The 114,631-nt window shown below is 36.7% G+C and overlaps 12 protein-coding genes and 1 long non-coding RNA gene across 18 annotated transcripts; 6 read left to right on the top strand and 7 right to left on the bottom strand.

Annotated features, from left to right (window-relative positions):
* Positions 1–6,526: 6,526 nt before the first annotated feature.
* LOC120776866 (cytochrome b5) lies at positions 6,527–10,293 on the top strand. Its single transcript, XM_040107923.1, has 3 exons — positions 6,527–8,150; positions 8,892–9,023; positions 10,115–10,293. The coding sequence occupies exons 1-3, from the start codon at positions 8,037–8,039 to the stop codon at positions 10,238–10,240; spliced, it is 372 nt and encodes a 123-aa protein (XP_039963857.1). The 5' UTR covers positions 6,527–8,036; the 3' UTR covers positions 10,241–10,293.
* Positions 10,294–10,532: 239 nt separating this feature from the next.
* LOC120776865 (ATPase family AAA domain-containing protein 5) lies at positions 10,533–15,519 on the bottom strand. Of its 2 annotated transcripts, XM_040107921.1 has the most exons (5): positions 15,401–15,447; positions 14,351–15,181; positions 12,601–14,284; positions 11,242–12,533; positions 10,533–11,016 (listed from the first exon to the last, which is right to left on the bottom strand). In XM_040107921.1, the coding sequence occupies exons 2-5, from the start codon at positions 15,031–15,033 to the stop codon at positions 10,740–10,742; spliced, it is 3,936 nt and encodes a 1,311-aa protein (XP_039963855.1). In that variant the 5' UTR covers positions 15,034–15,181; positions 15,401–15,447; the 3' UTR covers positions 10,533–10,739. The 2 variants fall into 2 exon arrangements, with proteins under 2 accessions (XP_039963855.1, XP_039963854.1); XM_040107920.1 differs by having other exon boundaries at positions 14,351–15,519.
* Positions 15,520–15,984: 465 nt separating this feature from the next.
* LOC120777215 (DIS3-like exonuclease 2) lies at positions 15,985–21,191 on the top strand. The gene is made up of 4 exons (XM_040108392.1): positions 15,985–17,524; positions 17,623–19,045; positions 19,763–19,882; positions 19,950–21,191. Exons 1-4 carry the CDS (start codon positions 16,147–16,149, stop codon positions 20,617–20,619), a joined length of 3,591 nt encoding a protein of 1,196 aa, XP_039964326.1. The 5' UTR covers positions 15,985–16,146; the 3' UTR covers positions 20,620–21,191.
* A 1,971-nt stretch (positions 21,192–23,162) lies between these two features.
* On the top strand, positions 23,163–24,158 carry LOC120777862. The gene is made up of 4 exons (XM_040109411.1): positions 23,163–23,283; positions 23,386–23,475; positions 23,558–23,740; positions 23,831–24,158. Exons 1-4 carry the CDS (start codon positions 23,250–23,252, stop codon positions 23,869–23,871), a joined length of 348 nt encoding a protein of 115 aa, XP_039965345.1. The 5' UTR covers positions 23,163–23,249; the 3' UTR covers positions 23,872–24,158.
* Positions 24,159–26,724: 2,566 nt separating this feature from the next.
* On the top strand, positions 26,725–27,611 carry LOC120778265. Its single transcript, XM_040110043.1, has 2 exons — positions 26,725–26,929; positions 27,028–27,611. Exons 1-2 carry the CDS (start codon positions 26,899–26,901, stop codon positions 27,339–27,341), a joined length of 345 nt encoding a protein of 114 aa, XP_039965977.1. The 5' UTR covers positions 26,725–26,898; the 3' UTR covers positions 27,342–27,611.
* A 4-nt stretch (positions 27,612–27,615) lies between these two features.
* LOC120778264 (transient receptor potential channel pyrexia) lies at positions 27,616–32,762 on the bottom strand. Of its 2 annotated transcripts, none has more exons than XM_040110041.1 (11): positions 32,107–32,762; positions 31,778–32,021; positions 31,452–31,707; positions 30,952–31,111; positions 30,693–30,822; positions 30,271–30,615; positions 29,351–29,844; positions 29,192–29,275; positions 28,976–29,129; positions 28,704–28,815; positions 27,616–28,639 (listed from the first exon to the last, which is right to left on the bottom strand). In XM_040110041.1, the coding sequence occupies exons 1-11, from the start codon at positions 32,131–32,133 to the stop codon at positions 27,718–27,720; spliced, it is 2,928 nt and encodes a 975-aa protein (XP_039965975.1). In that variant the 5' UTR covers positions 32,134–32,762; the 3' UTR covers positions 27,616–27,717. The 2 variants fall into 2 exon arrangements, with proteins under 2 accessions (XP_039965975.1, XP_039965976.1); XM_040110042.1 differs by having other exon boundaries at positions 29,726–29,844.
* Positions 32,763–36,931: 4,169 nt separating this feature from the next.
* Positions 36,932–38,925, bottom strand: LOC120778772 (tigger transposable element-derived protein 6-like). Its single transcript, XM_040110752.1, has 2 exons — positions 38,673–38,925; positions 36,932–38,618 (listed from the first exon to the last, which is right to left on the bottom strand). Exons 1-2 carry the CDS (start codon positions 38,768–38,770, stop codon positions 37,196–37,198), a joined length of 1,521 nt encoding a protein of 506 aa, XP_039966686.1. The 5' UTR covers positions 38,771–38,925; the 3' UTR covers positions 36,932–37,195.
* Positions 38,926–39,418: 493 nt separating this feature from the next.
* LOC120777316 lies at positions 39,419–48,078 on the top strand. Its single transcript, XR_005705506.1, has 4 exons — positions 39,419–39,433; positions 39,493–39,751; positions 40,389–40,574; positions 41,311–48,078. It is a non-coding gene; the product is annotated as an uncharacterized LOC120777316 (long non-coding RNA).
* Positions 39,758–40,342, top strand: LOC120777314. The gene has a single exon (XM_040108553.1). The coding sequence runs from the start codon at positions 39,856–39,858 to the stop codon at positions 40,315–40,317; it is 462 nt and encodes a 153-aa protein (XP_039964487.1). The 5' UTR covers positions 39,758–39,855; the 3' UTR covers positions 40,318–40,342.
* Positions 48,079–49,852: 1,774 nt separating the features above from the next.
* LOC120779038 (uncharacterized histidine-rich protein DDB_G0274557-like) lies at positions 49,853–50,998 on the bottom strand. Its single transcript, XM_040111161.1, has 2 exons — positions 50,875–50,998; positions 49,853–50,508 (listed from the first exon to the last, which is right to left on the bottom strand). The coding sequence occupies exons 1-2, from the start codon at positions 50,906–50,908 to the stop codon at positions 49,946–49,948; spliced, it is 597 nt and encodes a 198-aa protein (XP_039967095.1). The 5' UTR covers positions 50,909–50,998; the 3' UTR covers positions 49,853–49,945.
* Positions 50,999–55,030: 4,032 nt separating this feature from the next.
* On the bottom strand, positions 55,031–56,649 carry LOC120777763. The gene is made up of 3 exons (XM_040109267.1): positions 56,541–56,649; positions 55,976–56,467; positions 55,031–55,304 (listed from the first exon to the last, which is right to left on the bottom strand). The coding sequence occupies exons 1-3, from the start codon at positions 56,572–56,574 to the stop codon at positions 55,246–55,248; spliced, it is 585 nt and encodes a 194-aa protein (XP_039965201.1). The 5' UTR covers positions 56,575–56,649; the 3' UTR covers positions 55,031–55,245.
* Positions 56,650–58,911: 2,262 nt separating this feature from the next.
* LOC120778153 lies at positions 58,912–60,337 on the bottom strand. 2 transcript variants are annotated; one of them, XM_040109877.1, is made up of 5 exons: positions 60,116–60,337; positions 59,976–60,054; positions 59,768–59,907; positions 59,437–59,712; positions 58,912–59,180 (listed from the first exon to the last, which is right to left on the bottom strand). In XM_040109877.1, exons 2-5 carry the CDS (start codon positions 60,002–60,004, stop codon positions 59,047–59,049), a joined length of 579 nt encoding a protein of 192 aa, XP_039965811.1. In that variant the 5' UTR covers positions 60,005–60,054; positions 60,116–60,337; the 3' UTR covers positions 58,912–59,046. The 2 variants fall into 2 exon arrangements, with proteins under 2 accessions (XP_039965811.1, XP_039965812.1); XM_040109878.1 differs by having other exon boundaries at positions 59,976–60,051.
* Positions 60,338–70,266: 9,929 nt separating this feature from the next.
* Positions 70,267–89,277, bottom strand: LOC120777055 (uncharacterized protein PB18E9.04c). Of its 3 annotated transcripts, none has more exons than XM_040108169.1 (4): positions 89,091–89,277; positions 73,271–73,359; positions 72,460–73,156; positions 70,267–72,392 (listed from the first exon to the last, which is right to left on the bottom strand). In XM_040108169.1, exons 2-4 carry the CDS (start codon positions 73,357–73,359, stop codon positions 71,376–71,378), a joined length of 1,803 nt encoding a protein of 600 aa, XP_039964103.1. In that variant the 5' UTR covers positions 89,091–89,277; the 3' UTR covers positions 70,267–71,375. The 3 variants fall into 3 exon arrangements, with proteins under 3 accessions (XP_039964103.1, XP_039964101.1, XP_039964102.1); XM_040108167.1 differs by lacking the exon at positions 89,091–89,277 and adding an exon at positions 73,967–74,556; XM_040108168.1 differs by lacking the exon at positions 89,091–89,277 and adding an exon at positions 73,801–73,841.
* Positions 89,278–114,631: the final 25,354 nt, after the last annotated feature.

The raw sequence follows: 114,631 nt of genomic DNA, 5'->3' as shown, positions 1-114,631 counted from the left end.
TAAATAGCTAAAATATTCAATATAATATATTCAAAGAACATTTGAAACAGTTTCAAAACTGTATGCACACTTTTAAACTCATAGTATTCAATTACTCGAAGCTTGTAAGCAGGAGCAAGGAGCGCGCTTTAAGTGCCAGCAAGTAAACAAGAAAGCAAAAATAACAAAAAACCCTAAATGGAATTAAACCGAACTAAAATGAAATAGCAGTAACGTAAAACGGAAAAACAGTTTGTATGTGACGTTTAACGGTGCAATCTTAGACTATTTAATGTATTGAAAACTAAGTACTAAATGTTTGTAATTATTACTGGAGATAACAACTTTTTCCTACATCTTAAAAAAGCATGAAAAATATAATTATTTATAAAATCGTTTGCCACGAATTAGTATAATAAGCAGTCTTATAAATTCGAACCATATTTAAAAGCAAAAAGTAATATATACATATATGAATAAGTGAAATCTTTGTAAAAATTTCCATTGAAAATCATACTTCTTCGACATTGAAAACAATCAAAATAAAAACGTTAAGGATATACGCGTACGACCAACGTAACATATAACACATACATAAACACACACACACTTGCATACGTTCATAAGTAAATAGAAAGCAACTCTTGCAACTGTAAAAAGTGCACTATTTTCTCCTACGATTCTTCTTTTAACTTCCTTCCACGTTTAACAATACCGTTATTAATTAAAGAAGATGTGAATATTTTATTTTTAATTATACTTGTAAGACGTAACCATATGAATGTATATAATAATTAATAATAATTTGCTAAGCCTTCAATATACATACATATGTACCTATGTACACCAGTATAATAATATATAATAAATGTATACAATTTGCCTAATATTATAAAATATGAATGAAACGCCAATAATACATACATACATGCATAGTTATAACATAAATATTTACTTACGATTGTACGAATTGAATTTTTGAGCATAAAAGAAAATCGCCTATAAAATAAAACGCATCGTAACTTTGCAATTCATTCAACAAAAAAAGCGAAATAAAATAAATTGAATTTTTTTATAAACACACACATATTTGAGTTTGTTCTCTTCGTTTGTTGTTATTTTTAATTTTGTTTTTGTATAAATATTTCATTTTAAGGAATGGAGCTGCACATCAACTGTTAAGGACCTAATGAAAAAAATTCTTAGTTCTCAAGGGCATTAAACTTTCTTTAAATTATCATTTCAATTTGTTTTATTCAACTTCTAGAAAATAGTTCTCACACATGATGTTATAAAACTTTAAAATAAATGAATTATTTTTGTTTCCAAAACTTGATTTATTGATATCTGCTCTGCTCTTACTCCACAATTTTTGCCTTCTGCAACATTTGTCATGGCAACATGTTGCCAGCAACATTATCTATAATAATTGCAAATTCTTTGCTCCTGTGCCAGAGCAGAGAACTTAAAAGTGTTTAATGTTTTTAAGTTCTCTGCCTGTGCTACGCGCAAACCTTCGCCGCACTACATTATGTATAGCCTACTTTTAGGCGCATATAAATGAAATAAAGTTTATTGGTTTTGTTTTATTTATTTAAAATATTAGTAAAAATACTAAATCGAAAAGTTCTTGGTTGTGTAAATACAAAGTGTTGTTGGCGCTTATTGTTGCTAGGCAGCGAGTTATATACAATATAAAATATTAGTATATGTATGTATAAATGGATGCTAGTACATATGTTTGAGAGTGTGTTGACAGCTATAAAGCGCATGTATGTATGAAATTAATTGTTAACTCTATGGGGAAATGAAAAATGTGTTTGAGTATTGCCGTTGAAAAGCAGATAAACATAGATAAGCAATTAAAAAACAAACAAAAATAAATAAATTAATGCCGCAAAAGTTAAATAAACTATATGCATAAATGAGCAAGCGATTATTTAAGTGTGTTAGTACGCTATAAGCTTAAGTACCTTCATGCAAAAATTAAAAATAAATACAAATGCATTAGACACCAATAGTATGGCGATTTAAAATAATTGAACTTTGATTTTCATTATAAACCTCACGGTATAGCCTTTGATTTGATTTTTTTATTTAATCAATCTTATTTTATGCGAAAAATAATACATTTTCAGTTGTGGACAATATTTTATAAAAGAATAGAAAAGTATTTAGAGCTAGAACAACTAAATTATATTATTTTTGTTGAAAATTTTTTTTATTCTAACTCATTTGCATATGTAAATAGTATATCCAGCAACAGAAAATTAAGGTAAAGTTTTATTAAACAAAAATTCTTACTTGATTTTACTGCAGGAAAAGTATCGTTTAATCTGAAAACACTTTCAGCTAGTCGGAAAATACATTTTTCTTTTAAATGGTGCTTTAGAAAATAAAATTTGTAGGAAGGAGACATTTTAAGGGACACACCTAGTGTCCCCAGCGCAAAAAGAGGCGATTTTTGAGAATCGAAAGAAAAAACACCGTATTAAATGTTTTAAAATTTTTTAAGTATACATATTTATATATATTTGAAGAATATGCATTACATTTGTAGAAGGAAAAAGTTAAATATTTTTCGAGTTACAGGCGATCTCCAAGGGCGCTAAAAAAACTGCTGCCTTCTTTAGCCTTCTCCGTGGTTGAAACATAAAACAAAAATTGTCCACGAGAAGATATTGTCCGTACAATGATCGCCGGTCGAAAAAAAACATCAAAAATTAAAAAATGACGGCGTTTAAAAAAAGTGGAATTTTACTCAAAATTTTGGTCATGTGGGACCTGCCAAAATTCGATTTTGGATCCGAACAAAAATTTGTAGGTGATTGCATGAACAACTTTTTGCAGAACATGCAGAATTTTTTTAAAATTATTTTTTTTTTTACTTTTATATCAAAAAATTTTAAATTTCTTTACTCAACAAAATGTATCACACTTTCAGATTCAACAAAAAGCCATTTAGTTTAAAAAAGAGGAAAAACCAGAGAATCGAAAAAATAAGGTAGCACTGAGCTCTTCTGGCTTTTTTGTTCCTTTTTTAATCCTTAAGTTACATTTCAGTAAATTTCGCATTTATTTAAATTTAAAAAACCATATTTAACAAAAGAAAACTAATTAACTGAACCACTCTTCCAAGTGCCAAACATTCATATTTGTAGCCAAAGGAAATATCTTATAAACATATAAGACCTTTATTCAAATAGCAATAATATATGTATATACATACATAGTACATCCAATTACATAATACATTCATTTAACGATAGTAAATCCAGTTAATTCAATCAATAATATTCATATACGCGACATACACACATACATACATACATTATCATTCGTAAATCCTTCAAAGGCTTCGCTCTTTTATAAATCTAATCACCTTTGCTTGCCTCCATCGTACTTGTCAAATCTTATCGCTAACCATCATCACTCGTCCATAACTACAACTAACCACCATACAATACAAACATACAAGCACTCATGCTATTCTACTCAATTCTCATATTTACTACTCATCTAATCATCAAATATCGAATATATGTCATACCAACAACACAAACTAAGCAAAGGATTCCGAACAAAAATAATATGGTAAAACGAAAACATTTTTGACATTTTATACGATTTATAGTATGTATTAAGAAACGGGGAATTATTTTTTTGTCTTAGGTTAGGAACCAAATATTTTACAAACAAAAACAAAAAAAGAAACAAAAACAATACTCATAAATGCATTGTGGCGAAGAGCTTTAGTTTTTATGCAATAGCAAGCAATGGCCAGCCACTGTGCGACCATTAGCATCCCGGTGTACAAGTACCGAAGGGTGTCTCATAAAATAAGGCTAAGCGCTTAGTGGATTGAAGTAAAAGCAACTATTTGGGTGCGTTGGAGTTTCATGAAAATTGCTGCCTTTAAGCTAATTCAAAATGTGTCCGAAAAAATATTTCACTGAAGAAACATTTTCAGTTTAACTTCTTATTTTTACATTTCTCACGGACGCTTTGTTTGGTTGTTTCGGTGCACAAATGTTACTTCAATGTACAAAAACAAATAATTGCGTGAAGAGACACCCTAATGTGCATAAAAAGGCTATTGTGCGGCCCATGGATGACAAAGAAATTTTCAAATTTAAATAAAAATCAAATAATAGACGGAAATTGAAGGCGAGAGAAGTGGTACATGTGAATTGAATGTGGTTTAGTGAAGCTCCAAATTTAACTGTAATCTGTAAATATGTAATAGCAATATAAGATTTCATTATTAAATAATTACATGCATATATAGTATATAAAAATTATAAATATTATTAAATAAATTGAAATGGTATTAATGGTACAACTAATGCCGCTGGAGTTTTATTCGTAAGCGATTTAGTGCAATTATGCATGAGTACTTGAGAGACAAAGAACAGAACATTTCCGTTGATATTTTGGCAAATGCAATTCATCAAGCCGACACTTAGAACTTAAGCTAGCAATAAGTGCACTTACCGACTTTCGATGAAGTTTTTAGGTTGTGAACTGAGGGATAAGTACAAATTGGTATGAGTGTTCTACTTTGCACGAGTTTCAAGTGTAGTTCTAATATGAAGCTAAAAAGCTCTACTAAAAATCCATTAGGTATTTAAAGTTAACTTAAGCGTGCAGAATCCTGTATATTTAGGAAAAAATAAAGACCCACTTATGAAATGGAAGACGAACCGATGAAGTGCTTAGTATAAATCCGAAACACACAATCCAAGGAATCCGACAAGTTGATGGTTGGATGACTAATAAATTTAATTTTTATTGGTTTTTTATTGGTTATACATGCGTATATACTGTGATAATCATCAAAAGATCAAGCGAAAGTTAATGACTCGATTACAACTTTAGCTACAAACATTTAACTGTAATAAACGTTTATGAATTAAAAATAGCGTTATCAAAAGAAAACAAGAAAAAACGTAAACTTCGTCTGCTCCGAAGCTATAATACCCTTCACAGGTATAAAAGCTTATAAAGAGATATTTTCATAATTTTGATCGATCTGTTTGCATGACGCCCTAACATGTGTGCTACGAGTATAAGCTCCGATATGAAAAATATGTTCGCAGATTGTAGCATTGTCTTGGACAATAAACCATCTCCAAATAATATAGTTTTCTATTTTCCATGCAAGGACTTGATTTTCATCGACCAGTTTGTATAACAGTTACATATATGTATGACGATCCGATATCGGCGATTTTGAGAAATGAGCAGCATCTTGGAGAGAAAAGGACGTGTATAAAATTTTAAATTGATATCTCCAAAATTAGAGACAAGTTCCCCTATAAACAGACATACAGATGGACATGGCTAAATCGACTCATCTCGTCAAGCGAATATTGGATAGGGTGTGCAGCTTCTTCTGGATGTTACAAGCTTCGTGGCAAACCTTCCGCAAAACCTTTCTCTCGAAAACTCGTAACGTCGACTCATCAGATGCGGTCATCGTCCATGCCTTTGCACCTTATAGCAGGAAGGGAATTATGGGAGACTGGGAGTTTCGTTTTTGTTTGTCGAGAAAGGAATTTACTTCTCAATTGCCTACTCAGTCCGAAGTAGCACCTGTTGCCAAGAGAGAAGATGGTGCCGTCTCTATTTAGTTCTGCAGCTCTAATTGGAGGATGGAGTCATGTGTAGAAGTTCATGCAAGCGAGAAAAATTCTCTGAGTGCCATTCACTTGGGAGTGGCCAGAAACGAACCTTTTACATATGGCTCAAGCAGCCCACGATCTCCGGTCTTAGACCAAATATCCTGTGGGTAGCCAAAGAACATCAGTTTGAAGGCGAGCCAAAGTGAGAAGGCGAACCATCCCTCCTCAGGGTTGTGCGCTCGTTACGTAAAAAACGTCCCCAATGAAAAGAAGGAAACAACCTCAGACGAGAGTCTCCCTGTTCAGGGCATAATAATTTTAAATACAAGCACTTGAAAGCACAATACTGAGCAATAGGATTTCCCTAAAAATGCCTTTTTACTATGAGCGATAGTCACGCCGATTGCCATTGGTCAACATTTCACACAAAGTCACACGTCCACCCTGCCTGTCCAAAATAAATACGAATACAGCATGTACTTACGAATTTGAGCCGGTATTAGCATTTGTCACTCGATAATTTACACTCGCACTGTCACGTAATTCTTATCGAAATAACACAACAATTAATGCAGGCTATCGCAATCTGTCTGAATTAGGCGAACGTGCTGAAAATAAATATAAACAATATTTAGAATATCCCGTTATCTAAGTGAAAAAATGCACTTTTCACACACACGGGGAGCAAACACTAACTGCTAAGACTTATACCTGCCGCCCCTCGCCGGACTGGCTCACCAACTTACAACCTAACAATTGGAAGTTGAATTTATTGTCGGTGGATCTGTATAGGAAAATGCGCAGTTGCCTCACTGAATCGTAGAATCGCAGAAAGGTTGTACTCAAAATTATATAATACAGTAGTCATTTATGGCCGAAGGTGGAAGTATGAAATATACGAGCCGCAGTTCACCCAGGTGGGACAGAGCGTGCGTGGTTAGAGAGACTCAGCTTTTGAAATAAGTATTTAAAAAAAAGGTGAAAGATGTCGGAGACGAAGATGTTAAACCAAAATATGGAAAATAAGTCATAGCTCTTTTAATGCAAACCTGACACATAGTTTGTTTAAAGTTCCTTGGTCTCCACAATGTTGTTGTTGTAACGGGTACCTAATCTCCGTTAGGTTGGTAAGGATTATCTACGTTGTCGTTGACATCATCCAACGGTAGGCAAAAGAAACATGTTGTTTCGACGGGGTCGGACCAAAGGTAATGGGGTGTCGGATGAGTGGGCTTTGTGGGGCATGCAAAGAGGTGGCCATTGTTATGCGGAAACTCATTGCATGCAGGACACTTATTGACCCGGATTTCTTTCGGCCAAGGGCTATTATTTCGGAGATCTAACCCCGTTTAGATCGGTAAATCTTAGTTTAAGCTTGTCTTAGTCTGCACTCTGATCCCAGATGCTTGGGTGACCGTTTCTCCTTGATGTTACCGAACGTTTGATGGATTTTATGAGAGATTTTGCCATGTTGACAAATATGTCTTTGGCATTTCTTGCCGAGGTCAACAATATAAAAAGACGACTACTTTTATGGCGCTGAGATCCAACCTACTTATGTATATACATAAGTCTTGCATAGTGGTAGGACACAGTAGAAATCGCTAAACCAATTTGAGTGCTAAACTTTGGGCTACAAAACCGGTACACAACTTGGAAGATCGCATCGCACAAAGAGCTCGAGTATTTAGCAAGAAGAGCGGAAGAGCTTCGCGGATTGCAAAAACACTTACGTAATGATGTTGGGTATGAATGATCACTATGAATCATGATGAGTAAATATTTTCGGAGAAAAATTAGTGTCAGTGCTGAAACGCCCCCTTTTGTTGAAAGAATCTCGAAATACCGTATGTTTGTGGTAAACATGAAAATGATAAAGAAGCAGGGAATTAAAAATGAGAATCCCACAATAAGGAAATACAACCAGCGGTTATTTTGGGTCGAAACTGCCGATGTTACAATATAACTGTAAATTATTATGAACTCACGTGTGATTAAATAAGGCTGTATTTGCAAAAAGTGAAGATAACAAAGATATACACACATACATACATACATGTGGGCATATGTATGAGTATACCGCAGTGCTTCTCTATAACCATCGATATTGTATGTATGTATGAAATCGAAAAGGCTTTGATGATAAGTTGTGTGAACCGTATACACACCTCCTTATCGCTTCGAAATGCAGAAATATGTTTGAATGTATGTATGTATGTACAGTAATATGTGTATTAATTGGCATCGAATGTGGCTTGCAGAACTCCTGTTGAAGAATGTAAATAAAAGACTTTACATTCAAATTGGTTCGATGTCAGTTGATGTGGGCACCCGATCGCGTCAAGACGTGCAACACTAGAGGAATTGCCATTCGATTTCGAAAATATACCGTTATTATTTTTAATTGTTGTTGTTGGTGTAGTCTTAGTAAACATGTCACAGGAGTACAGTGTTAGTGAGGTGGCACAGAACAACGGTCGCGATGGCAAGCCTGTGTGGATTATTTACAAAGAGAGCGTCTACGACGTGACGACCTTCATAAACGAAGTACGTAAATATAGCAAGTGGAAAGATTTAATAAAAGTGAAATTTTAAAAACACCGTTTGAATATAAACCAAAAGTTGAATATAAGATAAAGAAAGGTTTACATTATATTAAGGATTTAAGGAGGAATCTGATGCAATAAGTAATAGCAATAATCAAAGCCTCGGAAGACATTACTTTCAAAAATAACCTTAATTATTTTTCGAAAATTTTCTAAACTCAAAAATTTGTTTTTTTTTTATTAATTTTCGATGTGAAAAATTAAAATTATCTAAAAACCGAAATTCGTTTTTTTTATTACCGATTTCAAAAATCAAAATGTAATAATTACAGCTAGGTTTTTCCTCCACAATTTCGAAGTACATAATTTAAGAATTCACTCGAAATTATAATTTTAAAAGACTTCGCATAGAGAAGGCATAAAACATTCCTAAAGTAATATCGAGGAGCCGCATAAAACCTCGTGTTCGTTCCGGTTACTTAGATCCGACTGTCACTATGCTACAATAATATAATGTTTTGAGGTTAGGTTGTATGTATATCCATTGCCTCCACTTCAAAAATAAATACATTTGCTTAAACCCAGATTCTTTGATTTAGGCTGTGCCATAAATACCTTTAACATAACTCAAAATGTATCCGAAGTTATGACTAGAAACGTTTTTTTTTGTTGAAAGTCTGAAAAAATATATATGTGTTTGAATCACTTGATTAATCTGCAATTGCATCTTATTTATTTCTAGCATCCGGGTGGTGCAGAGTCCATACTCGAATATGCGGGTAAAGACGCCACAAAAGCCTTCAATCAAGTTGGTCATTCCTCCGACGCCATTAAGGAAATGAAGTCGTACAAAATAGGCGTGATTAGAAAAGAGGTAAGACAATTAAAATCGAATTCATGTATTTGCTTATCAGAAGACAATTTATGCACACTCGCTGATTTCCGGAAATTCCCCCAGAGCGGTGAATGTTTGCGCAACTCAGACACGGACATAGCGGTAATTAAACGTATATTTGCACCGTGTAGCCTAGTGACAGTTGACTAGTATTATTATGCATACATATACATATATATACATATATATATATATATATGTAAATGTGTTTGTATGGATGTAAGCAGACAGTATTGAAGTTATTTTCTAACAGTGAGAGTTGTAATATTTGATATGTACATATGTACATATTTACAGATATCATTTATCAGTACTGTGTTGAATACCAAGTTACGTGAAGTAGAATTACCATATTTTTAATTTGAATATGTACCCGAACACAAATAACCTGTTGCGCTAAATACACGTAAAACAGTCTTAACTTTCCGTTGTTGCTGTAACGACCGAAAATACTCAACCAAATCATGTTAAAAAAATGAGGTATACGCGAGCTAGTCTCTTAGTTTTTGAGATATCGATCTGAAAATTTTCACACGTTCTTTTCTCTGCAAGGAGCCACTCATTTGTCCGATATCGAACCACCATAATGTTTAGTTGGCATACAAACTGAACAATCAAAAGCCCCGTTATATGGAAAACTTTTTTATTTCTCAAGATATCTTCACGAAATGCAGCATGGATTGTTGTACAAGGTAGCGCTACAACCTCTGAATAAATTGTTCAGATCGTACTACTATAGCATCTAGCTGTCATATAAAGCTGGAAGGATAAAGATTTTTTTACTATATTATATATTTTGCTATAATAAATGCAGCTGTAAAGGGTATTATAGCTGCGGTGAAGGCGAATTTAACTGTTTTTCTTGTTTTAACTGAAATTATTAGTGGTGTTGGTGTGAATGCAGCTACAGATTAGAAAGATTAGAAATTAATTAGAATAAACAGTCATAGTTCGCATAGTTAAGTCTGAGATATTTGCATGCAAATGTACATAAAATGATAAGTAATGCATGATAACGAATATACATTTGAAAATTGTTTCTAATTTCATACTTTTATTTCCATTTTCAGGGTATGCAAATACTCAGCACCCAGCCGACATCCGCAGACATTGGTCTAAATGAGAAACAGAAACAACCGCAAGAAAACTGTTCTGGCTCGGAAAAGAAACGAATTAAATTTTTCTTTTGTTTTTGAATAAAAAAAGGCGATCAACTTGGGAGAGTTTGCCTGACTGTGATTAAACTGAATTCACTCATACTAAGTCATATTCATATCGAAACATTTACGTCGGATCGCACGAATTCGTGCAGGGCGAGGTGCAAATGTGCGAATTGAAGACACAAAGGAGTAAAATTAAAAATTTGTTATTTATTAGCTTCACTTACATTATATAATGTGGTTTGAATTCGTACTTATGTACATAATATAATTAAATATAGTTTACGTTACAAGTTAAAAATTAATTTATTGTATTTAGTTAATAAGTGTAAAATGCCAAAAAATACACATTATAATACACTTAATAATTATATTTATACTAGTTTTGCTGCTGTCAATTTCAAGATATTTCTGCTAATGTGCCACTACAATTTGTTCATAACGCAAAAGCAACATTTTTCTGAATACCGGGATTAGTAAAATTCTATACAATACCTACAATTGACATTTGAAAATTTTAAACTAAGCTTTCTCGTCAGTCTTCAACACTTTTAAGCTGCGCTTCTCCGTCCTCTGGCGCTGCATCTAGCAAGATTGTACAGGCATTATCAAAGGGAGCTGTTGAAAAATTGGAAACATTGATTGCGCTGTGTCTTAGGTAATGATAGAAGCGAGTTGAGCGTCGCTCATGCGTGGCGCGTTGCTTCTCGCTGCGACAAATGGCGCGCAGTGCCGGTTCCACGTCTAAGGCGCGTGTACGCTGACTACGAGAACTGACTGCAGTGCTATTCATGTAGTCACATAGGGAGAGTCTAAATGTGAAACAGATATAATTGTAATATTTTATAAATATTTCGAAATTCACAAAGTAATTTAGTATAAATTTGCTCAAAACTACCAACAACTTCGCTAAAATTACTAAAGAATCTTCAGAAAGAGTATATACACTTTTTGAGCGTCAATAATATACATATATAGCCGTTTAGTGGTGTTTTCCTAATTTACGTACATATTCAAACTGTAGTTAGAAAACTCACCGTTCTCTCGGCGTATCGAAGAGATTGTAGGGGCACGGTTTCGCTGCCAAATTCACTTTTATGGCCTGTTCGACAATCTCGTGCGCAATCTCCTCGGAGAGATGGGGCAGTAACCGGTCGATACTCAAATCGGCGCTTCCTCCGGAAATTGAACCTCGGCCAACTCGTCTGCTGTCATCCGACATGTCAGCATTATGCGTGCCTAATAATGCCCCTATGGAAATGCTTTCGTAAAAATCACACATGACTTCAAGTGATGACTTGGTTTCATGCAGTTGACATACTTCTGCATCGGTTAGCGAACTGTTAAGCGCAGTCTTCTTTGGTGTACGTGTTCTGCGTTTCATTACGCTATTTTTGTCTCCATCATTATCACTGTGTTTCGAGGCTTTCTCAATTGAATTGCCCTCTTGTAATAGCAATCGCTGTGAGCACTGAAATACATCCGTTAAGTTTACGCGTAGTAAACTGAAATCGACTGGGAACGGTATGCGCCATTTTTCATTCTGGTTGACAGTGAAAAATTCAAACATTGAACGATGAATGTATACATCACTCTCTTTACTACACCCATGCTTATTCAGTCGCTCTTTACTAAGTTGGTCATCAGGTTCCTGTGGCTGCTGCGTGCTCTCTTCGACTGATAGACTTCGTTTGGTTGGTGATGCGAAAAACCCCAAATCAGGTTTGGCCGCCTCATCCTTTTGTGGTATATGTTGATGTGTCGTAGTTTTGACATCACAAGCAGGTGCCGAAACCATGTTTGTTCGATCACCACCACTTTGAATGAAAAACTGCAGTTCCAACAGCGTTCTTCTCAGATCTTTTCTATTGTACAAATATAGAGAAACTAAATCATCCAAATTGATAGGACAATTTTCTATCAGTGAGAGCACAGCCATGAAGCGGGATATATTCAGAGCATTCGGCGGCGTAAAATATATTGTGTTCTGATTCATTAGCCGTTGGAGGTGCTGGCAATTGGGATTCGTGGCCATGACAATGACAGGTCGTTTTGAACAAGCCGCCAATGTGTAAATGGCATCAGTGAAACCACTGTCTAGTTGATCAAATACCACGTCCGCATCCTCGATAAGAATAAGACACTTTCGCGAATTTTGATTCATATCTCCAGTGCAGCCAGCATTGCTATCAGCATCAATGTGACTCTGAGAATTTTGTTTCATTAGCTTCTTTCCATTTAGTGACATGCGGAGTAAGTTTTTTTGAGCTTTACTAGAACTTTGTGTGGGCGTTGAGTCTTTACGAATTTGGTGTGATTGTGTTGCTTCCTAAAAATAATGGCATTGCTTTCAACATTAATCATTGATATACATGTATTATGAAGATATTACTAACCTGCAGCTCTTGTATCAAACGTTTTCCAGTTCGCTTCATGCCAGCATTTATTTCGAGCACATTGAAGTTCATATCATTTGCAAGTGCGTAAACTGCATTGGTTTTACCACTTGATACCGGACCCAGTAGTACCACAGCATTGCCAGTTACATTGCTGAGACTGGAATTTGAGTCATTAGACACATCAAATGAGTCATCAATTGATTGCGAATTACGAGCACTTCCGCCACTACCATTGGCCCAAGTAGAAAGAAAGTCACGCAATTGTGTTACGGGCACGAGATTTACGAGGACCTGTTCAACGAGCATGGGTTTATACTTTTCAGTGAATAAAAGTTCACCATTGGGTGCAGATGGAGGCGGTTTCACTTCGTCTTGATCAGAAGTAGTACCTATTGGCTCCAAATTTCGTATCCGTTGCGTTCGACGGGTCACCACAAATGATTCGCTCACTTGTTCCATATCCTGTGCCGAGTCCAAAGCACTAAAATATCGATATTTTTCGCGCATTTGATTGTAACATTTAAATGTGGGAAACCGATCGAATTGGGACTTCCACAATTTTATTATTGACCTTTTATTCTCAAGTGTTGGCAATAATGCTTCAAATGGAGGTGATCGTTTTTTGTTAATTATAAATTGTTTTGTGCTACCTGAATTGTTCCGAGATCTACGCTTATATGCATTCGATTTTTTCTTTATTTCTGTTTCGACAATTGTGCTCAGCTCCAAATCGTTCTCATACAATTTTAATTTTATAGTAAATTGTATTTTATTTTGTAAAAATAACGCCTCGTCGGCATTTAACTGTTGAATATGACAAATACGAGGAAAATAGTCCAGCACCTCTTCATAATTTTGTTCGTATTGCTTTTGCTTTTCCATTTCTATGCGCATTTTCTCAGGCACACCCGACATAAGGAAATCGTGCTTAGCCTTTAGTGCAACTGGATCTGGGCTAGGTTTCGGTAGTGAACGAACGAAAAGCGGGGCCAATTTCTTCGACTTTTCTGGCGTTGACATATTACTATCGTCTAAATTTATTATTTCTACATCTATTGCCCTTTCACACTTTCTCGAAACCGAAACACATTTCTTAGCCGAAGACAATTTATTGGGACTCTTTTCTAAGTCATAATCATAACGAGCTTTTCCCGCGCAAGAGCGTTTTGGTCTACTACTAGGTGTGTTTTCAATTCCTAAATCTCTCTGATTATGTTGTACTGCCTCGACACTGCTTTCTATCACAGGTGTAATAGAAGCAACAATTGTTTCGGCACTATTTTTCCTACCCCGCCGGCGTGACTTTGGCGTTTCAGTTTTAGAGTTTCCTTTGTCTTTTGCTAAACAATCTTTGGCTGTTTTAGCAGCCAGCTCTTTCGGAGACTCTTTTCTCGGAAAATATCCCAATAGGCTGTCTCGTTTTTTGGTCGGGGAATTAAGTTTAGATAAAAACTCTTCTGTTTCCGAGTCCGTCTTTGCATTTTCTATTCGCTCATCGACTGAATCAGTCGAATCAGGTCGCAGTATTGTTCGCTTCCTGCGCTTAGCTTTATCTTTATCCAGTTTTGTGGCAGCAACCGTCGAATCGCCTCTTTTTGTTTTCATTTTATCACTTGCTGTTTGACTTGTGAAGCTATTATCCTTTTTAGGCGAAGCACCATTCACAAGCATCTGTTTGAACCTGCATAGACAATAAAAAGTAAATATCAATGTGCTTATTTATATTTATTTTTTTTTACAAACTCACCGCTTCGCACGGTTCTCCAATTGTTGATCAACATATGCAGCTCGTGCTTCTTCATCCAATTTACGCTTTATGCCACCTTTTTTGTCGGCCCATTCCTGAAGAATCAACTTACGTTTGGTATTGACAGCTGATTCTTGGGTTGCCGTTGGAGATGTCTCTTTTCCAGGTGTGTTTGAGCCGATTGCTTTATTTCTGGCATTCATCATAACCTCAAAGGCATTCATTGCTTTTTGCTGAACTAGGCCAGTTGATGCTTCATTAGCAACCACTTTTGGATCCGATTTGTTTCCTAAATTATCTGTAGTCTGCTGATTTTTCTTCGGAGTTCGTTGAAAGTGACGCAGTATATCTCCATTTATGGAAGCATTCTTTAATGGACTTTTATTATCTAGAGATTTTTTTCTTTGAGCACTATCGGGAGAGCCTCCCTGACCGTTTTCCTGAACGGTCTTCTCTTGTAATGGTTTTGTTTTTGAGCGCTTGCCCTTTTCTTTGGCAGGTTTAGATATACTTTTACCTCTTAATTTATTAACAACCATTTGTTCATCTTCAGCCACTTTGTCTAATTCTGCAGTTGCCACAGCTACAGCTGCTGCTTCCATTTGTACAAGTTTCTTCTGTTCCCTTTTTCTTTTGTGTTTTTGTCGATGTTTCTTTTTTACGGAATTTAACACTTCTTCCATATTTTGTAGAATGAGTTTCGAGTCCGGACGTGGGGCTTTCAATATAAATTTAGAAACGCTTTCAGAAGTGCCTTCACTAACAACAGAACATTCACCATTTTGGATATCAGCGGAAACTAATATAGATTCATTACCGCTTTCAGTAGCACTAATAAAATTATTTACCACATTTGTATTTAAAGCAGTCATTTTTTACACTTTTTGTATCAAAAACTAAGCAAAGCATATAAATTGGAAGCCTTTTACTTAGGAAATAATTAATAAAGCAGCAAGCGAGATTGTGTGAATCTAATTGCACATCAATATGCGGGTTTATGCAAATAAAAATATAATCTACTTTGCTATCGCATTGACAAATGCTACTAACCAGAAAGAGGTCAGCCACACGCCTTCATCTGAGATTTTACAATATCTTTTCAATTAACAATTATTTATTATTAATTACATCTGCAAATTTTGTTTTAATAATATTTAGCACGAGCTCAAAAAATCCGAAATAATTTAGAAAATCACATTACTCTATGCAATGCATCCGTTGGCAGTTTATGACAAATGATGGAAATTGGCGCGCAAAATAATAAACATAGGCTGAACATACCCCTTCCGAAAGGTGTTGCCCTACTTACGCTATGAATAATTCGTGTAGCAATTTTTAAATTTGCTATAAAACAATAAACTTAGAAATGGATGGTAAAACAAATTTATATTGTTATTTATATGGCAAAGTTTCGTATTCAGATCAGTTTTAATTACATTTCTTTAAAATTTAGTTTTTGAATTTAGTTGATAGAAAATTATTTAAGACACGTTTCTATTAATAGCACATGATAAAAAATATTAGTATTGCACACCGATAATGATTTTTTATTTTGACGGCGTTACGTTTATTTAAACCGCTATTGGAAGCTTTCATTTCACAATTCGAGGAAAAACGTCAAAAAGTTAAAAAGAAAAAAAATAAAAGCAAACAAGTCCATTTGGTGAAAACATTGGAAAAATACATATTGTGTAAATTTACTTAGAGTCTCCGAATTTCTTTTCATTATTTGAAAACAGTAATATATAATCTATAAAATTCATATAAAAATTGCAAGTGTGTTTAAGTAAATAAAAATGGATAAGGATTGTGTAGAAGAGGTGGAAACACAGAAGGAAAACGACGAAAATATTAGAGTAGATGAGAAGTGCGACCATAACTTTGAAGGTATCATTGCAAATAATGGCGTTGGCAAAGAGCAAAAAGATACAGTAATTATCACAACCTCACTTGGAAAGTTAAACGATGAATGTTCAAATAAATGCAAGGAGGAAGAGGCCCCAATAATGCCACAGGTGAAATGCGATAATATACCGCTATCTTGCGATTCTGAGAACACGAATACAGTCAGTTCAAGCAGCAAAACTGTAAAAAAACAAGGTTTATCTAAAAAAATCGCCACACTTCAGGAAAAAACAAAAAACCTTCGTGATAAATTGGGGATCCACCGTAATAAATTGCAACAGCAAGCTATGGCTGTTTCAAATATCTCGGAAGTTTCTCAAATTAATGACACGTTAGCAGAACAAGCAATGAAAACATTACAAGCCAACATTACTAACTCACTAAATAACAGTATAGCTACAATTTCTGTAAATGAAAATCGAAAATTAAAAACTGCCCAAGTACAAGCTCGGTACTCGTCACGCAAGCAATTGCAAGAGAAAGTTGGAGATCTCCAAGAGCAAGTTGAAGGCCTGCATGAGTTACTAAACCAATTAACTATTAAAAATCCACAACTTAAGGAACGTGTTCTAACACTTGCACATCGTAATCCTAAGCTTCGGCAAATAAAGCTTTTTACAGCAAGTGAAATAGCTGCGTCTACTAGTAGAAATGCACAACAATTGCTGACTGCCAAACAAAGAAAGGAATCAGAAGTCTCTAATGCCAGTACAACCACATCACAAAAAGATACAACTTCTATAAATGACAACGCTAGCGTACAAAAAGCTAGCCGAAAGCGTAGTCAACGTAAACGCAAAAATAAACTAACCAAAGACCCGAAAAATCAGAAAAGCGAGATAGAATCTTTAAGCAAATATTTGAATAATATTGTATCCGAATATTTCGGCCCAGAACAAAAGAAAAAGGCGGAAGAGTTGGAATTCAAAGGAACTTTTGATGATTTAGAATCGTATGCTCAAACGTTAGTGCAAGCGGGAATAGGACGTATAGTTGAGGAAGAAATACGAATTAATCGTAAGAATAACCGTCAATCTTTTATTACAATGTCCACGGACCGAGAAGGTACCGAACGTGACGGTATCATATTGTTGCCAGTAGCTAGACGTTATGCCTTTGAAGGAGATATAGTGCGCGCTTTCGTGATGAATATGGGTGTAGGAGCTACGCCAACTTCTTCACCAGCCGACACAGTAGCTAAGGAAGGAAGAAAAACGGAAGTCGAAGGAGCGTCAGTAACTGGTGGCAAAGAAACTTCAATTTCTTTAGGTATATATATCTTGTTTAATTTCATTTATTTATTTTCTTTAAATATAGTTATCTTGGAAGTTACCATGGTAAATTTGTTTCTCTGATTCCATTTGTAGCTGATGACGAGGATCCGTTCGAAGATACAGAATCACCTGATTCAGAAAACGATACTGAAATGGATGCTTCCGCCATTGCTGTACCAGATAATTGCCCGAAATCGTTTGTGATATCTATAGTAAAACAAACGCCATTACGTGAAATTGTTGGAACTATTTCTTTCAAAAATTCCATGAAATTGAATGATGAGATAAGTTATTACAAACTAAAACCACACGACATGCGTGTTCCAATGGTTTACATTCCAGAAAGCACATGCTCTTCGCACATAACAACAGAAAATCAAGATGATGTCTGTGGTTTGCTTTATTTAGTGCGAGTTATTGAAACGGACATTAATGGACATTGCATTGGTGAATTGCTACAACCTGTTGGTAAAGTTGGTAATGTAGAAGCTGAATTAAAAGCCATCCTACTACATAATGGATTGAAGAATATAAAACCATTTGAGCAGCATTTCAATGACCTGTATGCGCAGCCAGATCCACCTATAAGTGCAGCTGACTTACGTTTTCGGGAAGATTGGCGAGAAAAATGTGTTTTCACAATTGATCCGCTTACAGCCCGTGATCTGGACGATGCTGTCTCCGTGGAGAGTTTGGACGACGACATATATGAAATTGGTGTTCATATCTCCGATGTAGCTCATTACCTACAAGAAAACAGTGAGTTGGATAATATCGTCAAAGAACGTGCCACATCAATATATTTGGTAAACGAAGTTATTCACATGCTGCCTAAAACATTGTGCTTTAAGTGCTCACTACTGCCAGGTGAAGATAAATTTGCGTTTTCCGTTTTTTGGCGTATAAATAAACAAGGCGAAATCATTGGTCAACCGCGTTTCACTCGCACAATTATCAATTCATGCGTCCAGCTAGCCTATGAACATGCACAAAAAGTGATCGACAATCCGAATGAAGATTTTGGCATAGACGATTTCCCCACGATTTGCAACGGCTTCACCGTTAATGACATATGCCCACGTATAAAAATTTTAAATACAGTTGCTGAAATATTACGCCAGAAGCGCTTTGATGGTGGTGCATTATCAATCAATAATCCGAAAATACGCTTCAATTTAGATCCCATAACCGGTGAAGCTTTAAACTATGAGTTGGATAGTCGCCAAGAGGCAAACTTTCTGATTGAAGAATTTATGTTGTTGGCGAATCAATCAGTCGCGCGGTTCATATACGATCGATTCCCTGACATATCCATTTTACGTAATCATGGTCCCCCACTTTCGAAATCGATGAAGAACTTGCGTGAAAAATTACTCAGCTTAGGAATGGAGTTCGATTGCTCTAGCTCAAAGGCTGTGTACGCCAGCATGCAGAAACTGTCTCGCGAGGCAAAAGATCCCGAAGCAATGGACGCTTGTTTAAGTGCATTGCTCACGAAACCAATGGCACGCGCTAAGTAAGTGTTCATTTTATCTGTGATTATTTTTTTTTTAAATTGATTTCCTTTTTAATTTATAATTTATTTTTTAATTTTTTTAATTATGAATTTATTGTTTTTGAAATTATTATTATTTTTTTGAAATTGTTACTATTTTTTTTAAATTATTATTATTATTTTTCTTTTTAATTACTATTTTTTTAATTATTAATTTTTTTAAATTATTAATTTTTTTTAATTTATTAGTTTTTTTAATCTATTATTTTTTTTTTAATTTAAATTTTTTTCAATTATTTATTAGGTACTTGTGTAGTGAAGGTTAATCAGAAGAGACTGACCTATGACATTAAGCTCTTTCCATACCTATTAATACATTATAGATGAAACAAACTGAAATTTAGAAAAAAAAGTTCATTTAGAAATGCAATCCGTCAGGGGTTAAATTATATTTTTTTCCTAAACTTCTTCAATTTAAAATTTTTTTTTCGAATTTATAAATATTTTTTTTTTATTTGATTAATTTTTAAATATTTTTTAATAATTTTTTTTTAATTTTTTATTATTTTTTTTTAAGTTTTTTTATTTTTTTTTAGTTCATTTTTTAGTTTTTTTTTTATTTTTATTTATTTTTTATTTATTTTTTTTATTTGTTAATTTTTTTTTATTAAGTTTTTTTTATTTATTAATCTTTTTTCAAATTTATTAATTTGTTGTTTTTTTTCATTCATTTATAAGGTACTTCTGTAGTGAAGGTAAATCAGAAGAGGCCGACCTATGGCATTATGCTCTTTCCATACCTATTTATACGCATTTCACAAGTCCTATACGAAGATACCCCGATATTCTAGTTCACAGGTACAGTATTGAAAAGCGACTATTAATTATTTTAGTGCATTTATCTTTAATTCAAATTTTATTTCAGGGTCCTAGCTGCTGCCTTAGACTACTGTCCACCACCCAAACGTAGCCCTGACGAATTGCATATGCTTGCCAAAATTTGTAATGACCAAAAGTACAATGCTAAAAATGCCGGAGACGAATCCATAAATCTTTTCTTTAAACGCTATATTAAAGAAAAACAATCAATTACCATGCGCGCTGTTGTAACAGAAATTTTCCAACACTTGTTGAATGTGGTCACTATTGAAACTGGCCACTCGATCAGCATTAATTTTAAAATGCAAAAAGTGTTGGTGGACACCTCAAACGCCCCGGCTTATGTGCTCATTGCCGAGCGCAATTCAAAGACTCCACCAGTAAAGCTGCAATTGTTCTCTACCATCGACGTGAAGTTAGTAATTTGGGATGATAAAGTTTGTGGCTTCTTCGTCTCTCCGGATCCTAAGCAACGACAAATCAACAGTATAGAATTGTCAAAGAAAAAACAACAACAATCCACTAGTGGTGCAAATAATTCTACGAGTGAAAATAGTGTCGTGCGTAAACAGCGAAATACATCGCAGCGCTCACAGCAAGAATTGGATGAAAATCAGTCGCAACAACAACAACAACAACGAACAATATCGGCAAACGCAAAATCGAAGCCAAAGCAAAATAATAACAACACGAAGAAGAATGACAAACGCGTTTAAACAAGTCCATTTTTAAAAAGACGATAATTTTAGATAACTCACATATATACATACATAATAGTTTGTTTCTAAAACGATTTCTCTTATCCTAATGGAATTTATTTAATTAAATTTAAGTATTGCTTGTAATTGTACGTGAAACGGATTTATGATTAATTTACTTAAAATATACCTCATTAGCTCATCTTATAGTGACGATATTGTGTTCTATTTCTTTAACTCACTTTAAAAGTACAAATTTCATTTAAAGACAAACTCTTATGTAAATACATATATGAACCTAAAAGAAATCGAAATTTTTTAAACGAACTTCCTGTAGAATTAAATAGAGCTATGAGTTTTAGACGAATGCGAAGCATACGCACAAACATATTTTCCGAAAATATGCTCATAATGACCAAAAATCATATATTGTTTAAGTGAAAATAATATTTGGTATGTGATCTTGCTATAATAGAACAATATGAAAGCATAAATGCATGTATTTATATTTTAAGCTATTTTATATAGTTTAACCGTTATTTACAAACAAATGCTACTTGAAAAGCTGAAATAAAAGAACCAAAAAATGATATTTTGTATCTTTCATTAATTTATATCGGTTAATTGAACAGTTTGTTCAGAAGGCAAGTGAAAATTCATATAATTTTAAGGCAAATATTCGCGAAAAATTCGTCCACTATCAATATCATTTTAAGTCAGAAAAAAATGATTTTATGGATTTTCTTATTTCTTTTCACCCGCAGCAAGTCATTTTGGACTTTTTTGTCCGCTGGTTTCATCGAATTTGGTGCTCATATGGCCCAAAACACCCAATTTTTTTAATCACCAAAACTTTTGCATTAAAATACAAAAAAAGAAAACACATCGTTTATTAAACTTTTGCAGCGCCCTCTTATAGAACTTTCTAAAGCTCAAACCTCCAACAAAAAAAGAACGGCAAAATTAATAATTCTTATTTGTAGCTTAATTAACTTTAAATTTGTGTTTAATGAGTTTTGTTGTTATAGCTTAAGGCTTAAGCTATAATTGTTTAGTCATTTTTATAAGTGTAAATATGCTCACTAAAGTGATTGTATAAATTTTACGTATGAACGGGAATTACCGTGATATTTTTAAAGGCGGAACACTCTCAATTAGAATTCGCTCTAAGATAACTCATTTTTTATCGGAAATTTTGATTTTTTTAAGTAAATATTGATCTTTTTCATTTAATACCGTCCTCAACGACAGTCGGGTCTAGGTAACCGGAACGGACCCTGATATATAGGTATTAGTTTCCGCGTAAACCTTTTCAATGTATTTGAGTCTCGGTAGTCCGAATATATTTCGAGGTAATAAATTATTAAAATTAAAACAATATAACACGCACTTTCAGAATAGAATAGGGCAATGTGGTGGTAATTAATGATAAGACACAATACCTCGGGGCATCAAAGCAGCACTCAAAAATTGTCGGCGAGTACTCGAATGCGACTAACGGCTTATGTTTTTATACTCGCCGGGTTATTCCTTTTTAACTAATCTTTGCGCAGTAAAGTAGGAATCAAAACGAGTTTACACCTTGGGGATTTTTTCACCTCACGGAAAGTACAAATGTGTGTCGGTTTGTATATTCTTGAACTGTAAACAATCAAAAGCAGAAAGCAACGAAGTTAAAAAACTTCTTAGCTTAATTTGCGAATATTCAAGTCGTGCGTTTTTTTATGGATAAAAATACATATACATATGTACATATGTACAGATGTAAACATTAATCGGACATTCTCCAAAATAGAATGCAATTTGAAATATTAAACAAAACATCATTCACCATATCTGATAACAAAAGCAGACATTTGTGTGATCAAGGATTCAATAAGTTATCAATAGCTTTGGTTTCAAAACGAGAGTTTAAAAAATCCACATACATATGTACATATGAGTTAAAGAAAGACTTAGATTTCGCACAATATGAATTCCCAGTCTCTCTTCTTAGGGTGTGCAAAATAAATTACATACATAAGTGCACGTTTTCTTTTATATCTTCTTAACATACTCAAAAATATCTAAATCAAATCTATTTATAGTCTATGTCTAAGTTCGTAAGTATCACGCAGTGAAATCAACGAGCTATAGACTACATTGTAACTAGTGTTACTGACTAGATTGTAAAAGCAAAGTTTAGGAAGCCTCTTCGACTGCTTAACGATCTTCTAAAGTTCTAAGTATACAACTTGTAGAAGAGAAAAGTCGAACTGCCATATAGCTATGTACGTATGTATGTATTACTTAGCCAAGAGTAGGCTGGAGAGCATCGTGGCAAACCAAGCATTCAATAATCTTTCATAACATGCAGTATAATCTATATTGATACGCAAATACGAATGTGTGAGCATAATGTGGACACTTGTAGTTTGGATGTACATATGTACATATGTATGTGTGTATGTATGTATGTAGGAGTTTGAGCTGAGTAATGGGGTTTTGCTTGATCTTCCCAATGACGGCGCGTATAAAACCGGCAGTGAAATATAATTTACGGTAAGTTAATCGCAGAAGGTTGCCGGGGAATAACGCACGCTGCTCACCAATATACGCGCGTTCAGATTTATTTGCATACGAAATTCGGAAATAAGACAGTGATAAACATGAATTCGAAATTAATTATATTGTGTATTTGCGGTATGTGTTTTCGTTTGTTGTATTTTTAACTAACGTAATAAAGAATAAAGATTTTTTCCTAATGTTAAATATTTAAAATTGGCTTTCTCTGTTTGTGTTTAGTGCAAATGTGCGCGCTGGCAAGTGGGCGTCCCCAACAGTGGCAGTGGCAGGGTCCAATTTTTTCGAATCCATTTTTGCCTGATCGCCCTGGTAAGCCCATACTTCATTATTATTACTAACAAACAACAACACCTAAAGTGGAATTCTCCTTTCCATCACTTGGCTTACATAGGTGCCGGCACTACGACTACCACTCCTGCACCGCCCGCCTCGTCGACAACAGTGCCTTCGCCTCGTTATCTAGCCTGTTTGAGGGCCTGTCCCACCACCATGGAATACAATCCTGTTTGTGGCAGCGACAGTCAGAATTATCACAACCACGCTCGTCTGGACTGCGCCGCACGTTGCGGTCAAGGTTGGTATTGAAGGCTGGTCACAGCGCCGATTGCTTTTCCCTTCACTTTGTTGCTCAAATACCCATTCAATTTGCTTTTATTCCTTTCAGATGTTGTTTTTGTACGCATGGGAACCTGTAATGCCTTATAAATGGCTGAGAGCGCATTTTTAATGAACATAAATTTCATCCAGGAAATTGAAAGAAAATCTATATTTACAACTAATTCGGAAGTAATGTTAAATTAAAGTGGACCGCCTCTGCCACATAGATTAAGTTAGCGACTGATCCGCTTATAAGCATGCACTCACACACACACTTTATTGCGTGTATGTTTATTAGTCTTTATATTTTGGCGTCTAATTAATTTTAAGGAATTTATAACTAACGTTCTTCCAATGAAATTTAAACAAATAAAATCATTATTTATACAAACATATGTACATATACACGCATGTGTTAAAAAATCGACAATTATGGAGAGATGTCCATTATCAAAGGTTATCAGTTGCTGTTTGAATCAAAGTCTGAACCAAAACGTTGCCTTGTTTTTCATCAATCAAAGCCAGCGAGCTTTTTAGCAGAGAGAATTATTTAAAATTTGTGTACAAACACATTTGTATACTCATTTGTATGTAATATCGATACACAAACACGGACAGAGATATATAATACCGTTTCTATCCAAAGAATATTATTTATATGTATATGATCTCTTAGGTCTTAAGACTTTAATTTGTAAAGTGATCTCCTTAACATAATTGGCCTTAACAACCGCGCCGTTAGTTCTGCTTTCTCCAGAATGGATAAAGTAGCTAAGCAAATGGGTCTGGTGGTGAACGAGACGAAATATATCCTGTCATCAAATAAACAGTCGTCACAGTCACGACTGTTGACAACGTCCGGTGTGTTTAACGTGGGTACCTGCTGACGACAGCCTTACTCCACGGCGCTCAAAAGCACAGCGGATCAAATTAATGCGTTGATCTGCGAACTGAGAATGCTAAGCATTTTCAGTACCAATTGGCAGTGTGGAATGGACACACTAACCACCTTGGTCGGGTTCCAGGCCCATCTAAAACCTCTGCCGTGCTTTGGGTCCGGCACCCGGTTGCAATGCAACTCCACATTCAACTGACAAGGTCAATTCTTCCCGCATTTGGGTTTTAACCACAACCACCACGATACTCCCCGAGGAGCCAGTCCACATGAGCAGGTTAGTTACCTCCAAGGTTCCATACGGCTCTGGACTGGTGGTCAGGATTTTAGTCGCCTCTTACGACAGGCATGCCTTACCACGGGTATATTCGGTTTCCCCCCCGAACCCAAAGGGGGAACGACTGTTGACAGTCATAACTTCGAAGTTGTAGATAATTTCGTATATTTAGGAACCAGTATCAACACCAATAACAACGTCAGCCTGGAAATTCAACGCAGGATATCTCTTGCCAACAGGTGCTTGTTCGGACTAAGTAGGCAATTAAGAAGTAAAGTCCTCTCTCGACGAACGAAACCAAAACTCTATAAGTCACTCATTATTCCCGTCATGCTATACGATGCAGAGGCGTGGACGATGACAACAATAGATGAGTCGACGTTGCGAGTTTTCGAGAGAAAAGTTCTGCGAAAGATTTATGGTCCTTTGCGCACTGGCCACGGCGAATATAGCATTCGATGGCACGATGAGCTGTATGAGATATACGATGACATTGACATAGTTCAGCGAATTAAAAGACAGCGGCTACGCCGACTAGGTCATGTCGTCCGAATGGACAACAACACTTCAGCTCTGAAAGTATTCGACGGGGGAAGCAGAGGAAGAGGAAGACCTCCACTCCGTTGGAAGGACCTGGCTTCGCTTGGAATCTCCAATTCGCGCCACGTAGTGAAAAAAATAAACGACTGGCGCGCTGTTGTTAACTCGGCTATAATCGCGTAAGCGATTTTCACGCCAGTAAAGAGGAAGAAGAAGAAGGAAAGGTTTTTTTTATCAACCAGGAGGAAAATTAGAGGGGCCCATAAAGTATACATATAATATATATAAATGGTCTGCGTGACGAGCTGAATCGAGCTAAGTATGTGCGAACTAATGCCTCAATTTTTTGGATATATAGTACATCTGAAAGTTTCCAAACGTCTTTTATCTATAAGAAGCTGCTCATTTGTCAGAATCACCGATATCAAATTAACTGACCGATCAAAACCAAGATAAAGATCTCTTGATACAATTTTTTCTATAAGAAATTCACCCATAAAGAAGATAATAGTTTCGGTGCAGCCTTAGTTTGTTTAGTTTTTTAAATTACAAAATAAAAATAGTTTACAAACTAAATATTAATAGATGTGGGAATACATCAGTCGTTTAAAAGCGGATTCATTTACTAGATCTAGCAATTGACAGGTAATATAATAAGTAAAAAAGGCCACAACTATATAATGGTGGAAACATAACACTTATGTACATATATAAACTTCTTGAGGTTTACACAGGTCTCACGTGAGCTCAGCGAAGCTATTTTGTCACAGGGCGAATTGTAAGGTTCTATCAGTCTGCACTTAAATCTCATACTTCAAAACATTCAGAGCAGCTAACATCCGCAATGGATTTGTGGCCGGCTTCGTCGATTTACGAAGCTTTTATTGAATATAGGTAATTTCCTTCAGGTTTGATGACCCATACTAATAAAAAAATGCCATTTAACCAGCTAGATAATTGTCTCATATTGTAAGATCAGCTCAAATGACTCATATTTTGGAATTGTTTTATGGATATTTTATTGTTTAGAGCGCTCTTGACATGAGCAATCAAAAAGGTTAACTCACAGCTCATAACGTCACATCGGAATGAGTGCAAATAAGATCAGTAGACAAAAATATAAATCTACAAAAAGACCTACAGACATTCGAACATAACTACGCAAATGTGTCTACATGCATACATACATACATACATATATGTAAGCATATTTACAGCCGAGTATCTGCAAAAGAATTATAATTTTATGCAACTGAATGGATTCGAAAGATCAGTAGAGAATCGACATTTGGAGAGAAAAGACGCTAACAACACAGTAAACAAATAGGTTACTGTAAAAACAACTACAACTGAATATATAATAAGTGTGCCAATTAAGATATTCAACTGAAAGAACAACAAATTTACCGGAGGAATTGAAAATATGAAAAGGTTAAGGAATACTTTCGCGCTTGGTAAGTTTTGCTTCCAAATTCGTGTACAAAAAAAATTGTAGATCCAGAAATTAACAATAGTTTTATTACTTTTTTAAATATTTTTCAAATGAGATCAGCCGCAATAATAGTTAGCTGTGCGACATTTGTTGCTGCTTTGCCCCGACCAGCTAACGATCCCAACGCCGAGTATGAATTGATAAGCGGGGGCGCCCAGGTTGGTCCTAAGCCCACTTTTGTGCCGGTCACGCGAAAACCGCTGATAATTAACACCCCACCGCCGACTCCAGCCAACTCGAAGAACTTCGCCTTTGATCCGATCACCAAAACATGGACTCTAGTGAAGAAGGACGCTGCCATACCATCGGAAGGCACACTCATATGGAACCAAAGTAACGACAAATGGCTGACCGAAACAGCCAGGCGTGTCTAATGAGGCCAATGACATTTATGGATGATTAAAAGTAATTGTCGAAGCAAATGCAATTGTCTTTATTTTTAAGGTCATATGCAAATGTGGACTGATGACAATGTGTAACTGTTTTAATTGATCACTTCACAAACACACATATGTATACATTTGTATTTGTTAATATTTTTATTGTTGTAAATTTCTTTCATCAGAAAAACAAAAAAAATCATTGCACTTTATATTTCGATTCGTAAGTATATAGACATTTAACACAGTTTATTTGGTTGAAATTAAATTTCCGCTTTTTTCTTACAAAAATAATGCCAGTGTTATGAAAAATATATTAAAGCTTTTCTTAATGATCTCCTCGCAAAGTAAAAATCTCCAAACTTGTGGATCAACCTTGAAAGGATGCTTTCTGCTCGAGATGAATTTTTATTCGACACATTTCTTCTGCCGTGAAATTTAGTTTCTTACTTGCACTGTCCGCAAAACTGTCCAATTTTTGGCCGATTCCGCGTAATTGCTCGCGCAGCGCCATCACTTCGGCGCGCACGTCCGAAATGCCATTGACCTGGCTCTTAAGCTTCACGGCCACATCGCTTTCGGCCATTAACTGATCGTGCACATTGGTAGCCGAACGCGGTCGTAACAAGCAGTCGTTTTCGCGTACCGTAATCGTAACATGCGCTTCCTTTAAATCATTACTTGATTTTTTATTATTTATATTATTGTTTTTCGTTACGGAGTTTGCTGATGTTTTATCAGCCGACAACCCAACTGGTATGGCAGTGCAACGCTTTTTTTCTTCAAACTGTCGCTGTAAGCTCTGATTAAACATGTTGTAGTTACTTTCGAGTTTTCGCCGACGTAAACTCAAATTGCGATCGCGTCGCTCAGCCACCAGTTTGTAAATATTCAACTTGATGTCCTCGGGTAACTGATTGTCACGCGGATCATTTGGTCGAGTTACGAACTGTAATTTGTTGCGTGAAGTGCGTAATAGCGCGCTACGCTTGCAGAGTTGCATTAATTTTACTGGTGCTCGGCGGAGTAAGCGTGAGAAGAATAAGCTTTCTAGTCGTGAAATAAGTTCTGCTTGACGCACCAACCGATCTAGGGTGGCCGATACTTGTAGACCCTGAATATCGCTGACAGCCAAACCCACCATCAGGTTAGTGAGTATGACCGTCACGAGCAATACAAAGCAGAGAAACAAAATATGTGAGGTAACTGGAAATTTAACCGGTATATCACCATAAAATATATCCTCAAACTCCAGTTCACCGGACATCATCGTGATGGCTTTGAGCAGCGACCTAAGGCAGGATGAAATATTTATAAAGTATTTAATTCTCAATCAGTATTATTATCGGTATTTACCATGTGATATTTTCAAATGGTGGATAGTCGTTGAATAGCACCGAGAAGCTGAGGCAGAAGGCAATCAATAAACAGATGTAGGCCAAAAGGAATTTACAAAAGTTGCCGGCAACTGAAACATATTATGAAAACCCGTTAGGTGATTGAGTATTATTTGTGAAATAAAGTATACAGATGTGCTTATAAAAACATGATCAAATCTTGAAAATAAAAGAGCACTAACACTCTACAATTGGGCACGAAGTAGGCCTTTTTTTCTCCCTTTCTCTTACCTTTTGTGAACATTTGCACATAAACGCCGAATATGGGGAAGCGTCCTACTAGCATCATTAGCTCCAGCCAAACTAAATACACTACAATAGCCGCCACGTGATGTTGCCAAGTAGGCACCGCCAACAAATTTGTGGGGATCAGTATCTCTGGTGTCTAAAAGTAAGCGCGATTACACAACAAAATCAAAAATATATCGGTCGTGAGGGCTTATCTACCACACACAGCAAGACACCAAAAACGATGGCCCACTGCAGCCAATTTTCCCAGTACTTCGCATAGCCTTGTAAGCCGTGAGCCATCTACATTAAAGCGATACAATTTAATCACACACGCTTAAGTATTCAATAGTAGACTACATAAGCAGGACGATTTACCTGAAAGATCTCTTTACCCATCAATATTAAATTCAGTATTATAACGAAATAGCCCACTGTGCTTATATATGCTGGCGCTTCACACTTCGGATTCTTATCACAGTTGCGTGCATATACACCCACGATGTACATTGTGAATAGGAAGACATAGATTGCATGATAAAGTAGACTCATCAGAAAGAATTTTCGTATGCGGCGCCATTTTAGAAAAAGAAAAGTCTCGCACAATGGATGCATCAATAAACGCTTCTGGCCGACTTCGATTAACGACAGAAGCAATTCAGTCTCTCCACGTTCAAATGATGTTGGCGGCACCAACAGACGAAAATCCAATTTGATTTCACAGTCTACATCACCGATTTCGTGGTCATTTACCTTAATTGAACTATCCATTTTGGCCGTCAGTTTCGGTATAATCTCAGGTGTACGGCGCACGATGAAAGACAAGGCGGACACATTGCCCGAGGTGCGAGCCGTTATATCTGCGCCATGTTCTGTAAGTTTAGAAAGTACGCTTACAGTGATTCATAGGTGTTGAGAAAAGCCCTTTAATAATCGATAAATTTACTATCCCATTTAAAGAATTGCGAATTTACACATTAAATTTGAATTAAACACAGACAAAGAAGTTTGTAGTCACACACATGGCTAAGCACCCAACCTCGAAAGCTTTAAGAATCCCAATATATTCTGCTGACCCTATATTTTTGTTGAAAAGAGAGCTCGAAATGGAAGATGTCTGGCAAGCACGTTATATGGCCCTTTAACTCAAATCTCTCAGGCAGATTTTCGGTTCCGTAGTTCTTTATAGTGAAGTTTAATCATAGAGAGCTCTCCTCCACTTCTTCTCGTAGCAAGTCAATTACCATATAGTTGTAAACTGGAATTTAGACATCATCCATATAACCAGAGCAACTTACCAATGAATGTGTAGACGCAATTACTGAACTCATTCAAGGCCGCTATATGCAGAGGCGTATAACCATAATTATCCGCTTTGTTGACATTGGCACCCGCTTTCAATAAAGCATTGCAACAGTCCAAACTACGAGATTGCTTGACGATTGCAGCATGCAAAGCGGTGCGACCGTCCCTGTAGACAGCATTCACGTTGGCGCCATGCTTGATCAGTAAATCGACAGTTTCGATGGATTGCGATAGACAAGCCAAATGCAGTGGGGTCTGGTGGCTGGCATTACGACAATCCACTTCCGCACCGTGCTCCAGCAGCAAACGTACACATTCGACGTAATCGTTCTCAGCGGCTGCGGTTGAACGAAATGGAGAACAGGTGTGAATTGACAGTGAAAATTGACAGCTGCTAATCGTACATATAACATACCCAAGTGTAAGGCTGTCAGTTTCCCTTCACCGAACTGGGAGCGCACATCTGCACCATGATTCAAAAGCAGTTCCACACATTTACTGAAGCCTAATGCGCAAGCGGTGTGCAACGGTGTCTCTGTGTAAACCTATGACATAGGAACAAACATTCTTAGGGGTTTAAAAGTTCTTTGTTTAAGAGGGATGGAAGGTATGTATGTGTTTAGTAGGGGTAAGAAACAGGAACTAGAAAGAAATGTGACGCAAATGTCACCTACCTGTGGCGTGTTGGGATCTGCGCCGTATTTGAGCAACGTCTCCACACATTCGACAGCGTTACGATCGATAGCGAAATGCAATGCCGAACGCTTCTCAATGCCAATGTTGATGTGCGCTTTCCGTTTCAATAGCAGCAAAATGCATTCCACGCTCTTTGCACTATCCACGCCGTGACGGTTCAACGCAATTTATATGCCGGCGCATGGAGCCGGCCAAAAGGAAGGGGGCGAGGTGTTCGTGATCGTGATCGCGGTTGCGTTCGAATTGGCGCGCATACAACCGCCGCAAGGCCAGGAATAAAGCGAAAAATGTATAATATAAATAAATAATATTTTCTTTTCTATTGGCGTCAAAAAATATTTGGTCTAATTTAAATTTGTTTATATGCGGATGACATACAAATGCACATACCATACCATCTGTATGATGTGTGAATAAAGCGCAGCGCGCCGAATTGTCGATGCGCTGACAACGCCTCGATAAGTGTTCGTTGACTCACCTGGCAGCACAGTGTAGAGGTGTAACTTCCTTTTTGCCATCAAAACGATTAGGATCAGCACCACGGTCCAACAAAACCTTGGCGATGTGCGCATTCCCACGACAGCAAGCGAAATGCAGCGGCGTGCGACCTCTTAAGTCCTTACAATTGGGATCGGCGCCATAGTGATCGAGCAAGAGAATAATATTCTCTGTGCAACCATAGATCGAGGAATACAGTATCGCTAAGTTGGCGTCATTAGTGGCTGGAGTAAGTGCTGGTTAGTGACGAAGAAAAAATAAATTGAGAAACTTTAAGTTGTTTGCGATCGGCCGTCGGTAACTGACCCATAAAGCAATTTGTCTTAACCATTTCGAATATGGCGAGCGAATTCGGCACTAAACTGAGTGTCTCCTCGACCTCAAGCTGGTCCCAGATCATCTGATGCTGCTGCTGCCACAGGAAGATCTCATGCGCTTCATCGCTGAATACGGCATCGCTATTGCTGCTGTTCTCGCTGGAGATGCTACGCTTATCGAAAAAGAAATCGTGTGTTTCATGACTCTCCGAATTCCACTTGAGATCGTTCTCCTGAAAACAGTTCGGTTTCAGACATTGATTATTTGGGAAACATCTTTTTTTTGGAATTTATATCTTTAAGGTCTTTAATCCTTACAATAATGGAAAACCGCACATTTTCCATGATCACTGACGTTGGAACACTTAAGTTGGGTTTTGCACCTGAGTCACTGAGTCGAGTAGACGCTTGAGAAGTTAGCGAATGAAAGTAGAAGGATTTTGGCCACAACTGTCAATTGATTCAAATGAAAGCACAGTGATTCATATGAAAAGCACTTGGTATGAAGCAGCACTCAGTGCCATATTGGCATTAACTCATTTCGCCACAAATAGACCGCGTAAAAGAAATTCTCAATCCAGCAAATAGCACTCCAGTTGTGGGCACATGAACACACACACATATATATTTATGCGTATATTTATATATTTTGACTATAATTATGTTCTTATTTTTTAACATTCATTGATCGATTCTGCTGTAATTTATGTGTTTGCAAATCAATAAAACTTATTCAAAATTTCTATACAAATAGCAGCGTATATTTGGGTCTCTATGTGTGTATGTGTGTCATATAAATAAAGAAATCTTTTCTCTTTCTGCAATTCTTTTCATATCACTAACAATAACCGGGTGTTGATTTTTAAATCCGCAACATTTAGAATGTAAACATTGTGACGTTTTCATTGATTTTATTAGATTTGGAACCAGCGTAAGACTTTTCCGATTTTTCAAATTCAACGCAAACCGTTCGCACCGAGGTGCTAAGAGGAACTGAGTGTTTACACTTTTAGCCACAATTTCGGTTGGCGATCTTCTGTTGTTGCATACTTAGCCACTCAGAAACCACTTCCAATTTTCATATTCAAATACACACTCAACTACATACATACATACATTTTTCATTTATACATTTGAACGTACTTACATGAACCAAATGTGCTCGTTGGAGATCGCCTGCCGCAAAGTTTGGCCCACAGGCTGGTTGGAAAAATAAACAACAATGCTGGAGAATTTCAAGAGGCCTACACTCATTCGGTTGGGTTCTTCAGACAACGTAAACACTAGATAAAGTTCTGACATACAATATTGATTGAAAAATAAAATATTTGAGAGATCGCGGTGTTTGCGTTAGAGCACTAACCTTGGCTAGAATACTTCCAAAATGTTCACGACTTTTTATCCAAATTTTCTGAAGGGATGCTAACTCTCCTTTACTGCAATATTTTTTAGGATTCTAGTGGAACTATTTTCATCACCTGTCTCGAATACGATAAAACTGTCAATAAATAGAACTACTAACTGATCGAATTTGACACGGATTGACATTTTCTGGTATCTTTGCACAGGCATGCTGTCGCTTAATCCGATTTCCACATAACTACTTGATATAATCCTCGGTGGGTTAGCCTTTAGTGCCTTCAGCTAATTTAAGTTGTTTCGGCTCATTTTTGGAGCATCATTTGCCAGATTATTGGACAGTCATATTTCCCGTCATAACTCCTTGTCACCAGTAATGATACATTTGATGAATATAGGGTCTCAGCTACATTGTCAAGCATCTATATTGCAATTTCTAATTGACATCGTCTTAGCAACTGATTCAGCTCTTTTCGTCTAGTATTGACACGTTTCGTAACCAAAATATTATCTAAAATGTGCTGGGTCAATCAGTAATAGAAGTTGAGATTCTCTGCCATCTTTCTGATGTCAAAATGACAGTTTTCATGTAGTGTTTCATTCACAGAGGTGGATGGACGACTCACATATCATGACAAGTTTTCGTTGACTCCACAACCTTCACTGAATGATTCTGCAACATTTTCAATGATTCCGTAGCTGTGATTCCATTGAAAATTTCAAGTAAACTCGTTGTAAAGAATCGACAATATATTTTTTTTATTCACTAATAAAAATAATAAAATTTAAAACAATGCGTCGAATGATGATCGTTCGGATGACAGATCCGAACATCTATCGGCCAGCGAAAGGGCATTCTGTCGACAGTTTTGCTTTCAAAAGAAAAATTAATTAGACTTTCCTTCTTCTTTACTGGCGTGGACACCGCTAACGTGATTATAGCCGAGTTAACAACAGAGCTCCTGTCGTTTCTTCTTGGCCAATTGGAGATTCCAAACGAAGCCAAGTATTTCTCTACCTGGTCTTTCCAACGGAGTGGAGGTCTTCTTCTTCCTCTGCTTTCCCCGATTTTTAGTAATTCTAGTCACACAGATTGTCTAAGTATTTAGGCAGCGTTATCCAAAAATATGGTGGGTCAGCAGGAGATTTACGAAATCGGTTATATCCAAAGGCCGCGCATTAATCGGTAGGTTCGATAAAGTTTAGAATCGACTCATATATCCTGACGTACGAAGATAAAACTATTCGATTCAAGCGTAAGTCTGTTGTCTTTCTTGAGCGTAAGACGTGAAACATTACAGCGAGTGTTTCCCAAACGCTGTAATCTTTTCTTAATCGATGTAAATGGTAATGGGTTGGCCATACTTTGCGAAAATCACACAACAACAGTGGTGGATTGGAATTCTCAGGGTAGTCAAAGACACGGCGAAATTAAATTTCTAGCGATCAATAAATCTGATTATGATTTCTTTGTTGAGACCCAATGTTCTAATCCAAGCACTATTTAAAACTATATCTCGTCACATAAAATTTAAAATAACGTAACATCACTTTTCATAAATCCATCGTCGTAGGAAACGATACAATAGAAACCAATAATATTGGTTATAAAATGGTTATATATTGGTTATATCTGCCAGCGGAAGCTGAAAATTTTATGCTACTTATATGTACATACATATGCATGTATATCACATGATGTAGTGAAGCGTAAGCAATAAAAAAATGAATTTCGACTTTTTTGATCTTATTTTGTTTTTCATTTTAGGTAACGAAGTTTGTAACACCCAGAAGGAAGCGTCAGAGACCCTATAAAGTATATACATACATACTTATATAAATGATGAGTATGTTGAGCTGAGTCGATTTAGCCATGTCCGTCTGTCTGTATATATACGAACTAGTCCCTCAGTTTATAAGATATCGTTTTGAAATTATGCAAACGTCATTTTCTCTTCAAGAAGCTATTCATTTGTCGGAACTGCCAATATCGGACCCCTATAACATATAGCTGACATACAAACTGAACGATCGGAATCAAGTTTTTGTATGGAAAACTTTCACATTTGACGATATATTTTCACGAAATTTGGTATGAGTTATTGTTCATAGAAATAATGTAATATCGGAAGAAATTGTTCAGATCGACTCACTATATCATATACATAGCTGCCATACAAACCGAGCGATCGGCATCAAGGGCTTGTATGGAAAACTTTCGCATTCGACGTGGTGTCTTCACGAAATTTGTCATGGATTACTGCTTAAGGTAATAACATAATCTCCGAAAAAATTGTTCAGATTGGATTACTATACAATATAGCTTCCATACAAACTGAACACATAGTTACCAAAAGAAATGCACCTGTGAAGGGTATATTAGCTTCGGTGCAGCCGAAGTTAACGTTTGTTTTCAAATTTGTGCGAAGCCACAGCCATATGTTTATATATTCAAACACAAAAGAATATATGCACATACACAAATGTACTCCATTTATATAAAGTCAAACTGCATTTACTTTCGATCATTTGGAGTAGTAGGTATAAATTGTAGTCATTTTTTTGTATAAAATATATTTAAGTGCAACGATACGTTCGTATGTATACATATGTATGTATATGTATGTATGTTTTTTCATGCCATTCGATCGCATACATTTGTATGTCTTGTGAATTGACGAGCCGCTGTGTTACAGCTGTTAAAATAGTTTTCTTGGCAAAAGGGCAGAAACCAGCAGAACACGGACATAGATACACACATAAGTGTAGGTATACTTATACATATATACATATCAGTGTATGTACACATATTTATATAGCACAGTTATTCGCATTTACCTGCATAAAAGCAAACATACCAATAATGTGAACTTCACTTATCCAAGAAGGGATGTTATTTGTTTACCTTGGAAGATGTTCCTTTAAATATTCTCACGCTAAACAAGGTCGACCTTGATCGCCAAATCCGTTACTTTAAACTTAAAAGGAATGTTTGCGAATATTCTTAAAAATGCATAGCATCTTGGGAAGTTACTCATATACATACATACATATATACATATGTATATACAAATGTTCTCTTTAATAAAGGAAGCCGAGTAAATTAAATTAATAATTGAACGTGGTTTTATTTCGGGAATGAATTGATCGTTATTTACTTACATACAACTTTTTATTTCACAAAAATAACAATAGATAGAAATAATCAATGTATTTAATAATAAAAAATAGTATTTTATTTGGAAAACGCAGTTTTGATTTCGAAATACAGCTTATGATTTTTTTACTGTTTAAATCAATTTATATTTATATTTTAATATATATTATTTTATATTCATATTAAAAAATATAAATTGAGACATTAATGTTTTTACTAACACATTGTTGCGATTCTTTGAAATGAAATTACATATCTTAAAAATAAATAAACATATACAGTGAAACTCCTCCTAACTGGACATCCACCGTCGCAGTGGTTTTGTCCAGCTATGGGGAATGACCAAAACTTACGAAACCACCACCCATCGCAGACGAAGAGCTCCAGCTGCCGCGAGAAACGCGTGTGACCCTTGCGCAACTTCGTTCTGGATACTGTAGCAGGTTAAACTCCTACTTATCCAGAATAGACCCTGACATACTCGATGTATGTCCTGCATGCAACGAGTCTCCGCATGACACTGACCACCTCTTTGCATGCCCCACAAACCCTACCCATCTAACACCCTCCTCCCTTTGGTCCGACCCCGTCGAAACAGCACGTTTCTTGGGCCTACCGTTAGATGACCTCGACGACAACACAAATGATATTTACCATCCCAACGGGGATTAGATCTCCGTTAAAACAACAACAACCAAAACTTACGAGTAAGTTAAAAATGTGTTCTTAGAGTATCGAAAATGAACTGAGGTTCTGATTTAAAAAAAATATTCTATGTTTTACAAAATTATTTATATTTCTAACTGACAAATTTGTATTATATTAATATACTTATGTTTGTATGCATAAGTTGAATACAAGTTTACATTTAATTTTAGCCATTACACAAGTTTAATTTGGTTGAAAAAATTTAATTATAGTCGGCTGTTTAAGCCTTGATTGGTTAAGCTTAAGGAGTTGAGTTTCAAAATGAGTCTCTACATTCTTTAAGAGATTGAAGGCTGTAAAGTCATCTCTTGCAAATTGCTTCAATAAAGCAATATGTTCAAATGCGTCTTTGTACGATACTATTGGCTCGGCAATTTCTTCAATTGTTTCGTCATCGGAGTAACTAATCTCTGCAAGGTCTGGTTCAACTTGTATTTCAATAGAATTTTCTTCAGTAAAGACAACTTTATCAATTTCAACAAAATCGTCAAAATTAAAAGGTATTACATTTTTTAAATTTCTGTACGTGACCCGAAACTTATCATCCTCGTCAATAAAATCGGGCAAACTTTGATTGGTGTGTGGGAAACCAGCTTTAAGAAAGCAGTTTTTGATGGTTGTGGCTTTAATTTTATTCCACGAGGTTTGAATGAAGTATAAAGCTTCAAGAACATTAACGGAATTTGCTAACTCTGATGCCGAACTCGCTGAATCGATTTTTGGGAGCAAGTGTTGTAACATTAAGCTTCTATATTCAATTTTAAAATTTTGTATTATGCCTTGTTCAAGAGGTTGGCAAACTGCGGTTGTAATTGGAGGCAAGAAAATTATTTTAATGTTTGTAAAGTTCATATGACTTTGATGTGTTGCTGCATTATCCAAGAACAAAATAATTTTCCGATTTTGAAATTTCATTTTCCTATTTAGTTGAGTTAGCCATGTAGTCATGATTTCATGAGTCATCCATGCTTTGTGGTTAGATTGCCAATCCACTGGAAGTTCATTTAAAGAAAGATGTTTAAATGGTCGAGGAAGGGTGTCTTTTCCAACGACCAAAAGCTGTTCCTTTTGTCCAGCCATGTTTATACAAAATAGGATTGTTAGCCTCTCCTTACATAATTGGCCACTCATACATTTTTCGGACTTAAGACCGAGAGTTTTGTCAGGTAATGCACGAAAGAATAGTCCGCTTTCGTCGGCATTGTAAATGTCTTCTGGCTTGTAGTCGCGTAGCAGAGATGGTAGCTTTGCCTTGAATTGCTCAACATCCATTGAGCTTACATCTGAAGTCTCACCAGATATGCTCCTAAAAGCAACATTATTTCTTATGCGCCATCGATTTAACCATCCATCTGATGCAACAAAATTTAATACACCCAACTTCCGCGCTACTTCTTTCGCCTTAGCTTGTACAATCGGACCAGAAACAGGAATGTTTTGTCTTCTAGCCTTAGTGAACCAATCAAAACACATTTTGTCAATATCAGATCCTCCTTCTTTTATAAAACTTCTCTTTTGAAGAACATTAGCTCCAGACTCCCATTTAGAACGAATGGTTTCTCTATTTTTTTTAATATCTGCAGCTTGCGATTTGCTAATATAGAACCTTCAAATAGAAATAAACTATAACAAATGAGTTCCTTACAGAATTAAACTGTACCTTTTCGCAATCTCACGAACACTTATTTTTTCTTTCTCGAACACATTGATAATTTCCATTTTATCTTTAATAGACAAAACATTTTTTGTTGGTGGCATTTTGCGATTGTGGGATATACAGACTATTTACCAAACTTTAAATTAAATAAACTCTTTTAAAGAGAGCTAGCTACAAATTAAAACAAGTTAGGAATTGTTTATGTGTGAAAATATTAATGAAAGCAATGGGTTCATGAAATTTGTCCTGTTTTGGGAGCTGTCCGGTTTTAGGAGCTGTCCGGTTATAAGGGGTGTCCATATTGTCCAATTTAACTGTATATGTATATTTAAAAGATACGTTTGTACAGTGCAACTTTTAGAAACACTCTATATCATACATAATTCATACATATCTATTACATACAGCATACATATAATGTGTGGATATACAAATGTACTTATATACACAGTAAAAGTATATTTTGAATGACAAAATAAAGCAAAAATTGTATGTTTTAATATTTACCTATTGTTTATAAAAATTTCCATTATTATCACATCATGTTAAATGTTTAAAATGTACTTTCTAAATTTTTAACTAATAAATACAAGGATTTTATATATCGTCTGGCAACATTTCAACGTTTTCCTCATATTATTCCGAATTTTAGGAAACGACCAGAAAGCGATAAAATAACGAACCGTATAAAATAGCAAATAAATTCTAGGTGCAATTTTTACTTTAGAATTACGAAAATATAAAAGAACAGATTTACAGTTGTGGTACAGCAGTATTAGTCCCTTAAGTTTCGTTTGTCGATAAATTTACCCTTGTTCTTCAGGTCAGTCACCAGCGTGCGAAAGTCACCCTAAAATAGGTACTACTTTTTACGTACAAGCGGAGGAATTGCTTCGTTCAAGCAAGGGCCAGAGTATAAATAACAGGCTGCAATGAACGAGATTTCACAGTTGTTGGCGAGAAGTTGTGTTGAACATATTGTGAAAATATTACACGAGTCAAAACGAGGTAGTGGAAGCTAATTTCTATGTGTACCAGAAGTGAGCTGAGTCATCAAAATTCAAGGCCAACAAAGTTTGAAGGTGTGTGTACATGTGCATTGCAAATATATAAAAATCAGAACAAAGAAAAGAGCAAACAGTGCCTAGTGCTAAAACGATCGTGGCAAATTAAATTTCTTCTCAAAATGGTTACAACTTGTGAAAATGTTTTTGTTGAACAAGATCCAACAACGCTTTGCGGATGGGTTCGTAATTTCCGCATCAAACGATCAGAAATGAAAAGAAAGTTGCGTGGCAATTTACGTGTAAATGCAATGTTGAATACAGCTCTTTTGACTGCGGAAGCTGAATTGCGTCGCAAACAGAGAGAACGTTTTCATCGTTGGGCCGAGTTCCAAACGAAACTAGACGGTAGTTACGCCATCAGCAGTTATGTGAAGGGGAAGGTGTCTGAAGAGGAAGAAGCTGAACGTCAAAAAAAGGTGGATAATTTGTGGAAAAGTGAGCTTAGTGACTTGGATTCCTTTATGCGATCGCTGAGCAGCAGTACTAATAAAGATTGTGATGTCAAATCCGCATTTATAAATGAATATAATGTAAAAAGTGATAATTGCAATGTGTTACAAAGTATTGCAGTAGTTAGTTAATAGTTTTAATTGCAGATGTCTGAAATGTGTATTTGTAGTATAGTTTTATCAAGCAAGTTTTTCATTTGCAGTCAATGAAGCATCGTACAAAGTGTTCCATAATGTGAAAATGAAAACCGAGTGAGTTGACATGACACCATTTTCTGGTAGAGAAAGCCAAAGCCAACGAGACTGGGCTGGGCGAACCCGAGCCGAGTTTTGGGAGCTACGTACGCACGACTGATGTGTGGATGATCAGCTCAGATATTACTCAATCGGTTCGTAAAACTAATATTTAAACAAAACTATATAAATTGCGAAGTTTATTGTATATGAGTATCTAATTTTAACACAAAGCAAAATTGTAAAGCCATCGCCATTTTGTGTATATAAAAATCGATTTTGTATTCACTTCGGAAGTCGACTTCGGCAATCATGTCGAAAGTTGTGTATACTAAAGACTTCGGAGTGTGTCGTGTATTGTACACATGGCTAATTTACTCGATATTTCAATTACCTTTTGATGTTATATAAAAGCTTATTTCACGATTTCAACATAATACGTAAATTCGAGAAGATGCGAAAGGAAATAATCTTATACTATACACAATCAAATATATACTTTAAATGTATAACAGTTCACAGAGAAATAGGGTGAGCGAAAGAGATGACACATTAAAATGTATAACAGTTCGCATTATAATAGTATGAGCAAAAGAGATGGCACCATAGCTTTACATATTTGCTTTGAGTTGACGTAGTTTAACTGCTAGTGCAATTAATACACGAGGTGTACCTGAGAAGTTTGTGATTCATATTGAATCAATTGTGATGTTTCTAGATAAAAGTAAGGATGTAAAGAATATTTCTTTTAAATTTTTTTATACAAATTTATACAGAAATGATTTGGAAAAAATATAATAAAAAAGTATTTAAATTAATACAAAAAATTTGTAGTGTAAATTTATTTTTGAAGCATTAAAAATCAACCATAAATGATATTTTGTTTTACAGTTCGTTTTTTGCCGATAAAAGATGATAAATCGGGGAAGTATTTGATCCAACAACAGAGTGAGTGAGCTAAAACAATGAGAATGAGAACATAGAAATTCTACACAAATTGCTGTGGGTGCTAATTCGGATCTATACGGAATATGAAAGTGGCGGAAGCGACGGTATGTGCTGGTGTGATGTGCTGCTGTAGTTTGTTTATCAGTTGCACGTGCTGTTCCTCACGTAGTACACCCAACATCGATGTTGAAAAAATTTGTGGTGACGTTTTGAGAGAATGGGCAACAAAGTGTGTTTGCAGCCGGGACATCAAAAGAAAGCCATACTCGTGCGTTAACCAAAACAGCATAATTTCCAGAAACGAATATGTGGAACATGAAGGGACAAAAATAGCAAACAACCAACATATGGTTGCGAAGGGTATTTACAAATATTTTCGAAGAACAATTAGCTTTAAAATTTCAGCAATGCGAAGCAGTTGAACGTGCCTGCTCGCATTTAAAACCAACGTACATATATATCCTAAACAACATAACATCGTGGGGAATAATTTTATATATCAAGCGGATAACGGAAATAACCATCGTTCTACTCTCTTAAAACTATTTTTACCTGGGGTTATAAAATGTTGTAACCCTTTCCCTGACAAAGATCAACGTGACGTAAGCCAAATGGATTTCCTCTTTAAACACTTATCGTTAATTTACAGAATCCTGAATATTGAAATTGAATCTTATCTGCTGGCTGCCGACATATCCGTCTCTTTTTGTTTTCTGTTCTTCGTTTTTTTTTTTTCCTCTGTTTACGATTTTGTTACAGCGATACGACAGTTGAACGGTTCCTGTATGTATCGGTTGACCAATGATAAAGAGCTGATCAACAATTTCCAAGTCTTGAGAATGTGTTGAGGGAAAACATTGTTCCCCGATTGGGAAAAATCGAACAACCAGCACCTATTAGGAATACATAAACAAAACACAGGGATTTGTGTATTACGAAAATACAAAAACACATATTTTCTACTCATCTAGAGAACGAAAGAGTTACCTCTAGAGTTTTCTTTTTGATTTTTCAGTGATACTCCACAATATTGCGAATTGCGTACGGTCAATTTGGCAGATATATCCTCTCCATGCATTTTAAATGGTGCCGACGAGGTGGTGAGGTTAGGTCCATCATATCTTGCACTAATTTCTACCATTACAGCATCAATAATGGGAATCAAAGACAAGTTATAGGCCTCAAATCTCATCAGAACTGCCAGCGGGTAATTCAACGGCCTAATTTTTTTTAGTATTTCTTTTAGCGATGCGTCACAGTAGAACGTGCCTGTACGCATCTAACTTCTGTAAACAATTGTGAGTGAAGCTTAACGAAATTGTCATCACCTTAGAGACATTGAGAGCATCCCATAATTTCTATCTAATTCAATTTGAAGAGCAAGTACAATTTTATTTGACTAATACCCAATTTATAGGAAGCACTAAGAGTACGATCAACTTTCGTAATTCTGCTTTGATATGGCACAGTTGGACTTTTCTAAAAACAACCAGCAGAAATCTGAATACCTTAAGAACATCACTTAACAGCACGAGTTCAACTTGAAGCCGATTGTAAGACATTTGCAATTTTAAATTTGACTAATACATAATTCATAGGAAACGATAACTTAACAATTGCACTGCAAGGATACATTTTATTTTGTCAATCACCAACCTACTACAAACCCAAGGAAATATAAATACCGTTCTGAACATAAGGGCTAAAACATATAAAAATGGCAAAAGGGAATCATGCCAAGACAATACCATATACACTGGAGTTGTCAACGAAGGTTAGGTTGATTTATATATCTGTAGTAATGTTATTTCACAGTTATTGCACGAAGAGCGTTGGAGGGAGGAGATATCTACTATATCTGGTTGAATACCAAGATTTCGGTCCGTTAAATTGGATAACCAAAACGAAAGGTTTAACCAACCTTAATAATAAGTACTTAATATTCAATTGCCGATTGTTTATATTATGACTGTTATACCATAAACCACGCGATAGAGAAGACATTTCCATATTTTACAGCGGTACGTCGCAGTTGATCGGTGCCTGCGTGTGCCCGTGTCTGTGCCTAGCTTACTAGGAAGTTTTTCTAAAGCAGCTTAACAGATTTAGACCTTAAAAATTTCCGACGGAGTCACCAACTGCAACTATTCACCATGCAACAGTAAGAAACTGTTTCCTTGCCATATATTAATGTATTTCTTATAGATTTCACAAATTCGATGTTCTAAGGACTGGATCCTAGATCTTGCTTACACAGAAGAAGAAACATTATCTGCATTTAATTTTACTATCTGGCCAGTAAAATTACAAAACATCAATTCTGAATTAGTATGCCAAAGACACGGTTATATGTCCAACTTTTGTTACAGGAACTTACCTGGCCTTTGCATGAAAGGGATAAAAATAGGTTCTTGGCAAAAAGGGAATCACGCCAACAACAGGTGCAATGCATCAAACAATGTTTACGATAGAGACGCCACCAATTTTATGCAAGAGGTTAGATGAAAATCTTTATACAACTAAAGCACGAGGTATTCGATATTTTCCAGCTTTGAAAGGCACAACGACATTCTTTTACACAACTTCTGGGGATTTAATTTTTTTAGCAAATTGGAAAATTTATTTTTATATATTTTCTTCGAAAACATGCGACTTTTCTCATTATAATTTGTAGCGATATAGCGTAGTTGATCTGTTCCTGCGTATATCTCATCTGTATACTGGCTATAGGGAATCAAGCCATACGACACTCGGTAAATAGTACGCCCGTCATGTGAAACATCGGTTTACGAGCAGTGAAAGGGCATCCAAATTGAAATAACGGTTCCCGTGGATATCTTCCACTTGAAACTGGTAAAACTAAAATGTCTCGATTTTTAAACATCCTGTAAACATACAAACTATCTACACACGATTTTACTTGCGAATTTATTTTCGCGGCATCAAAAACAACGAAATAGTTTATTTATTACAGCGATATAATACAGTTGAACGGTACCTGTACGTATCTCCAATGCGAATAATAATCAGTCGACTCTTTGCCAACTAACCACGATAGGCCTGTTAGAGAAAACCATCATGAGTAAACGGCAACTTACGGTGGTGCATTTCTGTATTGCTTCATCAGGCAGTTGAGGAAACTGAAGGTGCTTTGTAAATGAATCTTTCCTTCAAATAAAAATTTATTTGCAGTTTGATGATATTTCGTCCAACTTCTTGGTAATGTCGTAAGAGAAACTATGGCAAGATGTTTCAGCATTATCAGTATTTTCGAAATAGTGGGCACGAGCTTCCACTCCCCTAACCATTATGTTGCAACTTGCAGAATTTACTCGGCCTATTTTTTTATTAAGGAAGTGCATCAGCGAGCCTTAAATCTTCAACCAAATGAGGTGTTTGCTTGAATTACCCGTTTTTGTTAAACACTCTATTTTGCAGTAAACAATACAATGCTTAATTCATTGTTAAACATACAAATGGCGGCATTGTACGCATCCAGATGATCGTTAAAGGGAATCGAACGATACAACTAGAAGTGGCCGTCCATATAAATTCTTACATATATACTGTTAATCATTCTAATCACGACAGTCTTGTTCCAATTGTACGTTATCTGGTAATTGAAGGACAAGCTGTAAATCGTACCTCAGAATACCTCACATACAACGTCGTTGGTCTTCCGTTTCCTTTCGTAATTTGCGAATCCGTACGAGTCGCCGCTCGGCCAATCCCTGGCATTGAGTGATGGCAAGGAGTTCTGATGAGTCTGTCGCCGAATGTGGGCGAAGAAATGTTTCTAAAGGGAATCAAAGAAACACGCGTAAGACTTGTTACGGTTCGTTCTGTTAGTATAAAATTATATATTTACAGGTCTCATGTGACTAACGAGTCCACAGTAAGAAACGATTTCAGCCACTGTATGTGGTTTGCAGATGATCTCAAACCACAATAGCCTAGTTAACATATTAATTATGTAACTGCTCATTCTATAATGCCTGGACATTACAAGAATTGTACACATAAAAATTGATGAAATCCATGTTTACACGATTAGTGTTTTTTGTTACAATTTTCTGTTAAAATACCTTCAAAGATAATTGTATCCAAGCATTATTCTACTTGACCAAATGTTATCAAATTTTATCAAACTTTCTGTTATAATATCTAAGTTGAATTGTTTGTCACCCACGATGTTTGTAGAAATCTAATTATTTTATCTGATTGTAAACTATAACGACTGTACGAAGAAGTAGTCGATCCACTAATATGCCGAGTGCATTAAGAAATGTGAAGAAACTTAAATCCATATTCTAGTACACATGTAAACCAAGAAGAAAAATCTCATGTAAATTGTGACAGTTTATATTGACTGAAATATCGCAAATATTTTTGCAATGTAATATTCAAAATTTTTGAAAGATATTCTGTAAACTCATTCTTTATATATTTTTAAAAATCTTACCTTGTAATTTGACATGTAACATTTTTTGAATGAATGTAATTTTGATACATATATTAATTAACTTGGCACACGGCACGAAAGCAGTGAAAACTACATACTTCCACCACAAGATCAAAGCATTCCTTGGTGACCGGTGCATGAGAGAGAGAGAAAGATGTCATTTTGTCATACAAAGGGTTTTGCAGTGAGCATCATTTTGAGAGCAGAGATTTCGTCTTATCTATTGGGTTAATTCTTAACTACACAACACACATCCATCCGATTACAAGAGAGATGCAGAGATAAAGGGAGAAAAGGCAGGAAAGAGTGCAAGATATAGAAAGCTTAGTTCATATAGGGAAAACATCGTGATCAGCTGTTCCATTTTGGAAATCGAATCAATTTGGTGGAATGCGCGGAAGATTCTATTAGCTCTTTAATAATTCTTCGGCCGTACCATCTAAGCCGCATTCGCATCAAAACAATAAGTTGCAAGTGCTTTATACAGCGCATCGCATTCAAATTCCATCCTTCAGTACTTGTGTGGCATACACAACTTTTGCAAGTCGGCAGAGCTACACACAATCTCGTCCAATGTAGTTCGTCCTGGTCACATGTTTACGTGCACATGCAACCTCATCTAGCGTCCTTTTTTGCACTTAACTGCAATCATGCGCGCATACACACAGTCCTCGTATTAACGCACAATTTATCAACACACAACCACAAGCATTCATTACCACCAGAAATCGCGACCAGAGTCTACTGAATAGCCAGAGCAATTGCCTTCCAAGCGCTTTGAAGAGATAATAATATCTACGTTGATGTCGAATCCATTAAATTACTAAAAAGTAATTTCGCCCATTTGCTACCGATCGGATTGTACAACTCCGTCGAGAGAGGATACATACATACATACATATGTATACCATTTGAGTGCTGGCTTTATGGTTGTGGTCTGGTTAGTGTGAATTAAATGTGGTCCGTGTGCGTTCTGTTGCAAAGGCTAGAACTTTGTGGTTTCATCGGAGGTTGGTACGTGGGCATGTGTGACGTAACTTGGCAGAAAGTATGAGGGCAATATACTGTTCGACCGCTCCATCTTTTGCTTACCACGACTGGCATATCTTTTCGTAACTTCTGAGAGTATGAGCGTTTTGTATGTCGAATGTCCGATATTCATCTTCATCGTTCTTATTTCATCACTAACTGGGAGAGGCAGAGAGAAGGCAGTTCTAGAAACCCCTTAAACACCTATGAATCTTATTTCGAGACGTCAGTTTTTCCGTTTGTCTTCACGGCTTAATTGAGTTTAATTGGGAAGGCAAAAATTAAATTAGCAAACAATCGTCGTAATCAACGAGTTGTGACGGCGGCGAGGGATACCAAGTTTTGACGGCAGCGAGGGATTCCAAGTGTTGACGGCAGCGAGGGATACCAAGTGTTACGGCAGCGAGGGATTCTAAATTGTGACAGCGGCGTGGGATACAAAGTTGAGACTGCAGCGTGGGATTCCAAGTGTTGACGGCAGCGGGGGATTTCTCATCGTGGGACTCGGCGGTTCATCGTGGGGTTGTAGTTTTGGTTTTTCCGGCGAATTAGAGTGGACGGCGGCGTGGGAAACCATGTTTAGACGGCAGCGAGGGATTCCAAGTTGTGACGGCGGCGTGGGATTCCAAGTTATGACGGCAGCGAGGGATTCCAAGTTGTGACGGCAGCGAGGGATACCAAGTTTTGACGGCAGCGAGGGATACCAAGTTTTGACGGCAGCGAGGGATTCCAAGTTATGACTGCAGCGTGGGAACCAAGATTTGACGGCGTCGAGGGATGCAATGTTTTGACGGCAGCGAGGGATATTTTACGGAGGCGACGGCGAGGGAACCTCATCGATGGAAATATCAACGTACATGTGGTACTTTCGTCCTGTCTGTTATCTTCATTTGGTCCGCTCCTTTTGCATTATGGTTCCCTGTAAGGAAGCTTTTCTGTACATGGAATATATGAGTCAACAAAACTCCACTCATTCATAAAAATCCGTACACTGATTAAGAGAGCAACTGAAGGTTTTTTGGTTATACAAAACCGAGATTCTGCATTCGAGAATGTATTCCGTATATTCCACGATGCATCATAACATTTCTTGAGGGGACCGCCATTTTAAGCACCATTTAAGCAAGTTGTGTAGAATTTATAGGCAGGAACATTCATATTTGAATTTGTGTTTGTTTTTATTTATGAATAAATGTGTAATGTTTTTTGAAAAAAAAAGACTTCTGAAATGTTTTCAATATGAATAAACAATATCCATAATAAATAGGACCATATTCCAATTAAAAAATAAATCTGGTTTTAATTAGCGGAAAAGATTTCAGGTGAGATGTTTTTCTCTTATAAGCCTTTAACTTTGACAAAAGACAATGGTGTCGCATCGTTAAATAGATCTAAAGAGATGGGCTATGTATCTTCGTTGACCGACAAATTCAACTCCAATAACAGCCGGTTCTACCTTACCGGAATTAACACGGATTTTATCCGGCCAAAGTTGTACTTCTGCTACGGACTCCAGAGCAAAATCGATAGCTGCGGTCCAAGAAGCTAAGTTAAACAACCGCTCAGATCTTCTGAGTTGTGCATGTTTCTACGCCAAAGAGATAATGGTGGAGACCTTCATACTGCACACTGCAACGTCGTCTTATCGATAGCGACATCGGCCGCAGAGATAGTACCCTACAATGTCAGGGTACAGCTATCCGGTCATGCGATGTCGAGCTCGAGCTTTCACATATACAACCCTCCAGTTACATGTTGCCCGAACATAGGTGCTCTACTTCGTGGTGAATGCCGACCTTAACCTAAATCACGACCTTTGGCTTTCTTGCCTGTCAGATGATCGCTGGGGGATAGAAAGGAATATACGATTCGACATTCTGCAAAATGAATGATGAAGCCTCCACCAGAATTATGAGCAACTGTAATAGCTCGCCCGATTTTATCATTCTTAGTGGTGGTCTGATAAATAGCATAACCTGGGGATCCATGCTCATAATTATCTCGATCGAGAAACCTCCCGAGTTTATTTCTTTTGACAACTGCACCTTCGTTAACTTTAATAAAGCCAACTAGATCGGCTTCACAGAATTTACCGAGAGCACCTTCACCGCTTTACACATTTCTAAGGAAGTTATCGTTGGCGAACGTCAATTCCGTAGAGTGTTCTTAGCTGTTACCGTTCGCTTCAGCGCTGCTGTAAAAATCGCGGAGTTCTTCCTAAAGGTGCTTTCCTTGAAATCATCCCTGCAGCCACCTGGTTATAGCGGTATGGCCTTCTAGGAGCATCAAGAGGTTCTTTCTCAACTACACCGACAAGATTTCGGACGCAAAAAACTGGAGACATGCACTGACCGCCATTCACAGTTGAGCCATTAACACCTTCACCAACTCCCTCTCAGTGAATGGCGTACTTGGAGTCAAACCACCACCCATTGCAGATGAAGATTTCGAGTTGCCGCGAGAATCGAGAGTGATCCTTGCGCAACTTCGTTCTGGATACTGTAGCAGATTAAACTCTTACTTATCCAGAATCGGTCTTGACATATCAAACAGCCATATGTCCAGCGTGTAACGAGTCCCCGCATGACACTAACCAATTCTTTGCATGCCCAGCTAACCCTACACTGCAGACACCCCTCTCCCAGTGTTACAACCTCGTCGAAGCAGAATGTTTCCTGAGCCTACCATTAGATGATCTCGATGACAACTTATCTAATCCTTACCATCCTAACATGGATTAGGTAACCGTTACAACAACAACAACCGACATATAGCTTGGCTTCAGTAAGTATACAAAACTTGTGGGATCTAATTAAGTATAGATTGAGGTATTATGTCGCGAGTCCAATAGTTTGAAATTTGTCTATGAACACACCAACTGCGTAAGGCAACTGGATTGTAGTTGCCATTATGTTAGTTTGACTCTGGAACAGGACTGTTTGGTTGAGCGCTACAGAAGACTGCAAGTTGGAAACCGCAAATAACAAAATTGAGTGCTAGTAATACAGTATTAATTTTTTATTGTTAGGAACGTATGTATCTCAACTGGAAATTATTTTAAAGTAAATTATTTCAAGCAAATAGTTTTCAGTAAGGATGTGCCCTATAAGTTCCATTTAGTTGCCCATTAGGGAAATTCCAACCGCCATTTACTGTATTTTTATGTCCAGAGGCACTACCAGCTAACGGTGTTAGTTGTGGACCTAAGTTGAACCCAATACCTCGATTGCCAGCATAATTGGATAGAGGTAATGTATTTTCGATATGGGTTCCAGCTACCAGAGTACTACCAGGAAGGCCGGCATGCCAAGTGGGATATGAATTGGATCCATTATTCACCTGTGGCAGGCTGATGGGGATATTTTGCGTCCAATTTCTTCGATGTGAATGATGATTATTTTGCCATGGTCTTCCGGGGCGGTGATGTGGATACCAGTTATTAGGATTGGTGTGATTTTGATGATCAATCGTCTGATTGGGTCGGTGATATGGTTGCCAGTTATTTGGATTGGTGTGATTTTGGTAACCAATCATATGACTGGGTCGGTGATGTGTTGCATTATGCCGTCCGCTATTGTTCCACGCCGTGGAATTGTGATGATGCCGTGGCAGACCGTCTATGTGGTAAATCAAACAAACGCAGAAAAATGCTGCAATGAATAAAAAGGTGATATCGTTATAAATCGTTGAAACCAATTGGGTTTACACTGTGAGAACACTACTGAGGCTTACTGCTAATATTTAATTTTTAAATGAATGAATATTCTTAAACACTTTTAGAGTCATTTCCGTTTTTTTTATTTTAGAACACCAGTTAGCCTCGGAAGCGAGAGAATTTTGCCTGAGTCGAAGATTTTCCAAAGTAAGAAAGTAGGAATGCTCTAACTTGTTTTCGGCACCCCTGCATGGAAATCAGGCTACGATTGGTACTGTTACACAAATGCGAGGCATTTTCAAAATTCCCCTAATACAGAATACAAGGATGTATATATACATATATAGTTTATAATACGTACCCACTAGAATTTTAAATTCGTTTGGAATCTTCATCTTGAATAACCTTTTTAAGGAAGCAACTCGCAGCCAATGTGTGCGGTATGCTGATAACTACTAAAACATTTGTGCTCTAAGCAGCGCTTTTTTAATTATAATTTTTAGATTACGGACATACGCGAATGTCTAAATTCATAGATAAGCAACTACCCGATAGGGAAATCTAATATTTTGGGATCACGATCATCAATTTTCAAGCTTCCAAGTTGTCAGCATTCAAATACTTTCGGAAAAGCATGAAAAACGCAATTTACATTAGTCCACGAGTAACGGCTTTTGTGTGTTTGTGCGTACATTTAAATCCCGAGCTTGCTGGTTACAACTATGATTAAGGAACGAGCCATCAGGCAGTCGTCCAATGTGAAAGCTGTCACATCATCCCTGCTTGAACCAAAAGGCTACTGCAATCAATGCCAGCTGTTCCGCCGTTGGATTTTTGGGAAGTCCTCACAGTTCATGGTTAACACTATTCAGCGCTTTGTGAAGATCTGTTTACTGAAAATCAGAAGAGTGGGTTTACAGACTCCTTCTTGACTCATGTGTGAAAGAATATGGAAAAAGTAGCGGGCGATTTGCCCTTAAAGCTTTCCATCAGGGTAATACATGTCAGTTCCTTATCTATTACTTTGTCATCGGCACATCTTAGGCACATCTTAGCACACTTATTTACTTAATTACTTATGTACATATGTATGTATGTATTTCTATTTATTTATCTTGTTATATTTTTAAGTTGTGGTGAAATCTCTTCTTCAGGAATAATAATAAATTAATCTAAGAAGTGAGTGAAAATGCAATTTTGGTCTTTAATTTTGCTTTTTTTCAATTTAGAAAATTCTAAAAAGTCACAAGGCTTGGTGACCTTTTCTTTACAAGCCAGCAGAAGTTGTAGAATGAAGCGAATATTGGAAATATATTTTTTTTATTTTTAACTGTTAATAATTTTTTGTTTGCTCAGCGTGTACGCTTTCGTATTTCGCAAATTGTTTATGTATGCTCTTAGATTTTGTCATTAATCTCTTATCTCTTCCAATATTTGTACGCGATGGAATTATTATTGTTTATTTTATAATAATTCCCCAGGCGATTATTAGGGCTTTCCTAATAAATTCAACTCCTATGAGTATATGTACGCCCATATTTGAGGATGCATGTGCGATAAGACTCGGTGATTTTGCTTTTGGTGGACGAAAACAAATTTAAGTATTTAAGCTTGCCATTACATAACGAACGTTTCTATAATCCAAGTAACTATAAAATTGTATTTGTTTAAAAATTGCCTTTATTACGGACATAAGTTCTTAATACTATGAATTAGTATATGTCCTCCGAATAAGATAGTGAGGCCAGTTGTTTGCATACTCATATCGAAAAAATACAACAGTCAAGAAAAACAAAGAAATCATGGGTAGTTCCAATGCTGATGAAATCTATCTCTTGACGTTTGTGCTAAAAATAACCCCATAAGAGAATAAAAATTGTATATTAAATTGTATATAATCAGATGGTAAGGATTGCGTGCCATTAGAATTTCACATGGACAGATAATTAATCTTCTTTATTGGTGTAGACACAGCTTACGCGGTTATAGCCTTTTCATAGGGGATGTTTTTTTCACGTAGTAGGTCTCAACCCAGCACACAACCCTGGGGAGGGATGATTAAACTTCTAACTTTAGCTCTCCTTCAAACGGATGTTTTTTTTTGGTTACCCAGAGGATACTTGGTCTAAGACCGGATGTCGTGAGTTGCTTGAGCCGTATGTAAAAGAATCGTTTCTCGCACTCCCAACTGAATGGCGCTCATAGAAGTTTCCTCACTTACGTATACTTCTACTCATGGCTCCATACTCCAAAGAAGAATTAGATAGTTTTATAGTTCAGTTCGTTAAATAAAAATTGTGCTTTAAAACTGGGAGAAGGTGCTTGGTCGAAAATAACTTCCATGGACGAATTGCAAGACGAAAATCAAATTTCTAAAAAAACATTGTGCAAGGTATTATATTCGCTAAAAAGTAATGCCGCCGTGACCACAACTTTTGGAAACTGGAAGTTTGGAGCGACGAATCTAAGTTTATCGTTTTTGGAAATGATATCCAGCTAACTCACATTTGGATCCCGGATACACGAAAAAAACTGTGAAGCAGGTTTGAGACTGTTTTACTTCGCTAGTTACTTTTAAAGTCATTTCCATTTTTATTTTCGACAATATTTTTTTATGTAGTATATCATTTTTAGAACACCAGTTATGCTCAGAGTGATCCCAATAGTCAAGATTGATGGAGAGTTCACGGCCCAAAAATACAAAGAAACTTTATAGAAAAACATGTTTGAAGATTATTCTGGCAATTTGCTTTTGTTGTGGATATTTCAACACGACAACGACCCGAAACACACTTTTCGGAATCGAAAGAAAATCTATGTACTATTATAAAACGAGCAGTTGCAGCAAGGAAACCCAGAAACTAAAGTGTGCTACGGAATATTATTCAGTAAGAGAGGCGCTTTGCTTTTTGTAAAAATGGAACAATTGACACTTTTTCTTTCATTGAAGTAGCTGTAACTTTTTCATCTGTCACACAAGTCAAACGGTTCCACTTTTCATAGATGAATATTATACTTGTAATATTCGCCCTTCCGTTTGACTTCATTTGTATACACACTCGTATATGTAAATATTTACGTACAGCGCCTACCAATAAGGATGTGATTTTGAGAGCCTCAAGCGCCATGTTTGTTTACGATTTGTGTTAAACTTTGTCAGTGGGCTCAATAAGGTTTTCCATTTCAGCATGTCACGTTTCACTTTGTTAGAATGCTTGGAAATTGTTCAAGATTATTACGCGAATTCCAGTTCTTGGAAAAACTCACGTTTATCGACGTTTTTCCCCGGAATTTGATGACGATCTCCATTTCCAACAAAATGGTACTGCAAAATATTGAATTTTAGCAACTCAATTTGAAGATATGATATACGATTCCTAGATACATGCATAGTTTTCTTCATTCAAGAAATATTAACATACAGTTAAATTCGAAATAACGGCCAGAAGTGTTTCGGAAAGCAGGGTAGCAGTGGAGAGTGTCGGCAGAACCTAGCGACTTCACTTCTACTGGGTGCTAGGACACAAATCGGCGAGGGCAAAGAGATATTGGACGGGACAACCAAGAGTGGCGTACGTGACCAACATCGGAAAAACCGTACTTTGCCTTACGACATGGCAAAGAAAGTCAAAACACCATTGAACGATTTGCCTGGTTATAAAACCGTAAAAATCATGTGTCGAAAATATATAACTATACAAAGTTCCTAATGGCACTCGATAGATTGGGCTGTAGGAACATGATCGGAATACTCACTGATCACAGTCTGGCGGCACACGTCTGCAGAATGGGGTTGATACTTGAAGAAGACTGCAAGAAATGTCGAGAAAACAATGATCCATTGTTTGTTAATTTGTTCTGCATTGGAAAGGCTACGCTTTAATCATTTGGTGGCTCCGCGGTATGAGACGTTGAAAGAGGTATTGTTAGTGAGATTAACTACTCTTCATTGACTACGTAACGGAACTCCATCTGGTGGCTCAAAGGACCAAAAGTGGTCTATGCGTGGCTCATTAAGCTACCGGACCAACCTAACCTAATCTAAATTTGAATTAACGTAGTTTCTAGAAAGATCCCATGGTTTTAACCGATACCCAAGCCAAAGTTGATTCCAAATGGTATTTTTAATTTTAGAGATGACTTATTATCGTCCATGACTGCTCTCCGATAATTTTTAAGTAAAATATTTTATTTAATGAAGTTCTTTTTCAGCTATCGGCAATTTGTATGGCATAATTATATATTTTCAGGTTCTATTTGTTACGCTTCCACTCCTTTAGATTTATTTTTACTCCTCAATCCGTAAATAAATTCAAATTGAAAACAAATAATGGTCTCAAAAACTATCCCAACCTTTCTGAGAAGATTTCCATAGCATGTATGCGCACACCTTTACCAGTGTCTCTTTTTATATTCTCAAGCTTTTTACCAAATATTCGTGCATAACAAACCAGTTTAATTATGAAAAGATTTCACTAAAAATTCAAATAGAAGTTTAATTTTTAACACAAAAAATATAAAAAACGAGTATCACCATATTTATTGAATGTTGACGAATATAACAAGAACGCTGAATATTTAAACAAATTATTATAAACTAAATAGCTATCACTCTGTAAACAGTTAGAGAGAGAAATTGTACGGCAAATCAGTTCGGTAGCTCCCAAAGTAGCATAGAAATATATCATATAAATAGATATACTAATATACCAATGAATCTGTAATGCTGAAGTTACCCACGTTGCATTGGAAAGAGACCTTCGCAGGCGCCGCGCCGCACAATTTGGATATCTGCAGAGATTAAAAGTAATTTTGAGATTGGCATTATTGGTAAGTTAGCTGTATATTTGTATGAGTCAAATAATGATTTGGTGATTTGATTGGTGGTAAACTGTTCTGAGCTTCTGTTCCACCTTAGCGCTGTATGCCAAGTCAAGCGTTCTACAAGTTATCAGTCGCCCCCGATTTTTTATCCATTTCCATAGCGCTGCCTGTCTTAGTTGGGTCCCCATTGGCAAAAAGGTACATTAGTGCTTCAAATAATGCTTTGATTGGCTTGGAATCCCTGAGACAACACGCGGTAATCACGCGCTCAACACATAAACAAAATACATAGAAAACAACGGACGTGATTTGAACCCATGCGTGGCTTGAAGGCCTTCGTGCGAAAGTGCAGCGTGCGAAGTGATGGTGTGGCTTAAAGTACAATCTCAATGACAACATACAAGAATGCGCAAGGTAAGGCAGCAGCAGGTTCGCACAACAGGTTCGGTTGATGAGATGTGCTTATTTGCATGTACTCGTGTACGTATGTGTGTGCATCGATACGTATATGCAGATTAATTACAGTGAAGAAGATCTTGTTCACTTATTTAAATATAATTACACATACAAATGCATTGCACAAAGTGCGTAATTTAGGCGTACACGCATACGTGCATAGATCGCGGAGAGTGACTCACCTGCACCGCACTGTCGCGCACAGTCGAACTTCTGCGGATTCTGATATTGCTGCTGATTGCTCGCACACACCGGGTTGTACTCGGAGGTGGTGGGGCAGCTGCCAAAACAATTCAAGAATTGGGGCGAAGCCGTCGTCGGCGCCGTAAACGGTGCTATGGTTGCAACAATGGGTTGGTTGTTTATGAAAACGACGTTTGGCGCAGCATTGTTTGCTTGTTGACCGTTAGATGGTGATGGTGTAGTAGTTGTTGTGCTGGTTGGTGTTTCTCTCCTATCATTGCTAAAAATCAGCGGTTCGCCCGGACCGGGGCGTCCCCATTGTGGGCGCGGAAAAGGGTTCGGTCCAAAATTAAAGTCCGCTGGTGTGAAGAAAGGATTGTCGCCACCGAAGTTAGAAAAAATTTGACGTCTCGCACGTTGTTTGCTGGTGGCTGCCACTCTGCGCTGCTCGGTGGGATCGCCATACGCTGGGACGGTTAACATTAACACCACTGCATGACAATAAGGGCAGATTTCACAAATGAATAACTAAATACTTGGTTTATTTCATGATTCAGCACAAACCTGCGTAACGGCAACAACTATTTGTAAACAACATTTTGTTTTAGCTCAATTATAATAATTCCAGGTTGTCTCCAAATCTTCACACGTTCATATGCCTTGCCCGACTGCTTTGCGGCTCAGTGCTCCACTGTGTATAAGTAACATTTTGCTCGGCGAGTTGAAAGAGCAACCTGAAAAGACACTCGAGCGAGATTTAACTGCCGAGCAAACTTGAAACAAGTGGATATGCCGTGCTCTCTTTTAAGCTTGCATCAGAGTCGTACTAACTTGTGAATCCGCATGAAAAAGCCCACTGCCGCTCAAGTTAACCCCGCAGTAACTCATCTCAGTATCTCAACTTGAACTTGACTCAGCAATCATAGCTTATACATATGTATGTATGTGTATAAAGCTTAATAAATGTAAAGGTTATTACGATTTTAATGGTGCTGGTAGTAAAAATTCAGTTTATTAGAGGCAGCAATTAGATCTCATATACATTTCATATAAATCTCATAGTAAGGTATACATATATAAATTAATTGTTTCTCGTCTGAAGCGGCTGAATCTATCTGTCAGATTTTCATTTTGAAGACTTTATGGAAGCCTCAGGAAATCGTAAATATCAAGACATTTCTCTTTTTTTTTCTTTACAAAGACAAGGAACTGCCGTAATGACTAGCGAGTTGCAGATATTGATAATATTTCTTATTGGACTGATTGAAAATAAAGTGAATAGGTTAGAATGGATGATAACAAAATAAAATTTACAGCTTGAGCTAACGCAGCTCCTCTGTAGGACCAAAGAGTTGGTCTAGTGGTTAATCCGCAGAACACACTGAATTTATTGAAAGAACACTTCTCTAGTCTGCTGAATGGCTGTGAAAGTGTAACATCTAGAGATTCCACAGTCCAATAACAATGAAATAGATGTTCCATTGCCCGACAATGAAGGCGTTCGAATAGTAATTACCCGCCCTGAAAACAAGAAGCGGCAGTTTCCGATGGAATACCGACTGAGCTATTCAAGTACGGCGGCGAAGAACTGACAAGTTGTATGCATCAGCTTCTTTGCAGGATGTGGTCGGCTGAAAGTACGTCCGACCCTTGGAATCTAAGTGTGCCTAAAATCTGTCTCAATTACCGTTGAATAGGGCTCCTTCATCTCGTATGTAAGGTCTTATGCAAAAGACTGAAACCCAGAGTCAACAAATTGCTGGGACCATATCACTGTTGACTACAATTCCCCATGTGCCAAATATTGGAAAATACCAGTAAAAAGTACATCGACTGTTGATTTTAAAGCGCTTTCGACGGCACGAAAAGAAGCTGAATTTGGCATCCCTGCAAAACTAATGCTGTGTAACATCCAAAGCTCCATCAGAATCGGGAAGGACCTCTCGAAGCCGTTCGATGCCAAGCCAAGTTTCAGACAAGGCGACTCCGTCCCGTGTGACTTCTTCAATCTATTGCTGGAGGAAATAATACTGCAGAGATAAATAAAGAAGGTACACTATTCTATATATATCAATGGCTTCAACAGCCGCATCGTTAATTCTGTTTTTTCCAGATTGGATAAGGAAGCGAAGCATATCGGTCTGGTTGTGAACGACGGTAAGATGAAATGTCTCTTTTCATCAAACAAACAGTCATCGCGTTCCCGAATCGGCTCTCACGTCACTGTTGACAGTCATAACATAGAATTCATAGATAATTTCGTCTATCTTGGAACCAGCATTAACCCCAACATGTTAGCCTGAGGAGGCAATTGAGACGTTAAGTACTGTCTCGACAAAAACAAAGACCAAACTCTACAAGTCGCTCATCACTCCCGTTGTTATTATTATTGTAGCGGGAGAAGTCTGTCGAGTTGATAGTCCTTGGCCGGATAAAAATCCGGGTCCGTTTCGGTTACATAGACCCGACAGTCGTGGGAACGGCTCATCATTCCCGTCCAGCTATATGGTGTGGTGCCATGAACAACGACATAATCTGATGAGTTGGCGTTGCGAGTGTTTGAGATAAAGGTTTTGAGGAAGATTTATGTTCCTTTGTAGATTAGCGACGTCGAATACCTCAGTCGATAGAACGATGAGCTGTACGAGATATAAGGTGATATTGGCATAGTCCTGTGAATCAAGAGACAGCGGCTGCGCTGACTAGGTTATGTTGTTCGGTTGGATGAAAACACTTCATCACATCATTCACATTCAAGATAGGACCTTTAAACGCGTTGACGGCATGTTTTCAGAGCCGATGCGGAAATTTTCTCTGAATTTCACGAGACCATTATAGACATACATTTGTCAGACAAAAATCGAAGATGCTTACTTGCAAGTTGATAAACCGCTTAAATAAAATGCAAAACTGTTTATTAAAAATAAATTTTTATTCAACTGAAGAGCTGAGGCGAGCGATTTTCCCACTAACGAAAAGAGAATTATGTGGAAAGTTGCACCTACATATCTAAAGAGATGGTTAATATTATAAAAATAATTTTTTTTTCAAAAATTTAAAAATTAAGTTTTTAGGCAATGTGAAGAATATTATATGAAGTGGCAGTCAGTCGTGGTTGAGGCATAGTAGCAATCGGTGATATGTGTTTCATTGAGTTCTCCCATTGTTTGTAGCTGGAAGGACGTTTTTGCCAACCAATTAACGCTGCAGCAAATGAAAAAGTGATTCATTAAATAACTATGTCAGAATTATTGGCATATTAGGGTGAACGCTATTTGCAACTTTTCAAATATATAATCAATGCATAACTATTAAATGACGTTGAACGGATAAACTTGAAGTGAAGCCTCTTAAAATAAAAATAAATATTTTTTATGTAATCTGCTTATACGAGAAATTGGAATTTTGAATGTTTTGAAAAGCGGCAAACGAAGCATCTCCCTAACCAAGGTATACGAACAATTTGAGGTTCTTGGAAAAGAGGTGTTGACCGCACTCTTGCTTCTGTTCGCCGTTGGTTGGCATGCATTTTCGGAACTCTGAGGCTGCGCTGAATTACTGAGATCGGCTGACGTTGCACGCTGACTATTTGGACTTTCCGCCTTTTGTAGGCATTTTAAAATGTGTGTTTCACTGCGCTTCCGACCGCAACGACATTTCGCTAGCAATGAATTGTACATGTCCGGTGAGACGAAATATGAGTCTCCATTGCCCGTATATTTGTAAGAGCAGAGCTCTAGATTGAGAGAACAAAATCAACATAATTTCTTTATGACCAGCAATTTACAAACCTTTGTTTTTCAGTATATCGCGCAGCTGTTGATTGACCTCGTTTTGATTGTAGAACCTGTTCAACTTTGCATCACCAAGTTGAGACCATTTCTTCTCGAAATTGCGACGCGCCAAATGCTCTATTCTCGCCTGCTCTTTCCTATCGAATTGTGTGTGCATATTTAGTAGCACTTTAGTTTTTCGAAATTTCGACTTTTAATTACTCACCCAATTCCTAGTTGCTTAGCGGGATCCATTAGAAAATATATTCCCAAAACTACGTTGCCGTTATGGTTCACTCTCGCTGCTAAATGAAACGACAAGCGTATAGTAAATAAACAGTTACGTCAATGGTTTATTGCTTTTACCTCGTTTGTTGCCCACGGCAGCGTTTTATTTATTTTGGTTGCCTTAGGTGCAAATATTTTAGGCGATTTTATTATGTTTCATGCAACCAAAACAACAAATTTTAAAAAGCAACAATTTGTAGTAAGGGTCTACGTATGAAAAAGCACCACAAATTTGACAGAATATTTGACCCACGGAATTGCTTATAGATAAAATTGCTCTTTTGATAATAAAAACACGATATTTTTAAACAATCGTTCCGAAAAATTCAAAATTTTAAATAAAAGAAAATTTTCGTTGTGAAATGCCAGACTGAGAAAACCTAGTCTTAAAAGTAAAAGTTTCTTTATTCCACTAAGAAATCACATAAGTCTTCAAACGAATTAGTGCACGATCCAATCAATGAACCAATCCCTGAGGGATCAAATGCGTGTAAAAACACTATTTGGAGAATTATAACTCAGAATTTAGGTAAAAGAGTCTGTGCGCGTTTAGTTTCACATGCATTAAATAAAAGCCAAACAAAAAAAAACGTTCACTGATGCTTTACAAGAAGTTGATTTCGACTATTAAGTTTGTATTGCAGCTTTATGCTATAGTGACCCAATCTGAACAATTTCTTCGGAGATTGCCTTTTGAACTTTGCCAATAACCCATGCCAAATTTTGTGGAGATATCTCGTTTTCCATGCAAGCACTTAATTCCGGTCGTTCAGTTTATATGGCAGCTATGTACATACATATATGCTATAGTGGTTCGATATCAGTGGTTTCGACCAATGTGCAACTTCTTGGAGAGAAAATGAGGTGTGCAAAATTTCCGATCGATATTTCAAAAAGTGAGTGCCCGATTCGCGTATATACAGACAAACGAACATGGCAAAATCGACTAGGCTCGCCATGCTCTTATAAGTATTATACATTATATCATGCTGATCTTATACTCGTAAGTATTATATGTAAGATTTATAAATTACAACAGAATTGAAAAAAGTAAAAAATTCGTGCGACATAACTCATTGGACTAACACTTTGGATATCGAAGTAACCACTTCCAATGAATTAATTTACCGTTATCTGGCGGGAAAAGAATTTTACAGGTACTTACAATAATTATAATTATTATAAATGGTAGATCACACTTATTCGAGTTGTTTATTTTAATGAGAACGAGTGTGTTGTGAAATATTTAAAGTTTTCCCGAATAATGCTACTAAAAAAATATTTTTGATAAAAATAGTAGTATTTCAAAAAGTGAGTGACCAATTTGCGTATATACAGACAGACGGACATGGCAAAATCGACTAGGCTCGCCATGCTCTTATAAGTATTATACATTATATACATCTGGCTGTTATATAATACGTGGCAAACTTAATATACGCTGTTGAAGGTATAAAAAGAGTTTTGATGAAAAAACGGATTTCTTTCATCTACCACTTTTATCTTTTATCTCTTTTATAAAATTAAAAGAAGCATTTTACTTTGATATTACAGCCTTTCAAGCGTCGTAAACGAGGTGCTGTAGAAGATTGTTATAAATAATATAAAAAATCTATGCATGCGCTGGTTGATAGTTCCAAATGTTACATTGAATCTAATGGAATCTATTTGAAAAATAATACATTTCACGAGATAATATAATGTGCATTTTATTCTGTGTCCAAAGAGTTTGATTGTCTTTATGACCAGATACACAAACAAGTCTGAAATATCCCGATGCTATTTATAGTGAAGGTAGACACTTCTTTACCAACCCGAGAAAAAGCTCACTGCGCCTCTTCTGCAGCGACTTCTCCCAAACCACATATCTTCGATATATGAACAACGAATAGCTCCTGTCCAGCAATATTAGGCAACCGATGTTTTCCCCACTTTTTCCTCAATGTTTGGCTATCATACGATAGCCTCGCTTCTCGAGTACTTCAATTAGGTCGCTGACTACCAAGATCCAAAGTAGTAGGGAAAGCACCCCATCATGCGGCGTAAACCTGTTAACTTTACGAGATATTTTTGCATCCCCACCCCGCCATAACCAGAGAAGACTGTGAACCAGGTGCTTGAGGTTCGATTCCACCCCAAATATTTCAAGGGCTTTAACCACTGCGTCCGGTCACACATTGTTGAAGGCGCCCTCGATTTCAAAAAAGGTAACTGCAGCAAATTCCTTGTGCATAAGGGCTCCCTATCGCCATGACACATCGTGCAAAACAGTGTCGCTGATATGACTTTAATAAAGGCTTGCTTACCCCTCGGGTTTCTGCTCCTAATGTACAGATCCATGAATCTCTCCATCGTTTCAACACAAACAAAAAAATGAGCTTAAAATCACTGGCCCGACGTGAGAGCTCATTATGGGCTTAGGTATAAACGTCAACTTGACCACCCTCCTGGCCTTCAAATCATGGCCTAATCTCGCACAGTTCGCGTAGACAGAGGCCAGCCGGGTGCACGTCACCTTGACCATCCGCTGCCGGTGGGCCGGTATAACATCTTCTGGCCCCGGGGACTTGAGAATTTTGAATAATTTCAGCGCCCATATAAGGTGGTGTTCATCCAAAATGTCCAAGTAGGCTGTACAGCCCTCTCGAAGCCCCTCCGGTGGCACTTCCATCCATGAGTAGTTTTAACGACTTTTCGTTGTAAATATAACAGTATGACCGCATTTCAACATTATTCTAGAGAACTCAAGTATCAATAACGACATCGTAGTAACCTTTAGCACATTATTGGTCTCCATACCGTTGTTTTACAGGGTTTGTCCAGAAAGTAATAGGACTGATTTTCTGCCGCCGCAACTGTACTTCGGAGCGTGTGCGGACTGACTGGATTCGGTAGAGGGCGTTCCTAGCTAACGAACGGGCGGCGAGTGAGTTGTCTCCGAGCACCTGGAGAGTCAGGACAAACATTTTCGCGCGAAGTGTTTTTGTGACAGGTGCAAGCCGAAAATACAGCGTTCTTTACAGCTGAGGTACGCGATTAAATTCTGTGTGAAAGTCGGTAAATCTGCGACAGAGACGTTTGATATGATCAAATAGGCTTACCCAGACGTTACTTTAGCAAGTAATGGTGTGTTTCGGTGACACCAGGCCTTTTTGGAGGGCTGGGGAGAGGTCGCTGATGAAAACCGTGCTGGGAGACTTGTGACTTCGACAAACACCGACAAAGTGACTCGTGTGTGCAAAGTTTTGAACTTAGACCGTTCATTAAGTATTCGTTTAATTGCCCAGATGTTAAATTTATCAAAATCTGTGGTTCATAACTATGTGACGAAGCACTTAAAACATGCGCAAAGGGTGCACGAAGATGGTCCCGAAAGCGCTCACTGACGACCAGAAATTGCGGCGAGTGCCAAGAAAATTTGAACATGTGTGAAAGTGACCCCCAATTTTTGAATAACGTTATCACAGGATACGAGTCATGAATCTTTGAGTATTATCCCGAGACAAGGAGGCAATCTTCTTTTTGTTTTGAGACGACAGAGGGAATTCAAGCAGCATGCAACACGGCTCTCAAGGCTATTCCGTAGAACGCCTTCCGTGACGCCTTCAATGCTTGGAAATCGCGCAGGCAGCGCTGCATCGACACAGAAGGAGCCTATTTTGAAAGTTTTTAAAGAATTGTAAAGATTGGTTCAATGGTTTTTTTTTAATTGTCTCAGTCCTATTACTTTCCGGACAAACCCTATATAACAATTTTTAGAAATAAACGAAGTTCCCCTTTGTGAACTAATACTTACATTTAGAAATATATGAATGAAAACAAATAATATAAGCACATTCATATTTATATTTATATATATATTATATATAGTTTTTCAATTTTCGAGTCTTTATTTAATTTATTTTTCACTTCACTAGAATTTGAATGTTTTTCGGTTGAAACTCCGAGCGGACATCGGAGATCTGGCGATTACTTATGCGTTTCAATTGCTGCATGCTTTTCTTTATATAATTAAATATATTGATTTCGGTATGTATGTATATAGATTTAAGGTGTTCCGTATATCTATTTTGTATTTTGCTTTAATTTATACATTTCTAGTTTATCTCGTGAATTTATTTTGTTTTTCAATATTCGACAACAACAATAATAATAAGTAGTTAATATTTTTATGCACACAACTGTCTGCAATCTACGACTGCATATACTACATACTAGATATTTATATAATCTATAAGTCAGTTTGCTCCCCGGTTTGTGATATTTTTAAAAAATTTTGCTAATATTTTTTTTTGTTTTTAGTTTCCAACGCTTACGGCGTTTATGCGCTGATGTGAGTGTCTGAGTTGTTTTAAGATTGAATTGGAAATGAAAATGCTAAAACGCAGAAGATTGTATTTCGTTTAAGGGCGGATTGTAAGCGGCATTTGCAATGTTTTTTTCTTTTCGTTTCAATAAACTTAAAATTAAATGCTTTGCTGCATTGCAACTCTGCGTTGCAGAGCAACAATTTTCCATGAAAAAAAATTGCGTTTAACTGAAAAAGTCTACGCTCTACAATAATATTTACATTTAGTTTTTTAATTTTCAATTTATTTATTTTTTATTATTAGTTGGAAGGTTTGCGCTTTGCGCCGAAATAATTGTGTTTAGAATATGATTTTTATCAGCCACCTTATCAGCTACTGCCTTTGTGTGTAGCAATTGTTTCACGTTTTTCGCTGTATAATTTTTACTATTTTTATATTTTATTTAATGCCTTGAATTTCGTTAAATTTCATTGGCATTTTTTTTGTTTTTTATTTAAAATTATTTATTGCATTCAATTTTGATTTCATTGAGTTGATTTAAAAATGTCGAATTTTTAATATTTTTGCATTCTGCAACTGTACACATCTACACATCTACTTGTATGTCGTGACGTGAAAAGTGGCGCACGGCTCTTGTGGTTTCGTCACAATTTAACACACAACAATCCGCTCCGTACGCATTTTATAAATGGTTTCCCGACTGGCTTTTCTCTTCTACGAATTATTTGCATTCTTATTAATTTACAATACTTCAGCTTAGCTGTAATTTAATTAAATTAATTTAGATTACTTTTTTTTCTAATTTCAAACATTAAAATATCAGTCGGCGCTTGGAACCTTCTCGCGCGTGCCGTCTCAGACAGCTCTTTTGGCTTGCTGGGCGCGGCGAAAAGCCTGCCTCTTTGACTTGCCTGCACTGTTGGACGCCAATGACTTGCGTTTACTAAATTTCACTTGCTTAAATTCAAATATCGCATACATAAAGGTTCGTAAAATTTCGATTTCTTTCTTAAAATAGAAAATGATTGTTTCTCTTTTAACACCCGACCATTCTTCGTGGTGGTTCTTGTGGTTTAATCAACAGTTTCAATAATTTTTTATTATTCTTAAATATATCTATTTACTTAGTGTTATTGTAAAGGAAAATTTACATAAATATTTACTTACTTTGTTGTTGCACTTTTTGATTGCAACACATTCGTTTACTTAATCATTAATGGAGGTAGTTTAAATTAGGTTCAAAAATTGAAATCAACTTTTCTTTTACATTCTTCATTGACAATAATAATATTATGATGGAAATGTACGCTTTCCAGTAGAAACTCGAGGCATGTAAGTAGAACAAGCTATCGAGTTAAATAGTGGGCAAAAAATAGTAAGACTTTGTTCATAATTTTAAAATTCTAAATTTATTCTTCAAAATCTATGTCGTCTCCCTTGGTCACAACATACTTGTGCCAACGTTTTTTCAATTCTCGAAACAGTGGTTAAAGTCAATATCCAGATTAGCCTTCGATGCGCATAGTGATTCATGTTTAATGTCTTCATTTGATTCAAAACGGTTTCCACGCAGCGGTAGTTTAAGTTTGCTGAATAGCCAGAAGCCACACGGAGCTAAATCAGGCGAATACAGTTGTTGCGGTACCATATTAATTGATAATTTGACGAAAGACTCACGAAGAATCAATGCAATATGCGACGGTGAATTATCGTGCTGCAAAAACCAAATCTTGTCTACTTCCGTCCTCTTTTTACGAATAGTTTCGCGCAAATGACGCACAACACTCAAATACTATTCCTGGTTGACATTTTGGCCGATCGGAAGGAATTCGGAGAGCACCACACCTCGATAATCGAAGAAAACTGTCGACATAACCTTGATTTTGAACTGCTTTCACGTGATTTTTTCGGATTCGGCTCTTTGATCCTCTGTTTTCAGGTCGTAAGCATATATCCACGATTATCACCGAGGGCCTTTTCCAACATTCTAAATCCTTTGGCATACACAATTTAATGGAATTTCTTTGTTGAACAATTTCTCTCATCGTAAAAGTCCCCGAATGCACCTTATGTACTTCAGAAATGTGATTATTTTGGTCTAAAATTTGGCACAGATGTCACTGACAGTCCTTCCAACATAGAAAGAAAAAATATTTCGAAGAACGACTTTTCGCTTGAAATTTAAATTACAAAGTCTTACTATATTTTGCCCACAGTTAAGTACAGATGTCTGTATTTACAGATAAACGGAAAAGAAGGTGAAACAAGTTGTGAATTTCAGAACTTAATGTCAGTCACGTGGTAACATCCGTAATGAAAAAATATAGAAACACGAATTAACACTTTCTGATGCATTTCCCACTTTAAGGGGCAGACGTAGTGTTGATTGGTTATAAAAGCCTTTAAAAATAACCTTCTAAATCGCTGTAAATAAAAACATCACTCAAAATCATCAATAACCAACTACCTAAATAAAAATTCCTTAAAGGCCAATAGAAATGAAAAATTTTAGCGAAGATAATTGAATCAACGGCGTTATAATGAATACCCGTAAACCACCCAACAGCGTTTTAAAACGGTACATGCGTCATTGAGGATTACTTCGTTAAAAAGTCCTGCCAGGGCCGCTTGAAGATATGCACATTTTTTTATAAGACAGCTTTATCTTGCGAGATTATATTTATAATCTCCCACACTTGACAGCTGGAGCGGATGAACGGAACTGTATTTTGACATGAGACATACTCGTATTAAACGATATTCTGTTTAGAAGCATGTATTTTTTCATAACAAAGTTATGTGTTTATATTTTTTCATATTGGGTTTGACTAGGTAAACTCAAAAACACTAAAAAAATAACGGCAAATCAAAGTAAGTCAATATTTTATGGTTCGTTGGAGTTTTAACAAAGGCTTCGCGTAGCGATCAAGTGACATAAAAGTACAAATGCATGTACAGTTATATGCATAAAAGAGCGCGGTTATCGTTGTTCAGTTATATTTCAAACAATATTTTTGCTATTGCTTTCAAATATTTGGAGTGTTGGATAGATAAGTGTGAATAGGGTATATACAAAGTTAAACTTATTCGGATTTAAACAAAAATGTTGGTTGAATGTGCCTCAGAGTGGATATTTCGCGATAACGCCATTTAAGAAATTGTGAGTAAAATTCTTTTTTTTTTTGGTAGTAGACACATACAGTTATAAGTATTGTATTTTCAAGTCACATGCATTTTTTGTTTGGCTTAGTGGCCATGAGTTTTTATTTACTGGTTTTGACTTGTGTTTTGGATATAATTAAATTTTTGGGTTTTGGCTTGCATTAGTTTGGTTCATGTCACAAAATGACTATCTTTTGATGTCTAAGGTTTTTTTTAATACTTCTTGCTCTGTTTGTTGTGTGTTATATTTTATTGCTTCATGAGTTTTTAAATTCTTCCCTCAAACATCCAGCCTCATGCTCCAACTTTTTAGTAGCTACATATGTATATCGTAATATCTTTACTTTTGAGGTTATGCAACTTTGGCTTCGCAGTGCTATTATTTTTATTAGACATCAAGGAGAACTAATGCTATTTGCTAATACACAATTTTTTCTTTTGCGAAATTTGCAATAGTTTCTTTTTTTTAAGGTAATGCTGCCAACTTTGAAAACGTATTATTAATGGTGCCAAAAATTTTTTCGTAAAAATTTAATTAACTGAATTTTGTTGGCACTACAAGCTAAATTAAGTTTTTTATATAAAATTTAATAACTTTTTTACCAACAATAATAATTAATATTATCGCTGCTCTCAAACACTTAAAAGGAAGTTGGCAGTTCTTTACTTTTTTTGTGGAGTGTTTGTTTTGATATAATTTTTATTTAAAATTAAATAAGTTCAATTATGACAATTTTCGCTAAATATTTAATCTTTATTTTAACTATAATTGATCGTTCGACACAATTTTTGAAACCATTCGTATAGATATTTGGCGAAAAGCGAAGAGTAAGTATGTCGCAAATGAGGGTGGGATTAAAGAACGAAATTTTCAATTCATGCAATTTACGATTTCTTTAATTGCGAACAGTTGAATTCATATGCCGTTAGAAATATGAAAAGAATTTCAACATTCGTTGTTAGCGTACAAAATTAATATTTGGTAGGCAAAAAAATTAATTTTATTCCGAACGAGCAAACCTGTTTTCAAAATTTAATTTTTTATCTTCAATTCAATCTTAAACAAAAAAATATTATTTTTTTGTCAAGAATTTAATCTAAAACAAAAAAATTAAAAAAATGTTATTGAAATTTATATTTTTCCGATATCACTTTTCAATAAGGAAGAATATATGTTAACAGTTATATATGTTTAAATATTTAGAAATTTATTAAAGGGTTAAATACAGTTAGAAATTTCAAAAAATCGTTTTTCTAAATTTATTTTCTTAAGGGGGTATTCTCATGTAATCACTTCAAAAAATCGATTTTTTTTTTATTTTGACAGTAAAACCTATTGAAAACATGCTGTGAAAAATTCAGACCGAAATTCATAGTATTTGATAAGTTACAGATCATAGTCGCCGACGTGTCGTAAGCGACTGTCTACCAGGCGCCATGACAAGTCTGCAGCTGCTACGTTTCTAAATGCATTTTTCTCGAATCGTCATTTTCAGAAACTGTCATGGTCCTAAAAAAAAAGCATTCAACCGATTGCTTTAAAATTTACATATCTTCTTCTACTCTTTTATAGTTATCGTCCCTACCAGAATTATTTATTTTCAAAAATATTTTCATATTTTTTTTAAACGATTTTTAACGAAAAAAACAAGATTTTCGTGACTTTTTTTGAAGTTCGACATTTTTTTTGTATGAAATTGATTATATTTGGTAGGGACGATATCCGCAGAACTACTGAATAATAATCCATTCGAGTTATTTATTTCAGACAACATGAACAGCTGCTATCACCATGACCAGTGAACTACTTTTTTATGTTGGGGACTACTTTGATTAAAAAAAATATACATTAAAAATGTAAAAAGCGAATTTTTTTTTGTACATTTCAAAATACAAATAAAAATATATTAAAAAATTAAAATGATTGAATTTTGTTGTCGCATAAAAAAAATTTCCCTAAAAAGTGGTAAAATGAATGCGTTCACATGAGAATACACAGAGAAAATTTCAAATCATTCCGGTGAATATTTTCGAAGTTACAAGCACATTGGAAAAGGCATTTCAGAGTGCTTGGAAGTATAAGGCTAAACTTTAAACTCGTTTTTCTCAAAATGGTGGTTTCAAAATAGGTGACCAACATTACTCGAAAACGGCTAAACCGATTAGTGTCAAATATTAACACGAGCTTCTTAAAAATAGTTTTTGGTATTTAATCGGAGATTTTCTCTCACCGATAAAAATTTTGTTATAAACAATTTAAGGCTGAAATTTTGCTCAAAACTCGATTTTTTTTTAGTTTTGTTAAAAAAAATTATTTTGCTTATTCATTCGATTTTGATTACCAGATTTAACTTTACTTTAACGAAATCTGTTTGGTTTTTTAATTTCAGAGGAGCCAGTTCAGAAATATAGTGGTCAAAGCAAAACGTCTTTTTTGAGAAAAAAAATAAATAATTTTTTCTAATACTAAGTCTTAAAATACAGTTAAAAGATACCATGTATTTGTATGTATTCAAATTTATGGATCAATAAATTAAAAGTTTTCTCAGAAAAAAAAATCTGGAAAATTCGCTTTTTTCAGCCTTCTAACTATATATAACCCCTTAAATTACCTTGAATTTGCTCATACGAAATATATTTTACGGCCTTTATTTAAAAAAATAAATAAATTAAATAAAAAGCAATTGATTATTTAAAAATTTTAGAGTTTATTTTTGCTAACTGCTTGTTGAAATTAATATTACAGCTCTGCATATATTTAATATATAGCATATTTAATTCAGTTTATTTTATTTAATTATCCATTTACAGCTACTTTCCGCTATTTTAGACTAATTAAAAATCCATTTATCCTTTATATAATTTCTTCTCCTCACTTACACTACATACAAATAGTATGTCTACTTATATGTAGTACGGACAAGGCTAGTATATTTATTACCTACGCTAATGTTTAGATTATTTACACTTATTGGATTGACTTAAATTGTAATTTATTTTAGATTAATCTTTACAAATTAAAATCGTTTAAAAACACAACAGTATTCAAGGGCGGGAGGCTGCGAATGAATGCAGTATTCTGCCAGCATTATTCCTACTAAATAAACAATCATTTTAATATAATTTACTAATAATCAAAGGCAATTGCACGCACACACGCATAATTAATTGAGAAAAAGTCTGAACACAATTCTACACATTTTTTCGCTTTAGTTTTTGGCGCCGAAAACAATTTTCGTTTAATTGGCTAACATAAATTTTGAATAGTTAAAAAATTAATTTAATAAATACAATATAAAATATTTGCTTAAATTACTTTAGGCTTCGAATAATCGCAAACATACAAGTATTTAGCTTAAGCGAATTCATAAATAATTTTTTTTTAATCTCAGCCGGCAGAGCGCTTTTGGCGACAGTCACTTCTGCGCTCAAGAACCTCGCACACAATTGTATTTGTGTATGTATGAATGTATCGCGGTGCGCTTATGCATTTTTCATTTTTTATTTCGCCTTTTCGTTTTCCCCCTTGTGCCGTACTGTTGCGTTTGGAAATGATGTGAATACAAAGTTCATGTGAAACCAGCGTTAAAGTAGTTCCATGCTCAAATTAAATAGATTTACATAACTGCCGTACATACAGACGTAAGTGTGTATGTGCAACATATTGCAGCGACTTAGACTATAAATTTCCCCCTTGGCCCCTAGGCATACGCATACAGGAATTTGTTGCTAGTTAATGCACAACTTGTTCACGCTGCGCCGTACCCGTGTCTTTTATCTACTTCTCCTGCCCCACCACCACACTATGCCATCTTCGCGATTTCGATGCCATCAAGTGTGGTGCCTGCAACGGCAGCCACACGCCGCTATGTGGTTCCGTTCGGCGTGCACGTGTTACAGTCTTTGCTATTGCAATTGCAATTGTTGTTGTCCGCCAGGGTTGTTGGTGTGCGCGAACGTGGCGTCATGCCGCCTGTCGCCGCGGCGGTCAGCGGATAGCAGTCCATGGCGACCAGGCTGCTGCGGCTGCTGTTGCGCTCAGCGGCGCCGGCGGTAGCCAAGTTGCAGCTGCTGCTCTTCAGCGACTGCAACGATGTTGTGGGCGTGGCGCTTTCGGCCACGATGCTGTCTAATAGTATTTGCTGCTGCTGTTGGTGCAAGCGCAGCTGCTGCTGCTGTTGGTGGTGATGATGGTGGAGATGGTGGTGTAAGTGATGGTAGCCACCAATGGGCACAGTCACCGAGAGTGGCGGCGTTGGTATGCGCTCGATGGAGGTGGGTGTGGCTGTGGGCGAGACGCCGATGGTGGTCAGTAGTTGTGTGCTGGTCGCAAGACCGGCCGTTATGGAAGGTGGCGTGGACGCTTGCAATGAGCTGGCGCCGTAACTGCAGGCGGTCGTCTTTAGCGATGACGCAGTCGATATGGGCATAGATGCTAGGGGTGTCGACGCGAGTGCCGATGGCGTTGATGATGTGGATACGGCAGGCGATAGAGCTGCCGCTGCTAGGGCTGCGCCACCAGCTGCGGACGCTATCGATGACGTTGAGGACGATGTCGATGCGGGCATGGACGTTATAGACGCGGACGTGGGCAGTGAGGAGCACGCCGACGTGGAAGAGGATGATGATGCGAGCGCTGTGGGCGATTTGGGTGAGCTTTTGCGCGAAAAAAGCTTTGTGATCACGTTTGGCTTTGATTTTGGTGGATGTTGCTGTTGTTGTTGTGGCTGTGCTGCTGCCGACGTCGCGGGCGCCGCATATAGCGTTATGTTGGAGCCGCTAAACGCTGACAGCGCATTAAAATTGTAGGATGATTGTTCTGGAACGTCTTTTATGGTTTTGTTCGGCGGAGGTTTGATGTAGGAACGCGTTAATTCAGATTGCTGTGGGTGAAGAAGAAAATCGCAGTTAAATAGTGTTTTGCTAATAAGTGAATGCACTGAAACCAACCTGATAGCTTGCGCGTAGTTGCATGCTGCGATCCTGACCCCATTCGCTATCCGGCAGCGGCACATGGTGTGGGCAACGTGGCGTGCGCTGCTGCTTCGGCTGCTTCGCTTGCTGATAGTGCTGATGGTGGTCGATGCTGTGACTATTGCAGGAACTATTGCTGCCACAGGAACTGCCCGAAATGCTGCTGCCGTAGCCGCCGCCGGCGCCACCGCTCCCGCTGCCCATGCTGCCGTACTTGAGGGTGGCCGCCTCGATGCCGCCGCGCATGAAATTGCTGCTGCTATTGCTGTTGCTAATACTTGTTGTTGTGCTGCGTGCGGGCATGTTGCCATTACGGGCGCTACTTGCACTGCTGCACGCCGATTGCTGCTGCTGCTGTTGCTGTTGCTGTTCTTGTTGTTGCGTTGACATGCGCTGGTAATGTTGTTGCTGGTTATGGTGGTGTTGGTAGTGTTGTTGTTGGTATTGGTGATGATGCTGTTGCTGATGATGGTGGGAATGTTGATTGTGATGCTCTTGATTTAATAGTTGTTGCTGCTGTTGCTGACTCTTATTGCCACTACTGTTGGCAGTGGTCATACAAGCGCTCGTACAGCCGCCGCTTGTGTTGTTGCTACGGATCACAGTTTCGCTACGTACTAAAATGTCTCGCGCCGGCAGTGTCTCCACGCGCATTCTACAACTATATTGCCCTCTGTCAGAAAGAAAGGGAGAAGAAGCAGAAGGTACATAGGTTAGTTTAATGCCTGTCACTCAAATCTGTGTATGTGTGCGTATATGTGTGTTTGTGTTTGCATTGTCTTATTACCTGTCGTCAGGTGGTGAGTTAAGTGTGGTGCGGGTCGGAACGCCGAGCCGCTCCATTCCCGCGTAGCCGGCAGTCTGTACCGATAGCATCTGGAATGAAGAAGAAAACGCTTTTGTAAGAAATATTGTTATAGTCTAATGCAACTAAATTCGAGCAGTGTAGTGTACATATATACATATGTATGTATGTATGTATGAAGTATATTGATTTTAAAAATTTTCAAACTTTCAACGACAATTTTGCTGACGTCATTTAAGTCTGACAGCTGTTTCGGCGACAAAAGCTAGATTTACGAAAATGCTTAACAGTTTTACATAAGTTAACTTCTGAGGGACATAAAATAAGTGTGTCTCTCGCAATGACAGCTGTCAACAAAAAAACTCTCAATTATGTAGTTGTATTTGAAGCATAAGTATTAAATAGTATCTACAGAGGAGAATTCAAGTTTTGGACCCACGCTTGCAATAAGAGGCTTAGTTAGCTCTTTTTTGCAATAGGTTCTTTTCATTTAAATCACGAAATTTTCTAACCCCACTTTAGCTGAAAGACTCGCAAGCGTCGCAGCCAGCTACGGCCTTTCCTGCCAACAGTCACGCTCGAAGTATAATAAAAAGGACAAATAGTAAGGCACACTTGGCGCTCTCAAGCACTTGTTACATACATATGTATGTATGTATAGGAAATATATATACATACTTATGTATATGTGTACACATGCTTGCAGCATGTAAGCATGCACCAATACAAGTCAAAATGAAGCGAATGAGAATAACACGTTTCCTAGAGAAGACTTTATTTTTCTTTTATTTGCGCATTTTTTCTACAATTTTTCTAGCCCGGCAGACTGAGTGTCTGAGAAGACGACGTCGCCGGCGTTGGTGACTGTGACTGCAACGTTGTTTGTCGGTTATTACTATTCCTGCTTGTCTGTCTGACTGACAGCGTCTCCGCCATCGCATTTAAGTATCCCACTTGTGTACGTATGTCCGTCTGCATGTGTGTGTTTTCAGATATGAGCATGTGTCTTTTGTTGTAGACATCTTGTGGGTTTTTGGCTTTCTATTTGTTTGTCTGGCAACTGTATTACATGCGTGGATGTACATATGTATGTATGTATGTGCTCATGATTATACCGCCATCTCTACAGAATAGTCACTTCGTTGGATGGTTTTTGTTTCAATTTTTTTGGCCGATTTTTGTACATTTTTTCACCACTTCAGCCGGGCAGACAGCGTGCTGACGCTGCAGTCGCCTCAGTTGGCGGAATGCCAAGCGAGACAATGTATAAAAAGTGTAAAATATAAATAGAAAAGAACTAAAAAATAAAATTAAAGCAAACACCTAGAAATACCACGAAAATTTAAAGAAGACACATGGGTATGATCCCGGTAATTGACGCAAAAGCGATTACACAAACCAATATATAAATATACATATGTATAAAGCAGCAGAGGTGTTTACAGCATATTCGGTTTCGCAGAGACAACATTTTAGGGTTTTCAGCGGCATCAAATAATCTTATTTATGGCTAGACACGGGGACTTAGGGTTTTAGATATTTAAATCGTCAGACGAAACGTTAAAAATATTTTAATTTTAAAAACTAATTATTTTTTTGTTGTTTTGTAAAATATTTTGTGGTTAAGTATGCTGTAGAGGTACTCTTACACAATACATCATAAGCACATATCGTTACCTAAAATGCAAAATAACGTAGCAACACTTTTCATAAGTTTACAGGCGAAGGAAAAAACGATAGAATAGAAACCAATAATATTGAAACAAAATTGGAGTATTGGTTATAAAAAACGGTTATATATTGGTTATATATGGGTTATCATACACTCATATTGAAACAAAATTTGAGTATTGGTTATAAAAAACGGTTATATACTGGTTATCATACGCCCATATTGAAACAAAATTTGAGTATTGGTTATAAAAAACGGTTATATATTGGTTATATATTGGTTATCATACATTCATATTGAAACAAAACTTTAATTTTGGTTATAAAACGGTTATATATTGGTTATATATGGGTTATCATACACTCATATTGAAACAAAATTCGAGTTTTGGTTATAAAACGGTTATATATTGGTTATTATATCTGACAACGATTTAAATTTTTTTTTGATGATACGTTGTTTTGCATTTTAACTGACGATATGTAAGTATATGTATATAGCGAGCGGAATCTACGATACCATATTTTAAATAAATCTCATAAAGCGCACAAATTCTTTTGGCAGCAGCCAAATCACAAAAAAAAAAATAATAGGTAATAATTTTCGCCCAAATATTGGCAACGAAAGATAAATCCACAGTATTTTCCGCTCCGTAATAACAACAACAAAAGCCAATACGAAAATAAATAAAATAAATGCAAACGTCAGACAACACTGCCCACCCAGCACCTATAGCGTGTGACCAAAAATTCATGAATGAAAAACTTTTTCGAAAATTGAAATGAGAAAACGTCTACTAAATTGAATTAAAAATAAAACAAAAATTCCAAAAATAAATAACAGGCGAATTATGAACACACACATACGCTATAAGGAGAGTTATTCATTTGAGGTATGCTATGGGGCAATGAAATGAAATTCCTTTAGGACCGCAGCGCATGAATAAGGAAGTTTTTTCGCAACTAATTTAATGCATTTAAGTAAGTAGAGAGAAGTATGCGCATAATCACGTTGCCGCTGTTTGGAGCTTGTAGTTGACCACATAACCTCACTGTCACGAGAGAGTCTAGCACCAGCGCTGCGCCCACTTGGCCGCAGGAGGTGCCCGCGTTTCGTGTTTCGCTTTTCGCATTTGTTTGTTTTCCTATGCGCTGCGCGCTCCTATTTTATTTTACTTTACTCGGCTTGTTGTTTTTTGCTTTCCCTACCCGCGCGCACTTATACGCCATGGCCTACAAGCCAGCCAGTCGACGGTCAACCACCAACGGCGCGGCTAAGGCCTGCCAACCAACGGTCAGACATGCAGCCAGACAGCCAGCCGGACATTGCACATGGCTACATACTACTATGTGTACTTATATTGGACGGTGCCCCGCAGAGTCGGCGTAGCGCTGCAGCTGTGGGCAGACAAAACAAAAAATACCTTAACTCCTTCACACGGCGGCCCTCACCGCCTCGCCGCGCCCACAAACAGTACTCGCATTTTGCAATGACTGCTACTTGGCTTGTTTGCGCTATGCGCTGTTGTTGTTACGTTTGTTGGTGGCTGAACTGTTGTTGACTAGGCATTTATTTATTTAAGTTTAATGTTCTTTTTTTTGCTTTTCGCCTGTCTGCATTCTCCGCCGTTGTTTTTATTTTTTCTCTCTAAATATTTGTGTGTGTTTCATAGCTTTTTCATTTTGCTACATTTGTTTTTGTTTCCTCATATAATAACGTAATTTAATTGTTATTGTTACTGTCTGTTGCAATTACTTTTTTGTTGTTTTGTTTTGATTTTTTTCGTTTTGTTTAAATTTTCATCGCCAAGTGGGCTGCTTAATTATTTATAGTGTTATGGCGGACGCGAAACACACTTTCAAGCAATAAACTCGTGTATTATAGACATTTAACAGTTGCTTAGAAGAAATCAGAACAACATTGGTAAATAAATTTATGAAATTATTGAATTGCAGTCAACTTAAAGCGCGAGGTGAGAACTATCGTACATCTCGAGTTTCCAACTTTGCTACTCAACAGTACAGTCAACTGGAGAATGGGTATACATATACAAAAAAATTTAATAAAAAAAATGTATAAAAAAATGTTATGAAAAAAGATTTATAAAAAACCAATTAATAAAAAAAATGTTTACAAAAAAATTATAAAAAATATTTATGTAAAAAATTTATAAAAAAAAGTTGAATAAAAAAAAAATTATGAAAAAAAATGTATAAAAAAAAATTTATGAAAAAAAAATTATAAAAAAATATATGTATATGGTGAAAAAACATAAACTTTTTGTTTTCTATTTATTTCTACAGAAGAATAAATTTCCTCAAACGAGATTATCTTACGATTTATAGTCAAATTGCGGCTAGGTGGGTCGTTGTGACTTAGGAGAGACCACAATAGACCTTAGATCACGGTGTAATCCTCATCTATTTACCTTATTTTATCTTATATGTAGTTAAATAATTAATTATAAAGAAAGTCATAATTTTTATTTAATTATTCTGGGTTAGAATCCGAACTGTTATAGTATCTTATAAAACAATTAAGAACAGCAAAAACCATTCGCCCTGCTTGTTTGGCAAAATTTGACTAAAAACTACATACATACATACACACATATTTACAGACTTGAGTTGCTCGACTGACCCCCTAAAGCCGCAGAGGTCTCTAACCGCCGAGAACTGGTTCGGCACGGAGTTTCAAAGGCAATTAGTCTTCACCAGATCACTGACTTGATTCAATGTGTTAAAGGCGTCACTCAAGGCAATAAATAAAATATGGTTAATTGCGGTGTAATCAAATTTCAGTGAGTTTTTGAAGTTAATTCTGAATAATTAGGCAAAATTACAGCACAAATTCATATGAAACTGTACACTTGTAAGCAAATATTTTGATGCATATTTTTTGAAATAAAATGTAATAAATATTTAAAAATAAATTTTGTATACAAATTTTAATTTTGAAGGATATTTTTACAAAATATGTTGTTTTTATAAAAAAAATATAATTTTTTGTTGTTTTTTCAATGTTTTTGTATTTTAGAAATAAATGCTAAGAGACACCAAATCTGGCGGAATTTCCTTGCAATTGAAACAACAACACAAGCAAACATGTATGAAATTGCGTACGTATATTTTTTAGCATTTATAACGAAATTATATATTTACATCTGTATCTGTATACATACATATGTATGCATATATTTTTCATTAAACAGTTCATTTATTGCGGTGAATGCCACTGTCACTGCGTTGATTTTACTTTGGAGTCACACAGTGAGTTTGTTTGCGTTAAGCGGGAACGTGGTGGGTCGCGGGAGTGTGAGGCGACGAAGGTGAAGCGATGACGCAGTGACTCGCTTGTGTTGTTTTTGCTTTTGTTTTTGTATTGACTGTTATGGTAGCTGTTATTATTGCCTACGCGCCTACATACAAACACATAAGTATGTATGTAAATGCATGCATTTGTTGTTGTTGTTGATGTTGTTGTCGCTACGTTTTTACTCGTCGCATACATACATATATTTACGAGCAATTACTCTTGTTGTTTGTCTATGTTGTTGTCGCCTGTTGTCGGTTATTACTGCGCTTACAAGTATTGCGCTGCTATTGTTGTAGCTGTTTTTGTTGTTTGCAGTCGCCGCCGCTGACGGTTCATTATCAAAATGTGCCAATTAAAGTTCAGTGGCATTGCATTTTGTGTCAACGTCGCGAGCATTTGGTGCGTCTACGCTCTGTTTTCTCGTGCCTTTGTTGTTAGTGCTTTTGCTGCTGATGTTGTTGCTGTTTGTGTTGTATGCTGTTGCAGTTGGTTGTGTTGCGGGCGCTGCTCGCATTGTTTGCAGTTGCGATCCGTAATCTTTAGCTTTGGCGAGTATGGGCTGCCGTCACGCCGTTAATCGCGGTGCGGAGGGAGGTGGTGGGTGCGGAACGCAGTGGCAGACAGTAACCATCAGCAGCAGACGATGTGAACGCATAAACAAACAATCAGCGACAGAGTGCAGCCTTCGTTGGTAATGCAGGCGGGTGAGCGCAGGGGATGCCAATGTGCACATGCGTACAAACATACATATACACTCATGTGCCATAAAACAACAATAGGAACAGACATAGGAACAGACATTCCAGCAATAACAACTTAAATACTTCCCATTTGCACTTGTGCACATTTATTGTTGTTTTTGTATATGTGTGTGTAGCATGTGAGTATGCGAACGCAGTGTGAATGACTGCATACACACATAAGTATGTATGTATGAGCACAATTTTACGAATTCTCCTGCGTGAGCCAGTGAAATTTAAGTAAAATTGCGCTTGATAATATTATTCTCAAACTAGTTTTTAAATCCAATCCAATCTGAATATTCAAGCATTTCAAGATAAATAAAATTTTCTGAAATTAAAACAGCATACATCGAGAGAAGATAACCGCTGTACTCGATTTTAAGAAAATTGCATTATTATTATTAAAGTTGCTTAGAAATAATCCGAAAAGTTGCATTCTTCAAGCGAAGTGAAGTCAACTTTTTTATATAATTTTTGAAAACAAATGAAATCATAGCAGGATTAAATTCATCGGAAATGAAAAATGAAATAATGAGTATTAAAGAACACGCACCATATTTTGGTGGTGATCTGATGTCGGGGACGAATGGTGTTGATTTTTTAAGAGTAAAAAACGGTTTATCTAGATTTCCGGAAAAACCACGAGTTCTATAAAAACGGTTATATGGCAATGTTGTAGGTAGTGAAAAGACCTATCACTTCTGTGCAGAGAATTGCTTCACATAACCTCAAAATTTATGAGAAAAATTCAAATAACCAAGCTTGGATTCTCTGCTTATGACGTGGAATGTGTTTACGATAAATAAAACCATATAATAAATTCATTATGAAATACAAATTGCAAATAGAACTAGAAAACAAGATCTTTTAATTCTATAGGTTTTGCTGCGCGCCTAAATATATACTATTATTGCGGTGCCATATTTTGATATTCTTATTAGTTATTCACTTGAAATGTGGGAATATTGAATTTCTTTTGGTGTAAAATGTAGACCAATTTGTAGTTTCGAAAAAAAAAAATTTTATTGCCTTATTTAATTCTGCAACATCTCTAGAAACTTGTCTCAAATTGAAAAAAAATTGATCTGAGTTATAATTTTGGAGATGCAGCCTGGAAAAGTTGCGCGCTAGAGGTCAGCTGTAATTCACCTAAAGCTTTTAACGCGTTTTTCGCGAAACTTTATTTTCAAAGTCGATTGTCAAGATTTCTCGCGCAGTCGTTGATATATAATTTACAAGTTTTTTAACGAGGGATTATTATGTTCAGTTGCAACTATTATTAAAATATGTTCAGAAATTTTTAACAAAATTTATATTTGTTTTTGTAAAAATGTCTGCCAAAATTGCAATTTTCACTTTTATTTCTATTCCCTTGACCAATAACTATTTTATGGTCTTAATTAAAACAAATAATTTTTTCTTTCTACTTTTGAAGTTCTTTTGTAAGAAGTTCTGCTGTCAACGCGGAGCCAGTTTTTTCTCGAGAGACTGCTAGAAATGACGTCATGTCGAGTTTTGAATATTTTCCTTCGGAAAAAAAATCGAAATTGAGCTTTTTCTTGCTTACGATTCACTAGCTGCCGCTGTCAGATGCTAACCAGTATATAACCACTTTATAACTAAAACTAAAATTTTTATATGAAAGAAAATTATTGAAAATAGGCTATTTTCGGCACTTTAACTCAGCTTAGAGCTGAAAAAGTAGTATACAGTGATTAAAAAATTATGAGTCAGCAACAAAATATGTTGAAACGAACAAGCTTTAAGACACGTATATTTTGTTACAAAAAAATTCAAACGATGAAATATTTTTGGATTTTTTTGAAAAACATATATACATATGTACATATTAACATTTTATAATAATTGCTTTTAAAAAAATATTTGTATTTACATGGCGCACCCTGTACCCATTTATTTTAACGATGTGCATATTTGCCGTTTAACTAGCGCAGTTTATTTAAAAAATAACACATTTACATATATATACTCGTATGCTTCCCTTCACTTGTTAAAAAGTTGCTCAAGGGCTTAAAGCGGAATTGCTGGCAACACACATTTATACATATGTAAGCTTTTATATACATACATACATAAGTGCATGAATGCCTAGAGGTTGCTTATAGGAATGTAGACATTTGTTTCTAAAGTTTCATGAACACACACACACACATTCACACATACACATGTATACATATACTTTCATACTGGCATTCCAACGCTATTTTTCCAGCAATGCGGTCACGTACTGCTGGCAATGAAAAAAATTGCACTAATTATTTAACGACATTGAAGAGTAAACTAAATTGAGTTATACTCTGTGCGAAGAGCAGCAGTGAATTCGCAGAAAAAGTCACCGATTCGCATTGAAAGCTTAACTATACGCACACATACACACATGTACATATGTATTTTCATATATGTATGTACTGAATATTCATAGAGATATTTATTTATGTTTCTATATTTATATGTATATTTTTCAACTTTTTGCGCCTGTTTGCATTGCAGATTTACCATGAATGACAAACGATGCACGTTCAAGTGGCATGCAGCATTTTGCATTGCGTTTGGTCAAAACAGGATGTTTTGTATTGGATTACATTGGCTGCGCTAAATATCAAACAACAGACGGTTGCACATAAATATATATGTTGTTATATATATTTTATATGTTATATATATGCATGTGTATGTGGATGCAGATAGCAGATTTCATTAGCATGCTTATAAAAAATTGTTATTGTAACATGACACTTTAGTGCTTTGAAAAACAAAAAGCCGAATGTAAACAGTGTTTACTCATATGTTTTAAGAATGCATATGTGTATGTACATATGTGCATGAGGATGAGTATATAATGTCAGCGACAAAAGTGACTTCACGGTTGACAGTTGCGTCAAATGCCAAAATGTTGAATATGCAAATGTTGAGTCATTTCCTGGTGGCAGCCAAGCAAAGTTAAATTAATTGGGGAGATAAAACCGTTAGACAGCAACGAATTTGTGTTATGCAAAAGCTCGTAACGCACGCGCAGGAGAAAAAATAACGCTTAAGTGAAGACTGAACCGATTTGATTGAACTGCTTGGCTTGTTGGGTGTAATATGCGTATGTTTTAAGCAAAAGGTGGAAAGTTGCCACCTATTTCAAAAGTTAAAAAATGAAAAATGAGTATACACGGGAATGTTATGATTAAAATACAGCCTTATTACTATTTATACTATTATACATATTTTTGGCAGGGTTACCACCTCTTTTAAAATAAAAAAATCAAACAAAAATTATAAAATAAAGCAACAGACATATCAAAGTGAGTCGGCTTAAGAGTGCTTGCACATTATTTATTTGAAGAGAGTTGCCACATTTTTATAAAATTAAAATAATAAAATAATTTGTAGGAAGAGAGTTGCCACATATTTACAAAATTAAAATAATAAAATAAATTCATAATTGCAAAATTGGAAAGTATTCCGAAAATTTTATATTAATATCTACATAAGTATTAATAACACTTACGTTGATACTAACCAAATAATTAATAAATTCTATTTTTAAAGCGTAAAGTATTTCATTTTGAAATATCCGCAAGTGATGCCACTGTCTATGCTTCACCATGGAAATATTTCCACCAAATTTTTTTTTCGTTTTAATATGCTCGTAAGATCGTTACGTTTTGAATGTAATTCCATTTTGAGCTTTAAAATATAAAATAAAAAAACTACTGGCAGCTGGTGTTTTTTGGCCATGAAATTTAATTGTTGTCCTTCGCAGCATTTCTTTTATTTCTGTAATTATATGTACTGTGTATATTTTGACTCTCATTTATCGCCCATAACAAAATACAGCATTCTTCAGAATGTTCTTTTCATGCGGAGCGAACTCTGTTTTTATCCTTTTCCTTTAGTTAAAAACGCATTTAGTACATGCATATGTACGTACTTATGCATAAAAATGTATCGCCAGATAATGCCTGCAGGCGATCGCGCCATAAATATTACATTACTGTTGCTTATCTTCACGTTCCCTGCTTTCAATGGGATTTTATTTTTTCCGATTGTCTGACGTTTCTTGAAGTTTCTTGATGTTTTTTTCGATTTGCAAGAGAACACCATGAATTATTTCACTGTGTATGCAATGTGTTTGTATGTGTGTGTATTTATTTGCTTTGTGTTTTTATTTTAACTTTATAATGTTTTAATTACATTTCTTGCTCTTTTGCTTCTTTTCGCCACTTTTGGCGCTTGTTTTGTCTATAACCCGCAGCTATGATGAAAATGAATATATGCATGTACATGTATACCATATGTAAGTGTGTATGCGTCATTGCCCTTGGCATTTACGTCAACAGCATTTTTTGCCTGAGTGATTTTGTTTTGGTTTTCATTTTACTCGCCGCCGCATCAGACGGCGACAAGATTGTTAAATTACAGCTTTAATTGAGGAGCTCTTCTTAATATTCTCGCTTGCCTCTATTCTACAGGTTAAAGTACTTAGGCATGTAAAAAGTCGAGCTGCTGTTTTGCTCGAGAGCTCATAATCATTGTAAAAAATATATAGTAAGAATAAATGAATATTTTTATATTGCCGTATTCAAATATTTATATTTATATATAAATATATTTTAGATCGGAATTAATTTTTTTGCAAATTTTTTTTTTAAATTTAATTAAAAGTATTTTTTATTATTAATTCGGAATAAAATCCTTGGTTTTTCGAAAAAAAATATATGAATGTGAGCTCAAAAAAACAAAGTATAAATTTAAATAGAAAAAAATAATAATTAATAAAAAACCTATAAGAATCCCCCTGTTAAGCGAAAATTATTAAAAAACTAATCAATCAGAATCTGTATAATATCTTAATATCTTCCCGAAATATCAAAGTCTATCGAAGTGTGCACATTTGTGAGTCAAATAACATCGGCTTTGTGGCAAAATGAGCTTAGCATCAAAAGCGCACGAATTTCGATATCTTCACACACACACACACACACATACACACCCATGTTTGGTTTTTGTGTGTGCTTTTGATTGGTAATGGCTTGCACGTGTCAGAAACTTGCAAATTTTATTGCTCAGCCTAATAGCATGTCTGCTGAAGGAGCTACCGACACCTTTATCAGCGGAAAGCAACTCACACACACATGTAAACTCCTTACCACACACCAACGACCTCAAAGTCACAATGTTTACTGCTGCCAGCGGTTCGACATTTTCAGCACACGAAATTGCATAGCTCGCTCGCCTAACGCTGGTTAGTTTGCCTTCGCAAGCTCATACTGCGCTCCGCTATACTTCGCACGCAGCGCCTTTGGCTTTCCACAGACGCGCCAATTGATTCGGGACTCCAAGCGACACGAAGCTGCTGGTCGGTTTACATTATATCTAAGTGTGCATGTGTGTTCGTATGTGGCGTTGACGATTTTGCCTTCGTGTTTCGTATTAATTTTTGTGTGCATTTCTGTGCTTTTGCGGCGCTTTCGCAACAGACACTCAGCTGCTGAGGAGGAAGTAAAAGTCCTTGAAGTCTTCGGTAGACGCCTCAAATACTTCCACTTTAGACACTGCTGTAGAGTCTGAAATTTCATTCAGCTGAGTGCCACGAAACCATTTTCCCTCTCTCAAGAAGCTCGCATTTTCTTATGCCCGCCATTCACTTGAACGATTGTGATTATGCAACGCCTGCTTCGGAGAATTTCACGTCACTACCGCTATGTGGGCGTCATCGCTAACGTCCTTCGCTATAAAAGTTTGTCCTTTTTCTTTAATTCTTTTCTTTTTTTCAGTCTGCGTGCTTTTTTGTTGGCTTGGCTCGGTTTGTTTGTTGTTGGCTGGCATAATCGCTCAAGGAAATTCTGTCTCACGAAAGTACACAGCCACATTCTGATATAATCCGCTTCGCAGCTGCCCACACGAATCAGCCAAGAAGTGGATCAAGAATCGGCAGAATTTCGCTGAATGCTTCGCAAACAGCGTCCGTTCGTCCGTAGTGTTTGCTTACTGAAATTTTAATTTTCGATGAATATAAAAAGCATTTATGAGCCAAGCTTTCTTGTGGATTCTTATCGAGATTAGTTTAATAATATTTACTCGCGTTTTATGCTGAAAGTTTTATGAAGAAATTAGAAAAGCATTCTTCCACTTCAAATATGAGCAAATACAAATTCGCCCACCCCAAAATGCGCCACTTTCTTTGCTTAACGCTTCGTTTTCAACGCCTCTCTGCCTAACCATTCTTCGCTGTTGCTCGTTCGCTTTGTTGTGTGGCACGTAGGCGTCAGCGGCAGACTCGAAACTTTTGCCCCACAAAATGTTCCCTCATACATATTTAATGCAATGCTTCTTAATTTACTCGCCGAAGGCTCAAGTTTCCTTGCTGCTTTGCTGCTTTGTTTATTTGATTTGATTTTATTTGTTTGCTTTGCTTAAGTACTTTCAAATTTTTCTTCAAGGACGTCGCCCGTCTGGCAGTCTGCGCTTCTCATTTCCGTGTGGCTTAAGTTGCTCGTTATTTCTTGGCGTTTGTTTTGTTGCCTTTTTACTTATTGCTAAACGAGTGTGTGGCACTTTGAAATTTGAGCTGTTCGAAGTGGTTGGAAAGCGTTGCCTAAATGCTTAGATGTTGGCTGCTTCTAAGGTAACCCTTTCGCAAACTTTTCGGCAAGTAAAAAAGTATGAAAATATATTAAGTATGTCTGCTTTCTATTTGTTAGACTTGTGGGCATGTCATCTCTTCGCTTATACTTAGTAACCTTGTAGCAAAATAAGGCGCATTTGCCGAAACAAAAACTTGGCAGCTTTAATCCGATCAGCGCTGGTAAGCCTACAGGCAGCAAAGTTTCTTCAAAACCACTTTTGACAGATATTAGAAGCATTTAGTTTAGTGAGAAATCATTGCACGCTTTTCTCAGCGTGTGTTGCCAAAAAGCTGAGCCTGCCTGAGCGCCTGTACCTTTGTGTAGCAGCCAATTTTGATCCATCACTTGGTCATCAAAGCACTGCTTGTTTTTATGTAATTAATTTTATACTTGAAAACTGTTTTTATTACAGAATTGCGGCAGAAGTGCAACACTATGCTGACAAAGAGGTCGATCAACGCAATATTAGTCATACGCAGCGTGGTACCGCTATATTTACGGTATAAAATAAATTTCGTTATAAATACTGTTTTCAAAATAATTCAGATTCTTATAAGTTTATTTAAAATTAAAAAAAAAAATCTCAAATCCTTTTTTAAAACAGTATAGACAAAAATACACTCAGACTGTTCTTCTGATAAAATTATCAGTATTACCTCTAAAAGTAATTTAGGTATCATGCATTAATTAATGCACTTGTCTAGTTGAAAGCAATAGTATATACATATATTATTAGTTCCATGCAATTTTTTCTCATAATCTAGCTGGAGAGCGATTAACAGCTGTATCGTGCCTGGCAATTTGGCTAAATAAGTAATGCCAAGCTTGTTGCAGCTGTCGGACGGAATAAAGTTTGAATGTAATAAAGTTAACTTCACAAATCTTCTAAAATATTATGTAGTCTGCCTTGTTTTAATAGTCTCGACTGTACAAATTGCATATTATAAGTGCGTTGTTGCTTTTTTCCTATACAATCTATAAATATACCTACATATGTATGTGAGTGACATTTATGTGTCTGAGTCTAAGCCGCAATACAAAAACAGTTGCTAGACGTCTAAAATACTTTGAAAATTAGATTGCTGTTAAGACGCGGCAAATATTCATTATAACCGTACCATAGCAACAAGCCCTAAATCCCACTTATACGCAAGGCACATGCACACACGCTTAAATATGCAGACATCCGCTAAATTTCGACACATATTTGAGCATAGCTTGGAAGCAATTAATGTCGACAACAGCCTGGCAACCCAATTACAGGACGCAAATATGCATAAATATGTCCTGCCTTCGCACGCACACACACATGCATAAACATATACAAATTACTTTGGGTGGATTAGCGTATAACTTCTTAGTATACACAGACACACTCATATATACATACACTTACTTAAAAGCAGCATATGTATGTGTGCGTTTGAGTGAATTAAAATGGCGCCTACAGCACAGTTATCTATGTCAAACGCAAGGGCAGACGCATAAATTCATTAATAAAAGCCTTTTAATAGCGCTGTTGCGGGGCAGAAGACGGCGTGTGGCACGCGTTTGCAATTTCTAGCCAGACAAGACAGCAAACACTCACACACATACGCATACATATGCATGTTTGCATAAGAACAAGAGCAACAGTAAACATAGCAAAGTAAACAATTAAAGGACATTTACGCACACACACACACTCTCAAACTCAAACACGAATATGCACAACAATATTTGGCATACGAGCGTTATTGTTGTAATAAACTATGCGTCTCTTGTTGGTGTGTAAACACATTTAGCACGGCAGACAAAACAGTTTCCATTTAACCAAACGAGCTGTAGGTGCGTTTGGCAACGCGCAGCCTCAACACATACAAACATATTACCAAGTAGCAAATGTACAACTTCGCCATGTTTGTCTGTCCACATTTTTATGCCTTTTCGGCTTCAATCATTTTCCAATTCACTTAGCGGCGCATCACTGACGCACTAAGCCTTGCCACTTGTTCCTTTCCTCTCCACTTTCTCTCGTTGTTGCGGTTGTTTTAGCGTCTGCGAATGCAGCCGTTAGCGCCGAGCAAAAGAGGAAATTGAAACATTAAAATTTTATCGTTTGCCAAATTTGTCGAAGAAATGCAATTTACCATAATTCGCATTGTTTTTGCACGAGCGGGCGGTGACTTACAAATGGCATTGAGCAATTTACGCGCTCGGACAACTCTACAGACACACATACTCGCTTAAGGTTGTTAATAAATCGTTTGCCTTAACTTTATGGTCAAGTTGTAATAAAAGAACGCTTTCGCAGTTGCCATAACATTTTATCGACAATTAATGATTGCGCACGTTTTTAGTTTTTAGAACTGCGAAGATCACGAGTTTAACCGAATTCATATTTCTATCGGCCGAATTAGGTCGTTTTGTATGTATTAAATGAAGTCGTGTCGGAAGCAGTTAAAACTGCTTGGCTTTTCGAACATTATTTTCTGCCTGAGTGGACTAACGGTATAAGTTTTCCAGGTACTGTGAGCCCCTTTAAGGCTTTATGATACGCAAATATTTGCTGTTTCAAAATCGTCTTTAAGTAGAATAAAAGTATAAGTGAAGCACACATGACTATTTTCTTCGCAATATTTGCCAGACATGAGGCTGTGCCGAAATATATTGGGTAGTCGAAAAAGTATTTTCGTATTTTGTCAATAAATGTCGTTGCAGTCGTTCGTATATCTTCAGTGCTGGCAATCACATTGTGTCATACCATATAGTGTTGGAAAGGTGAGATTCATTTAACCAAAAAAAATTACATTCAGGAAAGTTGAAAAACGGTTACAGCTGTTCAAAAATGAGTGAAAATATTGAAGAAATTCGCTATATTTTGAAATTTTTGTATAAAAAAGAGAAGAATGCCACCCAAGTCACCAAGTGTGCACAACAATGGCTCGCTGGCTTCCGTTCTGGAAATTTCGAAATTTCGGTTTACACTGATGGAATAATGTTTCTAGCGGCAAAATGGCAAAAAGTGCTCGACCAAAATGGTACATATTTGTTTAGTTATTTATTAGTATAAATATAAAAAAAAGTTGAAGTTTGATTAGAAATACGAAACGACTTTTTTGACTACCCAATAATAACTCAGAACCAGTTGCGAGATCTCTCTAAAACCTCACACATACATATATTCGTCGAAGGGGGTTCTATGAACCTATGAATAACGCTACTGATCCATACAACTACTTTCAGGTCTCAAATGGCCGCATAGAAAAGCGTACTCGTTAAAATGTTGCCTACATTTCGGCGCAAGCAGAAACTCAATTTAATTAATTGAAAGCTTTTAGTTTCTTTTTTGAAGAAAAAAATTTCAAAATATTCTTAGCAAGCAATTAAAACATAAATATTGGAAAACAATTAAATTTAAATTAGATATATGTCTGTATGTATGTTACACTTACGGGTACAGGATTGTCCGGCTCAGTGTGCAGAAGTGTCTGATCTTCGGGCAACAGTGGAATTGGTAATGTTAGAGCGACAGTGGCACGACGTTTCAGCGCCGTGACACGATAACAGTTTATGGCAACAATCAAAACGCTGATGCATGCGACGCTCAGTGAAATGCCAATCGCAATCAATAGTATACGACCTGAAAAGAGCCGAAAGAGAGAGAGAGAGAAATGTATTTATTATTTTACTATTTTTATATACATATACAGCTATAATATTTTAAATTACATAATTATGAAAAATTAGTTAAAGGTCGATATTTAAGTAACATTAAAGCCGTAAGCCACGCAGATTTCATGCAACACTGCTGCCGAGCACGCCATTCGCAGCGTTGCTCGAGCTAAAGAGCGTATTAAAATTAATGGGCCTGGCGCAAACGCACACAATGATTAGTGGAAATTAATAAATTGATGAAGTGTAATTGTATGATTTCCCAGCGCTAACCGAATTTATTGCTAACACATTACTGCGCATTTAACGGTACATGTTTTTTCACGTTTTCCCTCTTTCGTTTTTGTGCGCCACAAAGGTGTTGCGTGTTTGTTGCCAGGCGCACGCTAAACAATGCAAATACAACAACAATAACAGCAATCGTCTATTTGTTGGCAACTTTGTAGGCGAGTGAATGCGAAGACCTTGAGACGCCTTGCTGAAGCGTGGCGTGCGACGCCAGACAGAAGGGCTAGACAGACCGGCATGTCAGCAACGCCACAACGCCAGCGCGCTGCCCGTGTGCTAGTTGGTCAACAACAACAATAGCAATAAAACAATTGAACTGCTCGCTAACCGCTACTACAAGGCAACATGAAGGCATACAATGAAAATGGCAGCAAAAAATCACTCAGGCAACAGTGATAAAAATAAAAGCGCAGCTGCTGCCTCACGCTACCTGCCATCAGCTGCTGGTTTTGTTCGTCTTTGCTGAGCGCCTGCATTCATTAGATATATTTAATTACAATTTTCATTATGATTGCGCGCAGCAATATTTTTTCGCCGCAGCTCAGCCATGCAACCATGCACACACATACACACGCACACATGTACGTGTGCTTTTCACAGTCGCCTAAGCATAAATAATAATGAAAGCAGAACAAGAAGAAGAAGAAAAATCATAGTCAATATTTATTTAAGCATTTTGCTGTCGTCGCTGACGCAGCTGCAAAGCAAATTGCATGTAATCAGTTATGACTCCGAACAATGCAGCTGCACCGTCTCCCTGACGCTGCTGTGCTGTTCCGCTCGGCGGTTGCCACACAAAGCTGCTGGCGTGTTGACAGCAACATTTGACACCCACAATTGACACCTCATGCATCAGCGGCGGCAGCAGCAACGGCAACAGCAGTTGCCAGCAATGGTGAATATACACTTTTTATACACACATATGTACATGAGTGTGTGTGTCGGTTGGCTGTCAGTTTTCGTGCGTATGTTGCTGTCTTTTGTGCGGTTTGGCTCTGCAGTTGTTTGACATTTTGAAATTAATGGAGTGAATTTGATTTACAACTCAGATTGTGTGGAGGAAATTATGATTACCGTTGGCTATATTTAGATATTCGCGTATTTATGTGGAATATTTACTCGCCGATTTCACTGTGCTTTTGTAGGCATATGTCTGGGCAGCAGACCGGTTTTTCCTTTGTTAATGCTCGCATGCAATTTTCATCTAGCGTGAAATATAGTTTCGAGCAAAAATTACTCACTTTTTAGTTATCATTTGACGTCAGAAAATAGTACATATCCGACTATTATAAGTCTCGATTTGAGGTAGTCGGGAGATTGCAATCGATTAATTTTCGATTGTGGAGCAATTATTCATGAGTTTCAATTAACCACGATTGCAATAAATTGAAGCATTTATTTTCATATTGCATCAAATCAATTAGATATTTCTATAAAATTGAAATATATGCTTTCTTCAACTGCTTAGCACCTTCGAAAATTCCATACCAAGTCGGCAGCAATTACTCATTTCACATTTTTTTACATTACCAACTGCTTGTCTCCTTGCTAAGTCGGAAGCGATTTCTTTAGACAGTTGAAATACAAAGAAAAAGTGGTTTAATTTACCGAATATCAAATCCCGATTAATTGATCGCTAATTAAGCTAGATTGGATTTTTTAAGTGAAGTTGTTTGAGGCAGTACTTTGGAGTTTTTCAGAGAAGTGTTTTGACATAGCACTTTATATCAGATACAGCTTGTTCGAATTCATAAAATTTGTTATATAAAAAAAATCCTTTTGAAACACCTACTTGAAACCTTCTGTGACAAACAAAAAAAGGTTTTAAGTAATTTTTCGGTTTTTGAGGAGCAACTATCGGCAAATGCTCTCATCACCCAGTGTTTGCCAAATTTATCTTCAGTGGAATTTCAGAAAAGAAATAGTCTCCAGTATCAAAATGCAAGTAAAACAAATTTGTGATATTTCGGTTGCCCCAAAAAGTATGCAAGCTATTTTGATGCAAATAGAAACATTGCCTACATTAAGGCGACACTTTCAGAGATTAATTTTCAATTAAAAGTTATACATATATTCGCAGTGGAAAGAGTTAGGTAAGTAAGTTGGTACACTCATTGCCTTAGAATCAGTTGGAATGTACTGCTAACTAATGTATTTATTTTGGTTTTATTTAATTGCACAGTTCATCAAACCTTTAGCGAATTATTGCTACATCTACTGATAAGCTGTTCCAGCTGGGTTTGAAAGAACTTGGGTGCATATATACATTCTGAAAAAAAAGTTATGAAAATGCAAAATATTTCATTATTCATCAATATTTATTTTGTTGCCTTTAAAGTAAGCCCCACCAGCTCTAATACACTTACGCCAACGATTTTTCCAGTTATCGCTTTAGTAATTTAAATTTTTTACCACATAAATATAATGATTACATTTTAATTGAAATTGCATTACTCAACAAATCTGAAGGAAAAATTCGCGATTGATGTGTAACGAGGTCTGTGGAGTATTTGAGGTGTCGAAATTATGACTTTGAGTTCCGGTACATTCATTTTCGTCACTACACTCCTTGACTACAATCCAAAAATTCGATGTTTTTGAAAATTTTTACTAACATTTTCTGTTTTAGTAACCAAAAATTGGCAAGAAGTCGTCTCTAACAGCACAGCTGCAAAATGTCTGTTAACTAATGTTATTCTTTTAAAAATTTTTAGAAATTTTGTCAATTACTTTTAAGTTTTTTTTGCGAAGTGCTCTTATTGAATTGAAGAAAACTCGAAAACTCTTTGAAAAGGCATTTTAAAATAAGCTTTTACATCCTAAAATTACTTTTTCTTGCAGCAGAGCAATGTTCTTCAATATTGGCAAAGCTCTATCTACATACGTAAATAAAAATCCAGTTGCTCAAATAGTTTTAATAATATATATAAATAAATTCAGTCAACTTTTTTTGAACAAACACGACGAATGAAACGAGCTAGAGACACTTAAGTAACTGAGCTTTTAAATTTATGACAAATTTATATAATACATTTAAGGGCTTATCACATTACTAATTGCTGTAAGACGCATATAAATATATATATATTAACCAAGTACGACTGTAAAACTGAAGTAATCACTTGAAGTAACGGCGCCTTGATAAAAAAGATTTACGATAGGCCAAGAGACACGATCATTTCACAACGCCGAACTACTACGAAAGCTCATCCATTCAAGGCAGACACTTGCTTTTAGGGCTTGAACTTTGTACTTCGCGGAGTTACAAAACATGGCGCTAAATTCAAGTCATTTGAACACGTCTAACGGTAATTCCGTACACAAGTATTCGAAGTACATCAATTACGAGCGAGTGAAGTGGCTGGTTAAGTCTTTCCGTTTATAGCGCGTCAAATAGCTGTAATTAATAATACCATTCATTGACACTAATTCCACAGCCAGACGCTACGCAACGCCATTCGCAGTTATAAAAAGTATCGATGTGATTTCACTAGTGATTGCCAACCAAGAACGCGCCAATGTCGCTATTTTTATATATATTTGGGCATGCTTAGGCATGAGCTGCCACACATTTCACTTATCTACATTTATTATGGCATTTTCGATAATTACCGAATGACGCAGACAGTTGTTATTGTTGTATTTGTTAATCGTTTTCTATTTCCGGCTCACTTATTTTACAATGAAAACTATAAAATATATTGTTTTTGTAAACTGCTTTTTTCGAAACGTCCGAGGAATGCTTGGTTCTCAGGTAATCACACTTTACGCTTTGGTTAACCGACTGTTGGCGGTCCGCTGGCGCTTTTGTACTTTTATATACTTTTGCCACTTCTTTTGTCGCAACTCATGGAATTCTCCAAGTGAATAATACTCACTCGCCTGTATTGCCAGCGACCAGCGAATTACTCAATAGCTAAACAAGCTCAGTGGGAGAAAGGGGTGTGTTTGTGTATGCGGCGCGGCAAGCGGTGTGGAAGGCAAACGAAGACCGGCGTACGGTGAACGGCCAACGGTGAACGACGAACGGTGAATGGCGTACGGGCAGCTTTAAGGCTAGACAGCCAGACAACCAGACAGATAGGTAAATACGGACGTGACTGCGAATGCAACAGAGATAGCGAGCTAGCGCGACACACAGGCAAACAATTGATTGGACACAGACGAGTAACCGGTTGCCAAACGGCATAAAATCGATCGAACCAGTTAGGTGGGCTGGCGGGCAAGTGACGGTGACGGCGACGGCGGCGGCGGTTGGTTGGGGCGGGCGCGGTGCTGCTTGATAGGCTTTGTCATTCACCAGCACGTATACGCCATGTGCCACTGCCTTTCAGCAAGCTGAGACGAAAATGCCTGCTCAGCAAAGGCAAATAGCAAATGCAAAAAAAAAAAGAAAAATAAAAAAAAATAACTACATAAGCTAGTTGTTGTTGTGTCTGATGAGCGGATTAAATGAATTTCTGTAACGCTAACCTAAAAAGTGCTTGTAAATCAGTATAGTGGCGCGCAGTATGTAGTCCAAAGTGCGATGCGCCGCCGATAAGGCCACAGAGTGTGCTTGCGTGTGTGCGTGTATGTATGTGAGCATGGAAAACCAAGAGAGAGAAAGAGTGTGGAAAACGCGCGACCGAGCGAGTGCTGCTGCACAGCAGAGCGCATGACAAAGTGAACCAGCGCACGATACGCCATTTACGATGCGTCTATAATTTCAACGCACTCAATTAGTCAGCCATATGCGCCACCACTGGCGCCTCGCCGCCTCAACGCCCCAGTGGAGCGCGTGCCTTTGTGTGTGTGTGGTGCGCGCGGAGTAATGATCGCAGTGCACTTGAGTCACCATAAAATCACCTGTTTACCTATCTGTCTGCTTGTCGACTACCTGCCTGCCCGACAGCTTGCAGCGTGCGGTTATTTAGTCTACGAGATTCCCGCGCCGTCGCACTGCGCTCGCCTGTCTACAGCCACGACTACGACGGCGATCGTTCAAGTTTTGTGCGACAGGCGAGCGCGGGAGCGCGCCGTGCCATTGGATGGCGGTAATTTCAGTGGCGTTGCTCACAATCGACCACCTGTATACCGTTCGTTTATGGCGCACAACAAAACATGAATGGGTTGCTATTGCGCATGTGTGTCTATAGTACATACTGATGTGTACATGTGTGCATATATTGCTGCATTTAATTCTGAATTTTGGGCCAGAGAAGAAGCGTGCATGTGAAAGTGGAATTTTTTTGGAGATTTCTATAGTCATTGCGGTGAAAAAGTTATAAAATTTAACATAACAATTTTTTTGGGCTCTGGTTCTGTAGAATGAGCTTAATGCAAACGCCTGAAAAAAAATGTTTCTAATAAAAAAGATATAATAAAATAATATTTAAGGCGCTATACTCTTGAAAATAGGCGCCTTGCTAATATTGAGTTTTTGAATAATAATTTATTCTGTTCCAAAATGATTTTTGGGGAAGTGTAAGAAGCTTTCTGAGTTCTAAAACCTACTTTAAATTAGTGTTTGCGCTTACAAAGTCTCGTTTTCATAGTTGTTTTATACAAATTTGAGGTTAGTAGTAAATGGCGGGGCGTATGAGTAACCCTTTTCATATTCCTTCACTATTAGGTATAATTTTGGATATACATACATATGTATGTATGTATGTAAGTAAGAGCACGGGAGATTTATGGAAAGCGTTGCGCTTCTGATTTTTTCTTCAACACTCTGGAGCGAAAACCATTGCTGCCAAATTGCCTATGTGTCTTTACGCACATTAAAGTCAACGCGTGTGCCGGATTATTGCCTCTTTTGCCGCATAATGATGTCAGTGCTTGCGTCAGAGCGCACCAGTTACGCGCTGAATACCTGTTTCCTGTCTTGTAGTGCGAAAATCCAGCGATCGGGTTATTTGAACTTGTGCCGCAACTCATGCGTTCACAGACTGAAGTTGCTGGGGCACACGCAGCAAATAGGCCTAAATGGGCGCAGGTATACTTACATACATATATTTGCAACAAACACTTCGCATGGACAAATAAGCGCTCGGCCAGCAGCAAGGTGTCTGGTTGTGCAGACTGGTCTGGTAGTCAGCCAAATGCGTAGCCGTTATAACTGTAAATATGTATTTGGAGTTGTGAGTGTGTGTGTGTGTGTGCGTTAATGACTCTCAAACCGGCTGTGCTAGACAGACCATCCGCAAAAATATTTCTTAAACCAAATTAGCGAAAAAACAATAAATCGGCGCAAAAGAATTGATAAGCATAAAGCAGTGCGCGCCTGCACGTACACACGCATACACGCAGACATGATTATGTTTATATGCGTGTGTATGCGTGAGTAGTTGCGCGCGTTGATTTGCACAAACCATTTCTTGCGTTAGCGCTGGCCGCTATTTCGCTCACATATATTCATACATACGTGTGTGGATGTAGATGTGTGTGTGTGCGTGTGTGCTTGCTGATCACAAGCTCATTTGCCATTCGGCGGGCAATTCAGCTGTCTGCTGGCTCGTCTAGACGTCTATATGCGCCGATATACAATGCCTTTGATGGTTGTTTTTGTTTTTGTTTTGCGGTAGCATGTACACACACACAGCGCAACTGTTGCTTTCATTATTATTGTTTTTGTTATTTTTAGATTTCAAGTTTTTTTTCTAATTTAGTTTTTGCTGTTTATTTTTCGGGTTTTCGGCCATTGGCGCGGCAACAATTGTTTTCATTCAAACGCCAAAGGTATTTAGCGGTGCACACGCTAAATATAGAATCATAGACAGAAATGAAAATAAAAGCAATAACAATAAGCGAAAATTCATAGCACAGCCAAACAACATATTCAAGCCATTAGATGTAGACTTTGGCTACACTGTAGAAATCTGTTTGAACCCTGTAAGAACTGAATTTCTTTGTTATTAAAATAATTTTGGAAAAAATACGAAAAAAAATTTATTTTTCAGAAAAGTTAAACCCGAATCCACTGTAAATATTATAAAAACAATTTTTCCATATATTTAATAATTTGATCAGCTAGAGCACAAAAATAGCTTAATTCTACTAGTAATGTAGATTATGGTGAAATTGCTGATTCATTTATGTTGTAGAAACTGATAATCAGCAAATCAGCCCTTAGAGCGAAGCGACTTCATTGTGGAAAGTCCAACGGCTTCAGTTTTTGCACAAGCTGTATCTTGTATGCTTTCAATTTAAGTTCTCGAGTCAGTTCGAGCTGCTACGAACGCCGCCAAATCGACTCTCCATGGTCTTCATGTACACTCTCAGCTCCGGCTGCCATATTTTCTTTACTATGTGCTGGACGTGGTCTATGCGATCGAATATTGCCAAATAATGAATGCTGAGTCTCAAGATGGGTGATGGTGTTGCGAATAGTACGCTCGGTAGGCCGGTTATGTTGAACACAAGTGGAGCGAAGCGCACGAAACACATTCTTTACAGAACTTGAGTTCTCGTAATAAAGTCAAAGGACTTGTAAACGTTGTTCAGGCGTAAGTCTTTCTACGATGAAAGGCTAAACAATATTGAATGAAAGTGACAGCTTGACACGACTCATGCGTGATCTGTCAAAAAAAGGCTACCGATTTCTCACTATATTACCTCCACTTGAATCACACTTTATTTACTTCGGCAGTTGATCTGACAGCTATGCCTCTAGAAAATATATAAAAAAGCAGCCTTAAATTTCATATCTGTCTCTAAGCCACTTTATTGCCACATGCCAAGTCACAAACCAACACAGCTACATATATAGAGCACACATACAAATACTCATGTAAACATATGTATGTCAGTATATTTGTAAGTAAGTGTGTGCGCATTACTTTTCCGCATTGAAGGCTATTAATTCACCGCCGCCGGCATGCTGTTGTTTTTATTACTGTTTTAATTGTCTGCATAGCAGTTAGGCGCAATTGTTTTCTCGTCGGTTTATGTCTGGGATTCGTGCCCCATACGGACACATATACATGTGTGGCATGCACCTTAATGGCTAATTAATGAACGCTCGTACGCTCGCACGCTCGCTGTGTGCGCTTGAAATTCGCAGCTACTCGCCTTATGCCGCTTCATTTGCGTGCATTTCTTGTTGCCATCGCCTCTTTGTTTTGTCTGTTCTTAATTCCTTCAATATGCATATGTATGCGAGCATGTGTTGCGTCTGCGGTTGGCAATAAATTAATTTAATTCTCGTTTTGTTAGAAAGTTTACTCATTGAATAATTGCGGCATTTCTTGTGGGCTTTGGTCCCGGACTCTTTCGGCTTTTTCGTAGACGTGCATAAATTTGGAAGGTAAGCGTTTTGTCGGCGCTCAGGTAGCCACACACATGCAGCGCCATTGGGCGAAGAGCAAGTCAAATAGTTTTGTATTGATTATTTGCGTGCTTCTCGTTTGCTTGTATGTGTGTGTGTGTGTGTGTGCGTGTTTTTATAGCAAATAATTTGCATAATTGTTTCGCACGTGTCGTCTGCAATTTCGTTTTATTGAATATTTATTCCGTTCGCGTTGGAGTAAAAAAGCGATCGTGTGCATTTATTTGGCTTGTTTGCTCAGCGTGCTGACGGTGGAGCGCGAATTTTGTCTGCCATTTATATTATTTCGAAATTCGTGAAATTTATTCGTCTAGACTTTAAGCCGTGTTTGCGCTGCTGGCACTTAGACCGCGTTCCCAGCGCAGTTAATGAGTAACGGAAATATACGGTACATAAAAAAGCTCATTGTGTTATAATTTCACTTTTGGCAATTAGAAAGGCAAATTTGATTTGAAATTCAATTTACTGGTTACCAGGTGAAAGTCCAGTTTAAAAAGACGCTTTTTATTGTACTCTGTATTTTATGGCATTTTATGAGGATTTTTATGAGGGTTGAAGCTCAATTGATATGGAAGCTATAATGCGGCAGACTAGCGACAGATAAAAAAAAGTTTCTTGGAAATAGTTATCAAGATGGGGAATCTGAGTAACTTTAATGAAGGCTTATTAATAAATATGTCATGACGCATTCTGAGTATAACTAACCAAGTAAGAATGACAATATCATTTTCCACTAGATTGATGAAAGCTTTTTTATATTTATGTAAAGCTTCATCCCCCTTATGTCCATTAGTGTGTGTTTGGCGATTGGTTGTTTACGAAGTGAAAAGACTGTCTAAATGATGAAAATAATTGCATAGCAATTGTAATATTTTTGTTGTAAATTAAATATCCATAAAACTCTGTTAATGACTATAACATCGAAAAAGCGTAATGTTGACAACAGCGAGTTAGCAGTAGGTTTTAACATTCCTTATGGAATGACTCAGCAAATTTTGTTCAATATTTTGGCGTATGAAACGCATCAAAGCCTATTTTGAAGGCGATGTAACTGTTATTAAAATATGTGAAAATGAAAGCACAATAGACCCTATGTCACGGCGTAATCCTCATTTACTTATCTATGTGAAAATATTTCTTTGTTAATCCGGATCAATTTTGATCAGATGGTATAGACAATGTCTGCGATGTAGAGTTTTGCTATATAAAGTTGGCAGTCGAAGAAGTCTTTTCGTATTACTAATCATCGATCACTTTTTGCCATTTTCCCGCTGGAGACATTATTCCATCAGCGTAAAACGTTCACCAGTGTAAATCGAAATTTCAAAATTTCCAGAACGGAAGCGAGCGAACCATTGTTGTGCTACACGAATTGATACAGCATCGTCTCCGTAAAATTCACAAATTTCATTGGTGGCTTGTTTGGCATTCTTCCCTTTTTTATTCAAAAAATTCAAAATATACCGAATTTCTTCATTATTTTCACTCATTTTTGAACAGCTGTAACTTTTTTTCAACTTTATTTTTTTTTGGTGAAAAAATGAAGCTTAAAGTTTCACCTTTCCAACATTATATGGTATGACACAATGTGATTGGTAGCACTGGAGATATACGACTGCAACGACATCTATTGACAAAATACGAAAATACTTTTTCGACAACCCAGTATAAAATTAAAATTTTCGATTCGAATACTTTTAATAATATATGTAAATAATATAATTTTATGAAAATTACATATGTGTAAACACTAAATAAAGAAATGCCAGATCTTTCTTCAACACAGAGAAATCGCCTTCATTTCAGCATTCAAACCCAATTTAAGTGATGGAACTCTAAATAGCCAAGTTCTTTGACCCGCCGCCAATTATGCAGTTTGCACACAATTCAACTGAAATACATGCTATATTACATACTATTTGTTTCTTGTCGTTGTTGTTATTGCAGTGCACTTCAATTTGTTGCCAGTTTGAGCAACAAAAACAACAAAACCCATGTGAGTTAGTGGAATAATTTTAAATTAAAACGTTGCTGTTGTTGCTCACTGTGCTTGCACACACATATTCCACAATTTTACTTGCTAAATGAACAACAACAACAGCAATGCGTGCACATCAAACGAAATTTCAAATGCAATTGCTGCAAAAATCTGTTAAACATTTTCACTTTTTATTGTTGTTGCGTGTTTTACATTTTTTGTTTGTGTGAACAATTTAATTTGATGGCATTTACTTGGTTTCGGGGTGACAACGCATTCACAGGAATCAGCGCTGAGAGGCCCATTCTCTAGCGCACTCAAAGCGAAACGAAATACAAAAAAAAAAAAAACAAAAATAAAAATAAAAGTAAAAAATATTAAATCGAAAGAAAAAACTGAAAAAATTTAACAATATTTTACTGATTAAAGCAGCGCTTATGACAGCAGCAACCGGCCAGTTAGTCAGTGCGCTTTGGATCGCGGCGGTGAGCGAACGAGAGGGAGAGCGCGAATGCTGAAATGCTCTTAAGTGCATTGTCAGCGATTGCCGCTGGGGATCAGTGACATTTCAATTAATGTCAAGGTTGCCAATGCCCATTTGACGACACTTGACAAGCGGGCAGGCACACTCATACATACACACTTATACTTTGTGTGCCGCTATGTTCGTAGGTATGTATGCGCTTACTTAATGTTTGCAATTTGGGGTAAGCGCTTATGCTGAAACGACAGTTATGCATGCGTTTAACCATATACACATACACATACACACATACATACACATACATGCATACATAAATAGCGCTGTGGATTATTCGAATGACATTGAACTTGAAATAAATTAAATTTGAACTATCAGCGTCAGGAGTAGCTATTGTTAATAGCACTAACAGCAACAGCAACAGCAACAACACTAAGCAATGGATGAAGCATCAGTGCTACTGCGGCGGTTTATATGCACTACGTGCTACACTGAGTGGGGCTTCGAAAATGCGTTGGTGGCGTTGAGTGGGTAAATTAGATTTGTGTATCGGCCTTTGTTGGAGCTCTTGGCATACAAACACACACACACACATTGTATCTGGGTGTTTGCTTAGATTTGCATTTATGGGAATTGGCACATTGTAATTTAGCGCAATTTATACAAAAACAATAACAAAATGTATGAATTTATATGGTAAGTGTGTTTGTGCTAAAGTGCGACCAACATGGCGTATGATTGATGGGCCAATGTGGCACCTGCAGCAGATTGTTAGCGGCAGCTAACGGTAAAAAGATTAATGGTAAGCACAGGTTTTCTGCTAAAAAATGTAATAAAAAATAAATAATTAAAAAAATTGATAATTATGTAAAGTTACTTTTGATTAATTTGTTGATCAAGGCTACTTATAGGCTGGAAGGAACAACACACAAAACTTACAACAAGAAGAAACGTTACATTTGGCTATGCCGAAGCTATATAGCTCCATTTTGAGTATAAAATATGTAAAAATCTTCATCTTTATTTCAGTTTGAAATTTGATCTGAACAATTTGTTCCGTAGCGTTGCCTTGTATAATAATCACAATGTCAAATAAACAATTTTGTACAGCAGCTATATCCTATAGAAGTTCGGAATTATCGGCTTCGACAAATAAGCAGTGTTTTGGAAAGAAAAATATCTGTGGGAAATTTCAGATGCATATCTCCAAAACTGAATGACTAATTCGCGTATATAAAAGAAGACGGACAGTTGGACTCGGCTAAATCCACTCACCCGGTCATGGTGATCATTTATAAATTGGTAGTCGAAAAAGTCTTTTCGTATTTTTAATCAAACTTCAACTTATTTTTTTTTATTTTTATAATAATAAATAAATAAACAAAAATGTACTATTGTGGTCGATCACTTTTTGCATTTTTCCGTTAGAGATATTATTCCATCAGTGTAAATAGAAATTTTGCAATTTTCAACTTTCCCGAATTTAATTTTTTTTGGTTAAATGAAGCTTAAAATTTCACCTTTCCAACACTATATGGTATAACACAATGTTATTTGGTAGCACTGGAGATATACGACTGCAATGACATCTATTGACAAAATACGAAAAGACTTTTTCGACTACCCAATATATAGTATATATTTTATAGATTCTTCGAAATTTACTGTTTTTTTTTTGCATCGAATAACCTCGATTTTTTTAAATTATGTTTGCCCTACATTTGAAAGTTCTAGTTGCGATTTGCTCACTCAGTGCACTGCATGCATATATCCACTATATTTAATACTTGAAATTTATACTAGAATTGTACATATTTATTTAGCACTGTAGACTTAGCAACACGAATAGTTCGTACGAGAAGACAAATGTCTGACGCAAATCGTTGAGCAAAATTCGAAAGCAAACAGGTACGTAAGAGTCGGCCTATTTCGCAAATATAACCGTGTTAATCGACATATTTGCTAACGCCTTGTTCGCTAGTAGCCGCTTATTGACGAACTAATTTCAATATTTTCACATGCTCAATTCATAGATCATTATGTTGTATTTATTCTGCAATTATTCTAGCCAAAGTCGACAGACAGTTTAATTTCTTCAACAATTAAACTGCAAATACTCGCTTGATGTTTATAGATTAAGCAAATATTTTCCAGTTAAAAAAGTGCAGAGTAAACAATTTTTCATTTTAACTTTAAATGCCAACCGGTTCAAAGCGGTTTCAGGGAATTTATGTGAATTGTTTAAAAAAAAACAGAACCAAAAAAGACTATTAGCTGGAAAATGGCTATGAAATAAATGACGTAGCGTCTAGCCGGCAAACGATTAAAATTATTCACCTTAATGCTTATCGTATGGCGCATTGACTTTAGCAGCGCTGACAGCTGTTCGGCAGTTCTAAGTTGTCAGCTTAGTGCATGAGTGCGCTGATTGGCAGCGTTGAGCGCACCGAGAGAGCTTTGTTGTATTACATGAGTATGTTAAGCGAATATGTAATGTAATAAAGATTATGGAAATTGTGTAATCGGATATCGATGGCGTTTATAGGGTTAAATGATTGGAATATGAATATTAGTAAGGTGCAGGGACATGAGAGAAATTGTTTAATTTTGGACATGCAACTTTTATTATAAAAAAATAAAGACATTTTATTTAAAAAAAAAAGGTAAAGGTCAATAGTAATGTTTTTTAATTGAAATTTTCTGGTCGCTCTGTGATAGCTTTTCAATATTTGTCACTGTCATTTTTACAATAAAGCAAATTTTCTTGGAGAAGAACATTTCTGTTGTAAAAGTGGATTGACCACGAGTACTTCGCGGTAGTATTTACGGATTATTAATTACAGGGTGCTGCATTACATCGAGTGGAGAGTGGTGATCCTTACAGGGTGACCCATATGACTCAAATAATTTAATTCATGAAGACGCATAGTATATGTTAACAATTTTGCAGTGCCTGTATAGCTCCACTCGGGGCAACGCAATGGCTCCAAAAAATAATCTGCAGTGCAAACGAGTCATCTCTTCGAAGTTCAGAACAGCTAAACAGGGTTCCCTGGATAAAGTAAAATACAGATGCACGTTAATTAAAGACATCAGTCGCCTATACAGGCCTTCTTACGGGTGTGAAATTTTTCGAAAAATCGCTTTACAGTGCAGAATTATCAACGTTTGGCGGCCAATTGCGCCTAAACAAGGTGACCTGTAAAAATCAAACTCTCTCATTCATGCAGCTGCCTATGATCTCAAACGCAAGTAGCATAGAAACTAAGTTTTGGAACGAAAAACAAATATGTCATAATAAAAATGCAGCTTTAATGCAAAAAAGCGGGAAATATTTAAAAACAGGGTGTCTTAATAATAAAATAAAATTTTTATTTTTGTTTTTTCGTTTTCGTCTTGTAAAAGTGCACACTTTTGCAGAGTACGAGTATACAGCGTTTCTCTGTTGCCCATGAGTTGGTTCTGTAGAGACTCTACAATTCCTTTAATTAATTTATTCTAAATTCGGCACATTTTTGCTTATTGAAATTAAACGCACTGTGCAACACAAATTTACGCACCCAAATGTGTCTTGGCTTCAAGCGTGGGTGTGTCGAGGTATAATCCTAGACACGTGCCACAAACTAAATAAAAAACAAAGCTTTTTATATGCAAAATGTAAAGCTATTTTTTGACTTTACAGCCTGCGGCCAGCAGGTGGACTTGAAACGCCTGATAAGGGTACGCCTGGTATTGACCGGCGGCATGTTTCATCTGTCTGTCTGCCGTTTGCGGCCGACTGGTCAGCAGTTTGTGGCAGCTTAAATGTTGCTGTACGCACAAGTCGCAAGAAAAGTTTGCACAAGACGCAGAAGTGGGCTTGGAAGCATATTCAGCAACTTTTTGCAAGCTAAGCAAATTTAGTTTTTCTGTTATTCCAAATGCTGCCACACTTAATATTAATATATATTTAATTTTATGTCAATAATTTATATTCATTTTCTCTCACCACTGAGACGGTTGCTTAAAAATACATCTGCATGTGCACATGTATGAGTGAGTTATGCATTATTCGTCACATCTCTTTGGTTATCGATTTTTCGCAAAACAAAATTGCCATTTGTGCCACAAGCCAACAACGGTGAAGCGCAAGCCGACACCGCCACATATACCAAATAGCATTACTCTGCATGTCTTCGGTGCACGAGTGCCTCACATATTATATGTGTGTATTTCGTATGCTTACGAGTACCGTTATGCATGGGAATTTGCATATCAAGACACTCGAGTGCGCCCTGTGCTATGTGGCGCGTTTGAATAGCAGGCGAAATTGCAGCTGACGTTTGAAATAAAAGAAAGTTGAAAAATATGGGAACAAAAGGGGCAAAAAGTCTTTCACTAAGGCAAATATATGCAGCTAAAGCTAACACAAGGCAAACAAGCAAGCAAACAACTCGAGATGTCAGCTGCAGTGTCCCTAATGCCAGCGATAACACAAACACCAACGTCGCCGCCGACGCAGCAGCCATTGGCTTTGTCTGACTTTTGTCGCTCACGTTGTCACCCGTTGCTTTCTTTTTGTAAAGCTCAAGATACATGCGAGCAGATAAGTGCGATACTGTGAAAGAAAGCTGCAGATAGACTGAATGCACAGTAGACACTTCAGCAGAGTACACGCATGCATACACACAAACATTATGTACTTATTTTACATATGTAAAAGTATGTAAATGTACAACTACTTTTGTTGTGGAAGGATTGCCAACGCCAACTCTTGCACTTACATACATACATATATACTATATATAGGCATGGATGCATATGCTCTTAACTGTTTTTCTTTTATATATATACATTTAAATGTAAGTGTATACAAATATATGTAACCATATATGCAAATATATGGATTTTGTGGTAAGAATTTTAGTGCTCTGTCTATGCTTTAGGCATCACACTCCCTAATTTATATACAAGGTAGCATATTGTGGCGACGCAGACGAGCGAGTGCGACCTGTCATATTTGTTTGAGTTTGCAATTGATGAAGTAGTGCTATTGAGGTAACTTGTAGGTGCGCTTGGTAAAACTATTTTGGTGGTTTATATTTTTCTAGCTCAAAATAAGCGAAAAGTCCTTTTCACTGGACAAAAATTTTATGTTAAGTCAATTTTAATTCGATATAATATTATGTTTGATTAGTCGAAAAAGTCTTTTCGTATTTCTAATCAAAATTCAAGTTTTTATATTTATACGAATAAATAAATAAATAAATATGTACTATTTTGGTCGACCACTTTTTGCCATTTTGCCGCTAGAGACTTTATTCCATCAGTGTAAATCGTAATTTCGAAATTTACACAACCGAAGCGAGCGAACCATTTTTGTGCTACACGAACTGATACAGCATTGTCTGCATAAACTCCACAAATTTCATTGGTGTCTTGGGTGGCATTTTTTAATTTTTTATACAAAAATTTCAAAAAAAAACGAATTTCTTCAATATTTTCACTCATTTTTGAACGGCTGTAACTTTTTTTCAACTTCCCCGAACTTAATTTTTTTGGTGAAAAAGTGAAGCTTAAAATTTCACCTTTCCAACTAGATGGTTTGACACAATGTGATTTGTAGAAGTGAAGATATACGACTCCAATGACATCTATTGGCAAAATACGAAAAGACTTTTTCGACTAACCAATAGAACAGTTACTAATATTTTCAAGTAGAAAAAAGCTTAAAATTAGCTATGTGGAAAGAAACTTGTTATTTTTTACGTAAACATATAAGCTAGCTTTTCTTTTTTCAAATGCTGCTTTAATACTTGAAACTTTGAATGTTGGAGGAACACTTCAAAATTGAGGGCACCTGAGAATACATGATGCACCGCAAGTACGCTTGGTGGACGGTCCAAGAAAATCCACTTTTAAGACTGAGTCAACACATGGCGTACACAGGGTCTCCTCTTTAGTTCTTCGAATTTGTTTAATACTCCTTCTAAGTGTTGAGGAACGTCAACCCGAAAGACCAATCCATAACCTAACCTTAAAACAGTAAATTTAATACTAATGATTTTAGACAAATGTATTGAATCCATATTATTCATGGATTCAGAAAAAAACTGTTACATTATACATTGGTCCGATTATTGCTTTCGAAAAGCAGTTCAAACTAGCAAACATTTTCAATGTCTTTCAGCTGTAACAAGATTAAAATAAATGGATAAAAATTTACACTTCAAACCGAAAATGAAATATGTGTTGAATTTGTTCCTTTGAATCACAGTAGCAGACCAGGAGAGTGGCGAAACGAAGAGACAACCGGCATAAATGTAATTCACTCTAAAAGGTAAATGATAGCGAATAGAAAATAGATATACCTTTTTAAAGGGAAAATATTTTGCCACAGTAGCAGGTCTCAAATAATAACAGAGAACGAGTGGAATATAACCGTTAAATTAGAAACGAACTTTCCGCGCTGTTTTGATTAAGCAGAAAGTAAACAACTTTGATTCTCGTTATCTATCTGCCAGACTTCTCTCTGTTTCCTGTACCATTTTTTTGATTGATGGATACTGAAACTCCACGCAGTCACAACAAAAAGGTACGTAAACAAATAAGTTTGTATGTAAGTACAAATGACTATGTTTCTATGTACACTAGTACACGGTGTTAGGAAATTCCCATCATTACTAAGCACTTTTCTAGCTTTCCCGCGTTCACAGTAGTCGCCGACGATAAACACACAAAGCACACACAATGTTTTGTTTTAAGTCGGAAGGCAATATTATTGAGGGCAATGTGAAATACACCTGTGTAAATGACGTTGTGCTTATCTAATTCGAACGGAAAAATTTACGAAATAACTGGAATTTGCCAACGTGAATAGTGAGAGCGCGTCACACGCCGCAGACGCGTGACACAAATGAGTCACAGACGAAGAACGGCGGCATCGTTAAAGCTCGTCACCAAGCGCAGATGAATAGACCTAGATAAAAAAGCAAATTTCAAATTTATTTGTTTGCGCGCATGTGTATTTGCGAATGAGTGTTTGTTGGCCACCTACAATGTGGATGCTCTGCGAATCAGTGGCGAGGCTTTTGTGAGATGCGTTAGGCAAGAAGGTTTCCTTTGAAGTCGGCAGTCGAATAAATAATAAATTCACACATTGCCAACGAGTACGCTGAACTGAAAGCAACAACAGAAAAAACAACAATACAGCAACTACTGTATAAAAATGCATTTAGCAACAACAAAGGCGGCAAAAGTAACCGAATAATTTGCGCTTTGCACTTTTGTCTAGAGATACTGCCACGCAAGCATGCATATATATGTTTATATGGAAGTGTGTGTGTGTATATATGCAGATTTGTAGGTGCTGTCTTGTTTGAGCGCACGACATGACGTATGAGTGACATCTAATTTGTATTGCGTTGATGGCGACAAATGCAGCTGAGCGTCAACACTACTCACACATACACACACACAAACACATGCGTACATAAGTAGGTGCACATACAGTTACACAAGGCACGTCATATGCTGCATTTAGGTGGGTGATTTTTAGTTTTATTTTCACATGACGTTTTTTTTTGCGTTTTTGACGAGCAAACCAAAACGAGTAAATCAAGAAAATGAGGTTAACTGCTTCAAGTTGCAGACGCAGCCGCAACTATGCTTGCTTGCATGTATGTGTGTGTATGCACGTGCACAAAGGCAAACATAATGCGGCAGACACCGAAAAAGAAGCGAAAAATAACGGTTTTATGTGCTATTCTTTAACGCCGACAAAGGCGCAAGAGGCTAGACCCACGGAGGCGCTATGTCTGTCAGCAGCAGGAGACCGGAAGTCGGGAAAAGTGCCAAGAAATGCAGACAGGAAGCGGCATAAGTAGTTCGGCGGCATCAATGCGCCCGCTTATTACTAGCTGGTGCACACAAGTAGCTGCATATACATGCATGTGTGTGTGTGCGCCTTCATCTTTATGTATGTTGTTAAATTTGATGGCCTGACTCGCTTGTCTGACTACAGGACGTCGTTTTCGTGTTGCGCATTGAGAAGAAGGCAAGCATTGAGTCTAACAAAATACTTCCAAGTCACGCTCGAAGGAGGTGCCATGCTGCTCCATGTAGTGCATATGTACAACAGCAAGTAAATAGCGTGACAGTCTGCAAATAATTTGACTGCAACAAAAAGTTGTCAGGGATATAGCATTTGCGCATTCATATGCATGTGAAATGGCACGCTTGTATGTGTCTCATTTGTGAGCTTAGACGAAAGCACCGAGGGTTCGCTTTGACAACGTTGCCGCATTATAGTTAACGATTACACTGCATTTGGAGCACTCTTCGCTCCATATGGCGCACACTTTTCGAGCAAATTGGAAATATGTAAGCGCGTTGCTGCTTGCTTTTATGGTTGAAAATATAAAATTGGCACTGAAGAATTTAAAAAAATTTTATTAATTGGGAAATATCTTCTAAAAATAGGATTTCTTTAATTTTACTTTGTACATAATATATGGTAGTCGAAAAAGTCTTTTCGTGTTACTAATCAAACTTCAACTTATTTTTTTTATATATATGATAATAAAGAAACAGATATTTACCATTTTGGTCGACCACTTTTTGCCAATTTTCCGCTAGAGACATTATTCTATCAGTTTAAATCGAAATTTCGAAATTTCCGGAACGGAAGCGAGCGAACCACGTTGTGCTACACGAATTGATACAGCATCGTCTCCGTAAACTCCACAAATTTCATTGGTGGCTTGCGTGGCATTGTTGACTTTTTTATACAAAAATTTCAAAATTTCTTCATTATTTTCCCTCATTTTTGAACAGCTGTAACTTTTTTTCAACTTTCCCGAATTTATTTAAATTGGTTGAATGAAGCTTAAAATCTTACTTTTCCAATACTATATGGTAGGACACAATGTGATTGGTAGCACTGGAGATATACGAATGAAAACACGAAAATACTTTTTCGACTACCCAATATCTTTTATATGGTTCGTGACTTTGCTATAACTCTAATTGCTGCGCCTAAATGTAGGCCAACTTTTAGTTTAAGTAAATATTAAAATCTTGTCCAGCTAGTGTTCTGCTATCTCGCTTGAAGCATACGAACTTTTGAACCAACTCTATTTCAATGAGTTAGCGTTAATTTTCTCCAAGGCGAAACTGGAAGTGAAGTTTGGAACGGTTTTTTTTTTAAATTGGGTGTGTTTGCACCAAAAAATGTGTGAGATTAGGAAATCGAGCGACGTAAGTGGCCAAAACAAGCCAAAAATAGAAAGAGAGGGGGAGAGAGAGAGAATACGAACATTTCAACATAAACATCACTAATCAAATTCTATGACTCCGAATTCCATTTGTATTTCCAAGCTTTTAGATACATAATAGGCGCTGATTCAAGTAGTTATTATTGGAACTAGTTGCTTAAATTAAATCTTCTCATACATTCAGTTAACTTTAAATACTCTACAACTTTAAAGTAATTCCACCAAACTTAATAAAATGTTTCGAAATTGCAACAACAACAATAAAGTTTCGACTTGCAAGTTTTAGAAGCATGCCGTGGCGCCGCTATGGTGCCGCCAATCGGTGGCAAAGGATGTAACCCAATACAATTACAACTTCACACACACACACATACACACATGTGTGACTTTGGCATCAGCTAGCGTTGGTGCATAGGGGCTGGTCGTTTATTTTGTATGTGGCTCCGGAAGGCACGAACTTGCCGCTGCCTGACAACCGATGTTAGTGGCAAGCATGCGTCTTTTCCGTGACGCTCGTGGTTGCAACTTCGCGCCAAACTATTGCCACAATGAGACTGCAACCACTACAACTAAAACAACCAGCTGTGTGTATGTGTGCATGTATGTGTGGTAGTGTGTAGAGTGTATGCCCCTCAAGTGCGCCATAAAGCGTAGAAAAGAAATGCTATAAATTAAGCGGGGCAAATGGAATCGGGGTCAATGAGTCATTGACCGCACGCTAAACATATGTAGTTTCTGCTGAACTTTATACACACATCCCCACATATTACATATGTATGTGTAGCTCGTAAAAGCGGCGCTGAGGCTTACAACAATCGGACATCTGAACGGAGGGGTCGTTTGTCATTGTGTCGGACCCTCTTTCTAGGCGAGCACAGCGCTTGAGGGTTAGAAAATAAGAAGAGGCAAAAACTAAATGGAAGTAAAAATAAAAAAGGGGTTGCTCAAGTCGATCTTGGCACATGCAAGTGCACTGGAGTGACTGCATTTTCAAATTCCAAATGTCGCCAAGCAAGCGCGGCGTGCAGGGCGAGTTGGCTGGCAAATACGCATTGCAGTGCAGGCACTCAAGCCGCTTTCTTTGGCTGCCATATGCAGGGCACAACTGCAGTGGCGCAGGAAATCGAACAAAAAAGTGACTGACCTGCATAACTGCACTGATGTTCACACACACACATACATATATGGATGTTTTTTTTTATATGTGGATAGGGTAAATATAGAAATTGATATATAAATGCCAGCCCTTTCGTGCGGCGTAATCTTCCGGGCTTGTGAGCAGAGCAAGCGATAAGCTGTGCTAGTTGTCTTTGAATAGCCACATATGCTTCCATTACGTGCCGACATACTATGTCTCTGGGTCGGATCGTAAACGTGATTATTTTATACGCATATTTGTTGTGGTGATATTTGTGGCTGTGGAGGCTAAACTGGCTGTCGAAGCAAGTCATTATGTTATCAAGAAATTATTTGGATGTGAAATGTAAAAAAAAAAAAATTATGAAAACATAATAAAATTAATTGAATGGAAGCACTTGAAACAGGAAATAAAGCCATATAGTTTTTACCATTCAAAATTTGTCTTGAACTGAAAAAAACTGTTGCCTACATTTCAGCGCCATATTGAAATGCTGTTTCTTAGTGCCGACGCCTCACAGTTGCCATATGAAATAAGTTTAAAAATAGCTCGGAAAACTTGCAGCGTTTCAGTGCATAACAGCTTGCCATGCAAGCTCTGAGTGGTGCGTTGGGTGCAATAATTCGTGTTTATTTCTTCAACCTACAGCGCTCATGCTTATCAGCAATGACGGCGGCCACCGCATTCGTTTTATAGTTTTTATTTTATACACTCATTACTTGCTCGTGCATTTTTTTAAATATTTAATTATTTGATATCTTATTTGCAAGTATTTAGCCGCGCAGTGCGTTATTCGCTTAATGAAAATACAAGCTTTGCTCGCTTTTTCGCTTTTATTAGAACTGATTGCTGCTATCTGCTGCGCTGTTGAATATATACATACCTATGTATGTGTGAATATATGGGCGCTATACTGTGCTTGTGCAAATTATGTCTAGACATGAGTAAAGTAAGGGCAGCAGAACAACAAAAAAATGCAAAAACAAAATATATTATCAATTTATAGAGTGCATATAAAAAATGAAGGCCGTTAGGAATAATTGAAGCAAATATCCGATGACTATAATTATTTAAATATATGAAATTAATGATTTAAGGAAATGTGATATTGAAAAAAATTAAATAAACATAATTAAACTTAAAATTCTAAAAAAAATTATTCATATGCATTTAAGGTATTTTTTTTTTAAATTTAATGTAAAAAAAGGAAATTTAGCAATTTCGGAGCAAAATATATATTTTTTTTAATTAATTTTTAAAATTTTCGAAAATTCCACATAAAATATTCTTCTAATGCAATAATGAAGATTTTATAAAATAAATATGTCCATTTTAAATTGTTTTTATTAAAATTTGAATTTTAAATATACATATGTACATACATAGTATATCAAACTGGCATGAAATATCAAATGTAGTGAAGTAAAGGCAGGGTTGCAAATAACAGCCTTATTACACATTATCGAAAATAAATACATTTTATTAAAATTTCATTAAAAATTATCGAAAAAAAATATTTTATTAAAATTTCATTTTAAATTATTGAAAAAAAAATATTGAAATAACTGAAAATTAATACTTTTTATTACATACGAGTATAGTATATATATAGTTTATGGCGTTATAGCAATTTGTTTTATCACGGAGCAGTCTTCCGACATCAGGCGGCAATCTTTAAAAAAGACAGAAAACTGCAAAAAAACGGCAGAAATGCAGTAACTTGCACTTTGACGACTTTAAACCACAGCAAAAGCTTCAAAGTGGCCGCGTATGCTTGCAAAACGACTGCATCACACCTCATGCAGCAGCTGCAACTGCAACGGCAACCGCAAGCGTCCCTCGCGAGGCGTCAGCCGCAACTCCAGGCTTCTTTAACAAGGAAATTGAGTGTTGCCGCGCCGCATTTTGCATTTGCTACCGATTAAAGGTGAGCTCGAGTGCCGCCATGCCACAAAGCAGAACGCCAGCTTGTTGTCAAGCCATTTCACACCTTTCAAATACGCGTGTGTTTATGTGTGTGTGTTTGTGAAGCGAAAAGCGGTCGTAAATGCAATAATACGTGTCTGAGTGTGTGCGCTTAGGTATGGGAATGTCATTTCGGTGGCGTTGAGTTACACAAAGCATTCAATTAATGTGCCGCAAAAGGGCTGAGTGCCAATTCAGTGGGGTGGCAAGCACGCTATAACCATAAAGTACCTACAAACTACCATATGTGTGCATGTGTGTATGTGTTATGTTGCATAAAAATGCGTGCTTGCATTTTTTACTTTATGACTGCCGCAATTTTGCATTTCCCAACTGCAATTATGCCACATACATACCCATAAATGCAGTTTAGTGTTGAAAGGCGCATTCTAAGTCGTTTATAAATTACGTAATAAGTGCGCTTTGATCTTCCGCGCTTTTCAACATACATACATACATATTAGCGTAGCGCTTTGCTGTCAGAATACTGAAAACTTAAGAAAAACCCCGTCCGTTTGGTTGTTGTATACATATGTATGTATATAGTAAATACATATTTCACCGTTATACCGTAAATTTCTTTCTCCAGCCGATTTAGCCGCTTTTGATTCACAATTTATCAGCGACAACAACGTCACACGATCGATTTGTTATCACCAATGCGCAATATTTCACAATTTCTTGGCGTGTTTCGAAATCTCATCTGTCGAATTGTCAGTCTAGCCGTTTTTTTCGAAACCTTTATCAGTTTGTGAGCACGTGCCTACAAATTGCTCAAACATTTTTACACACGTACATACATACATACATATGTATATTTTTTATATGGCTGTCTGATTAGCTTATTAAAATTTATGAAATTCAATTTCCGCTAGAAACTGGATAGACATACTTATAAACATACAGTTGTATGTATGGTATATAAATATTTGGGGTACTCACAACCCGTCGTAAAGCATTGTAAAATCGTAAAATTATAAATTTTTACACTTGTTTAAAAAAATTGTTGTTGGATTTCATACAAAAATGAGTTTACACATTTACAATTCTCAATGCTATGTTTTCGAATAGTTATAATTTAGAACTTTATGAAACTTGTGAAAACCCATTTCTAATAGCATGGAAACGTACAAAAATATTTTTTTCTTAACTTTGATTGATCAGTTTGTATGACAGTGGTGACCCGATATCACTGATTTCCAGAAATTAGCAATTTCTTAGGGAAAAGAGAATGTTTGACATCGAAATGTTATTATTTTTTACTATTATTTTTCCTTATAATTTCCAATTTGTTGTATTTTGCTTTAATTTGTTTACAAAGATGGCATAAAAGCACAGGTAATCTTCATTGCTTACATTGCGGCGTCAAAATTGTAAGACTTGCCGGTCGCAATAAAAAAGACCTTAAAGGAAAGTATCAGTCACTCGATTTCAACTGGTCTCATAACCTTATCTACCTCGCTTAGTTTTAGATGATACGTAGAACCGTAATAGTCTTGACAGACCGCAGCGTTAATCCGGATTAACAGCGCACTTAATACGATCCAAATTTGTAGGTGACAGATGGCAGCTATGCGAGTTTGAAACTCTCGTAAACAGCTGATTGTCATTTTTATAATATTTTCAATGAAAAAATAGAAGATAAACATTGCAGTTGTTAGCCGACCGATTTTTACAAAACCATTTTTGATCACAAAATATCAACACGTTATTTTCAAACTTCTTGTTTTATTATTGAATATTTGAAAAACACCTGTCAGTGTTGCTTGTTTTCCATTCACAATATATTAAAATTGGCCATTTTAACAATGTTGCCAACGAAAATGCAGCTAACTCTCTAAAATTTTGAGGAATAAATGGGAGTTAGCAACGGAGTTATCTTCTCTAACTCCTGAATTAATCAGGATTA

The sequence above is a fragment of the Bactrocera tryoni genome, chromosome 5 (genome assembly GCF_016617805.1).
Source record: "Bactrocera tryoni isolate S06 chromosome 5, CSIRO_BtryS06_freeze2, whole genome shotgun sequence".
Taxonomy (NCBI): domain Eukaryota; kingdom Metazoa; phylum Arthropoda; class Insecta; order Diptera; family Tephritidae; genus Bactrocera; species Bactrocera tryoni.
This window is presented reverse-complemented; position numbering and strand designations above follow the sequence as displayed.

What these genes read in the sequence shown, in the direction of transcription:
- LOC120776866 (XM_040107923.1), top strand. Translation starts at nt 8,037, where the DNA reads ATGTCACAGGAGTACAGTGTTAGTGAGGTGGCACAGAACAACGGTCGC. An exon ending in TGACGACCTTCATAAACGAA is followed by an intron (nt 8,151 to 8,891) that starts GTACGTAAATAT and finishes ATTTATTTCTAG; the next exon opens with CATCCGGGTGGTGCAGAGTC. An exon ending in TAGGCGTGATTAGAAAAGAG is followed by an intron (nt 9,024 to 10,114) that starts GTAAGACAATTA and finishes TTCCATTTTCAG; the next exon opens with GGTATGCAAATACTCAGCAC.
- LOC120776865 (XM_040107920.1), bottom strand. Translation starts at nt 15,222, where the DNA reads ATGACTGCTTTAAATACAAATGTGGTAAATAATTTTATTAGTGCTACT. An exon ending in TTGGAGAACCGTGCGAAGCG is followed by an intron (nt 14,285 to 14,350) that starts GTGAGTTTGTAA and finishes TTGTCTATGCAG; the next exon opens with GTTCAAACAGATGCTTGTGA. An exon ending in TTCGATACGCCGAGAGAACG is followed by an intron (nt 11,017 to 11,241) that starts GTGAGTTTTCTA and finishes TTTCACATTTAG; the next exon opens with ACTCTCCCTATGTGACTACA.
- LOC120777215 (XM_040108392.1), top strand. Translation starts at nt 16,147, where the DNA reads ATGGATAAGGATTGTGTAGAAGAGGTGGAAACACAGAAGGAAAACGAC. An exon ending in AGAAACTTCAATTTCTTTAG is followed by an intron (nt 17,525 to 17,622) that starts GTATATATATCT and finishes TTCCATTTGTAG; the next exon opens with CTGATGACGAGGATCCGTTC. An exon ending in AAACCAATGGCACGCGCTAA is followed by an intron (nt 19,046 to 19,762) that starts GTAAGTGTTCAT and finishes TTCATTTATAAG; the next exon opens with GTACTTCTGTAGTGAAGGTA.
- LOC120777862 (XM_040109411.1), top strand. Translation starts at nt 23,250, where the DNA reads ATGAATTCGAAATTAATTATATTGTGTATTTGCG. An exon ending in AATTATATTGTGTATTTGCG is followed by an intron (nt 23,284 to 23,385) that starts GTATGTGTTTTC and finishes GTTTGTGTTTAG; the next exon opens with TGCAAATGTGCGCGCTGGCA. An exon ending in ATTTTTGCCTGATCGCCCTG is followed by an intron (nt 23,476 to 23,557) that starts GTAAGCCCATAC and finishes TGGCTTACATAG; the next exon opens with GTGCCGGCACTACGACTACC.
- LOC120778265 (XM_040110043.1), top strand. Translation starts at nt 26,899, where the DNA reads ATGAAAAGGTTAAGGAATACTTTCGCGCTTG. An exon ending in AAGGAATACTTTCGCGCTTG is followed by an intron (nt 26,930 to 27,027) that starts GTAAGTTTTGCT and finishes AAATGAGATCAG; the next exon opens with CCGCAATAATAGTTAGCTGT.
- LOC120778264 (XM_040110041.1), bottom strand. Translation starts at nt 32,133, where the DNA reads ATGGAAAATGTGCGGTTTTCCATTATT. An exon ending in ATGTGCGGTTTTCCATTATT is followed by an intron (nt 32,022 to 32,106) that starts GTAAGGATTAAA and finishes AACTGTTTTCAG; the next exon opens with GAGAACGATCTCAAGTGGAA. An exon ending in TGGGTAAAGAGATCTTTCAG is followed by an intron (nt 29,276 to 29,350) that starts GTAAATCGTCCT and finishes GCTTTAATGTAG; the next exon opens with ATGGCTCACGGCTTACAAGG.
- LOC120778772 (XM_040110752.1), bottom strand. Translation starts at nt 38,770, where the DNA reads ATGCCACCAACAAAAAATGTTTTGTCTATTAAAGATAAAATGGAAATT. An exon ending in GTTCGTGAGATTGCGAAAAG is followed by an intron (nt 38,619 to 38,672) that starts GTACAGTTTAAT and finishes TTCTATTTGAAG; the next exon opens with GTTCTATATTAGCAAATCGC.
- LOC120777314 (XM_040108553.1), top strand. Translation starts at nt 39,856, where the DNA reads ATGGTTACAACTTGTGAAAATGTTTTTGTTGAACAAGATCCAACAACG.
- LOC120779038 (XM_040111161.1), bottom strand. Translation starts at nt 50,908, where the DNA reads ATGAAGATTCCAAACGAATTTAAAATTCTAGTGG. An exon ending in CGAATTTAAAATTCTAGTGG is followed by an intron (nt 50,509 to 50,874) that starts GTACGTATTATA and finishes TATTCATTGCAG; the next exon opens with CATTTTTCTGCGTTTGTTTG.
- LOC120777763 (XM_040109267.1), bottom strand. Translation starts at nt 56,574, where the DNA reads ATGTTGTTTACAAATAGTTGTTGCCGTTACGCAG. An exon ending in TAGTTGTTGCCGTTACGCAG is followed by an intron (nt 56,468 to 56,540) that starts GTTTGTGCTGAA and finishes ATTGTCATGCAG; the next exon opens with TGGTGTTAATGTTAACCGTC. An exon ending in TGCGCGACAGTGCGGTGCAG is followed by an intron (nt 55,305 to 55,975) that starts GTGAGTCACTCT and finishes TAATCTCTGCAG; the next exon opens with ATATCCAAATTGTGCGGCGC.
- LOC120778153 (XM_040109877.1), bottom strand. Translation starts at nt 60,004, where the DNA reads ATGGATCCCGCTAAGCAACTAGGAATTGG. An exon ending in GCTAAGCAACTAGGAATTGG is followed by an intron (nt 59,908 to 59,975) that starts GTGAGTAATTAA and finishes ACAATTCGATAG; the next exon opens with GAAAGAGCAGGCGAGAATAG. An exon ending in CGATATACTGAAAAACAAAG is followed by an intron (nt 59,713 to 59,767) that starts GTTTGTAAATTG and finishes CTCTCAATCTAG; the next exon opens with AGCTCTGCTCTTACAAATAT.
- LOC120777055 (XM_040108169.1), bottom strand. Translation starts at nt 73,359, where the DNA reads ATGCTATCGGTACAGACTGCCGGCTACGCGGGAATGGAGCGGCTCGGC. An exon ending in AACTCACCACCTGACGACAG is followed by an intron (nt 73,157 to 73,270) that starts GTAATAAGACAA and finishes TCTTTCTGACAG; the next exon opens with AGGGCAATATAGTTGTAGAA. An exon ending in AACTACGCGCAAGCTATCAG is followed by an intron (nt 72,393 to 72,459) that starts GTTGGTTTCAGT and finishes CTTCACCCACAG; the next exon opens with CAATCTGAATTAACGCGTTC.